The 144,179-nt window shown below is 44.8% G+C and overlaps 4 protein-coding genes across 8 annotated transcripts; all 4 read left to right on the plus strand.

The window, feature by feature from the left end:
- The first annotated feature begins 10,198 nt into the window (after nt 1-10,198).
- sema4c (sema domain, immunoglobulin domain (Ig), transmembrane domain (TM) and short cytoplasmic domain, (semaphorin) 4C) lies at nt 10,199-49,949 on the plus strand. Its single transcript, XM_039013668.1, has 16 exons — nt 10,199-10,389; nt 26,970-27,124; nt 28,194-28,256; nt 28,370-28,468; nt 29,146-29,242; nt 29,342-29,461; nt 30,322-30,473; nt 33,299-33,474; nt 36,785-36,929; nt 37,205-37,418; nt 39,815-39,930; nt 44,337-44,494; nt 44,684-44,775; nt 45,029-47,317; nt 47,861-48,047; nt 48,353-49,949. The coding sequence occupies exons 1-14, from the start codon at nt 10,287-10,289 to the stop codon at nt 45,931-45,933; spliced, it is 2,595 nt and encodes an 864-aa protein (XP_038869596.1). The 5' UTR covers nt 10,199-10,286; the 3' UTR covers nt 45,934-47,317; nt 47,861-48,047; nt 48,353-49,949.
- A 12,951-nt stretch (nt 49,950-62,900) lies between these two features.
- Nucleotides 62,901-84,847, plus strand: cdca2 (cell division cycle associated 2). 3 transcript variants are annotated; one of them, XM_039013670.1, is made up of 14 exons: nt 62,901-62,992; nt 63,537-63,703; nt 63,923-64,050; nt 64,306-64,465; nt 65,202-65,395; nt 65,615-65,776; nt 66,076-66,193; nt 66,463-66,758; nt 67,032-67,086; nt 67,185-67,256; nt 67,512-67,606; nt 67,848-67,925; nt 81,249-81,405; nt 83,270-84,847. In XM_039013670.1, exons 2-14 carry the CDS (start codon nt 63,565-63,567, stop codon nt 84,391-84,393), a joined length of 2,778 nt encoding a protein of 925 aa, XP_038869598.1. In that variant the 5' UTR covers nt 62,901-62,992; nt 63,537-63,564; the 3' UTR covers nt 84,394-84,847. The 3 variants fall into 3 exon arrangements, with proteins under 3 accessions (XP_038869598.1, XP_038869597.1, XP_038869599.1); XM_039013669.1 differs by lacking the exon at nt 62,901-62,992 and adding an exon at nt 63,008-63,126; XM_039013671.1 differs by lacking the exons at nt 62,901-62,992; nt 63,537-63,703; nt 63,923-64,050; nt 64,306-64,465; nt 65,202-65,395 and adding an exon at nt 65,403-65,515.
- Nucleotides 84,848-101,397: 16,550 nt separating this feature from the next.
- Nucleotides 101,398-136,166, plus strand: kat6a (K(lysine) acetyltransferase 6A). 2 transcript variants are annotated; one of them, XM_039013672.1, is made up of 17 exons: nt 101,398-101,556; nt 103,484-104,892; nt 122,457-122,565; nt 122,850-122,965; nt 123,233-123,314; nt 123,729-123,843; nt 124,279-124,616; nt 124,886-124,998; nt 125,912-126,027; nt 126,169-126,310; nt 127,119-127,280; nt 127,733-127,826; nt 128,547-128,778; nt 128,996-129,170; nt 129,272-129,982; nt 130,146-130,413; nt 130,587-136,166. In XM_039013672.1, the coding sequence occupies exons 2-17, from the start codon at nt 104,233-104,235 to the stop codon at nt 133,877-133,879; spliced, it is 6,726 nt and encodes a 2,241-aa protein (XP_038869600.1). In that variant the 5' UTR covers nt 101,398-101,556; nt 103,484-104,232; the 3' UTR covers nt 133,880-136,166. The 2 variants fall into 2 exon arrangements, with proteins under 2 accessions (XP_038869600.1, XP_038869601.1); XM_039013673.1 differs by having other exon boundaries at nt 101,401-101,556; nt 124,279-124,607.
- Nucleotides 136,167-137,033: 867 nt separating this feature from the next.
- ap3m2 (adaptor related protein complex 3 subunit mu 2) lies at nt 137,034-143,689 on the plus strand. Of its 2 annotated transcripts, none has more exons than XM_039012840.1 (9): nt 137,034-137,120; nt 137,604-137,888; nt 138,118-138,289; nt 138,603-138,740; nt 138,886-138,971; nt 139,528-139,661; nt 140,307-140,514; nt 142,298-142,442; nt 142,857-143,689. In XM_039012840.1, the coding sequence occupies exons 2-9, from the start codon at nt 137,616-137,618 to the stop codon at nt 142,955-142,957; spliced, it is 1,257 nt and encodes a 418-aa protein (XP_038868768.1). In that variant the 5' UTR covers nt 137,034-137,120; nt 137,604-137,615; the 3' UTR covers nt 142,958-143,689. The 2 variants fall into 2 exon arrangements, with proteins under 2 accessions (XP_038868768.1, XP_038868769.1); XM_039012841.1 differs by lacking the exon at nt 137,034-137,120 and adding an exon at nt 137,140-137,354.
- The last annotated feature ends 490 nt before the right edge of the window (nt 143,690-144,179 follow it).

The raw sequence follows: 144,179 nt of genomic DNA on the forward strand, positions 1-144,179 counted from the left end.
GAGAGAGAAGGGCAGGGAGGGAGGGAGAGAGTGGGGCAGGGAGGGAGGGAGAGAGTAGGGCAGGGAGGGAGGGAGAGAGAAGGGCAGGGAGGGAGGGAGAGAGCATTTCAGGAAGAGAGAAGAGGGAGGGAATAGGGCAGGGAGGGAGGGAGTAGGGCAGGGAGGGAGGGAGAGAGAAGGGGGAGAGAATAGGGCAGGGAGGGAGGGAGTAGGGCAGGGAGGGAGGGAGAGAGAAGGGCAGGGAGGGAGGGAGAGAGAAGGGCAGGGAGGGAGGGAGAGAGAAGGGCAGGGAGGGGGGGAGAGAGAAGGGCAGGGAGGGAGGGAGAGAGAGAAGGGCAGGGAGGGAGGGAGAGAGAGAAGGGCAGGGAGGGAGGGAGAGAGAGAAGGGCAGGGAGGGAGGGAGAGAGAGAAGGGCAGGGAGGGAGGGAGAGAGAGAAGGGCAGGGAGGGAGGGAGAGAGAAGGGCAGGGAGGGAGGGAGAGAGAAGGGCAGGGAGGGAGGGAGAGAGAAGGGCAGGGAGGGAGGGAGAGAGAGAAGGGCAGGGAGGGAGGGAGAGAGAGAAGGGCAGGGAGGGAGGGAGAGAGAGAAGGGCAGGGAGGGAGGGAGAGAGAAGGGCAGGGAGGGAGGGAGAGAGAAGGGCAGGGAGGGAGGGAGAGAGAGAAGGGCAGGGAGGGAGGGAGAGAGAAGGGCAGGGAGGGAGGGAGAGAGAAAGGCAGGGAGGGAGGGAGAGAGAAAGGCAGGGAGGGAGGGAGAGGAGAAACAAAGCGCTTTGACAGTGTGCTGCTGTATAGATGTATTTGTTTTGGGGTTGGAGAGAGGAGGGGGAAGGTGTGGTTTGTTGTACATCCGTCCGGCGTGGCCTGCTCTACTGTAATGTAGTGGCACGTCACAGTCAGTGACCTCTCTCTGCCTAGACACCTATGACCTCTGGAAAGATCATGGGTTCAAAGGTCACGATACCTCGTCATCAGCTGATGAGAAGCGAGAAAGGAGGCAGCAATGAACAGGAAGTGAGGGAAGGAGAAAGGAGGGCATGAGAAGGACAGAGGTTGACCAGAGAGATTGAAAACACTTAAGAATGGAGATTCCGCTCAGCTCACTTCCTATCCTAATCCTTTCCCGAACATCCATCCATCCCCATCAGAAGAAACATCGGTGTGTTTTCCCCCTGGGGGTCTTGGCTGAAGCAGCAGAGTCAGAACATGTGCCTTATTTCTCTCTCAACGTCAGACTAATTAGCTAGCGTTTGTCAGAACACTGACTGATATTATTAGCCTGCCGTGTCGTTTGTAATTTGTTGAACGTCATTAGGCAGCCCAGTGAAAACAAGTCCCCACCACTAATCATTAAAAGGTGATTGGATACAGCCAGGAGGCCTGCCTGCCTGCCTGTCTGCCTGTCTGCATGTTTTGAATTTGCATGACAGGAAGTATAATTTAATTCCGTGCAATTCAAATAAATTCCACTTAGTCATAGAACATGAGAGTTTCATTGAATCTCACTGGTAGTACTTCCAGATACCAAAGAATATACACTGCTCAAAAAAATAAAGGGAACACTTAAACAACACAATGTAACTCCAAGTCAATCACACTTCTGTGAAATCAAACTGTCCACTTAGGAAGCAACACTGATTGACAATAAATTTCACATGCTGTTGTGCAAATGGAATAGACAAAAGGTGGAAATTATAGGCAATTAGCAAGACACCCCCAATAAAGGAATGGTTCTGCAGGTGGTGACCACAGACCACTTCTCAGTTCCTATGCTTCCTGGCTGATGTTTTGTTCACTTTTGAATGCTGGCGGTGCTTTCACTCTAGTGGTAGCATGAGACGGAGTCTACAACCCACACAAGTGGCTCAGGTAGTGCAGTTCATCCAGGATGGCACATCAATGCGAGCTGTGGCAAAAAGGTTTGCTGTGTCTGTCAGCGTAGTGTCCAGAGCATGGAGGCGCTACCAGGAGACAGGCCAGTACATCAGGAGACGTGGAGGAGGCCGTAGGAGGGCAACAACCCAGCAGCAGGACCGCTACCTCCGCCTTTGTGCAAGGAGGTGCACTGCCAAAGCCCTGCAAAATGACCTCCAGCAGGCCACAAATGTGCATGTGTCTGCTCAAACGGTCAGAAACAGACTCCATGAGGGTGGTATGAGGGCCCGACTTCCACAGGTGGGGGTTGTGCTTACAGCCCAACACCGTGCAGGACGTTTGGCATTTGCCAGAGAACACCAAGATTGGCAAATTCGCCACTGGCGCCCTGTGCTCTTCACAGATGAAAGCAGGTTCACACTGAGCACATGAGCACATGTGACAGACGTGACAGAGTCTGGAGACGCCGTGGAGAACGTTCTGCTGCCTGCAACATCCTCCAGCATGACCGGTTTGGCGGTGGGTCAGTCATGGTGTGGGGTGGCATTTCTTTGTGGGGCCGCACAGCCCTCCATGTGCTCGCCAGAGGTAGCCTGACTGCCATTAGGTACCGAGATGAGATCCTCAGACCCCTTTGTGAGACCATATGCTGACACATGCACATTTGTGGCCCGCTGGAGGTCATTTTGCAGGGCTCTGGCAGTGCACCTCCTTGCACAAAGGCGGAGGTAGCGGTCCTGCTGCTGGGTTGTTGCCCTCCTACGGCCTCCTCCACGTCTCCTGATGTACTGGCCTGTCTCCTGGTAGCGCCTCCATGCTCTGGACACTACGCTGACAGACACAGCAAACCTTTTTGCCACAGCTCGCATTGATGTGCCATCCTGGATGAATTGCACTACCTGAGCCACTTGTGTGGGTTGTAGACTCCGTCTCATGCTACCACTAGAGTGAAAGCACCGCCAGCATTCAAAAGTGACCAAAACATCAGCCAGGAAGCATAGGAACTGAGAAGTGGTCTGTGGTCACCACCTGCAGAACCAATCCTTTATTGGGGGTGTCTTACTAATTGCCTATAATTTCCACCTTTTGTCTATTCCATTTGCACAACAGCATGTGAAATTTATTGTCAATCAGTGTTGCTTCCTAAGTGGACAGTTTGATTTCACAGAAGTGTGATTGACTTGGAGTTACATTGTGTTGTTTAAGTGTTCCCTTTATTTTTTTGAGCAGTGTATAACTTTTCTCTGGAAGCAGTGTTCATTAACTCTTTTAACCTTAGTGCTTAGAATAGCCAATTATATTTTCACCAACCATTTCATTTGTTTGGCTTCTTTTTGAAGGTTTTAGGGTCAACTTGAGGGTTAAACTAACGCATTCTAGAAAATGCAGTTTTTCCCCCATATTTAACTAAATGTTTGTGATTAATGAAATATAATAACCTATAATATTCACATTCAGGTTTTGTTTTCCTTGATCATTTATTTAAAGATTTTTTCCTGAAAATCAATTGTGTCAACAATATTTTATATGCATGTATATAATGACGTGTTGGATGTTTTATGTACAAGATGTATATTTGTATAGACTACACCTAATATAGAATAGAAGAGGCATTTGAATTTCATTTAATTTCACTGAATTCAATTATATTTCCTTTAATTAAAATTCCAATTGCAATTCTGTATCCTGTTTACTAGTTCAATTCAAATTCAAGAATTGAATTGGAATTTGAGGCATTCTCAATTCAATTCTGAATTCAACACAATCCTGCTGTCTGCCACCCTGTCTGCCTGCCTGTCTGTCTGCCTGTCTGTCTGGGAAATAGCTACAGTCATGACAGACATGTTTTGCAAGGCTTAGCAGTTCCCTGAGTTGGAATCTGCTATAGGCTTTTGAGTAGAGACACCCTGAGTCCACCCTCGCCCATCTCTCTACCCTCACCTCCCCCAGCTACAGTATGTTTACACAGGGCTAGTCCTCTTAATCCGACCTCCAAGGATGCTCACTCAGTCAATGTCTTATCTCTCAGCAGAAAGAGTGAAAAAAAGAGGAGAGAATGCCATTTGAGATTTGAGGACTCTCAGCAGCTTGGGAGATAATGTGAAGCCTTTCGCTGCTGGTTCCAGACACCCTCCATGTTTCTAAACACACAGGCTCTCCTTCTCTATTTCCCTCCTCTCTCTATCTCTCTCTTTTCTTCTCTCTCTCTCTCTCTCCATTCCTCCCTCCCCCTCTCTCTTCCTCTACTCAACCCTAAGCCAAAGGCATCTCCATCGATCCAATAAAACCTGAAGTCAGAACTGTGAGCTGTAAGTCATCAAATAGTTTTATCCCAGCCCTCCACTAAGTCTAGTCATTTAAAGCACATTTAGATAATCTTGGACTTTCTCTGTGCGGCTGCTCTTTCTTTCCCAAAAACTAAATCAATAGAAGTCAGATTGGGTGCAGAATGTGCTGTACAGGCTTTGCATGTAAATTCACACCCCGGTCTCCTGAATGGCAAACTGGACACAACGTCTGCCTATTAAAGCAGACATTTAAAATTCACATAACATTTGGGGCTGACTTACATCGAGCAATAAAATGCATCGGCGCAGACAGACATTTTTCATCCATCTCCAAGAGTAAACACAATTTGACATTTTATGCACACTTAGAAGTCAACCTTCTCAAATCAGTAAACAGCATCAAAGTGTTGATTTGGCTCTCTGATAGACACCAGCAGGTGTGGAATGATGATTCCACGGAAGGAGGGAAAGTGGGATACGTTTTATAGTGTACTCCTGTTGCATTTTGAGTGTTTTCAAACTGCGTCTGTGGTAATGTCTGTATTGTTTACCTCCATTATTAAAACAGGCTGCTGTTAGCATCGCCTGTCAAAGACAAAACAAGTTTGTTGTGTGACATACCCATTTAGGAGAATTATCATCAACTACATTGTGTGTTGAATTGTCCTTGCTTTGACATTCATTTTCTGTGTCTGGTTGACAGGCTGCCAACACACATTGACTTTGCTACCTGGTGTTTCAATGTAATAACTGTCTTTGAATTGGCTTGACAGAACTCTGATAATATGTTTATTTTTCTTATTGATTGATTGATTTATTTTCCTTTTAATATTCCCCACAAACCCTACCACCCCTCCCCCAATTGGAGTAAACTAATAAACAATAACACTTAGGCTTCTTCCTTCAGTTTCACATTTTACAGACATAATCAATTTTACAATAGTTATATTTTGTTTGTTTTTAGTCCTGGCCTTCCTCTATTTCTGATGTCCATCCAGTCTGATTTATATTTGTAACTGTGCTATTTCACAAAAGTTCTGAACCTATATACATTTTACAGACCCTGTATGTTTTACATTTGTTGTCTTGTTGTTATTAGTCCCACCCTTCAGCTCCATTCAACCCCTCCCATCTATCTCTTAACACCATCCATTTTGGATTTCTAAAACCTTTCTATTCTCCTAGTTTCTACAGATTGTAAATTAAAGATAAACATTTTTGCTAAAATAATTATTATATTATTGATTGATTGACTATGACTTTTCAAATCACCCAGTATTGCTATCTGCAGTGTTAGTTCTAGGTAAATGTTGCAATTCTTGAGCCATTCCTGGACCTGTGACCAAAAACAAGCTACATATGGACCAAAATAAATGATCTAATGACTCTGCCTCTTCACAGCAAAATCTACAGAGCTGGGAAGATTGTATCCCCCATATATATATATATATAACATTCTATTGGTTGCAAGAATTTTGAATAATAATTTAAATTGAAAAATTCGAAGTTTACAATCCGACATCGTTTTGTGTGTCAATTCATAAACCATGTGCCATGGAATCGGTACATCGAAAATCTCTTCCCAGCGATTTTGCAATTTATATGGCACCGCTGTCAATTTTTTGGTCCTTAAATTAAACTGGTATATATTTTTATTTGTCACAATTTTCTATAATAATTTTTGGTCTTTAATGCAGGTCCGACAGACAAGTTCCTTACTTTCCCCCCTTCCACTTGCCTCTTCTATTTTTGTGGTTATGCTGCAATTAGTTGGTTGTAATTTTGGATAGAGCAGACATTTCCATATGTCTGTGTTAGCTGCATGTGTGACATAACTCCACCAGTCCTATTTATGATATCATTAACAAAGATTATACCTTTTTTTAATATTGAAAAATACGTTTTTTTAATCAATTAGTATATTTGAGTTTAACCACAATATTTGTTGTTTTATTTGTTCTGTTTTTCAGGTGGATTAAACTGAAATTACAACCAACTTTCTAAGGTTTGTTTAAAAAATAACTATATTTTGGAGATTATTTCGTTTTCAAATAACCAAAAGTGAGCAGTTGTAACCTGAATAAAGGGAAAAAGGCCATTCTTGAACATAGGGTGAGACATTCTTACTAATTTACTAGAGAACCATTTCGGATTTAGGTATAACTTTTGTATGACTGATGCCTTTAGTGAGAGGTCTAATGCTTTAATATTTCATGTTTTCTGCACTCCAAATTCATATTCATTATATAAATAGGCCCTTTTAATTTTGTCTGACTTGCCATTCCAAATAAAATGGAATATTTTTTGTTCATATAATTTAGAAAGCAGGTCACTAGGTGTAGGCAAAACCATAAGCAAATAGGTAAACTGTGATATGACTGAAGAGTTAATCAGGGTGATTTTTCCACAAATAGATAGGTGTTTTCCTTTCCATGGTAGCAAGATATTATCTATTTTTGCTAACTTTCTATTCAAATTTATTGGAGTGAGAGAATTTTTTTCTTTCGGGATATGAATACCGAGTATGTCTACATCCACATACGTAATCATCATTTGCATTTAATCCAGAGAAGTTAGCAAATGTATCTAGATTCTCTATGAGGCTGTGGAGGGATTCTAATTGTGGTTTTAAAAGAAAACATGAATCATCGGTGTACAATGACACCTTTGTTTTCAAGACATGGATTTCTAATCCCTTGATATTATTTTTGGACCTAATTTTAACAGCTAACATTTCGATGGCCATAATAAATAGATATGCCGATAGTGGACAACCTTGTTTTACTCCTCTTGACAGTTTAAAACTATCTGAGATGTAGCCATTATTTACTATTTTACACCTAGGGTTACTATACATAACTTTAACCCATTTTATATGATATTCTCCCAAATTGAAATATTCCAGGCATTTATATATAAACTCCTGTCGTACTTTATCAAAAGACTTTTCAATGGCAGCTTTGGAAACTAGGCCTGGTTTCCCCGATATTTCATAGTGTTCTATTGTTTCCAGTACTTGTCTTATATTATCTACAATGTACCGTCCATGTAAAAAACCTGTCTGATTAGGTTGAATAATATCTGCCAAAACATTTTTTATTCTATGTGCCAAGCATTTAGCTAGAATTGCTAGAACATCACAATGTTGTTGAAGTGTAAGAGGCCTCCAATTTTTTGAAATGGACTGGATCTTTATACACTGCTCAAAAAAAATAAAGGGAACACTAAAATAACACATCCTAGATCTGAATGAATGAAATATTCTTATTAAATACTTTTTTCTTTACATAGTTGAATGTGCTGACAACAAAATCACACAAAAATTATCAATGGAAATCAAATTTATCAACCCATGGAGGTCTGGATTTGGAGTCACACTCAAAATTAAAGTGGAAAACCACACTACAGGCTGATCCAACTTTGATGTAATGTCCTTAAAACAAGTCAAAATGAGGCTCAGTAGTGTGTGTGGCCTCCACGTGCCTGTATGACCTCCCTACAACGCCTGGGCATGCTCCTGATGAGGTGGCGGATGGTCTCCTGAGGGATCTCCTCCCAGACCTGGACTAAAGCATCCGCCAACTCCTGGACAGTCTGTGGTGCAACGTGGCGTTGGTGGATGGAGCGAGACATGATGTCCCAGATGTGCTCAATTGGATTCAGGTCTGGGGAACGGGCGGGCCAGTCCATAGCATCAATGCCTTCCTCTTGCAGGAACTGCTGACACACTCCAGCCACATGAGGTCTAGCATTGTCTTGCATTAGGAGGAACCCAGGGCCAACCGCACCAGCATATGGTCTCACAAGGGGTCTGAGGATCTCATCTCGGTACCTAATGGCAGTCAGGCTACCTCTGGCGAGCACATGGAGGGCTGTGCGGCCCCCCAAAGAAATGCCACCCCACACCATGACTGACCCACCGCCAAACCGGTCATGCTGGAGGATGTTGCAGGCAGCAGAACGTTCTCCACGGCGTCTCCAGACTCTGTCACGTCTGTCACATGTGTGTGTGAACCTGCTTTCATCTGTGAAGAGCACAGGGCGCCAGTGGCGAATTTGCCAATCTTGGTGTTCTCTGGCAAATGCCAAACGTCCTGCACGGTGTTGGGCTGTAAGCACAACCCCCACCTGTGGACGTCGGGCCCTCATACCACCCTCATGGAGTCTGTTTCTGACTGTTTGAGCAGACACATGCACATTTGTGGCCTGCTGGAGGTCATTTTGCAGGGCTCTGGCAGTGCTCCTCCTTGCACAAAGGCGGAGGTAGCGGTCCTGCTGCTGGGTTGTTGCCCTCCTACGCCCTCCTCCACGTCTCCTGATGTACTGTCTCCTGGTAGCGCCTCCATGCTCTGGACACTACGCTGACAGACACAGCAAACCTTCTTGCCACAGCTCGCATTGATGTGCCATCCTGGATGAGCTGCACTACCTGAGCCACTTGTGTGGGTTGTAGACTCCGTCTCATGCTACCACTAGAGTGAAAGCACCGCCAGCATTCAAAAGTGACCAAAACATCAGTCAGGAAGCATAGGAACTGAGAATTGGTCTGTGGTCACCACCTGCAGAACCACTGCTTTATTGGGGGTGTCTTGCTAATTGCCTATAATTTCCACTTGTTGTCTATTCCATTTGCACAACAGCATGTGAAATTTATTGTCAATCAGTGTTGCTTCCTAAGTGGACAGTTTGATTTCACAGAAGTGTGATTGACTTGGAGTTACATTGTGTTGTTTAAGTGTTCCCTTTATTTTTCTGAGCAGTGTATATACCATTTGGGTCCTGTTTCAGTAATAATCATATCAGACCTTCTTGTTGCGTGTCTGATAATCTACCGTTTATATAGGAGTGGTTAAAACATGCTAATAATGGTCCTCTGAGTATATATAAAAAGGTTTGGTATACTGCCGCTGGTATGCCATCCAGCCCTGGAGTTTTCCCAGGCTTTAATTGCATCAATAAGTTCCTCCTCTGTAATTTGGCCTTCACATGAGTCTTTCTGTACAGATGTTAATTTTACATTAATAATAGGGAAAAAATCCATACAATTAGCTTCGGTTAGTGGAGATGGAGGAGACTGAAACGAAAACATATTCTTAAAGTACTTTACTTCCTCTTTCAAAATATAGTTTGGTGAATCGTGAGTGACTCCATCATTTGTAACAAGTTTCAATAAAAAATATTGGTAGCATTTCTATGTTGAAGATTGAAAAATAATTTGGTGCATTTTTCCCCATATTCCATCCAGTTCACTTTATTTTTATAATATATTACACTGGATCTTTCTTGAATAAGTTCCTCCATTTCTTTTTGTTTTTTCTCTAACTTATTCTGTGCCTCTATGGTACAGTTTTTATTGCTATCTATCTGTACTGTTAGTTCTTCAATTTCCTTTGTTAATATGGATTCTTTTGACCTAAATTGCTTTTGTTCTATAGATGAGTACTGAATTGCATGGCCTCTAAAGACACATTTAAAAGTGTCCCATACAGTAAGGGGATCTGCTGTACCTATGTTATGTCTGAAAAAGTCAGTTATAAATGATTCTATCCTAGTTAAAAACAAGTTATTATCCAATAGGCTTTGATTAAATTTCCAATATCCTGTCCCACGTGGAAATTCTGTAAGAGTAATATATATGCCAATTATGTGATGATCCGACCGCATTCTGTCCCCTATCAACACATTTTAAACTTTTGGTGCCAGAGAGAATGACATAAGAATGTAATCAAGACGACTAGCTTGATTAAGCCTCCGCCATTTATATCTCACTAGGTCAGGGTATTTAAGTCTCCATATATCCACTAATTCCAATATATCTATGACATTTATGACTTCCTTAAGTGCCTGAGGGTGATAGTTTGTAGTGCGATTTCCTTTACGGTCCATAGAGGTATTTAAGACCGTATTAAAATCTCCCAACAAGTTTGATAAGATGTTTGTGAATGTCGTCCACCTGCTCGGCTGGGGAGACACAGTGGTTGTTGTTCATGCTGCTTTAACTGACTTTATTTTTGATCTGTCTTTGGCAGGCTGCCAGAGGCTGTTCCCACACTGTCTATCTCCACTGTCACTCAACATCAACCAGCGAATCAACGGCCTCGCTGAGACTGCCGGGCTCTATCGGAGCCATGGGTGAGGCTAAGGTCCTGATGTTGCTTCTTCTGATCGGTTGGGAGAAGTCGTTGAGTCTCAACTGGAACCCAATACCACGCAAGACCGTCAGATACCATGGTGAGTGTCTACCTGAAGTGAAACCCTATTCACACTATAGTGCACTGCTTTTAACCAGGGTCCATAGGGCTCATTTATAGTTGGTAGAGCATGGCGTTTGTAACGTTAGGTTAGTGGGTTTGATTCCCATGGGGGATCAGTATGAAAAATGGATGTACTCACTACTCTAAAGCCAAAATCACATGGAGAGACCCCAGAGTAGCCAGTGTCAATTCACATACACTGTATATGCCAACGTTGTCATGAAAATCCATAATAAACAGTGGTGTTGGTTCGCTATGTAGCCCCTCAGCGTTACTGTTGTGAGTTCCTTAGATGTCCTACGAGAGCCACCGTACCAGTGCTAAACTGTTGTTGCTTTGCTAGCTCACAAGGACGTTATAGCTAATAAACCAGAGTTGCTTATAAACAACCATGTCTCGTTCTTATACATAAACAGTATTCTCTATTGAAATCCGAGTCCTCTACTTTTCCAGTTCTGGCCTGACTAGGCTATATGCCTTTGATTGAAATCAACACAGGTAGGCTGCAAGTGGTTTCAAATATATAGCCTATTTGACTGATAAACCTTAGCTTATTGCCCAATACATTTTAAACTACATCTTTACACTACTTAGCATAGGGAAGACATAACGGTTCCTCAAGTTCCATTTCTACAAACGACCCACGCAATTTATGTGCTTTTACCAGATTGCTCCGTGTAGACGCAAGAAAAATAGACTTGCTTTCCAATTTGACATGCTATGATGCCGTAGACGCCGTTGACACTGTTTTCTCTCAAATGCCTTCTATTTTCAGCGAGAGCACACTAGTTCTCCCACTTCAAATATGAACTGTTCACAGTCACTGTGTTTGCTGTTTTCATCTGTCTGTTTTAAGTCCAGCTGACAATGAAAAACAATAGCAATTGTTAGAAGCTGACAAAATATCATTTCAGAAGGGGAAGTTGATTTACTTCTGCCTCTTTCTCACTCATATACCACATAACCACCTCACACCTTTATTCTGTGCTTTCTTTTCCTTCACTTCCTTCTCTTCCTTCTCCTTTTTATCCCACTCCTCCCTCCTTTCTTTGCTTTCAGCCCTGATAAGAGCCAAACTGCCTGTACTATTCTCACAAAGACATCACACTTCAGCTGTACTTATCAAGACTGCTATTATATAAAAGCAGCCTCTTTTCTTTCCGTCACACTCTTTCCACTCTCTCTCTCGCTCTCTCTTTATCCCCCTCTCCCCCACACTCCTTTTCCTGTCCCTGACTCTCAACCGTCATTGTTAGTGTGAGGGGTGTGGATGGAAACACAATGGAAACAGCAATCGACAAGCAGTCAATATCAGCGAGAGAGAGAGAGAGAAAGCATAAAGAGAGAGAGCATAAAGAGAGAAAGAGAGAGAGAGAGAGAGCATAAAGAGAGAGAGAGCATAAAGAGAGAATAGATTAGAAAGAGAGAGGGAGAAATAGAGAGAGAGAGAGAGAGAATAGAATAGAAAGAGAGAGAGAGAGTTAGAGAAAGAGAGAATAGATTAGAAAGAGAGAGAGAGAGAGAGAGGAGCAGATAGCCATAAAAGGAGAGGAAATATCTTCACAGGAGTAAGAGGAGCAACGCAGTGATAAAGAGACAGAAAAGACAAACACACAGAGCATAACGTCTACAAAGTGTTGTATGTCACGGTGGAGCTGTCTCTGCACACGCAGATCACATTAACATCAACTGTGTGTGTGTGTGTGTGTGTGTGTGAGTGTGTGTGTGTGTGTGTGTGTGTGTGTGTGTGTGTGTGTGTGTGTGTGTGTGTGTGTGTGTGTGTGTGTGTGTGTGTGTGTGTGTGTGTGTGTGTGTGTGAGTGTGTGTGTGTGTGTGTGTGTGTGTGTGTGTGTTTGGTGGTGCGAGCAAGAGTAGGCCAATAAAGAGTGAGGCAGAGAAAAGCAGAACGAAGCCGAGAGGGGGAGAGAGAGTGAAGAACGAACACCATTGTAAATACAACCTATATTTATGTTTATTCATTTTCCCTTTTGTACTTTAACTATTTGCACATCATTACAACACTGTATATAGACATAATATGACATTTGAAATGTCTTTATTATTTTGGAACTTTTGTGAGTGTAATGTTTACTCTACATTTTTTATTGTTTATTTCACTTTTGTTTATTATCTATTGCACTTGCTTTGGCAATGTAAACATGTGTCCCCTGCCAGTAAAGCCTTTAAATTGAATTGAATTGAGAGAGCTACCAGAGTGTGTATAATGCTTAGCCTAGCAGTCTGAGGGATTTAGTGCTCCCAGGCAGTTTGGGGTGGGTGGTGATGGGGGAGGGTTAGGGAGGGGGAAGTAGGGAGATGGGAGCAGAGATAATATTTATTCCCTCTCCCCCCCACACCCCACCCAGGCCCAAGCCCCACTTCTATAATTAAGTGTGGCTAAGTCATTTGGGATCTGAAGAGGAAAAAACACAGACACGTTTAACTGCTTCTTCTCTCTCTACTTCTTCTCTCACTCTATCTCTATCCTCTCTTCCCTTCCCTTTCTCTCTGTCCTCTCTTCCCTTCCCTTTCTCTCTGTCCCCTCTTCCCTTCCCTTTCTCTCTATCCTCTCTTCCCTTCCCTTTCTCTCTGTCCTCTCTTCCCTTTCTCTCTATCCTCTCTTCCCTTCCCTTTCTCTCTGTCCTCTCCTCCCTTTCTCTCTGTCCTCTCTTCCCTTCCCTTTCTCTCTATCCTCTCTTCCCTTCCCTTTCTCTCTGTCCTCTCTTCCCTTCCCTTTCTCTCTGTCCTCTCTTCCCTTCCCGTTCTCTCTATCCTCTCTTCCCTTCCCTTTCTCTCTATCCTCTCTTCCCTTCCATTTCTCTCTGTCTTCCCTTCCCTTTCTCTCTGTCCTCTCTTTCCTTCTCTTTCTTTCCACTCTTCTCTCTTTCTCATTTATCTCTCACATACACTCCAGTACACCTCCCTCGTTGCTCCCTGATTTGAGCACGCCTGACTGGAGTATCCATTAGCTGGTTATTTTCAGGCACTTAACGGACATAGACACAGCCCCGCTAGATGCTACTCGTCCCAGCCTTTCTTGTGCCCAGTCAGGAGCAGTTAAAATAGAGTTAGGTGTGTGTGGGGGAGGGGGGCTTGTCCCCCCCTCACCCCTCTCCTAGCCCAACCCCAATGACAGCCCTGTAAACCAGCTCTATAGAAAGCACAGCATAGAGAGAGAGAGAACTGTTAATTTCTGATTGTTTATTTAATTTTTGTTTATTTTATCTGCTTTGGCAATGTAAACATATGTTTCTCATGCCAATGAAGCCCTTTCAATCAGTGCCACTCATTTGCATTGGTTTTCCTTTTAAGTTTTAGTCTCATTCTCTGCATCAAAGCATCCTGCTGGCATTTCAAACAAACCCCCACCCCTCTCTCAATTCAATTCCATTCAGAGGGGCTACATTGGCATAAGAAACATATGTTTACATTGCCAAAGCAGATAAAATAAACAAAAATGAAATAAACAATCAGAAATTAACAGTAAACTCTCTCTCTCTCTCTCTCTCTCTCTCTCTCTCTCTCTCTCTCTCTCTCTCTCTCTCTCTCTCTCTCTCTCTCTCTCCATGCTGGGAGTGTTTGGTGCATGCTGGGAATTGTATGAGCGAAGGAGTGCGTGTATTGTGTGTAGTTAGATATTCAGAACTTTCTTTCGGTTTTCTCTTTCTTGGTGGCATTTTTTGTTTTCTTCTGTGCATGATTAAGGTTATTATTTTTATTTTTGTGGTGGTAGAATTAAGTATTTTGTTTTTCGTATCGAAATTACCCTGAGTTTGGCGGGGATGGCAGCCCGAATGGGGATGCCGTCCCTGTCACTTCGGCACGGCTTTAGGTGTGTTACTGAAGCTACTGTCACGGTGGAGGAGTTTCTGGTCGCCGTAGGAGAGAAGGTAGGATATGAGAATGTTGCTTATGCGTCACGGATGAATAAAGCGGTGGTGGTTTTTCTTAAAGAAGAGCGTCTTGTTGATCGTATGGTTGAGCACGGCGTACTTCTTAAAGAAGAGCGTCTTGTTGATCGTATGGTTGAGCACGGCGTACTTCTTAAAGAAGAGCGTCTTGTTGATCGTATGGTTGAGCACGGCGTACTTCTTAAAGAAGAGCGTCTTGTTGATCGTATGGTTGAGCACGGCGTACTTCTTAAAGAAGAGAGTCTTGTAGATCGTATGGTTGAGCATGGTGTACTTCTTAAAGAAGAGCGTCTTGTTGATCGTATGGTTGAGCATGGTTGAGCGGTCCGGTATTTCAGGCGCCACCTCCCAGCCCAGTACCACCAGTGCCTACACCACGCACCAGGCTTCCAGTGCGTCTCCAGAGCCCTGTTCCTCCTCCACGCACTCTCCCTGTGGTGCGTGTCTCCAGCCCAGTGCCTCCAGTTCCGGCACCACGCATCAAGCCTCCTGTGCGTCTCCAGAGCCCTGTACGCACTGTTCCTTCTCCCCGTACTCGCCCTGATGTGCGTGCCCTCAGCCCGGTACCTCCAGTTCCGGTACCACGCACCAGGCCTATAGTACGCCTTGAGAGTCCAGTGTGCCCTGTTGTTGTTCCCCGCACTAGCCTGATGGTGCGTGTCCTTAGCCCGGTACCTCCAGTTCCGGTACCACGCACCAGGCCTACAGTGCGTCTCAGCCGGCCAGAGTCTGCCGTCTGCCCAGCGGCGCCTGAACTGCCCGTCTGCCCAGCGGCGCCTGAACTGCCCGTCTGCCCAGCGGCACCTGAACTGCCCGTCTGCCCAACGGCGTCTGAACTGCCCGTCTGCCCAACGGCATCTGAACTGCCCGTCTGCCCAATGCCGTCTGAACTGTCCGTCTGCCAAGCGCCGCATGAACTGCCCGTCTGTACTGAGCTTGCAAAGCCGCCCGTCTGTACTGAGCCTGCAAAGCCGCCCGTCTGCCATGAGCCTTCAGAGCCGTCCGCCAGACAGGAGCCGCTAGAGCCTTCCGCCAGACAGGAGCCGCTAGAGCCTTCCGCCAGACAGGAGCAGCCAAAGCCTTCCGCCAGACAGGAGCAGCCAGAGCCTTCCGCCAGACAGGATCAGCCAGAGCCTTCCGCCAGACAGGATCAACCAGAGCCTTCCGCCAGCCATGACCAGCCAGAGCGGTCAGCGAGCCATGACCAGCCAGAGCCGTCAGCGAGCCATGACCAGCCAGAGCCGTCAGCGAGCCATGACCAGCCAGAGCCGTCAGCGAGCCATGACCAGCCAGAGCCGTCAGCGAGCCATGACCAGCCAGAGCCGTCAGCGAGCCATGACCAGCCAGAGCCGTCAGCCAGTCCGGAGCTGCCGTCCCTCAGTCCGGAGCTGCCGTCCCTCAGTCCGGAGCTGCCGTCCCTCAGTCCGGAGCTGCCCCTTATCCCGGTGCTGCCCCTTATCCCGGTGATGCCCCTTATCCCGGTGATGCCCCTTAATTTAGGTGGGTTTATTTGGAGGGTGGTCATTGAGAGGGGGATACGAAAGCGGGGATTGACTATGGTGGGATGGGGACCACGCCCAGAGCCTGAGCCGCCACCGTGGACAGATGCCCACCCAGACCCTCAACTAGACTTTTGGTGGTGCGTCCGGAGTTCGCACCTTGAGGGGGGGTTATGTCACGTTCCTGACCTGTTTTCTCTTGTTTTTGTATGTGTTTAGTTGGTCAGGGCGTGAGTTGGGGTGGGCATTCTATGTTATGTGTTTCTATGTTTAGGTCATTGGTAATTAGCCTTATATGGTTCTCAATCAGGGACAGGTGTTTGACGTTTTCCTCTGATTGAGAACCATATAAAGGTAGGCTGTTCTCACTGTTTGTTTGTGGGTGGTTGTCTTCCGTGTCCGTATGTCTACCACACGGGACTGTTTCGTTTTGTCGTTCATGTATGTAGTCTGTTCCTGTTCGTGCGTTCTTCGTCTATTGTAAGTTCTCAAGTCAGGTCTGTCTACATCGTTTATTTGTTTTTTTAGTTTGTTGAAGTATTTTCGTGTTTTCGTCTTTACTTTAATAAACATCATTATGTCCACATTCCACGCTGCGCTTTGGTCCAATCCCTACTCCTCCTCTTCTTCCGAAGAGGAGGAGGACGACCGTTACACTTCAGTCACTGCCATGTTTCTGCTTTCATCACCCTCATCTCTCATCCTATCTCCCCTGGTCTTCCACTCATCCTGTTGTTGTGTTAATCCAATTTGAGCATTTCCTCTCCATGTTTGCCCTCCCACTTCTCCTCCCCCATATATCCTAGTCCACTTCACCCCTCTCTCACCACTCCCTCCCCTAATCTACAGCAATTACACAGCTCTTCCCATCTCTCTCCATGTACTCAGTGTCTCATGCCTTGACTTTCAATACAATCTCCTCTGAAGTTTCTCTCGTCTCTTGATGCAACAACTGGGTTTGTGTGTGTGTCCCCGTTAAACTACTGTTTGTCTGTGTATTTATCTCCATGTGGGTACCTGGGTTGTTCCACCAATTGGGTGCCTTTTGAGTAGTGTAACTTGGTCACCTAATTTTAACATTCTGTCATAAAGAGCGCATTTTCAACTTAATAAAAAACATGTTTTCCCATCTAAAAAAATTATACAAATAAATACTATAGTAAGTGCCTATTACGTGCCAAATAAAGTAACAGGGTTGACCATAACAGGGTTGACCATAACAGGGTTGACCATAACAGGGTTGACCATAACAGGGTTGACGACTTCATCCATAAATTCTCCTGTGACAGAGGGAATGGAAGCTTGTTGTGTGCAACAGGGAAGGGCAATTGAATTCAACGGGCAATTGAATTCAACTTAAGCTTTCACATTTGTTTTATTGTTAAACATGTCTAGCCTGTCTATCTATGGGTAATAGTGTTGATGTGTTATGTGCAACCTGCTTAGTTATCCACCACAAAATGGCCATAAGGAGTAAAACCAGCTCACACGCTTTTACACTATGATTTGACTATTAGATGTTCAATGTTTCTTTTGAAGTTTAAAAAAAAGGAATAGTTTCACCCTATTAAAACAAGAGTTCAATTCACGTAACAGGGTTGCCCTTAAAATGAGGAACAAGTTGTTTTTTTTACCTTAAAGTGAATAATGATCTTCAAAAATGACATTGTCAACAAAATTACTAGGGCTTTACAATGATGGTGAAAACTTGGATAAATGTTGGTGTTAAGTGGGTTAAAATCTTCCTAGAAGTCACAGTGGAGACACAGAGGGACGTGTCAAAATGCTGAATCTTAGCACTTTAGCAAGATTTTCCATGTGGTTTATATTAAAAGGCACTCTATTGAGTATAACAGGCTTTTAAAATTATATTCAATATTAGTGCACAATTTCTACTTAAAATATCAAAGGGATGCAAAATGCACTCATTTCATGGAATGACTCACCTGCTTTTGACCAGGGTTTGTGTGTGTATTCTTTTGTAGTGGTCGGGTGCTGTACAGTGTAGGTTTCCTTCTTTCTTGGTCTGAATCATTTTAGTCTGCATGTTGCTGCTTCAAAGAGCCTAAAATAGCCCTTTAATTATAGTGCAGTGTGTGAGCTCCTCCATGGTTAGCAGCGTAACGCAGAGCCTGGCAGTATCTCCAGTAAAGCTCACATTGAAAGGAGTGCTAGCTGACTGAAGAGGAGAGGCTGGAGCAGCAGCATACATGGAGGCACATCAGAGGAGACCTAAAGGAGCTCTGAACCAGCCAAGCCCTGCTCCCTGGTCTGCTTCTCTGCTGCTCTTGCCCTTCCCTCCACCAGCCTGACCGTGAGCTCTCCCTCAACGCAGCACACGCACATACACACACCTGAAGATGGGAGCTAGAGCGAGACATCACAGAGATGGGAGTAGAGAACTCTTATAGCAGAGTGGCTAGCTAAAGTCCCAGAGAGATGGAACACTGGTACTCTGTTTCCATAGAACCCATAGAAGTGACCTTGGCACATCTCAAGAGTTCAACTGTGGAGAGACACAGACCTCTGCTGCCTCACCCACAATCAACCTTTTATGGTTTTGCAGTTTTCCCTTTGGTCTGTGGTGTGTGTGTGTTTCATCTGTTGAAATCATTAGACCTTCTCTTTGCTCTCATTTCTGTGGCATGTTACTCCTTCTCTCCCTTTCATTCTATTTCCCTTACTAGTTTAGTCTCTTCTCTTATGTAGTAACTTTAATATCTAGTATATTTTCATAATACCTGCTAAATCTGACAGAGACCCCTCATTAAGCCACCCTACCACGCAGGCAGTCAGACTGGCCTCAGGGCTGACGCTGTGTGGTGACAGATGGGAAGTGCAGCCTGCCATAGCGTCTAGTAATGACAGTGGCACTAATCATTTTAAACAACCGCCTTCAAGCTCTGCAAAATGTTACGTTATTGTGGGGAAACGTTCAAGTCACTAAGCAGGTACCCCGGAGGGTTGTTTGGGAGTGTGTGTGTGTGTGTGTGTGTGTGTGTGTGTGTGTGTGTGTGTGTGTGTGTGTGTGTGTGTGTGTGTGTGTGTGTGTGTGTGTGTGTGTGTGTGTGTGTGTGTGTCAACACCAGACCTTTTCTGGCAGGGTAGAACCTAGCAGATGTGCTCTTGGCTCCCTTGAGGATCTCGTCTCTTCTCCTCTCATCTTGTCTCTCCTCATCCAGCACACGCGCCCATACCCTCCAATGTTTATACGCTGCTGCTCTCTAGATAATAACTATATTCCACATTTATTCCCTTCTCCCCACTGCCTATCCCCTCAAGTTTCCCCTCCTCTCTTCCTTATCCTGGCTTTCTATACCTCCATGGTCTCTTTCTTTCTCCGTCCCTCTCCCTCCCCCTCTCTTTTTGTCTCTGACTTGTTGTCCTCCAACCCACCACCTCTATAGTTCTGGTTCGTTGCTATACCCTCAAACTAGGCCAGGAAGGAAGTAACGTGATGTCGTCACCATAAATCATAACTCCTCCTGAAGGAGCTCAGGTCTTATTTTTAGAGGAACATAAATATTATTCAATTCATGATATCACTTTACTGAGGCTTGTCTGATGTTTTGCACATGACTTCCCTTTGATAAGAGCGAGGCACGGAGACGCGACAGGGAACACAGGCGTGGATAATGGAAACTACACTGCATTTTCATTTCCGCTCTATCGGTTTCTTACTGTCTGTGGCTCTGTGTGTTTGTGTTTTACTGCATTGTGTGGGTGTGTGTGTGTTGTGAGGATGTGTCTCTGTGTGTGTGGGTGTGTGTGTGGTTGTGTCTATTCATGTGTCTCTGTGTGTGGGCGGGCGTGTGTGTGTTGGGAGGATGTGTGTGTGTGGGTGTGTGTGTGTTGGGAGGATGTGTCTCTGTGTGTGTGTTGGGAGGATGTGTCTCTGTGTGTGTGTTGGCAGGATGTGTGTGTGTGGGTGTGTGTGTGTGTTGGGAGGATGTGTCTCTGTGTGTGTGTTGGGAGGATGTGTCTCTGTGTGTGTGTTGGCAGGATGTGTCTCTGTGTGTGTGTTGGGAGGATGTGTCTCTGTGTGTGTGTTGGCAGGATGTGTCTCTGTGTGTGTGTTGGCAGGATGTGTCTCTGTGTGTGTGTTGGGAGGATGTGTCTCTGTGTGTGTGTTGGCAGGATGTGTCTGTGTGTGTGTGTGTTGGGAGGATGTGTCTCTGTGTGTGTGGGTGTGTGTGTGTTGGGAGGATGTGTCTCTGTGTGTGTGTTGGGAGGATGTGTCTCTGTGTGTGTGGGTGTGTGTGTGTTGGGAGGATGTGTCTCTGTGTGTGTGTGTTGGGAGGATGTGTCTCTGTGTGTGTGTTGGGAGGATGTGTCTCTGTGTGTGTGTTGGCAGGATGTGTCTCTGTGTGTGTGGGTGTGTGTACAGTGTTAGGATGTGTGTGTGGGTGTGTGTATGTGTTGGGAGGATGTGTCTCTGTGTGTGTGTTGGGAAGATGTGTCTCAGTGTGTGTGGGTGTGTGTGTGTTGGGAGGATGTGTCTCTGTGTGTGTGGGTGTGTGTGTGTGTGTGTTGGGAGGATGTGTCTCTGTGTGTGGGCGGGCGTGTGTGTGTTGGGAGGATGTGTCTGTGTGTGTGGGTGTGTGTGTTGGGAGGATGTGTCTCTGTGTGTGTGTTGGCAGGATGTGTCTCTGTGTGTGTGTTGGCAGGATGTGTCTCTGTGTGTGTGTTGGGAGGATGTGTGTGTGGGTGTGTGTTGGGAGGATGTGTCTCTGTGTGTGTGTTGGCAGGATGTGTCTCTGTGTGTGTGTTGGGAGGATGTGTCTCTGTGTGTGTGTTGGGAGGATGTGTCTCTGTGTGTGTGGGTGTGTGTGTGTTGGGAGGATGTGTCTCTGTGTGTGTGGGTGTGTGTGTGTGTGTTGGGAGGATGTGTCTCTGTGTGTGGGCGGGCGTGTGTGTGTTGGGAGGATGTGTCTCTGTGTGTGTGGGTGTGTGTGTTGGGAGGATGTGTCTCTGTGTGTGTGTTGGGAGGATGTGTGTGTGGGTGTGTGTATGTGTTGGGAGGATGTGTCTCTGTGTGTGTGTTGGGAGGATGTGTCTCTGTGTGTGTGGGTGTGTGTGTGTTGGGAGGATGTGTCTCTGTGTATGTGTTGGGAGGATGTGTCTCTGTGTGTGTGTTGGGAGGATGTGTCTCTGTGTGTGTGTTGGGAGGATGTGTCTCTGTGTGTGTGTTGGGAGGATGTGTCTCTGTGTGTGTGTTGGGAGGATGTGTCTCTGTGTGTGTGGGTGTGTGTGTGTTGGGAGGATGTGTCTCTGTGTGTGTGTTGGGAGGATGTGTGTGTGGGTGTGTGTATGTGTTGGGAGGATGTGTCTCTGTGTGTGTGTTGGGAGGATGTGTCTCTGTGTGTGTGTTGGGAGGATGTGTGTGTGGGTGTGTGTATGTGTTGGGAGGATGTGTCTCTGTGTGTGTGTTGGGAGGATGTGTCTCTGTGTGTGTGTTGGGAGGATGTGTGTGTGGGTGTGTGTTGGGAGGATGTGTCTCTGTGTGTGTGTTGGGAGGATGTGTGTGTGGGTGTGTGTATGTGTTGGGAGGATGTGTATCTGTGTGTGTGTTGGGAGGATGTGTCTCTGTGTGTGTGTTGGGAGGATGTGTGTGTGGGTGTGTGTATGTGTTGGGAGGATGTGTCTCTGTGTGTGTGTTGGGAGGATGTGTCTCTGTGTGTGTGGGTGTGTGTGTGTTGGGAGGATGTGTCTCTGTGTGTGTGTATGTGGGTGTGGGTGTGGGTGTGGGTGTGTGTGTGTGTGAGTGTGTATATGTGGGTGTGTGGGTGTGTGTATGTGGGTGGGTGTGTATGTGGGTGGGTGTGTATGTGGGTGGGTGTGGGTGTGTGTATGTGGGTGGGTGTGTATGTGGGTGGGTGTGGGTGTGTGTGTGTGGGTGGGTGTGTGTATGTGAGTGTATGTGAGTGTATGTAGGTGTGTGTGTGTGTGTGTGTGTGTGTGTGTGTGTGTGTGTGTGTGTGTGTGTGTGTGTGTGTGTGTGTGTGTGTGTGTGTGTGTGTGTATGTGGGTGTGTGTATGTGTATATGTATTTGGGTGTGTGTATGTGGGTGTGTGTATGTAGGTGTGTGTGTGGGTGTGTGTATTTGGGTGTGTGTATGTGGGTGTGTGTATGTGTATTTGGGTGTGTGTATGTGGGTGTGGGTGTGTGTATGTGTATTTGGGTGTGTGTATTTGGGTGTGTGTATGTGGGTGTGTGTATGTAGGTGTGTGTGTGGGTGTGTGTATGTGGGTGTGTGTATGTGTATTTGGGTGTGTGTATGTGGGTGTGTGTATGTGTATGTGGGTGTGTGTATGTGTATTTGGGTGTGTGTATTTGGGTGTGTGTATGTGGGTGTGTGTGTGTGGGTGTGTGTATTTGGGTGTGTGTATGTGGGTGTGTGTATGTGTATTTGGGTGTGTGTATGTGGGTGTGTGTATGTGTATATGTATTTGGGTGTGTGTATGTGGGTGTGTGTATGTAGGTGTGTGTGTGGGTGTGTGTATTTGGGTGTGTGTATGTGGGTGTGTGTATGTGTATTTGGGTGTGTGTATGTGGGTGTGGGTGGGTGTATGTGGGTGGGTGTGTATGTGGGTGGGTGTGTGTGTGTTGGGAGGATGTGTCTCTGTGTGTGTGTTGGGAGGATGTGTCTCTGTGTGTGTGTTGGCAGGATGTGTGTGTGTGGGTGTGTGTGTGTGTTGGGAGGATGTGTCTCTGTGTGTGTGTTGGGAGGATGTGTCTCTGTGTGTGTGTTGGCAGGATGTGTCTCTGTGTGTGTGTTGGGAGGATGTGTCTCTGTGTGTGTGTTGGCAGGATGTGTCTCTGTGTGTGTGTTGGCAGGATGTGTCTCTGTGTGTGTGTTGGGAGGATGTGTCTCTGTGTGTGTGTTGGCAGGATGTGTCTGTGTGTGTGTGTGTTGGGAGGATGTGTCTCTGTGTGTGTGGGTGTGTGTGTGTTGGGAGGATGTGTCTCTGTGTGTGTGTTGGGAGGATGTGTCTCTGTGTGTGTGGGTGTGTGTGTGTTGGGAGGATGTGTCTCTGTGTGTGTGTGTTGGGAGGATGTGTCTCTGTGTGTGTGTTGGGAGGATGTGTCTCTGTGTGTGTGTTGGCAGGATGTGTCTCTGTGTGTGTGGGTGTGTGTACAGTGTTAGGATGTGTGTGTGGGTGTGTGTATGTGTTGGGAGGATGTGTCTCTGTGTGTGTGTTGGGAGGATGTGTCTCAGTGTGTGTGGGTGTGTGTGTGTTGGGAGGATGTGTCTCTGTGTGTGTGGGTGTGTGTGTGTGTGTGTTGGGAGGATGTGTCTCTGTGTGTGGGCGGGCGTGTGTGTGTTGGGAGGATGTGTCTGTGTGTGTGGGTGTGTGTGTTGGGAGGATGTGTCTCTGTGTGTGTGTTGGCAGGATGTGTCTCTGTGTGTGTGTTGGCAGGATGTGTCTCTGTGTGTGTGTTGGGAGGATGTGTGTGTGGGTGTGTGTTGGGAGGATGTGTCTCTGTGTGTGTGTTGGCAGGATGTGTCTCTGTGTGTGTGTTGGGAGGATGTGTCTCTGTGTGTGTGTTGGGAGGATGTGTCTCTGTGTGTGTGGGTGTGTGTGTGTTGGGAGGATGTGTCTCTGTGTGTGTGGGTGTGTGTGTGTGTGTTGGGAGGATGTGTCTCTGTGTGTGGGCGGGCGTGTGTGTGTTGGGAGGATGTGTCTCTGTGTGTGTGGGTGTGTGTGTTGGGAGGATGTGTCTGTGTGTGTGTTGGGAGGATGTGTGTGTGGGTGTGTGTATGTGTTGGGAGGATGTGTCTCTGTGTGTGTGTTGGGAGGATGTGTCTCTGTGTGTGTGTGTTGGGAGGATGTGTCTCTGTGTATGTGTTGGGAGGATGTGTCTCTGTGTGTGTGTTGGGAGGATGTGTCTCTGTGTGTGTGTTGGGAGGATGTGTCTCTGTGTGTGTGTTGGGAGGATGTGTCTCTGTGTGTGTGTTGGGAGGATGTGTCTCTGTGTGTGTGGGTGTGTGTGTGTGTTGGGAGGATGTGTCTCTGTGTGTGTGTTGGGAGGATGTGTGTGTGGGTGTGTGTATGTGTTGGGAGGATGTGTCTCTGTGTGTGTGTTGGGAGGATGTGTCTCTGTGTGTGTGTTGGGAGGATGTGTGTGTGGGTGTGTGTTGGGAGGATGTGTCTCTGTGTGTGTGTTGGGAGGATGTGTGTGTGGGTGTGTGTATGTGTTGGGAGGATGTGTCTCTGTGTGTGTGTTGGGAGGATGTGTCTCTGTGTGTGTGTTGGGAGGATGTGTGTGTGGGTGTGTGTTGGGAGGATGTGTCTCTGTGTGTGTGTTGGGAGGATGTGTGTGTGGGTGTGTGTATGTGTTGGGAGGATGTGTATCTGTGTGTGTGTTGGGAGGATGTGTCTCTGTGTGTGTGTTGGGAGGATGTGTGTGTGGGTGTGTGTATGTGTTGGGAGGATGTGTCTCTGTGTGTGTGTTGGGAGGATGTGTCTCTGTGTGTGTGGGTGTGTGTGTGTTGGGAGGATGTGTCTCTGTGTGTGTGTATGTGGGTGTGGGTGTGGGTGTGGGTGTGTGTGTGTGTGTGTGAGTGTGTATATGTGGGTGTGTGGGTGTGTGTATGTGGGTGGGTGTGTATGTGGGTGGGTGTGTATGTGGGTGGGTGTGGGTGTGTGTATGTGGGTGGGTGTGTATGTGGGTGGGTGTGGGTGTGTGTGTGTGGGTGGGTGTGTGTATGTGAGTGTATGTAGGTGTGTGTGTGTGTGTGTGTGTGTGTGTGTGTGTGTGTGTGTGTGTGTGTGTGTGTGTGTGTGTGTGTGTGTGTGTGTGTGTGTGTGTGTGTATGTGGGTGTGTGTATGTGTATATGTATTTGGGTGTGTGTATGTGGGTGTGTGTATGTAGGTGTGTGTGTGGGTGTGTGTATTTGGGTGTGTGTATGTGGGTGTGTGTATGTGTATTTGGGTGTGTGTATGTGGGTGTGTGTATGTGTATTTGGGTGTGTGTATTTGGGTGTGTGTATGTGGGTGTGTGTATGTAGGTGTGTGTGTGGGTGTGTGTATTTGGGTGTGTGTATGTTGGTGTGTGTATGTGTATTTGGGTGTGTGTATGTGGGTGTGTGTATGTGTATGTGGGTGTGTGTATGTGTATTTGGGTGTGTGTATTTGGGTGTGTGTATGTGGGTGTGTGTGTGTGGGTGTGTGTATTTGGGTGTGTGTATGTGGGTGTGTGTATGTGTATTTGGGTGTGTGTATGTGGGTGTGTGTATGTGTATATGTATTTGGGTGTGTGTATGTGGGTGTGTGTATGTAGGTGTGTGTGTGGGTGTGTGTATTTGGGTGTGTGTATGTGGGTGTGTGTATGTGTATTTGGGTGTGTGTATGTGGGTGTGTGTATGTGGGTGTGTGTATGTGTATATGTATTTGGGTGTGTGTATGTGGGTGTGTGCCACTTTGATGACAGAGAAAGTCATCAACATCCCACTGCTGCTGAATTCTGATAATTATGGCCTCAAAGGTGTTTCATTTGTGACATAAACATGTACGACGCTTCGATGTGCATTGCCAATCTTAAGTTAAGTGAAACGTGTGTGTTTCAAACTGTATTATCCAGGTACAGTGCCTTCAGAAAGTATTCACACCCCTTGACTTTTTCCACATTTTGTTGTTTCTGCCTGAATTTAAAATTGATTAAAAATGTATTTTGTGTCACTGGCCTACGCACAATACCCCATACTGTCAAAGTGGAATTATGTTTTTAATTAAAAATGAAAGCTGAAATGTCTTGAGTCAATAAGTATTCAACCCCTTTGTTATGGCAAACCTAAATAAGTTCAGGAGTAAAAATGTACTTCACAAGTCACATAATAATTTGCATGGACTCACTAATAGTGCTTAACATGATTTTTGAATGACCACCTCATCTCTGTGCCCCACACATACAATTATCTGTAAGGTCCCTCATTCGAGCAGTGAATTTCAAACACAGATTCAACCACAAAGACTCAGGGAGGTTTTCCAATGCTCAAAGGGATGCTCAAAGAGTTGCTCAAATGGATGCTAAAAAGGGATGCTCAAAGGGATGCTCAAAGGGATGCACAACGGGATGCACAACGGGATGCTCAATGTTGTTGTTTTTTTGTACAAATAAAATTAAAATAAACATTGAATATCCCTTTGAGCATGGTGAAGTTATTAATTACACTTTGGATGGTGCATCAATACACCCAGCCACTACAAAGAAACAGTTACAGAGTTTAATGGCTGTGAAAGGAGAAAACTGAGGATGGATCAACAACATTGTAGTTACTCCACAATACTAACCTAAATGACAGAGTCAAAAGAAGGAAGCCTGTACAGAATAAAAATATACCAAAACATGCATCCTGTTTGCATTGAGGCACTAAAGTAAAACTGAAAAAAATGTGTCAAAGAAATTAACTTTATGTCCTGAATACAAAAGTGTTATGTTTGGGGCACATCCAACAAAGCACATCACTGAGTACCACTCTTAATATTTTCAAGCGTGGTGGTGGCTGCATCATATTATGGGTATAAGTATGCTTGTCATCGGCAAGGACTAGTGAGTTTTTTAGGATAAAAAGAGTTGGAGCTAAGCACAGGCAAAATCCTAGAGGAAAACCTGGTTCAGTCTGCTTTCCAACAGACACTGGGAGATGAATTCACCTTTCAGCAGGACTATAACCTAAAACACAATGCCAAATATACACTGGAGTTGCTTACCAGGACGACATTGAATGTTCCTGAGGGGCTTAATTAAATTATCTACTTAAATCGTCTTGAAAATCTATGGCAAAACTTGAAAATGGCTGTCTAGCAGTGCTCAACAACCTACTTGACAGAATTGAAGAATTTAAAAAAGAATAATGTGCAAATATTGTACAATCCAGGTGTGCAAAGCTCTTAGAGACTTACCCAGAAAGACTCACAGCTGGAATCGCTGCCAAAGTTGATTCTAACATGTATTGACGCAGGGGTGTGAATACTTATGTAAATGAGATATTTCTGTATTTCATTTTCAATAAATGTGCAAATATTTCTAAAAACATGTTTTAACTTTGTATTGTGCATAGATGGGTGGGAAAACATTTGTGGAATAATTCAAAGGGGTATGATTACTTTCTGAAGGCGTTGTATGTGTGTTTTTCTCCAGAGGTGCTAGACAGCATGGCCAGGTTCCGGGCTCTAGGTGTGTGGAACTACACCATGGTGACTCTAGCAGAACACCAGAGGGTTCTGTATGTAGGAGCTAGAGAGGTCCTGTTTGCCCTGGACCCTAACGACATCAGCAGACAGCTACGACCTCTGGTAACTACACACAGACAAACACACACACACATACACACATGCACGCACACACACACACCTCAGCACGGCAGACATCAACCACAGCTACAACCTCAACCCCATAGACTTGCTACAAGAGTGCAGTCAGTTTCTTGTGCAACATTCCTTAACAATGTGGAATGGAATTAAAGTTGCCCGATTCTGATGTCATTTGTTCAGTGGTGGAGTCCATAAAAAGCTGAGTACAATGAAGGCTTGGTAAAACTTGTTAACGTGCCTCTGTACCTCACATCTTATATCCACTCAGACAAATGTGTCTTTGAACAGCAGTATAGAGATTGTTATTTGATTTAACTTTATAATGAGCGTTAATTGGATTGTTGTGTGACTGATAATGAACATCCAACAGTTCTGTGTTGTGAGCATCCCAGTAATAAGCAGCCCACCTGTTTGCTGCTGTTCTGGTGTGGTTTAGAGGGATGATAGGGCCACTGGATGCCAACTGCCTTACTATGTCCCCACTCTGCACCTATCTCATCATCTGCTGTGTCATCCTCTCATCTCTCTCTCTCTCCCCCACTGTCTCTCTCTCACCCACTGTCTTTCTCTCCTCCCACTGTCTCTCTCCCCCACTCTCTCTCTCTCCTCCCACTGTCTCTAAATCCATCTCTCTCTCTGATCCATCTCTCTCTCCACCACCATCTCTCTCTCTCCCACTGTCTCTAATTCCATCTCTCTCTATCTCTCCCCACCATCTCTCTCTCTCCTCCCACTCTCTAAATCCATCTCTCTCTATCTCTCTCGCTGTTATCAATTCAATTTAAGGGCTTTATTGGCATGGAAAACACATGTTAACATTGCCAAAGCAACTGAAGTAGATAATAAACAAAAGTGAAATAAACAATACAAATTAACAGTAAACTCACAGAAGTTCCACTCACAGAAGTTCCAAAAGAATAAAGACATCTCTACCTCACTCTTCCAACGCTCTATCTGTGACTGTCTCTCTTGCACTCATCCCTCGCTCTCTCTCTCTCTCTTTCTCTCACCCATCCCTCGATTGCTCCCTCTCTTTATCTCTCTCTCGCAGATTGAGTGGCCAGCACCACAGGAGAAGAAGAGAGAGTGTTCTGCCAAGGGCAAGAACAACCAGGTACGGATCCTTAAAGTTTCTGTTGACATTCAACTCCTTCATTAGACTGAGTTGATGATTATTGCTATGAATGGTAGAATATTATGCTTCAGTGTTAGTCTCCTCTCCCACAGACGGAGTGCTTCAACTACATCCGCTTCCTGCAGAGCTACAACCACACCCACCTCTACACCTGTGGAACCTTCGCCTTCCAGCCCAAGTGCACCTACATCGTGAGTGGCTCTCAATGGCAGAGTCCCAAATGGCACCCTATTCCCTTCTTAATGCACTACTTTTGACCAGAGCCCTGGGAATAGGGTGCTATTTAGGACCAACAAGGTCTCAATCACTTCCTGACCTTAAATCTGTGTCTTCATCCCACTCTGTCTGGAGGTGATATTAGAGTTGATCTGTCCTTGTGGTGGTGTCACAGCTAGCAGCACCAGTGACATGGTGTCATGTCTTCTATCTTCTGTCTGACACCTCCACACCACATCCTCCCCATACGGCTGAATCATCTGTGTCAAAGGAAAGAATATCCCATGCAAACGAGGCAGTGGTATCTGGTTGTGAGTGAGTGAGTGAGTGAGTGAGTGAGTGAGTGAGTGAGTGAGTGAGTGAGTGAGTGAGTGAGTGAGTGAGTGAGTGAGTGAGTGAGTGAGTGAGTGAGTGAGTGAGTGAGTGAGTGAGTGAGTGAGTGAGTGAGTGAGTGAGTGAGTGTGTGTGCACCTGCCTGACGGAGATATGATCAGACGGGTGTGGCAAAGGCAGGGAGCGAGGACTGTGGCTCCTGTTAGAACGGTTGTCACGGACAGACAGAGCCCGGAGCTGTGTTAGTCATGCACTGACCACCTGTGTCTCTGTGTGTCTGTGTGTGTGTCTCTGCGTGTGTCCTGTTGTCAACCCACAGAATGCTGACCACTTCAGTCTCAACCCTGGCTCCCTGGAGGATGGGAAGGGCAAGTGTCCCTACGACCCTGCCAAAGGCCACACAGGCCTCATAGTGGGTAGGCCATCTATTTCACTCTATTCTACTCTACTCTATTTTATTCTATGTGTAAATGTTCTGTAATGGTGCTCATCCTGCCTGTCTCTGTGTCTCCCAGACAAGGAGCTGTACTCTGCCACACTGAATAACTTCCTGGGTACTGAGCCTGTGATCCTGAGGAACCTGGGACAGCAACACTACAGCATGAAGAGTGAATACCTGCCGGCCTGGCTCAACGGTGAGAGAGGGCGGGGTTTAAATGAGGAGGGGAGGAGAGAGAGAGAGGGAGAGGTATGTAAAAATAAAGCAAGGATAGAATGAGAGAGGTAAATGGAGGAAGTAAGGGAGAGGGGAATATGGAACTGTAGATATGGTGAAGGAGTTGGAGAGGGAGATGAGAAATGGAGAGGTTAGGGGCTAGCTAATAGGACCTCAGAGGCAGTGAGAGATGGAAAAAGCAGGTGAGTGTGAAAAAGCCTGGTAGAGGGGTGAGAGGTGGAGAGATGAGGTTAGAGGAGTGGACAGGAGTGATACATGAGGGAAAAGGGGGAAGAGGTGTTAGAGAGAGATAATGGAAGATGATGGAAGGGTATTAGATGAGACGAGGTTAGAGGGTAAAACATTACATTATATTAGAGGGAGTGGAGGTGGCTGTGTGTGTGTGTGTGTGTGTGTGTGTGTGTGCATGTGTTTGTGTGCACATGAGTGTGACCGTGCGGGCATACAGATGTAGGATCTTAATATGAACACTTTTGTTGCTGAGAATTATTTTCCTACATAGAAGGAAATGCTAACTTGTAATGTATTCAAGGTTTAAAAAGGCTTCTAAAGTTTGTAATTTAGGGTTAGGTTTATCATCCGCTACAACATTATTTTCCTGCTGTGGCAAACTGGCTCAAATTTAGATCCTACATCTGTACCTGTGTGTGTGTGTGTGTGTGTGTGTGTGTGTGTGTGTGTGTGTGTGTGTGTGTGTGTGTGTGTGTGTGTGTGTGTGTGTGTGTGTGTGTGTGTGTGTGTGTGTGTGTGTGTGTGTGTGTGTGTTCACATCTCATGCTCCTGTGCGTGTGTGTGTGCGTCCGTGTGTTGTCCTCTCAGAGCCTGACTTTGTGGGCTCGACCCTGGTGAGGGAGAGCAGTGGCAGTAAGGAAGGGGACGATGACAAGATCTACTTCTTCTTCAGTGAGAGAGCTGTAGAGCTGGACTGTGACACAGAGCTCACTGTGGCCAGGGTGGCCCGCGTCTGCAAGGTAGGCTACACGCATATATGGTTACACACACACAGATTTGTTTTCGGAAATTTTCAGGAGTTTTTGGGGAGTAAAAATGTAACAGGAAATGCTTACCTTCCCATGCCATCACTTCATCTTTCCCCAGCTGGAGTGAATGGCAATCTCTGGGTTGATAGATTTTAGCTTATTTCTCTGTCACAGTGTACTATGTTGTATCAAATGCATAATATGTTGTAATGTTAATGTTAACCTTAACCTAACTCTAACCCTAAACCTAACCCTTATCCTAACTCCTAACCCTAAACCTGATCTTAGCCCTTATTCTAACTCCTAAACCTTACCTAACCTTAACCTAACTCCTAACCTTAACCCTAAACCTTATCTAACCTTAACTTCTTATGGCTGCAATCCCGTTAACGGGATGATATGACAACAGCCAGTGAAAGTGCAGGGCGCCAAATTCAAAACAACAGAAATCTCATAATAAAAATTCCTCAGACTTACATGTGTCTTATACCATTTTAAAGGTAATCTTGTTGTTAATCCCACCAAAGTGTCCGATTTTCAAATATGCTTTTCAGCGAAAGAACCACAAACGATTATGTTAGGTTACCACCAAGCCACAGAATAAGCACAGACATTTTTTCAGCCAAAGATAGCAGTCACAAAAAGCACAAATAGAGATAAAATGAATCACTAACCTTTGATGATCTTCATCAGATGACACTCATAGGACTTCATGTTACACAATACATGTATGTTTTGTTTGATAAAGTTCATATTTATATAAAAAATCTGAGTTTACATTGGCGTGTTACGTTCACTAGTTCCAAAAACATCCAGTGATTTTGCATAGCCACATCTATTCAACAGAAATACTCATCATAAATGTAGATGATAATACAAATTATACACATGGAATTATAGATATACCTCTCCTTAATGCAACCGCTGTGTCAGATTACGGAAAAAGCAAACCATGCAATAATCTGAGACGGCGTTCAGAACAATAGTCAAATTAGCCGCCATGTTGGAGTCAACAGAAACCAGAAATTACATGATAAATATTCCCTTACCTGATGATCTGATGATCTTCATCAGAATGCACTCCCAGGAATCCCAGGTCCACAATAAATGCTTGATTTGTTCGATAATGTCCGTTATTTATGTCCAATTAGCTACTTTGGTTAGCGCGTTTGGTAAACAATTCCAAAGTCACGAATTGCGTTCACTAAAACGTGACGAAATGTCCAAAAGTTCCGTAACAGTCAGTAGAAACATGTCAAACGATGTATTGAATCAATCTTTAGAATGTTGTTAACATAAATCTTGAATAACGTTCCAACCGGAGAATTACATTGACTTCAGATAAGCGATGGAATGGAGCTCACTCTCATGTGAACACGCATGGTCAAAGAATGGTCACCTCATGGCAGTGGTGACTAATTCTTCTCTCATTCCCCCCCCCCCCCCCCCCCCCCCCCCCTTCACAGTAGAGTCATCAGACAAAGTTCTACAGACTGTTGACATCTAGTGGAAGCCATAGGAAGTGCAAACCCATTTATATCTCGCTATAATTTCAATGGGATCTTGGTTGAAAATCCACCAGCCTCAGAATTTCCACTTCCTGTTTGGATTTTTTCTCAGGTTTTTGCCTGCCATATGAGTTCTGTTATACTCACAGACATAATTCATAATTCAAACAGACATAATTCAAACTTCAGAGTGTTTTCTATCCAATACTAATAATAATATGCATATATTAGCAACTATGACTGAGGAGCAGGCCGTTTACTCTGGGCACCTCTGTGCACCTTTCATCCAAGCTACTCAATACTGCCCCTGCAGCCATAAGAAGTTAACCCTTAACCTAACCCTTATCCTAACTCCTAACCTTAACCCTAAACCTTAACCTAACCCTTAACCTGATCCTAGACATTATCCTAACTCCTAACCTTTTCCCAACCCTTATCCTAACTCCTAACCCTAAACCTGATCCTAGCCCTTATCCTAACTCCTCACCTAACCTAACCCTTATCCTAACTCCTAACCCTAAACCATACCTAACCCTTAACCTAATCCTTATCCTAACCTTAACCTAATCCTTATCCTAACCTTAACCTAATCCTTATCCTAACTCTAACTCCTAACCCTAACTCCAAACTCTAGCCCTTCTAACCCCAAACCCAAACCCTAAACCTCACCCTTAAGCCTAAAATTGCATTTTAACACATTCAGGACATGAAAAAAGTCCTGCCTTTTCAGAAATGTTCTTTCCTACCATGTCAGGACATTCTGGTGAATTGTTAGGACATTGTGGTTCTGACACACACACACACACACACACACACACGCAGTCTCTCTCTCACACCCACAGCCACCGAACACACACACCACTCAACCCTACTCTGGGTACTGGTAAGTAACTGCTAACTGGCTATTTACACTGAGACACACACACTTCCGTTTTACTCTTTCTTTAAAATCACTCCTCTCACCCAGTTCTATCCTTATTAGGGTTCAATGGTTATCAGGAGAAGTTACGAGTTATAAGCTCAGAGTTGACCATCCACTATCATTGCATTATACGACCCGTTGTTTTTCCTGGTGGTCTGGATTAACTCCTTGCCCTAGACTATGTCCTAACTCCTCTATCCCCAGTCTGTCTGTTTATCACAGCAGGGTGATCTCTCTCTCTCTCCTTTACAATCACTCTTCTCACCCCATTCCGTCAAAAACCATCCACAAATATTATGGAAGTAAACAGATTTTTACACCCTACTGGCGTTATGGCACCTCTTCTGACTCCTGTCCCTTGACTGACCATGTGTCTCTCCTCTTAGGGTGATCTGGGGGGCACCAGGACCCTGCAGAAGAAGTGGACCACCTTCCAGAAGGCCAGGCTGGTGTGTTCTCTCCCTGAACGCCACGTCACCTTCAACAACCTGCGGGAAGTCTTCACCCTGCCAGGCATCGACTGGCGCACCACCACCTTCTATGGCATCTTCCACGCCCAGTGGTGAGTCACAATAACACTAACGCCAGGGAGTCGATGTGCCAAAGAGAATAGCGTTTGTCTGCGTCCCCAAATGGCACTTATTCCGTAAATAGTGCACTACTTTTAAACAGAGCCCTGTGAGCCCTGGTCAAAAGTAGTGCACTATATAGTAAATATGGTGCCATTTGAGACGCGGACACAATAGCACTGCCAGGGAGTTAGATGTGCCAAAGATAATCTCTCTGTCCAACTTAGCACCTTTACTAACACTGGCCTGGCGTGACTTCTAAGTCTATACATTTTTCCAATTCTTTTGAAGATATTATTTTATACCCAAAATTACAGTTTTACTAGCCTTGAGTCAGCTAATGTGTCTTCTCTGTGTATAGATGGACTTCAGTGGAGGCTGCCGAGGGGAGGACGGCTCATAATAATGTCTGGAACGGCGCTAATGGAATGGCATAAAATACATAGTAACCACGTGCTCGATACCATTACACCTATTCCGCTCCTGCCATTATCACGAGCCCGTCCTCCTCAATTAATGTGCCACCAACATCCTGTGATGGACTTTTCCAATTCTGTTATAAAAAAATAAGTTATTATCCTAATAAAACCCAACCATCATCCTATTTCTCCATATCCTATGTCATACAAACAGACAATGTAAAATGACTACAGAAACAACACACCTAGCTAATAACAACTTCTCCCTCAATGTGAGCAAGACAAAGGAGATGATTGTGGACTACAGGAAAAGGAGGGCCGAACAGGCCCCAATTAACATCGACAGGGCTGCAGTGGAGCGGATCGAGAGTTTCAAGTACCTTGGTATCCACATCACCAACAAACTATCATGGTCCAAACACACCAAGACAGTCATGAAAAAGGCACGACAACACCTTTTCCCCCTCAGGAGACTGAAATGATTTAGCATGGGTCCTCAGATCCTCAAAAAGTTCTACAGCTGCACCATCGAGAGCATCCTGACTGGTTGCATCACCACCTGGTATGGCAACTGCTCGGGATCCGACCGTAAGGCGCTACAGAAGGCAGTGCATACGGCCCAGTACGTCACTGGGGCCGAGCTTCCTGCCATCCATATACTAGGTGGTGTCAGAGGAAGGCCACAAAAATTGTCAAAGACTCCAGTCACCCAGGTCATAAACTGTTCTCTCTGCTACTGCAAGGCAAGTGGTAACGAAGCGCCAAGTCTACGTCCAAAAGGCTCCTCAACAGCTTCTACCCCCAAGTCATAAGACTGCTTAACAATTAATTTAAAAAATATTTTTTTTAACTAGGCAAGTCAGTTAAGAACAAATTCTTATTTACAATGACAGCCTACTGGGGAACAGTGGGTTAACTGCCTTGTTCAGGGGCAGAAAAACTGATTTTTACCTTGTCAGCTCGGGGATTCAATCCAGCAACCTTTCGGTTACTGGCCTGATGCTCTTACCACTAGGCTACCTGCTGCCCCTTTGCCACCCGGACAATTTACATTGACCCCCCCCCCCTTTGTTTTTACACTGCTGCTACTCGCTGTTTATTATCTATGCATAGTCACTTTATGCCTACCTACATATACAAATTACCTTGACTAACCTGTACTAACCTGCACATTGACTCGGTACCTATACCCCTTGTATATAGGGTGGCGCACAATTGTCCCAGTGTCGTTCGGGTTAGGGGAGGGTTTGGCCGGGGTAGGCCATCATTGTAAAATAAGAATTTGTTCTTAACTGACTTGCCAAGTTAAATAAAGGTTAAATAAAATAATGTAAAAATATAGCTTCGTTATTGTTATTTTATTGTGTTACTTTTATAAAAAACTGTACTTAATTTATTTAGTAAATATTTTCTTAGCTCTATTTCTTAAACTGCATTCCGTTCCGTTAGCGGAACCCCTCGCCAACAGCCAATAAAATTGCAGGGCGCCAAATACAAATCAACCGAAATCTCATAAATCAAATTTCTCAAACATACAAGTATTAGGCACCATTTTAAAGATACAATTCTTGTTAATCCAGCCACAGTGTCTGATTTCAAAAATGCTTTACAGCGAAAGCTCCACAAACGATTATGTTAGGTCACCACCAAGTCACAGATAAACCCAGCCATTTTTCCCGCCAAAGAGAGGAGTCACAAAAAGCACAAATAGAGATAAAATTAATCACTAACCTTTGATGATCTTCATCAGATGACACTCATAGGACTTCATGTTACACAATACATTAATGTTTTGTTCGGTAAAGTTCATATTTATATCCAAAAATCTTATTTTACATTGGCGTGTTAGATTCAGTAGTTCCAAAACATGCAGTGATATTGCAGAGAGCCACATGAATTCACAGAAATACTCATAATAAATGTTGATGAAAATACAGCTATTATGCATGAAACTTTAGATACACTTCTCCTTAATGCAACCGCTGTGTCAGATTTTTTTTTTTTTAAAGCGTAATCTGAGAACGGCACTCAGAGCCCAAACCAGCCAGAGAAATATCCGCCATGTTGGGTAGTCAACATTATTCATATTATTCATATATAAATATTCACTTACCTTTGATGATCTTCATCAGAATGCACTCCCAGGAATCGCAGTTCCACAATAAATGCTTGTTTTGTTCGATAATGTCCATCATTTATGTCCATTTATGTCCAATAGCTTCTTTTGTTTGGGCGTTTGGTAAACAATCCAAAAGCTCGATCTGGTCCATTCGGACGAAACGTTCAAAACGTTATATTACAGGTCGAAGAAACTTGTCAAACTAAGTATAGAATCAATCTTTAGGATGTTTTTATCTTAAAAGTTCAATGCTGTTCCAACCGGAGAATTCCATTGTCTGTAGAAAGACACTGGAACGAGAGCAACCTCTCAAGTGAAAGTGCGTGACTGAGAACAAGGCTGTAGGCAGACCCCTTAGTAAAACAGCTCCCATCCGGCCCCCCTTCACATGAGCAGCCTGAAACCACGTTCTAAAGACGGTTGACATCACTTCCTGTTTGGATTTTTTCTCAGGTTTTTGCCTGCCATATGAGTTATGTTATGCTCACAGACACCATTCAAACAGTTTTAGAAACTTCGGAGTGTTTTCGATCCAATACTAATAATAATATGCATATATTAGCATCTGGGACTGAGTAGGAGGCAGTTCACTCTGGGCATGCTATTCATCCAAAAGTGAAAATGCTGCCCCCTATCCCAAACAAGTTAAGGGCTTGTAGTAAGCATTTCACGGTAAGGTCTACACCTTTTGTTTTCGTCACGTGACAAATAAAATTTGATTTGATCATCTTAAGCCCATTTTTTTGTTGTTGTCTCCTGTCCCAGGGGTGATGTGGATGTGTCAGCGGTGTGTCAGTACCAGATAGGGGAGGTGAAGAAGGTGTTTGACGGCCCGTATAAGGAGTACAGAGAGGGCTCCCAGAGATGGGGACGATACACTGGCACTGTCCCCAGCCCACGGCCCGGAGCGGTGAGTGATGGATGACGGGGGGGTGAAGGGAGGGGGTGACGGGTGAGGGTGGAGGGAGAGACAAAGGGAGAGAGGGATGAAAGAAGGGGTATAGTGGAGGAATGGAGAGTGAGTTGGACAGAGAGAAGGGAGTCTGGAGAGCGATCAGAGCCAACAAGCGATGCCAGCCTGTCCCACAACTAACAACATTCCTTGTTTCTTCCTCTCTCCCTCACCTCTCTCTGTTCCCTCTCTCTCCTCTCTGTCTCTTCTCTCCTTTCTTCTTCACGGTGCAGTGCATTACAAGCTGGCATAGGGAGAACGGCTACAACAGCTCTCTTCAGTTGCCAGACGCTACTCTCAACTTTGCCAAGAAGCACCCTCTGATGGAGGAGAAGGCTCAGGCTCGCCCCCTACTGCTCACCAAGGGCATCAACTTCACCCGCCTGGCAGTGGACCGGGTCAGCTCCCTGGACCAGCGTGCATACAACATGCTGTTCATTGGCACAGGTTACTATATACACAACTATATAACTATACAACTATATACTGTTCATAGTCACAGATAACTATATACAACTATACAACTATACAACTATATACTGTTCATAGTCACAGATAACTATATACAACTATATAACTATACAACTATATACTGTTCATAGTCACAGATAACTATATACAACTATATAACTATACAACTATATACTGTTCATAGTCACAGATAACTATATACAACTATATAACTATACAACTATATACTGTTCATAGTCACAGATACAACTATATAACTATACAACTATATACTGTTCATACTCTTCAGAAAGTATTCATACCCCTTGACTTTTTCAAAATGTTGTTGTGTTACAGCCTGAATTTTTTAAATGGCTTAAATGTTGTGTCACTGGCCTAAACACAATACCCCATAATGTCAAAGTGGAATTATGTTTTTAGAAAATTGTACAAATTAATTTTCTATGAAAATATGAAATGTCTAAATTTAAGAATTCAACCACTTTGTTATAGCAAGCCTAAATAAGTTCAGGAGTAAAAATGTGCTTAATTGCTTAACAAGTCACATAATAAGTTGCATGGAATCGCTCTGTGTGCAATAATAGTATTTAACATGATTTATGAATGACTACCTCATCTCTGTACCCCACACATACAATTATCTGTAAGATCCCTCAGTCGAGCAGTGAATTTCAAACACAGATTCAAACACAAAGAACAGAGAGTTGCCGGAGCTGTAATCGCTGCCAAAGGTGATTCTAACATGTTTTGAGTCAGGGGTGTGAATACTTATGTAAATGAGATATTTCGATAGTTCATGTTCAATACATTTGCTAACATTTCTAAAAACATGTTTTAATTTTGTCATGATGGGGTATTGTGTGTAGATGGGTGAGAAAAAACATATATTAAATCCATTTTGAATTCAGCCTGTAACACAACAAAATAAGTCAAGTAGTATGAATACTTTTTGAAGGCACTGTAACTATGTAGAACTATATGCTGTTCATAGGAACAGGTAACCACTGACAGGGAATACAACATGCTCAATAAGTACCTACCAATGATGAATATACAGTCAGTATGTTTATGGTACCTTCTGACAGGGCCCAGATGAACCCGTATGCTCACTAAATATGCTAGAGAAGTTTCCCTGAACCACAGATGTACGATCAATTTACTTTACCCCCAATCCCCCCCCAAAAACAAGAAGACCCACAATTTACAAGAGATCAGCGTTCAGGCAGTTTCAGGACAACTTCATCTTACTCCAACTACAGTACTTCCTACTAGCTACTTATAATAGCCTACTAGCTACTTATAATAGCCTACTAGCTACTTATAATAGCCTACTAGCTACTTATAATAGCCTACTAGCTATATATAATAGCCTACTAGCTACTTATAATAGCCTACTAGCTACTTATAATAGCCTACTAGCTATATATAATAGCCTACTAGCTACTTATAATAGCCTACTAGCTACTTATAATAGCCTACTAGCTACTTATAATAGCCTACTAGCTACTTATAATAGCCTACTAGCTATATATAATAGCCTACTAGCTATTTATAATTCCACTCACTGCAGTGCAGTGCAGAGTGTTTCCCTTACTGTGCCTGCGGTGTGTTGGAGGCCCATAACTGTCAGAGTGACGATGGGCTCAGTAGCCTGGCAGGCTCCCTGCTGCTGTTCTTCACAGCACAAACTCAATGGGGCCCTTGGCAGACGTACACACTGCCAATTGGGCTGCAGGCTTGATTAGCTATTAACTGCAGCAGGACGATAGCTTATGCCGAGAGAACAAATCTGGCGAGGGCGGTTAGAAACGGAAGCTGGGATTGGGGGATTAGCCGAAATTCCCGACACAACGAGAGAGAAGCATGATGTGTGTGTGTGTTTTGCTGCTCTGCTCTGTGCCAGGCTCCTGTAGTGTGCAGGGTCAGTCCCTCACATTATCCTTAACAGTCCCACTGTGGTGAGGGCGGGAGGCAGGGCAGGCGCAACACACACAGCACATCTCTGCTCATAAAAGCCTCATACACCCAGACAGACACACAATGTCACACCGCTGGCAGCAGTAGCTCAATCGCCATTCAAAGCAGGGGATGTAACCTTGATCACAATACTACCCACATAGAAAACTACAGTACAATATTCTGACATTATATATCTCTCTTCTCTCATCTTACCAACTCCTGCCTCCTACCTTTCCTCTGTATTCCCTCTTCTCTTTTCCTTCCACAATCTTTCCTCCTCTCCTCTCTTTCTATCTGTTCTCTCGTATCGTCCTATCCTCTTTTCTCTCCTCTACCTTTCCTCTCTTCTCCTACTCTCTTTCATTGCCCTCTTTTCTCTCCTTTTCCCCTCCCCCTCTACTCTCCTCCTGTAGCAGACGGCTGGTTACAGAGGGTAGTGATCTTTGGCTCGGAGGCCCATGTGATTGAAGAGATACAGCTGTTTGATTCTCCCCAGCCAGTGGACAGCCTAACCATCTCTCACACCAAGGTAACACTTAACACTTGGCTAGGGTTTCAATAAATTCCCTGCTTTTCCAGAAATCCTGGTTGGAGGATTCTGGATTTCCTGCTTATTCCCTCCTGATTCCTCCAACCAGAATTTCGGGAAAAAATGTAATTTATTGAACGTTCCAGGGATTTTGCAACCCTACACTAGGCACAAGAGTTTTCCCCAGCTCTCCATATAGTAGACTGTCACTAGGCCCAGGAAGTATCCCTGGGCCTACACCATCATGGACCATCGCTAGGGTCTGGAGTTTTCCCCAGCTTTACACATAGACAGACCGACAAGGTGGATATGTGCATCAAGCTTTCTCACACTACAGAAACTGGAGATAGGGTCCTTACCTATGGGCCGTTCTGGCTTGGACAAGGCTTACTTACACACAGACCATCACTGGAGACAAGAGTCTTCTCTGACCATGTGACTACTTATCACCATTATCCCCTCAGATGACGATGTGACTCCTGGCCCTACTTATCACCATTATCCCATCAGATTACCATGTGACTCCTGGCCCTAAACATCACCATTATCCCATCAGATTACTTCCGGCGCCGACCGAGATGGCCGCCTCGCTTCGCGTTCCTAGGAAAATATGCAGTATTTTGTTTTTTTATGTGTTATTCCTTACATTGGTACCCCAGGTAATCTTAGGTTTCATTACATACAGTCGGGAGGAACTACTGAATATAAGAGCAACGTCAACTCACCATCGTTACAACCAGGAATATGACTTTCCCGAAGCGGATCCAGTGTTTTGCCTTCCACCCAATACAATGAATCTGATCCCAGCCGGCGACCTTAAGCGACGCCGTAAAAGGGGCAAACGAAGCGGTCTCCTGGTCAGGCTTCGGAGACGGGCACATCGCGCTCCACTCCCTAGCATACTACTCGCCAATGTCCAGTCTCTTGACAATAAGGTTGATGAAATCCGAGCACGGGTAACATTCCAGAGAGACATCAGAGATTGGAACGTTCTCTGCTTCACGGAAACATGGCTCACTCAAGAGACGCTAACGGAGTCGGTGCAGCCAGCTGGTTTCTTCACGCATCGCGCCGACAGAAACAAACATCTTTCTGGTAAGAAGAGGGGTGGGGGTGTATGCCTTATGATTAACGAGACGTGGTGTGATCATAACAACATACAGGAACTCAAGTCATTCTGTTCACCTGATCCAGAATTCCTCACAATCAAATGTCGACCGCATTATCTACCAAGGGAATTCTCTTCGATTATAATCACAGCCGTATATATTCCCCCCCAAGCAGACACATCGATGGCCCTGAACGAACTTTATCTGACTCTTTGTAAACTGGAAACCACACACCCTGAGGCTGCATTCATCGTAGCTGGGGATTTTAACAAGGCTAATCTGAAAACAAAACTCCCTAAATTCTATCAGCATATCGATTGTGCTACCAGGGCTGGTAAAACCTTGGATCATTGTTATACTAACTTCCGCGATGCATATAAGGCCCTCCCCCGCCCTCCTTTCGGAAAAGCTGACCACGACTCCATTTTGTTTCTTCCAGCCTACAAACAGAAACTAAAACAACAAGCTCCCTCGCTCAGGTCTGCTCAACGCTGGTCCGACCAATCTGATTCCACGCTTCAAGACTGCTTCGATCACGTGGATTGGGATATGTTCCGCATTGCGTCCAACAACAATATTGACGAATACGCTGATTTGGTGAGCGAGTTCATTAGAAAGTGCATTGACGATGTCGTACCCACAGCAACGATTAAAACATTCCCAAACCAGAAACCGTGGATTGATGGCAGCATTCGCGTGAAACTGAAAGCGCGAACCACTGCTTTTAACCAGGGCAAGGTGACCGGAAACATGACCGAATACAAACAGTGTAGCTATTCTCTCCGCAAGGCAATCAAACAAGCTAAGTCTCAGTATAGAGACAAAGTAGAGTCGCAATTCAACAGCTCAGACACAAGAGGTATGTGGCAGGGTCTACAGTCAATCACGGATTACAAAAAGAAAACCAGCCCCGTCGCGGACCAGGATGTCTTGCTCCCAGACAGGCTAAATAACTTTTTTGCTCGCTTTGAGGACAATACAGTGCCACTGACACGGCCCGCTACCAAAACCTGCGGGCTCTCCTTCACTGCAGCCGAGGTGAGTAAAACATTTAAACGTGTTAACCCTCGCAAGGCTGCAGGCCCAGACGGCATTCCCAGCCGCGTCCTCAGAGCATGCGCAGACCAGCTGGCTGGTGTGTTTAAGGACATATTCAATCAATCCTTATCCCAGTCTGCTGTTCCCACATGCTTCAAGAGGGCCACCATTGTTCCTGTTCCCAAGAAAGCAAAGGTAACTGAGCTAAACGACTACCGCCCCGTAGCACTCACTTCCGTCATCATGAAGTGCTTTGAGAGACTAGTCAAGGACCATATCACCTCCACCCTACCTGACACCCTAGACCAACTCCAATTTGCTTACCGACCCAATAGGTCCACAGACGACGCAATCGCAACCACACTGCACACTGCCCTAACCCATCTGGACAAGAGGAATACCTATGTGAGAATGCTGTTCATCGACTACAGCTCAGCATTTAACACCATAGTACCCTCCAAACTCGTCATCAAGCTCGAGACCCTGGGTCTCGACCCCGCCCTGTGCAACTGGGTCCTGGACTTCCTGACGGGCCGCCCCCAGGTGGTGAGGGTAGGTAACAACATCTCCACCCCGCTGATCCTCAACACTGGGGCCCCACAAGGGTGCGTTCTGAGCCCCCTCCTGTACTCCCTGTTCACCCACGACTGCGTGGCCATGCACGCCTCCAACTCAATCATCAAGTTTGCGGACGACACTACAGTGGTAGGCTTGATTACCAACAACGACGAGACGGCCTACAGGGAGGAGGTGAGGGCCCTCGGAGGGTGGTGTCAGGAAAATAACCTCACACTCAATGTCAACAAAACAAAGGAGATGATTGTGGACTTCAGGAAACAGCAGAGGGAGCACCCCCCTATCCACATCGACGGGACAGTAGTGGAAAAGGTGGAATGTTTTAAGTTCCTCGGTGTACACATCACGGACAAACTGAATTGGTCCACCCACACAGACAGCGTTGTGAAGAAGGCGCAGCAGCGCCTCTTCAACCTCAGGAGGCTGAAGAAATTCGGCTTGTCACCAAAAGCACTCACAAACTTCTACAGATGCACAATCGAGAGCATCCTGTCGGGCTGTATCACCGCCTGGTACGGCAACTGCTCCGCCCACAACCGTAAGGCTCTCCAGAGGGTAGTGAGGTCTGCACAACGCATCACCGGGGGCAAACTACCTGCCCTCCAGGACACCTACACCACCCGATGTCACAGGAAGGCCATAAAGATCATCAAGGACAACAACCACCCAAGCCACTGCCTGTTCACCCCGCTATCATCCAGAAGGCGAGGTCAGTACAGGTGCATCAAAGCAGGGACCGAGAGACTGAAAAACAGCTTCTATCTCAAGGCCATCAGACTGTTAAACAGCCACCACTAACATTTAGTGGCCGCTGCCAACATACTGACTCAACTCCAGCCACTTTAATAATGGGAATTGATGGAAATTATGTAAAAATGTACCACTAGCCACTTTAAACAATGCCACTTAATATAATGTTTACATACCCTACATTACTCATCTCATATGTATATGTATATACTGTACTCTATATCATCTACTGCATCTTGCCATCTTTATGTAATACATGTATCACTAGCCACTTTAAACTATGCCACTTTATGTTTACATACCCTACATTACTCATCTCATATGTATATACTGTACTCTATACCATCTACTGCATCTTGCCTATGCCGTTCTGTACCATCACTCATTCATATATCTTTATGTACATATTATTTATCCCTTTACACTTGTGTGTATAAGGTAGTAGTTGTGGAATTGTTAGGTTAGATTACTTGTTGGTTATTACTGCATTGTCGGAACTAGAAGCACAAGCATTTCGCTACACTCGCATTAACATCTGCTAACCATGTGTATGTGACAAATAAAATGATTTGAGATTACCATCTGACTCCTGGCCCTACTCATCACCATTATCCAATCAGATTACCATGTGACTCCCGGCCCTACTCATCACCTCTGTTTCACAGCATTACACTCACATGTTAACTGGCATTACACTCATGCTGATCCTTATCTAACTAAACCAGGCTTTTCATGGCCAGCGATTTCATAACAAACTCTTCTCTCTAGCAGAACAAAATGTTATTGTAATTTAGAATGATTATCCTATTATCTCTGCTGCCCTCTCTGAATTGTTCTTTTTCTATTTTCTCATCCTCTCTTTCTCTCCCCCCTCTCTTTTTACCCTCTTGTCTCCACCCCTCTCTCTCCCTCTTTCTCTGTCTATGTCTGCAGAAGTACTTGTACATTGGCTCACGTTCAGAGGTGCTCCAGCTGCCCTTGGCTAACTGCAGCCGCTATCAGTCGCAGCCAGACTGCCTTCTGTCCCGGGACCCCTACTGCGCCTGGGACAGCGAGGGCCGCGCCTGTGTCCGCATCGACCTCCACCGCGGGTGAGCATGTCTGCCTCTCCCCTCTGCCCCTGCTCAGAGGTTCTGCCTCCCCCCTTCGCTCACTCCCCTCCTCCCTGCTCAGTGGGTTGGGTCTGACTGTGCCAGCAGCAGCTCAGTGGAGGCTTCTCAGACAGTATAGCAGAAAGACATGTTATTAATGCCTGTTCTCTGTGCTCTCTGTTCCTACAGGTCTACCTCCTCCCTTTCCCAAGATCTGATGCTGGAGAGATTCAGCAGGGGCAAAGCCAAGTTTGACAAGCCTGTGGCCATCCCCAGCCCTGGTGAGTGGGAAAGAGAAACTTGACTGATGGACCCTGGTGGTGAAAGCTGGTCACTACAGTTGTAGTAATTTTTGTAGAGTTGTTGAATGGAGTTGAACTTAGAATTGAGAATTTTTTTGTTGAGTTGAACTAAGAGTTCATAATTGAAATCTAATAGAGTGAATTGAACTCAATTTAACTTAGAGTTGATGAGTTGAACTCAGAGTTCAGGATATAAACATCTTGGCTAACATACCCTCTCTCTCTCTCCCAGACAACTCTCGGCTGAGGAATGTGACAGTAGTGGTAGAATCAGACATGGTGCTGCCCTGCCAGCTGGTGTCCAACCTGGCCCAGCCCTCCTGGGTCCTCAATGACCGCGAGCTGCAGCTAGGAGACGAGGAGGCCGGAGGGCCACGCTTCGACCAGGCCCTGAAGGCTCTGGTGGTTCCCAACGCCATGCCAGTGCACGCGGGACGCTACGTGTGCTACTCCGAGGAGCAGGGGGTCAAGTTCCAGACGGAGCGCTACCAGGTGTCGGTGGTGGCCAGCTCCCCTGTGGTCATGGCGGCCCGGGCCCCTGACGGCAGCATGGGTCTGTTCTGGGTGTTGGTGATCACCCTGGGGGCCGCCTGTTTATTACTATTGGTGGCAGCTCTGTATCTGAGGAGACGTCTGAAGCTGGCCCTAGGTAAAGGGGCGGACATGAAGCCTCTGGAGAGCACCCTGGTCTACCCCATCACCCTGCCCAAGGAGCCACCCACCTTTGTGCCCAGCAAAATGCCCAGCGACGAGGACCGCTTCTGGGAGACGGGCGCCAACTACTACTACTCAGACGGCTCGCTGAAGATCGTTCCGGGCCACGCCCTGTGCCCCAGCAGCCAGTCTCACCACCACGCTCCAACGGCATCTCCCAGCACCATCCCCGGCCAGCCCATCCATTCCCCCAGCCGGCTCAGCCTTACCAACATCAGGGGTTCCGGCAGCAACGGCTACATCCGCCTCAACCTAAGCTCGGCCGGGGAGGAGAGGGTTAGCGGGGGTGGTTCTGGTGGAGGAGGGCTGGGGCTGAGTGGGGGCGGGAACGACTACTCCAGCCCCTTCAAGGAGGAGCTGCGTCGGACCCTGCAGCAGAGGAGCGTGCTGCCTGACGCCAACCCTGAAGAGTCGTCTGTGTAGTCTTTCTCCGCGCCTGCCGTAATGAAAAAACAAAACAAGAGACAACGAACGGCAACTAACCTACCTCCCTCCTCTCTCTCTCTTTCTCGGCTCCACTGTCACTCCATGCTCTTTCTCTCTCTTTTTCTGACAATGCTCGTTTGGCTGACTCTGTGACTGGCAGAAGACGCTTTTTGCACAGAGCATGTGATGTGACACACACGCCGAATATTCATCAGCATCCACTCCTGTTATTATTGTGTTCCATCCGCTCCTGTTATTATTGTGTTCCATCCGCTCCTGTTATTATTGTGTTCCACCCGCTCCTGTTATTATTGTGTTCCATCCGCTCCTGTTATTATTGTGTTCCATCCGCTCCTGTTATTATTGTGTTCCATCCGCTCCTGTTATTATTGTGTTCCATCCGCTCCTGTTATTATTGTGTTCCATCCGCTCCTGTTATTATTGTGTTCCATCCGCTCCTGTTATTATTGTGTTCCATCCGCTCCTGTTATTATTGTGTTCCATCCGCTCCTGTTATTATTGTGTTCCATCCGCTCCTGTTATTATTGTGTTCCATCCGCTCCTGTTATTATTGTGTTCCATCCGCTCCTGTTATTATTGTGTTCCATCCGCCAAACTGGCTGTCACATTTTAACTTCTTCAGCAGTTTAACTTGCTTTCGCTGTGCAAATCTCAAGCTGTGTAAATTCTGTATTTAAAGACAATTGAACGCAGAGGGCCTACACCTCAAGCATGGCAGTCAAACAAATGGAAAGGTTTCCTGAGAGCACTGCTTCATGATAAGAGAGGACCAAGATCTCATGACAAGGTTGTAGCTTCAGCGCTATACCAATCATCCAATAATCAAGCAGTACTAGTCGACTGACTGAAAGATGGAGGAGCTGGCTTGCCTTTTTTCTGTTCTGTTGGAGAATTTTTCGCTTTCTGCACTTAACATGGAAGTATGGGAGTCGATTTTGTATTTGTGAGCAAAGAGAGTGCGAGAGTCACATAAAAGACAAATTAATCTCAAAAGCAAGACGACAATCACGTTCCTCTCTCCGGGGGTAAAACCTGGGAAGGAAAGGGAGGGATGAAGAGAGAGAAAATGAAGGGAGCTTTGCGTGAAAGACACAGGGGGTTTACATGAAGGACAAACTCTCAATTAGACTTTCTCGGCTCGATTTGTACTTTTTTTTACGTTGTCAGTCTTTCCTCTGAGAAAGTCTTCAATCCCTGCCTGATATATTGTGACAATTTAAATTAAGACATTTTTATGTGTTGTTTTTCTATGTCTTATGGACTACAGAAGCAACAAATGAAGACCATTGGCTTTAAAGCACCCCTCTGTGAATGAGAATGTGAGAGAAGCATGTACAAACCTCTCCTATCCCTGCTCAAGGTAGATATCTCCCCAAATAACCTCCACACTAGTAAATACATTTTAGTACTACTTTTACAATAACTGCACTACACATTTACACAAGTGGTTCATGGGAATTTCAGTTAAACCCATTCAGATACACTTCCTTGTGATGTGATTATGGAAATTTGTCTTTGACATAATCCCACAACAGAACCTACAACAGCACATTCACTTATTATTCCGAATTTGAGATGAGACAAAGGCATTGCTTTCAGTCATGTGGTGGGGATGGCACGGGGGAATGTAGGTCAACTCTCACTAAACTGTTGCGACTGCAGTGGATGTCTCAACAAGTGCTTTATAATATGTATGTGTAAGGGCGGGGGTGGTGGATGGGTTGAACTGCCAAAAGAAGCCCTCCCTCCCCTGCACTGCCCTGAATGCCAAACCTGGTGGATGTAGTAGTGTGTCCTGGAGGGGACGGGCCACAGCACTGTACCTGTCCTATAGACACACCCTTTAATAACCCCTTATTTCCCTAAACCCCACCCACCTACCTACCTACCTACCGATGTCCAGAGAATGACCTGGCGCTACTGTGGAAAGCCTGAATTCAGAGAGAAGGATGGACACTGAACTGTAAACCCACACTGCCTGTGCTGTTAGAGGGACAAGCAGACAACAGATGGAAGATAGATGAATGGCCTGTGACAAACCAACGGCTCCAGAGAGTGATCAGAGGCTCATCTGATCGCTCCCATCAGAGGTATGGCTCGCTCTCTCTCTCTGAAAGCCTACAGACACCTATCCTGATCCCAGATCTGTTTGTGCTGTCATTCCAACTACTAGGTCATTGTTATGACTTGGTGTAGGAGTTGATGTAGGAGTTGGCAAGACAGTACAAACAAATCTGGGACCAGCCTAAGAGACACCCAAAGACCTAGCCAGAAAAATAACTGCCACAATCAAGTTTTACAGCCTTGCATATACAATTAAATCTACTGCTCCAGGGACTATATATCACTGTGTGCCCACTCTAACCTGTTCCTCTCCCTGTGCTTTGTCTTCCAGGGGTGGCTTTGTGACACATCTGCAGGGACCAGAGAACAACACAACACAAAGGAGGAACAAGAGGAGTACGATGTTTCTTTCTTTCTCACCAAAATGTATACTAGAGACAGCTGAAGGGGATGTAGAATATTGTAATGATCCCTGGGTTGAAGAGGTACTTACTTGGCCATCAGTGGTTAGTTCATCCTAGTGTTGCATGACCTTCTCTGCAAATGTACTGTACACATCTCTGATGACATGATCATCATTGTAAAAGGAGTGTATCATGTTTCAAACTTTTGCAGACACTAATGTTTTCTACTAAAAAAAAGTTTCATTTATGATTAAGAGTTGTTAAGGACTTGTTCATGAATTTGTCCATCTTCTTAACATGTTTACTTTCGCTGTGCCTCTTCACCTTCGGATAAGCCAAAGTAGACTGCAGTTGCTTTTTTTGAAAAGGTGTATTATTAGATATTATTTTATTATTTCACTTCGATATTTAAGTTTCAACAGCCTGTCAAACTTCAGTTCAAAGAGCTCTCATGCCTGGAACATTCCTGCATATTTTATTTAGAGCTTCATTTTCTTCAGAAGGCAACAAGCTTGTGGATGGTCAACATCCTGTTTAGATGTCAGTAGTAATCTACTGAAGCCGATCCCTGACTTCCTACCACATGAGAAAGTAAACAGATCATCAGAGCGTCATAGGACCAACCAAGCAAAGCAACTTCCTTTTAACCAAATGATAACTCGTGATTTCATGATCTGAGGTTTGATATAAAATCTTAAATATTTATACATCCATTTAATATGTATAGATTGAATATGTTACCAAGCACTGGTTCAGACACTTTACAATCTATTAACATTGCTGTGAATTCAAGCTACAGGAGCTGTTAAGATTGGTATAGATATTTAACTGATTTGTCTTACAATTATGTATTTTTAAAAATCCTTGGACATTATGTCTGATATGTCATAAAACTCTCTTAGAAGAAAATTATCCTTCAAACTCACAAAAGTGATGTAAGGCACAATCCCCCCAAAAATCTGCATGTGCAATTCTGGATCTATATAGGCTAGTTATTACTGCCCTACCAAGCAAAAAGGCAGTGACTGCTCATAGCGTGGATCTGAGAAAAATGGCTTTCATTTACCTTGGTTTCACAGTAACTTTATGCAGTTACTGCTAACATGACCCCCATTTTCTCCTAAACACAATACAATAGAGGCAGGACACTTGTCCACATGATTAAACATGTATTTAATGGAGCAAAAATGACATTAACTTATTTTAGACCAAATGAGCAGTTACTGCCTTTTTGGAGATTACACTCTGCCTGTCAAAAACAACGCTTTCCACATCTCTTCACCTAAGCCTTTTTATTCTGTTGTTTTTCAATAATATTATTATATTACCATTATTATTATTATTAATTTCCTTTTTGGCTTTAAGTTGCAAAAGTTCCTCTGGCTGTTTGTTCTCAATCTTTTAATGTTTATGAAATGATGTTAAGTAACTTATTTCGCTTGTAAAAACATGTCAATATTTATTATCATTGTACATATGTCCTTATTTTTTTATATGTGTATATATACATGAATAAAAGTAGAAATCTACTCAAATTGTGTATGTGTGTGCTGGGGGGTTCATGTAAATGAACCATCAAACCAAGAGCCTGTTATCCAACATTCAAGGGTACAAAATTATATTATACATTTTAATCAGAGTGAGCTTCAACTCATTAGTGAGATAACAGCCTGGCCATTCAGTGCATTAGAGGCAGAATGTGCAGAGGATGTAGACCTAGTCGTATACTCTCACTAATTGAAACAAGTAGCTATGGGGAAAGAACAGGAAACACAAACATCACACATGTTATGTAGGAACTTATTTAAGATACCTCATTAAAGATTCTTCTTTATCACACAGGGGAATTATAATGGTTATATAAGGGCTTCGTAAAGAAACTGAACCAATTAGTAACATTACACTTACATTTTAGCCTACACTCTTATACAGAGCAACCCAAAATTTGGGTTAAGTTGCTCAAGGGAACATCGACAGATTTTTCACATAGGGGATTCAAACCAGTGACCTTTCAGTTACTGGCCCAACACTCTTAACCACTGGGCTACCTGCCACCCTAACATCTTAAATGAGGCCTACTGGCCCTGTGCTTTTGAAGTCCTTTTTTGAACATGTCATTCATTCTATTAGGCTCAATATAATATTCTATTAGGCCTGATATTAGGTTGAGTCATTATTATATTCTATTAAGCCTCTGTCAGAGCCTTTCAACTCACCTTGAGCAAAGCCTGGGAGCCAAGGCTATATTCTAATAGGCCTGGTTCTATTTTATTAGGCCTGATACAGTATAATGCCTATTAATTTATTCTATCAGGCCTATTCTCTCTCCAGTTTCAAGGTCTGCATTACCATGTCTAGCGTTCATCCAGTCTCCTCTTCCCTGTTGACGTTGTGCCTGCTGCTTTCCCGTATGCCTGGTGCTAGCGAAGCCACATGCTCTCAGTGTGCCAGACCCACAGACCCAGCTGTGGGGAGTGAGAGGTGGGAGTGTGACGTCACAGAGTACACAGCTGGGCCACAGAGAATGCTTTAATCTCCTCTTTATAGGTCACCAACCACGGCTATGTATGCTCTTACTCATCTCATCGCACTCACATGCACGCACACAGACACACACAGGCTACAGAGAGAGAAATAACGTGAGAGAGAGAGACAGAGAGAGAGAGAACATGATAGCTGCACATATGCCCAGGCCGTGAGCAGAGCAACAGGCCCAACCCCCACTAGTACACCCGCCCAAACACCATCCCGTGACCTAAGAGGTATGTATCAGATGCTCAACATGCTCTGCTCACACCTACTGTAATGGTCCCTAAACAACACTAGACACTATGGAAGACAAAGCATTTACTATCTCATCCTGGAATATACAAGGTCTGAGGTTATCTGCCTTTGGCCTAAAGAGCAGGAACAGACTTCATTAAAAAAAATGGAAAATACAGACATTGTCATCCTACAAGAAAAATGGTATGGAGGAGACGGACCAACTGGTTACCCTCTAGGTTACAGAGAGCTGGTAGTCCCATCCACCAAACTACCAGGTGTGAAACTGGGAAGGGACTCAGATGACATCTTCTCCATCCTAGAGGGGGAGATCAACCATTTCCAGGCCCAGGGACATGTAATAGTCTGTTGCGACCTTAATGCCAGAACCGGACAAGAACCTGACACTCAGCACACAGGGAAACAAACACCTACCTGGAGGTGACAGTATTCCCTATCAGATCACAGCAAAATCACACTCTACCTGAACAGAGCAATACTCAATCATGAGGCATCAACGCCAAAGGAGCTGCACAATATTAAGAAATGCTACAGATGGAAGTAAAGTAGTGTAGAAACCTACCAAAAAACAATTAGGCAACAACAAATTCAATCCCTTTTAGACAACTTCCTGGACAAAACAGTTCACTGCAATTGTGAAGGTGTAAACTTTACAGTAGAAAACCTAAAAAGTGTATTTGACCTTTCGACTTCCCTATCAAATCTAAAAATTTCAAGCAGACAACCTAAGAAAATGAAAAACAATGAAAAATGGTTTGATGAAGAATGCAAAAACCTAAGAAAGAAAATGAGAAACCTATCCAACCAAAAAGATAGTCCCAGAAAACCTAAGTCTACGCCTTCACTATTGTGAATCACTAAAACAATACAGAAATACACTACGGAAAAAGAAGGAACAGCACGCCAGAAATCAGCTCAAGGTAATTGAAGAATCCATAGAATCGAACCACTTCTGGGAAAAGTTTAATACACTAAACAAACAACAACATGAAGAGTTATCTATCCAAAACGGAGATGTGTGGATTAACCACTTTTCTAATCTTTTTGGCTCTATAACAAAGAACAAACAGCAAAAACATATACATGATCAATTACACATCTTAGATTCATCAGCTATTAAAGACTACCAGAACCCACTGGATTCTCCAATTACTACAGGACAAAATACAAACCCTCCAACCCAAAAAAGCCTGTGGTGTTGATGGTATCCTACATGAAATGATAAAACATACAGATCACAAATTCCAATTGGCTATACTTAAACTCTTTTAACATCATCTTCAGCTCTGGCATCTTCCCCAATATTTGGAACCAAGGACTGATAACCCCAATTTACAAAAGTGGAGACAAATTTGAACACAATAACTAAATCAAATCAAATCAAATTTATTTATATAGCCCTTCTTACATCAGCTGATATCTCAAAGTGCTGTACAGAAACCCAGCCTAAAACCCCAAACAGCAAGCAATGCAGGTGTAGAAGCACGGTGGCTAGGAAAAACTCCCTAGAAAGGCCAAAACCTAGGAAGAAACCTAGAGAGGAACCAGGCTATGAGGGGTGGCCAGTCCTCTTCTGGCTGTGCCGGGTGGAGATTATAACAGAACATGGCCAAGATGTTCAAATGTTCATAAATGACCAGCATGGTCAAATAATAACAATCACAGTAGTTGTCGAGGGTGCAGCAAGTCAGCACCTCAGGAGTAAATGTCAGTTGGCTTTTCATAGCCGATCATTTAGAGTATCTCTACCGCTCCTGCTCTCTAGAGAGTTGAAAACAGCAGGTCTGGGACAGGTAGCACATCCGGTGAACAGGTCAGGGTTCCATAGCCGCAGGCAGAACAGTTGAAAATGGAGCAGAAGAACGGCCAGGTGGACTGGGGACAGCAAGGAGTCATCATGCCAGGTAGTCCTGAGGCATGGTTCTAGGGCTCAGGTCTTCCGAGAGAGAGAAAGAAAGAGAGAAAGAGAGAATTAGAGAGAGCATACTTAAATTCACACAGGACACCGGATAAGACAGGAGAAGTACTCCAGATATAACAGACTGACCCTAGCCCCCCGACACATAAACTACTGCAGCATAAATACTGGAGGCTGAGACAGGAGGGGTCAGGAGACACTGTGGCCCCATCCGAAGATACCCCCGGACAGGACCAAACAGGAAGGATATAACCCCACCCAATTTGCCAAAGCACAGCCCCCACACCACTAGAGGGATATCTTCAACCACCAACTTACCATCCTGAGACAAGGCCGAGTATAGCCCACAAAGATCTCCGCCACGGCACAACCCATGGGGGTGCGCCAACCCAGACAGGAAGACCACGTCAGTGACTCAACCCACTCAAGTGACACACCCCTCCTAGGTACGGCATGAAAGAGTACCAGTAAGCCAGTGACTCAGCCCCTGTAATAGGGTTAGAGGCAGAGAATCCCAGTGGAGAGAGGGGAACCGGCCAGGCAGAGACAGCAAGGGCGGTTCGTTGCTCCAGAGCCTTTTTGTTCACCTTCACACTCCTGGGCCAGACTACACTCAATCATATGACCCACTGAAGAGATGAGTCTTCAGTAAAGACTTAAAAGTTGAGACCGAGTCTGCGTCTCTCACATGGGTAGAAGGACCATTCCATAAAAATGGAGCTCTATAGGAGAAATCCCTGCCTCCAGCTGTTTGCTTAGAAATTCTAGGGACAATTAGGAGGCCTGCGTCTTGTGACCGTAGCGTACGTGTAGGTATGTACGGCAGGACCAAATTGGAAAGATAGGTAGGAGCAAGTCCATGTAATGCTTTGTAGGTTAGCAGTAAATCTTGAAATCAGCCCTTGCCTTAACAGGAAGCCAGTGTAGGGAGGCTAGCACTGGAGTAATAGTTCTAGTCAGGATTCTAGCAGCCGTATTTAGCACTAACTGAAGTTTATTTAGTGCTTTATCCGGGTAGCCGGAAAGTAGAGCATTGCAGTAGTCTAACCTAGAAGTAACAAAAAAATGGATTTTTGGACAGAAAGTTTCTGATTTTTGCAATGTTACGTAGATGGAAAAAAGCTGTCCTTGAAACAGTCTTGATATGTTCGTCAAAAGAGAGATCAGGGTCCAGAGTAACGCCGAGGTCCTTCACAGTTTTATTTGAGACGACTTTACAACCATCAAGATGAATTGTCAGATTCAATAGAAGATCTCTTTGTTTCTTGGGACCTAGAACAAGCATCTCTGTTTTGTCCGAGTTTAAAAGTAGAAAGTTTGCAGCCATCCACTTCCTTATGTCTGAAACACAGGCTTCTAGGGAGGGCAATTTTGGGGCTTCACCCTGTTTCATTGAAATGTACAGCTGTGTGTCATCCGCATAGCAGTGAAAGTTAACATTATGTTTTCGAATGACATCCCCAAGAGGTAAAATATACAGTGAAAATAATAGTGGTCCTAAAACGGAACCTTGAGGAACACTGAAATGTACAATTGATTTGTCAGAGGACAAACCATTCACAGAGACAAACTGATATCTTTCCGACAGATAAGATATTAACCAGGCCAGAACTTGTCCATGTAGACCAATTTGGGTTTCCAATCTCTCCAGAAGAATGTGGTGATCGATGGTATCAAAGGCAGCACTAAGGTCTAGGAGCACGAAGACAGATGCAAAGCCTCGGTCTGACGCCATTAAAAGGTAATTTACCGCCTTCACAAGTGCAGTCTCAGTGCTATGATGGGGTCTAAAACCAGACTGAAGCATTTCGTATACATTGTTTGTCTTCAGGAAGGCAGTGAGTTGCTGCGCAACAGCTTTTTCATTTATTTTGAGAGGAATAGAATTCGATATAGGCCGATAGTTTTTTATATTTTCTGGGTCAAGGTTTGGCTTTTTCAAGAGAGGCTTTATTACTGCCACTTTTAGTGAGTTTGGTACACATCCAGTGGATAGAGAGACGTTTATTATGTTCAACATAGGAGGGCCAAGCACAGGAAGCAGTTCTTTCAGTAGTTTAGTTGGAATAGGGTCCAGTATGCAGCTTGAAGGTTTAGAGGCCATGATTATTTTCATCATTGTGTCAAGAGATATAGTACTAAAACACTTGAGTGTCTCTCTTGATCCTAGGTCCTGGCAGGAGAGCTGAGCTTTGGAGGAATACGCAGATTTAAAGAGGAGTCCGTAATTTGCTTTCAAATGATCATTTCCTCAAAGATCATCTTTTCCTCAAAGAAGTTCATGAATTTATTACTGCTGAAGTGAAAGCCATCTTCACCTGGGGAATGCTGCTTTTTAGTTAGCTTTGTGACAGTATCAAAAAGACATTTCGGATTGTTCTTGTTTTCCTCAATTAAGTTGGAAAAATAGGATGATCGAGCAGCAGTGAGGGCTCTTCGATACTGCACGGTACTGTCTTTCCAAGCTAGTCGGAAGACTTCCAGTTTGGTGTGGCACCATTTCCGTTCCAATTTTCTGGAAGCTTGCTTCAGAGCTCGGGTATTTTCTGTATACCAGGGAGCTAGTTTCTTATGACAAATGTTTTTAGTTTTTAGGGGTGCAACTGCATCTAGGGTATTGCGGCAAGGTTAAATTGAGTTCCTCAGTTAGGTGGTTAACTGATTTTTGTCCTCTGACATCCTTGGGTAGGCAGAGGGAGTCTGGAAGGGTATCAAGGAATCTTTGTGTTGTCTGAGAATTTATAGCACGACTTTTGATGCTCCTTGGTTGGGGTCTGAGCAGATTATTTGTTGCGATTGCAAACGTAATAAAATGGTGGTCCGATAGTCCAGGATTATGAGGAAAAACATTAATTTCATGGGACAAAACTAGTTCCAGAGTATGACTGTGACAGTGAGTAGGTCCAGAGACATGTTGGACAAAACCCACTGAGTCGATGATGGCTCCGAAAGCCTTTTGGAGTGGGTCTGTTGACTTTTCCATGTGATTATTAAAATCACCATAAATGTGAATATTATCTGCTATGACTACAAGGTCCGATAGGAATTCAGGGAACTTAGTGAGGAACGCTGTATATGGCCCAGGAGGCCTGTAAACAGTAGCTATAAAAAGTGATTGAGTAGGCTGCATAGATTTCATGACTAGAAGCTCAAAAGACGAAAACGTCATTTTTTTTGTAAATTGAAATTTGCTATCGTAAATGTTAGCAACACCTCCGCCTTTGCGGGATGCACGGGGGATATGGTCACTAGTGTAACCAGGAGGTGAGGCCTCATTTAACACAGTAAATTCATCAGGCTTAAGCCATGTTTCAGTCAGGCCAATCACATCAAGATTATGATCAGTGATTAGTTAATTGACTATAACTGCCTTTGAAGTGAGGGATCTAACATTAAGTAGCCCTATTTTGAGATGTGAGGTATCACGATCTCTTTCAATAATGGCAGGAATGGAGGAGGTCTTTATCCTAGTGAGATTGCTAAGGCGAACACGGCCATGTTTAGTTTTGCCCAACCTAGGTCGAGGCACAGACATGGTCTCAATGGGGATAGCTGAGCTGACTACACTGACTGTGCTAGTGGCAGACTCCACTAAGCTGGCAGGCTGGCTAACAGCCTGCTGCCTGGCCTGCATACCGTGGGATATGCGTCAACAGCAACCTTGGGAAAATCCTCTGCATTATCATTAACATCAGACTTGTACATTTCCTCAGTGAAAACAATGTACTGAGAAAATGTCAAATTGGCTTTTTGCCAAATTACTGTACGGCAGACCACGTATTCACCCTGCACACCCTAATTGACAAACATACCAAACAAAACAAAGACAAAGTCTTCTCATGCTTTGCTGACTTCAAAAAATATTTTGACTCAACTTGGCATGAGGGTCTGCTATATAAATTGATGGAAAGTGGTGTTGGGGAAAACACATTATAAAATCCATGTACACAAACAACAAGTGTGCATTTAAAATTGGCAAGAAACACACACATTTCTTTTCACAAGGTCGTGGGGTGAGACAGGGATGCAGCTTAAGCCCCACCCTCTTCAACATATATATCAACGAATTGGTACGGGCACTAGAACAGTCTGCAGCACCCAGCCTCACCATCCTAGAATCTGAAGTCAAATGTCTACTGTTTGTTGATGATCTGGTGCTTCTGTCCCCTACCAAGAAGGGCCTACAGTAGCACCTAGATCTTCTGCACAGATTCTGTCAGACATGGGCTCTGACAGTAAATCTCAGTAAGACAAAAATAATGGTGTTCCAAAAAAAGGTCCAGTTGTCAGGACCACAAATACAAATTCCATCTAGAGACCGATGCCCTAGAGCACACAAAAAACTATACATACCTCGGCCTAAACATCAGCGCCACAGGTAACTTCCAACGATCTGAGAGACAAGGCAAGAAGGGCCTTCTATGCCATCAAAAGGAAAATGAAATTTGACATAACAATTATGATCTGTCTAAAAATACTTTAATCAGTTACAAAACTCATTGCACTTTATGGTTGTGAGGTCAGGGGTTCGCTCACTAACCAAGAATTCACAAAATGGCACAAACACCAAATTGAGACTCCGCATGCAGAATTCTGCAAAAATATCCCAAGTGTACAATTTAAAACACCCAATAATGCATGCAGAGCAGAATTAGGCCGATACCCACTAATTATCAAAATCCAGAAAAGAGACGTTAAATTCTTCCATAACAAAGTCATCACCTACAGAAAGATGAACCTGGAGAATAATCCCGTAAGAAAGCTGGTCGTGGGGCTCTGTTCACAAACACAAAAAGACCCCACAGAGCCCCAGGACAGCAACACAAATAGACCCAAACAAATCATGAGAAAACAAAAAGAGAATTACTTGACACATTGGAACGAATTCACAACAAAACAGAGCAAACTGGAATGATATTTGGCCCTAAACAGAGAGTACACAGTGGCAGAATACCTGACCACTGTGACTGACCCAAAATTAAGGAAAGCTTTAACTTCTTATGGCTGAGATCCCGCTAACGGGATCGATATGACAACAGCCAGTGAAAGTGCAGGGTGCCAAATTCATACAACAGAAATCTCATAATTAAAATTCCTCAAACACACATCTTATACCATTTTAAAGGTAATCTTGTTGTTAATCCCACCACGGTTTCCGATTTCAAAAAGGCTTTACAGCGCAAGCACAACAAACGATTATGTTAGGTCACCGCCAAGTCACAGAAAAACACAGCCATTTTTCCAGCCAAAGACAGGAGTCACAAAAAGCAGAAATAGAGATAAAATCAATCACTAACCTTTGATGATCTTCCTCAGATGACACTCATAGGACTTCATGTTACACAATACATGTATGTTTTGTTCGGTAAAGTTCATATTTATATAAAAAATCTCAGTATACATTAGCGCGTTATGTTCAGTAGTTCCAAAAACATCCAGTGATTTTGCAGAGAGCCACATCAATTTCCAGAAATACTCATAATAAACGTTGATCAAAGATACAAGTGTTATACATGGAATTTTAGATCCACTTCTCCTTAATGCAACCGCTGTGTCAGATTTCAAAAAAGCTTTACGGAAAAAGCATACCATGCAATAATCTGAGTACGGCGCTCAGAGCCCAAACCAGCCAAAAAGATATCCGCCATATTGTGCAGTCAACAGAAGTCAGAAATAACATGATAAATATTCACTTACCTTTGATGATCTTCATCAGAATGCACTCCCAGGAATCCCAGTTCCACAATAAATGTTTGTTTTGTTCGATAATGTCCATCATTTATGTCCAAATAGCTACTTTTGTTTGCGCATTTTGTAAACAAATCCAAAGTCACGAAGCGCGTTCACTAGGAGCAGACGAATTGTCAAAAAGTTCAGTTACAGTCCGTAGAAACATGTCAAACGATGTATAGAATCAATCTTTAGGATGTTTTTAACATAAATCTTCAATAATGTTCCAACCGGAGAATTCCTTTGTCTTCAGAAATGCAATGGAACGCGAGCTACCTCTCACGTGAACGAGCGTCACGAGCCTGTGGCACTCTGCCAGACCACTGACTCAAAGAGCCCTTATGAGCCCCTCCTTTACAGTAGAAGCCTCAAACAAGTTTCTAAAGACTGTTGACATCTAGTGGAAGCCTTAGGAAGTGCAAATGACCAATATCCCACTGTATCTTCAATAGGGAATGAGTTGAAAAACGACCAACCTCAGATTTCCCACTTCCTGGTTGGATTTTTTCTCAGGTTTCTGCCTGCCATATGAGTTCTGTTATACTCACAGACATCATTCAAACAGTTTTAGAAACTTCAGAGTGTTTTCTATCCAAATATACTAATAATATGCATATTTTAGCAACTGGGACTGAGTAGCAGGCCGTTTACTCTGGGCATCTCTGGGCACCTTATTCATCCAAGCTACTCAATACTGCCCCCAGCCATAAGAACTATGTACAGACTCAGTGAGCATAGCCTTGCTCTTGAGAAAGGTCGCCGTAGGCAGACCTGGCTCTGAATAGAAGACAGGCTGTGTGCACAGTGCCGACAAAATGAGGTGGAAACTGAAATGCACTTCCTAACCTCCTGCCAAATGTATGACCATATTAGAGACAAACATTTTTACTTCAGATTACACAGACCTACAAAGAATTCGAAAACAAATCAAACTTTGATAAACTCCCATATCTATTGGGTGAAATACCACAGTGTGCCATCACAGCAGCAAGATTTGTGATCTGTTGCCACAAGAAAAGGGCAACCAGTGAAGAACGAACACCATTGTAAATATAACCCATATTTATGTTTATTTATTTTCCCTTTTGTGCTTTAACTATTAGCACATCGTTACAACACTGTATATAGACATAATATGACATTTGAAATGTCTGTATTATTTTGGAACTTCTGTGAGTGTAGTATTTACTGTTCACTTTTTATTGTTTATTTCACTTTCGTTTATTATATATTTCACTTGCTTTGGCAATGTAAACATATGTTTCCCATGCCAATGAAGCCCCTTGAATTGAAACTGAATTGAGAGGACATGAAAGGAAGCAGACTGGTCTGTCCTCGGTCTTGTACTCACAGACAAATACTACAGAGATAGGAACATAAACTCTCCCTTCCCTGTTTAGAAAAAGGTAAATGCATAAAGATGTTTGTCTGGCAGACAGATTGGAGGAGGCAATTATCAAGTCAACTGTGAACAGACTGAGGAGAAATACACAGTACAACTCTGTATGAGTAGCAGCAGATGAGTCAGAGTAGGGCCTATCAGGAGAGGGACCAATTAATCTAACCCAGGTATTACCAAACTGGGGTACGCGTACCCCCAGGGTTACGTGCAATGCCGCCGGGGGTACGCCAAATAAAAATGTTATTCACATTTATTTATTTTTTTAAATAATTCTTCTTCACATTTTCAAACAGTACATTTATATTTTCCAATGGGGCAATACATTTGGGTGAGGTTTTTTTCTCGCCTGATTAGCCTCGTTTCACTGCCAAAAATAAAATTAAACCATCTAGTGTTCAGCGAAATAACAACACAATGTCAAATACAGGTAGCCTAGTCAAATAATTAACATCCAATCACCTTCACTCTTGCGCAGACATTTAGAAACGAAACATGACAATTTGAAAAATAAGCCACAGGAGTTTTTTGAGTGAGAATAAAGACGACTTTCGAGTAGTAAGACATGTATAAAAGCTACAGATACCGAATAATAAATGGCTAGAAGCGTCTTATATTGTGAGCTACCGAGTGGCTAGGACAGGCAAGCCCCATACTATTGTGGAGGACTTCATTCTTCAGACAATGCCTTCATCAAACAACACTGTTTCACGATGCATCACTGACATGGCCAGAGAGGTTTTGAAACAATTACTGCTTTGCATAAAAGCCAGTGAATTATATGTTACAGCTGGATTAGTCAACAGAAATGGCGGGCCTGGCACAGCTCTTGATATATGTCCATTACGTTTATGGTTGTCAATTAAGGAAGATATCCTCCTCTGCAAACCACTGGAAACCAGGACAACATGATAGGATATTTTTAAAGTACTGGATAACTTTGTGACATCAAATAGACTTTGGTGGTCAAGATGTGTTGGTATCTGTACTAATGGCGCAAAAGCCATGACAGGGAGACATAGTGGCATGCAAGCAGTTGCTCCCGACACCACTTGGGTATACTGCAGCATCCACGAGAGGCTCTTGCTGCCAAGGGAATGCCTGACAGCTTGAAAGACGTTTTGAACACTACAGTGAAAATGGTTAACTTTGTTAAAGCGAGGCCCCTGAACTCTCGTGTATTTTCTGCATTATGCAATGATATGGGCAGCGACCATGTAATGCTTTTACAACGTACAGAAGTGCGCTGGTTATCATGGGGCAAAGTATTGACACATGTTTTTTAATTGAGAGACGAGCTTAAAGTTTTCTTTACTGACCATAATTTTCACTTGTCTGACCGCTTGCCTGATGTCGAGTTTCTCACACGACTGGCCTATCTGGGTGATGTTTTTTCTCGCCTGAATGATCTGAATCTAGGATTACAGGGACTCTCCGCAACTATATTCAATGTGCGGGACAAAATTGAGGCTATGATTAAGAAGTTGGAGCTCTTTTCTGTCTGCATTAACAAGGACAACACACAGGTCTTTCCATCATTGTATGATTTTTTGTGTGCAAATGAACTCAAGCTTACGGACAATGTCAAATGTGCTATAGTGAAGCACCTGAGTGAGCTGGGTGCACAATTACGCAGGTACTTTCCTGAAACGGATGACATAAACAACTGGATTCGTTATCCCTTTCATGCCCTACCTCCAGTCCACTTACCGATATCTGAACTAGAGAGCCTCATCAAAATTGCAACAAGCGTTCTGTGAAAATGTAATTTAATCAGAAGCCAATGACAGATTTCTGGATAGGGAAAGGATTTAAGAGTGAGACTCTCTCCAATACAACCCAACATTGCAGAGTTATGTGCATCCTTTCAAGACCACCCTTCTCATAACCTGTGGTGAGTTATTCACAATTTTTTATGAACAAATAAGGTTTTATATGTAAAATGGCTAAATAAAGACATTTTTTAAATATATTATTATTATATTATTTGTGTCCTGGTCCTAGAAGAGCTCTTTGTCACTTCCCACTAGTCGGGTTGTGACAAAAACTGACACTCATTCTTATGTTTAATAAATGTGTCGTGTGTGGCAGGCTTACACCGATGGCAAAAAACAACATTTGAGAGTGGGCTGACCCTGGTGCTAGAGGGGGTACTTAGCTGGAAGTTGAATGTTTGAAGGGGTACGGGACTATAACAAGTTTGGGAACCACTGATCTAACCAATCCAACTGGCTGCCTATTTGGTTCATCACAATTTCTTGACATTTTAGATGCATTATATAGGCTATGTGAGACTAAGTTGTAATACAAATAAGAGTGCATGAAAATACCACTGTATTTCTGAACAATCGGGACGTTTCTTTAGCTTTGATTTGTTTCGGGGAATACGTTGGGATACTTGAGCTGTTCATACTTATTTTGAATGCGTAGGGACACATTTTAGAGTACTAAATCAAATGTGATTCATTGGATATTGCAGAGACACGTGACATGTGTTTTCACATTCATTGGCGAGTTCGTATGAAATTAGATCCTTCTGTAGACATACGATATAGTCCCCAAATGTCCATAACTATCGCATTATGTCAGTATTTTGATACGTTTGAATGCAAACGTTTTTGAATTGACTTTTACGTTTGTAAAACGTACATGTAATTATTTTGTTGGACATGTTTACGTTCAACATGATTTTAGCCTTTATTCGAGTCGCGGAAGGAATTTCGTGCCACGGCTACTGTGAGTGGTGCTAGGGACCTAGGCTAGCTAGCCAGATATAACATGCTAGTCACCTGGAAAACTGTTTCGTTGTTGCTATCTAGTCATTTAGCTAGCTTATTATTATTATTATGGTCGCTGATCTGTTTCGCTAGGTAATATGTTTGTCGATTCAATGAATGTATTGTTAAAGTTAGCTGGCCAAGAAACTCTGAGCTAACGTTAGCTAGCCATTTTGTAACGTAAATGTGAACTTGTATTTCGCTAACGTCAGAGTTGGTTTATAAAGGTGTTAAATGGCGTTAACGTCGTTTTAATATGTACTTGTTTGATGTATAGCGTCACTAACTTGCAAGCTACAAACGCCTGTCGCATAACCTTTCCTCGCTAGCACTTGTTTAAACTTTTGTGTGATCATCATTCGTTGCTTGGTTTGTCAGCCTTCTTGCCTTTATTGAATGCATTATCGACCCAATTTTATCAACTGTTATTGACAACAGTTGAGTGATTTCTTGGTTTAGATGACAGACCCCACTTAAGGTGCTTCCAATCGTTTCTGTTGAAGGTAGCTAACGTTAAGTTCAGAGTTGAAAATGGACAACTTGACTCTACTGGAGGCCTCGTGTCTTTCTCCAATGAGCAACATCACATCACCCTTGGATTTCACCCTGCTCACACCCTCCCAACTGGGTATCTCCACTCAAAGCTTCACGCCATCTTCTAACGTCAAAGGTAATTGACAGAAGAAGTGAGTTGACTCTGTTGATATCATTCCACTGGGTCCACTGCTCTTTCCGACTTTACCCTGCAATTAACTCATTATTATAACCCTAAACACAAATTTATCTGGGCAATGTAGCTAGCTATATGTTCAAGGTCTAGACATTGCGTTGTCAAGACAATTGTTTGTTTTTCTGAATCAAGAATGGTGCATGTATTGTCTTTCCCCAGAAAAATCTCGCCTAGCTCAGCTGAAGGTGAAGCGGAGGTCTAATGTTGGGGTACGGAGTTCACCAGAGACCAACTCCCTAATCCGCTACATTGCCCAACAAAGGATGAAAACTCCCCCAACACAACAGGTGAGATGAGTTTGCTCATTCATTCATACTCAAAGATTGTGGAATTAACATAACTAGTGCACTGCAGATAAAAATTGCTCTAGGACTGTTTGTGTTCATCCGAGTTGGAGCTATAATAGTCTTAGTTACATTTATGACAAGCCTATAAGCTGTCTCTTGCTACACTGCATTTGTCATTGAAAATGAACCACTTGCATCACATAAAATTTGAAGCCATTTGTGTTTACTGTGCATTTCTTTTTTCTCTCTTCGTAGGATACCCAAGCCATCCCCTTCTTTCCCAGAGTCCCCTCTACTCTAAAGCAGAAGATGGCCATCTTCCAGAGCATTATGAATGTGGAGGAGAATGAAGCAGTGCTGAAACAGGACAATCACACAGGGGGATGCATCAAGACAAGAGATGTTCTGTCTGGTGGTCAGTCTGCTTCAATAAAAAAGGATAAATCAGTTATTTATCACATATTATTACGTGAACTGAAACTGGTGCTTTGTCTGAGTATACTATTTAGAAGTTATTAGGTTATGTTGGACTTTTCCCCAAAAAAATATTAAAGGTGCTACGTCCAGGATTTGTAAGATATTTTTTGCATTGTAATTTCAGAAAATGTCCATAATATACAGTATATGGCGCTAATAGTGGAATGATAGTGTTTTACAGTATTACGCCAGTGTTGTGATTGGCTGTGATATTTGCCTATTGATTTTTCCAGAAGGAGCAGAATTTGTTGTCGAACTGGGAAAGCTGTTCTGTCATTTCCTGCTTGCTAAAATTCTACACTGTTCCCTCAATTTCAGTTTGTGGTACAATGATTCCCTACACTATTCACTGCTTGTTTTCTCAATCACAACACCGGTGGGTAAGTAATACTGTGAAACACTATCATTTCACTATTAGCGGAATATGTATTATGGACATTTTCTGAAATTACAATGCAAAAATACAAATCCTATGTGTAGCACCTTTTTTAAGTTTTAATATATACGTTATACTTCAGTGAGGGCATGGAGAAACCAGCATTTTTCTTGTGTAATGTTTTTGGAGCTCCTGAAAATGTCTCATCCAGATACTACAGATGGTCCCTTTTAGTATATTCTTTAAGCGTTTTCTATTCTGGGCTATAGTTGTTGATGGGTGTTGTCTTAACTATCAGGTGGGTGGAGCTGTGATAGTGGTGGGAAGGAGAACATGTCCCCAGTGAGCCAGCATCCCTCTCTGACTTCCCCACCCAGTAAGAGGCGCTGCACAGCACGCACTCTGGGGGAGTGTGTGGAGGAGATTAGGGAGGCCACCACTCCTGTCCTCAAACGCACTGCCACCATACTGAAGCAGCAACAGAACAAGGAGGTAACCTCATCACACTGGCAAAACATTTCTGTCTGTTAAATGACTAATATAACTTGGCAAACCATTCAGAATCTGTTGGTGTCTTTTTTTCAACTTTGTCGTGTGCATGTTGAGCAACTGGTAAGAAAAGTCTTTATAAACTAAATTAATTATTATCAACCATTATACTGTGACCACAATGTCCTGACAACCACTAACCCATCATGATCACCTCCTCAGGTTGCAGTTGTCCAGAACAAGGACCATCAGCCAGCTCTCAATGTAGAACCTGCTAGTGTGTCTCTGTCACCAGCCCTGGGTACTGATGCTGTGTCCCAGGGCAAGCCACAACCCTCTCCTATGAAGCAGCACTGCACTCCCACCAAGGAGGAGCAGGACCAGGTAAGATTTCATCTAGCCTCATCCACACACACACACACCAATATTTGTTCCAAATGGCACCCTATTGCTTATGTAGTGTCAACTCACCTGGTGTAAAAAAATAAATAAAACTTTGGTCCAGGGCCCGAGCCCTGGTCAAATGTAATGAACTATATAGGGTTCTATTTGGGACACAATACCCCAGCCTCCTTTCTTCTCTGTGAAGCCCTCACAGTTCTGCAGCGAACACAACTGCTACTTTCACCACAGGTTCCTGCCTGCCTCTCAAACATTATCTTTGGTTCCCTCTCACCCCACAGGAGTGCTCTTTTGAACTGCACAGCCCCAGCCAACCTCTGGTTTTGCATTCAGGACGAGTCAGGACAACTCTGCCTCAGCTGTTCGTCATGCCATCTCTTTTGGAGGTGAACCCCACTGGTAAATATGCTGTTCTCCTCTGTTATAGAGGATCCTATCCTTTCATCTTTATCACGCTTTGAAGCCCAGTGCAAGTTAAGCATACTACAGCCAATATTGACTAAGCAAAAACTGAGGCAAGAAAGGGCTTGTTTCTGTGAGCAGCAAAGGCTGTTGTTGGTCATGATTCATCACCCTCTAACATTTTTCTGTATGAGAAGCAGTAGGTTGAATAAATCTGTTATGGTCAAGTGATGTTGATGAGTAAACAATATTTATTTGTCCTTCAGATGAAGCTGATGGTGGCAACGTTAACTCCACTATAAAGAAGCAGGTGCGTTTCGGGATCCTGCTGCCCCCTGAACTCTTTGACAAAAACCTTCCCCCCAGCACCCCTCTACGGAAGGGGGGAACCCCGGACTGCGCCCCAACATCTGCCGGGGGGTCCCAGCTGAGGTCACTGCTGAAGACCCCCTTAACCCTAGCCCAGCTGGACTTCAGCAGCCCCTCTCTAACTGGAGCCTCCCCACCCCTCACTATGGGACCCTGCTGTGGGGAACAGGAGAGCACCCACACTCAGGGAAAGGTACCTATCTATCACCAACACAGTGATTGACCTGCCCCAAAATGATGAGGCCAGGGTCGTATTCATTAGGGACCAAACGGAAGCAGACGGTTACTGAAACAGGAAGGGACTACCTGAACTTCCAATAAGAAACACTTGTTTTCCTTTGCCAAACGTTTTGCTACAGTGTTCCCTAATGAGTACGACCAATCATTGAATTGTTCTTTCTGGTAATCCAGCATGTGGGTTAGTTATTGACCATGTAAATAATGCAGTAATTCTCTATGCCCTCAGATCCCTTTCCCTTCAATGGAAGAAGATGTTGACAGTTCATGGATGGACAATGCAGGTTGGTTGTTGAACAGTGATCATTGCTGAGAGGAAGCTGTTTCTAGTCAAGCTCTGTGTAAAACTTCACATTGTTGTCACTTTTGTATGTATTTCCAGAGCTGGAGACTGGACCTCTGGATCTGACCTCAGCTTTTCAAGAGGAGGACTCTGTTCGTGAGGAAATGCCAGGTGAGATCTAGTTACTTCAGTTTAGACTGGTGTGTGTCTCAAATGACACCCTATTTCCTAAATAGTGCACCATATAGGGAATAGGGTGCCATTTGGGATGTATGGTCAGACTTCAAATTCTATTCCACCCACCTTTCACTCTCTCCCCTTATGTAACAGCACCTCTCCTCCTCAGCCTCAAGTCATTGGTTTAGTGTTTACAGGGGTGTCAGTGAGGTCAAATGAGAGGCTTAAGCGGAGGTGTGTTTGCTTTAGATGCTGCCCCAGTGCCTGACCCTGCCCCAGTGCCTGACCCTGCCCTGGAGCCAGAACCAGCCGCCACAGCCCGCTCTCGCAGCAGAAAGAGAAAGGTCTGGTAACGCACCACTCATTCACTGAACAGGATATCCTCATTCCCTCCACTTACACACCAATTAGATAATATTGGTCCAGAGATAAGATTATCATACTATTATTACTATCTTAATCTGATGATCTAGGGTTAATCTCAATGGAAGAGCTTGTGAGTGTATCCAAATAGATCCTATCCTAATGCCAACTCTCTAACTGCATATCTCTTCATGTCTCTCTTATCTATCTCTGTTCTTTCAGCAACCAGAGGAGAAGAGTGAGCCTGTGAAGAAGAGGTCGTCTCGTACGGCTGCCAAGTCGGCCTGTGGGAGGATGAAGGTCAGTCTGGGCTCTGCTCATCACTCATAAGTCTATCTACAGAGACGTATAATATTACACACTGTGGCTGTGGGTAGTACAGTGAGCTAAGCCTCAGGGAGGTATTACATACACCAAGCTACTTGCCTCGTTGTAAGCCACAGTCAATCTGCCTTTCTCATGCTCAAGGAATTTAGGTAGTTACTTTATTCAAATTTCTGCAAGAATTGAACTTAATTTAGAAGGTGGTGGTGTTTGGAGTACTTGTGGTATTTACTTTAGTTTTGGAAAGGAAGGGAATGAGCATTGAGGGGCCACAGAAGAAACTACTGGGATTGTTATAATAATAATATATACAGTCCATTCTGAATGTTTTCAGACCCCTTGACTTTTTCAAAATGTTGTTACGTTGCAGCCTTAATCTAAAATAGATTAAATCATCTACACACAATACCGAATAAAGACGAAGCAAAACAGTTTTTTTTTTTGTATATTACAAAAAAACAGATCACATTTACATAAGTATTGATACCCTTTACTCAGTACTTTGTTGAAGCACCTTTTGGCAGTGATTACAGCATTGAGTCTTCTTGGGCATGACACTACAAGCTTGGCACACCTGTATTTGGGGAGTTTCTCCCATTCTTCTCTGCAGACCCTCTCAAGCTTTGTCAGGTTGGATGGGGAGCGTCGCTGCACAGTTATTTTCAGGTCTCTCCAGAGATGTTTGATCAGGTTTAAGTCTGGGCTCTGGCTGGGCCACTCAAGGACATTGAGACTTGCCCCAAAGCTAATCCTGCGTTGTCTTGGCTGTGTGCTTAGGGTCGTTGTCCTGTTGGAAGGTGAAACTTCGCCCCAGTCAGAACCTGCTCCAGAGTGCTCAGGACTTCATCAAGGATCTCTCTGTACTTTTCTCCCTTCATTTTTTCCTCAACCCTGACTATTCTCCAAGTCCCTGCCACTGAAAAACATTCCCACAGCATGATGCTGCCACCACCATGCTTCAGCGTAGGGATGGTGCCAGATTTCCTCCAGACTTTACTCTTGGCATTTAGGCCAAAGAGTTCAATCTTGGTTTCATCAGACCAGAGAATCTTGTTTCTTTAGGTGTCTTTTGGCGGACTGTCGCATGCCTTTTACTGAGGAGTGGCTTCAGTCTGTCCACTCTACCATAAAGGCCTGAATGGTGGAGTGCTGCAGAGATGGTTGTCCTTCTGGTAGGGCTGACCCCAATTAGTCGATTGTTTGGTCATTGGGCTGTTGGTCGACCGAGATTTGTTTTAGTCGATCAGTAACATCTGCATCCATCTCGGTGAACTAATCTATTGCGGAGGCCTAGACTAAAAGCCAATATATGCTCGATATGAAAATGTGGTCGGAGGCTCCATATGGAGGGTGTGACGTAATTGCGGAGCATGCAGAGGCTAAATCCAGCTCTGTACCCATCACTATGTGCCTTCCAAATGTTGTAACAATGCGGAGGGCTTTGTAAAGCTCCGCATTGACATGATTGGTTGACGGTAGGTGGGGGTGGTACATCCTGTATAAATACAAACTCACTTCCTTGACAACAGCTCTGTGAAGCGCAAGAAGTATGAATGGCTTGACTTCTGCAGAGGTCGTATCACCGTAAATGCTGCATGGCCAATGCAGACGTGGGATTGACCATGCCCCCAGATGCACAATGCACTGCTCTCTCCAGAATGCGCTCTCTTGCCAATTTGTGCATATTCCTTGTTTTACAACTTCATTGTGTGAATTGTTTGCATTTGATTGTTAGTGTATATCAATTCCCCATTACATGCAGTATCAGTCAAAAGTTTGGACACACCTACGCATTCAAGGGTTTTTCTTTATTTGTACTATTTTCTACATTGTAGAATAATTAGTGAAGACATCAAAACCATGAAATAACACATGGAATCATGTAGTAACCCAAAAAGTGTTAAACAAATAGAAATATATTTTATATTTGAGATTCTTCAAAGTAGGCATCCTTTGCCTTGATGACAGCTTTGCACACTCTTGGTATTCTCTCAACCAGCTTCACCTGGAATGCTTTTCCAACAGTCTTGAAGGAGTTCCCACATATGCTGAGCATTTGTTGGTTGCTTTTTCCTTCACTCTGCGGTCCAACTCATCCCACACCATCTCAATTGGGTTGAGGTCAGGTGATTGTGCACTCCATCACTCTCCTTCTTGGTCAAATAGCCCTTACATAGCCTGGAGCTGTGTTGGGTCATTGTCCTGTTGAAAAACAAGTGATAGTCCCACTAAACGCAACACCAGATGGGATGGAGTATCGCTGCAGAATTCTGTGGTAGCCATGCTGGTTAAGTGTGCCTTGAATTCTAAATATATCAGTGTCACCAGCAAAGCACCATCACACCACCTCCATGCTTCACGGTGGGAACCACACATGCGGAGATCATCTGTTCACCTACTCTGCGTCTCACAAAGACTCGGCGGTTGGAACCCAAAATCTCATTTGGACTCATCAGACCAAAGGACAGATTTCCACCGGTCTAATGTCCATTGCTCGTGTTTCTTGGTACTGTATATCATCAGTTGTACATTTACCATTAATTCCTATAATTTCTAATCTACAATGTTTGTTACGGTTATTTATTTTAATGCATTCAATATTATTATTTCAGTCTTCCTGTTCTCATTGTCGGAGTGGACACGTTGTTTGCAGAGTGCACAACCTATGCTAAACAAGTTTTGGTTTATTTCATTCCATTTACTAGTTCTGTCAATTTAGTCATTGTCTTTTGTTTGGAGCTCTCCTGTCAATGTTGAGTAAGGACGCTCACGTATAGAAGTAGGCATATAGTTTACCTAGGCTGCGTGCAAATGTAGGTATATAAATGTGCCCATTTGGGGATCTGATAGTATTTCTGATTGGCTTAATGCACCATCACTAATAACCTGTGGAAATTCCCAAAGTAATGTTTTCTTCACCTCAAACAGCAAGCAAACAAAGTCTGTTTTTACATCCATTGAGAATGACAATAGTTCCTCAATGAATTTGAAAAATCTTTCCAGTTCTCTCCCTTTCAATAACCACTTGGCGTGAAAGGGGAAAATGTAAGGCTCTGATCCAGTGGAAACGTCATAAAATAGGCTTCTTATCAGTACTTGACTTGGACTGAAATAGGTTCTGGTACTTATTTTGGCTGCGGGTACTGTTTATATTTAGGTGCAGGAGCTCCACAATTCTTTTGACCTAATATTCTATAAGAGGAACAGGAGCTCAAGCAGTAGAACATTTGAGGTGCCGGTACTCAGCGAGCTACTGTCCAGAGCTCACTGGCATGGGAAAATGAGGGCCGAGAATATTTTCTACAATGTTGCAAGTTCGCTAGGCAAGCTTTGGGCCTTACCCAAGTTAATAGTTGATACAATGTTTCAAGTTCGTTGCAGATGGGCAATGTGTAGCCAATGTAATTTATTGGTTATTTATTTTTAATCTGGATATTTTCTATCTGCAGGCTGCAATGTTATTTGTTGGCTTTATGTAGGCTGTTCTTACATAGATGGCAATAGAAGTAACTTTTTAGGTTTATCATTTTAATTTATTTGGATAGAATTGTTATTAACCACATGACAATGATTTTGAGGTATAAAGGCATTATTATAAATTAAATGAAACTTTCACAAATGTGCATATGTGAAACCATAACTGGCAGGCAGATCGGTAGAAATAGTATACTACATGAGAAAGTTTGCCAACTCCTCGTGTAGCCTATTACCGGCATCTTCAGGAGAGTAATGGCAGAATCTGCGAAAGCCAGCAGGAGAGGGAGGAGAGTAGTTGGGTTAAGGTTTTTTCTTCTGGTTATCTAGCTCTGGCGCCCTCTTGAGCCATCAGACAAGCTCAATGCACATAGTTGATTTTATTAAAACACAGGTTCTTTGTCACGTCCCTGAGCAAGGCCCTTCTCCCTGGATTGCTCAGTTTGACCGGGCGGCCAGCTCTAGGAAGAAGAGTCTTGGTGGTTCCAAACTTCTTCCATTTAAGAATGATGGAGGCCACTGTGTTCTTGGGGACCTTCAACGCAGCAGACATTTTTTGGTGCCCTTCCCCAGATCTGTGCCTCGACACAATCCTGTCCCGGATCTCTACGGACAATTCCTTCAACCTCACGGCTTGGTTTTTGTTCTGACATGCACTGACAACTAGAGGTCGGCCGATTATGATTTTTCAACGCCGATACCGATTATTGGAGGACCAAAAAAGCAGATGCTGATTAATCGGCCGATTTTTTTTGATTTATTTTTTATTTGTAATAATGACAATTACAACAATACTGAATGAACACTTATTTTAACTTAATTTAATACATCAAAATCAATTTGGCCTCAAATAAATAATGAAACATGTTCAATTTGGTTTAAATGCAAAAACAAAGTGTTGGAGAAGAAAGTAAAAGTGCAATATGTGCCATGTAAGAAAGCTAACGTTTAAGTTCCTTGCTCAGAACAAGAGAACATATGAAAGCTGGTGGTTCCTTTTAACATGAGTCTTCAATATTCCCAGGTAAGAAGTTTTAGGATGAAGTTATTATAGGACTATTTCTCTCTATACGATTTGTATTTCATATACCTTTGACTATTGGATGTTCTTATAGGCACTTTAGTATTGCCAGTGTAACAGTATAGCTTCCATCCCTCTCCTCGCCGCTACCTGGGCTCGAGCCAGGAACACATCGACAACAGCCACCCTCGAAGCAGCGTTACCCATGCAGAGCAAGGGGAACAACTACTCCAAGTCTCAGAGCGAGTGACGTTTTAAACGCTATTAGCGTGTACCGCGCTAACTAGCTAGCCATTTCACATCGGTTACACCAGCCTAATCTCGAGAGTTGATAGGCTTGAAGTCATGAAGAGCTGCTGGCAAAACGCACGAAAGTGCTGTTTGAATGATTGCTTACGAGCCTGCTGCCTACCATCGCTCAGTCAGACTGCTCTATCAAATCATAGACTTTTTTTCTTTTTGGGGGTGGATCAGCTTAATATTGCGGAAAGAATGTTGCTTCCAATGTAATTGTCTGCATCATTTCCAATCCCCCATATTTTTTTGGGTAAATATATATATCCATACACGCATGCATACATATATACATATATACATACACATACCTATATAGACATACATACTTTTTTAAAGAATATACCTTTATTATTATTCCCCGCAACCCTACCACCGCTCCCCCAATTGGAGTAAACTAATAAACACTTCTGCTTTTACCTTCAATTTATACATCTTATACCTATTTTACAGACACAGACTACTTTATAATAGTTCTCTCTTGTTTGTTCTTAGTCCTTCCTCTATTTCTGTTGTCCATCCAATTTTATTTCCACTTGTAACTGTGCTATTTCACAAAAGCTCCGCACCTATACACATTTCACAGATCCCGTATGCCCTACATTGTTTATCTTGTTATTAGTCCCACCCTTCAGTTCCACTCAACCCTTCCCATCTATCTTCCAACATCATCCATTTCGGATTTTTATTTGCCATATATTTTTCAACTGTGCTGTGATGCTTCACAAAAGATTTGAACCTTCCTATTCTCATAGCTTCTACAGATTGTAAATTAAAAATAAACATTTTTGCTAAAATAATTATTATATTATTGATTGATTGACTATGGCTTTTCAAATCCCCCAGTATTGCTATCTGTAGCGTTAGTTCTAGGCAAATGTTGCAATTCTTCAGCCATTCCTGGACCTGTGACCAAAAACGAGCTACATATGGACAATACCAAAATAAATGATCTAATGACTCTGCCTCCTCACAACAGAATCTGCAGAGCTGGGAAGATTGTATACCCCATATATATAACATTCTATTAGTTGCAAGAATTTTGTACAGTAATTTAAATTGAAAAATTCGAAGTTTTGAATCCGGCGTTGTTTTGCGTATAAATTCATAAACCATGTGCCATGGAATGGGTACATCGAAAATCTCTTCCCAACTATTTTGCAATTTATATGGCACAGCTGTCAGTTTTTTGGTCCTTAAATGAAATTGGTATATGTTTTTATTTATCACACTTTTCTTTAACCATTTATGTTCTTTAATACAGGGCCGACATACAAGTTCCTTACTTTTTTCCCCTTCTACTTGCCTCTTCCATTTTTGTGGTAATGCTGCAATTAATTGGTTGTAATTTTGGGTAGAGCAGACATTTCCATATGTCTGTGTTAGCTGCATGTGTGACATAACTCCACCAGTCCTATTTATGATATCATTCACAAAAATTATACCTTTTTTAAACATTTCTTCGATAAATACAGTTTTTTTTATCAATTACTATATTTGAATTTAACCACAATATTTGTTGTACTATTTGTTCCGTCCTTTCAGGTGGATTAAACTGAAATTGCAACCAACTTTCTAAGGCTTGTTTAAAAAATAAGGATATTTTGGAGATTATTTCCTTTTCAAACAACCGAAAGTGAGCAGGTGTAATCTGAATAAAGGGAAAAAGGCCCTTCTTGAACATAGGATGAGACATTCGTACCAATTTACTAGAGAACCAGTTTGGATTTAAGTATAACTTTTGTATGACTGATGCCTTTAGTGAGAGGTCTAATGCTTTAATATTTAATTATTTCTGCCCTCCGAATTCATATTCGTTATATAAATAGGCCCTTTTAATTTTATCTGGCTTGCCGTTCCAAATAAAATGGAATATTTTTTGTTCATATAATTTAAAAAGCAGGTCACTAGGTGTAGGCAAAACCATAAGCAAATAGGTAAACTGTGATATGACTAAAGAGTTAATCAGGGTGATTTTTCCACAAATAGACAAGTATTTTCCTTTCCATGGTAGCAAGATCTTATCTATTTTTGCTAACTTTCTATAAAAATTTATTGGAGTGAGATCATTTCTTTCTTTTGGGATTTTTATACCGAGTATGTCCACATCTCCGTCAGACCATTTAATTGGTAAACTACATGGCAATATAAAATGTGTATTTTTTAGTGATCCAATACGTAATATGGTACATTTATCATAATTTGGTTTTAATCCAGAGAGGATAGCAAAGGTATCTAGATCCTCTATGAGGCCGTGGAGAGACTCTAGTTGTGGTTTTAAAAGAAAACATGAATCATCAGCGTACAATGACACCTTAGTTTTTAAGCCACGGATTTCTAATCCATTAATATTAATGTTTGATCTAATTTTAACAGCTAACATTTCGATGGCAATAATAAATAGATATGCCGATAGTGGACAACCTTGTTTTACTCCTCTAGATAGTTTAAAACTTTGAGATGTAGCCATTATTTACTATTTTACACCTAGGGTTACTATACATAATTTTAACCCATTTTATAAGAGATTCCCCAAAATTGAAATATTCTAGGCATTTATATATAAACTCCAGTCGTACTTTATCAAAAGCCTTTTCAAAATCAGCTATGAAAACCAGACCTGGTGTCCCCGATATTTCATAGTGTTCTATTGTTTCCAGTACTTGCCTTATATTATCTCCAATGTATCGTCCATGTAAAAAACCTGTCTGATTAGGATGAATAATATCTGACAAAACTTTTTTTATTCTATGCGCCAAGCATTTTGCTAGGATTTTTGCATCACAACACTGAAGTGTAAGAGGTCTCCAATTTTTTAATTGGACTGGATCTTTATATATACCACTTGGGTCCTGTTTCAGTAATAACGATATCAGACCTTCTTGTTGCGTGTCTGATAATCTACCATTTATATAGGAGTGGTTAAAACAAGCTAATAATGGTCCTTTGAGTATATCAAAAAAAGTTTTGTATACTTCCACTGGTATGCCATCCAGCCCTGGAGTTTTCCCATCCTTAAAGGCCCCAATTGCATCAAGCAGTTCCTCCTCTGTAATTTGGCCTTCACATGAGTCTTTCTGTACAGATGTTAATTTTACATTATTAATAGGAAAAAAATCCATACAATTAGTTTCAGTTAGTGGAGATGGAGGAGCCTGAAACGAAAACATATTCTTAAAGTACTTTACTTCCTCTTTCAAAATATCATTTGGTGAATCATGCGTGACTCCATCATTTGTAACAAGTTTTAATACATTTTTTTTGGTAGCATTTCTATATTGAAGATTGAAAAAGAATTTGGTGCATTTTTCCCCATATTCCATCCAGTTCGCTTTATTTTTATAATATATTACACTGGATCTTTCTTGAATAAGTTCCTCCATTTCTTTTTGTTTTTCCTCTAACTTATTCTGTGCCTCTATGGTACTGTTTTTATTGCTATCTAACTGTACTGTTAGTCCTTCAATTTCCTTTGTTAATATGGACTCTTTTGATCTAAATTCCCTTTGTTTTATAGATGAGTACTGAATTGTATGGCCTCTAAAGGCACACTTAAAAGTGTCCCATACAATAAGGGGATCTGCTGTACCTATGTTATGTCTGAAAAAGTCAGTTATAAAATCTTCTGTCCTAGTTCTAAACAATTTATCATCTAGTAGACTTTGATTAAATTTCCAATATCCTCGCCCACGTGGAAATTCTGTAAGAGAAATATATATGCCAATTATGTGATGATCCGACCGCATTCTGTCCCCTATCAACACTTTTTAAACTTTTGGTGCCAGAGAGAATGGTATAAGAAAGTAGTCAATACGACTAGCTTGATTCAGCCTCCGCCATGTATATCTCACTAAATCAGGGTATTTAAGTCTCCATATATCCACTAATTCCAATATATCCATGACATTCATGATTTCCTTAAGTGCCTGAGGGTGATAGTTTGTAGTGTGATTTCCTTTCCGGTCTATAGAGGTATTTAAGACCGTATTAAAATCTCCCACTATAATAATAGAGTCTAGTGTTGCTTGTAGAGTTGATAAATTCTTATATATATTTTCAAAGAAGCTTGGATCATCATTATTCGGACCGTATAGGTTAACAAGCCATATTTGTTTATTGTCCAATAACATATTTAAAATAATCCATCTACCTTGAGGATCTGTTTGGACAATTTGCACATTTGGATCAAAATTATTGTTAATTAAAACCATCACCCCTTTTGAATTTCTTTGCCCATGGGAGAAATATATTTCGCCCCCCCAGTTCTTTTTCCACAAAACTTCATCTAAAACTGTTGAATGGGTTTCCTGTAAACAATAGATATTATAATCCTTCTCTTTTAGCCAGGTAAATACTGATCGTCTTTTCTTATTATCTGCTAAGCCATTACAATTGTAACTGGCTATACTTATTTCACCACTTACCATAATGAGACACACCTTTCATTCTTTTAATCAGAATATATTTTTGTAAACGTACTATTAAAAAGTAACATAATGATTGAGTGTCTATATAGTTGTACCATGATATTTGCATTTCTACTAAGTAAACCTCCAATTGGTCCCTACTATTCCACCCGCTAAAAGGCCTCATCTCGAGATGGCTTGTCATCCCAATGCCCGGTAGACCACCCTCGACCCCCTGTATCCCATAGCCCTGAACCGACTGGGATCCATTCTTTGAAAAGAGCATACAGTGCCATTTACCGAATTGAAGAAGATCAATTACCATATGCATTTCCATTGCCCTCACCTCGATTTGTATTATATATATCTGTGGATCATCCTCTATTGTCCCTAACATCTTTTACTTCTTCCTTCGCAACAGTTGTGGGATACACACATACACCCACACACACTCAGCCCTTACCCCCACACAACCATAAGCTCACTTTCTCAACAATTGCACCATCCCAGAGCCCAACTCAAGATGGGTCATGATTTACAAATGCACTTGCAGTTGCAGCTGCAGGAGAAGGCCTGCAAGACCGCACAAAAAATTTGCAAAAATTGAGAGATTTATTTACCATTGTCATATCCTAGATAATGGAGGTCAAATGTACACCTTATTCCTGAAACACCCACAATACGGCCACCCGTCATGACCATGTCCCCACGCATCTCCATGCAGTCCGACTTTGATTTTGTGCCGCCAGGGCCACAATAATATACCCCCTCTCTGAATGTCCGAGTGTGACCCCCTCCCCATGGGTTACTGCAGCTAGTGTTGCCAGCACTGCCACTGCCTGGGTGGGGGCACCCCACCGGAATCCCCACCGGCTAGGTACAAGGTCGTCATGGTTCTCATTAGCAGCTTTGAGAATTTCCTTGTATATTATGCTCTCCCTTTATGGGGCTTTGGCTTTGCAGGACCAAGCCTGCCAAGCAGGCTCAGAATCTTGAGGGGGCAGTGCTGCTCTTGGTCTGCTTACAGCGGGCACATATAACAGTTAGGGACTTCTCCTTAGTATCTGGGTCATTCAGGTGGGTGTCTAGGGTATAGTGCCATGGACCGTACCATTAAAATAGGATAATAAATAATTAGATATAATTTATAAAAAAATAAATAAAAAATGTAGTTCTCCATGATAGGACAATAAATAAATAAGACGTATAATTCATTATAAAAGTATATCCATCATCTTAACAACATTGAAAGCCCTCTCATACCCGGCTCACAGCAATACATTGGCTCTGGGATATGCAACCATTTCATTACTCACTCACTCAACTTTCCAAACATAACAAATAAAATAAAAAATAAACACAAACCATACCATCCACACATACTGTGCCTTCTGTTTACTTAGTTTTTATCTTCACTATGTTGAATTAGTGCTTGTGTGTTCAATTAGTTATATGTGAAGATTTATAGAAAAGCTATATTTTTTATTGTATTGTTACAATCAGTAACCGGGCTTGAATTGTGTTTATTTCCTTCGTCTATGAGAACTTTGTAATTTTTAAAATAACCATGGAGTAGTCTTTGTGTCTCTGAACAACTGGTTATCAATATATAGTTTATCAACGACGAGAGCTACTCGTTTCGCTTTTAATCTATTTTCTTTGAAAATTGGATACAGAACTTTGCGCCGTTCTGCAATTTCCTTCGGAAACTGATCATTCATGCCAATTTTGGTCCCAGCAAGTCTTTTACCCAGGCTTTTAACCATTATTTTATCTTTAAATGAAGCAAATTTGGCAACGATTGGGCGTTCGTACCTCTGCCCTCTCTGTCCGAAGCGGTGAACGCGTTCAAGTTGGATTTTGTCGATAACTTCGCGTGGAATCTGAAGCGCTGTAAGGAGGAACTCTCTAACTATAGATTCAGGAACTTCTCCTTCTTTTTCTTGGATACCTGTAAGTACCAAATTCTCTCTCATGGATCTAGTTTGTATGTCTAGTAAGGTTTCCTTCAGAACGGCGTTCTCCTTTTTAATTCCATTCATTTCGGTTTCAATCTTATTGACTGTCCCTTTTAGCGCGTGTGTTTGCTTCTCCAATGTCGCAGCTTTTTCATCACTCATCTCTAGGCTTGCCTTCAACTCTTTTATATCCTTACTAACTAATTCAAGTATACCCAGTTTGTCATTTATTGATTTTAACAGATCGGTTTCGACCTTTACCATTCCCGGTGGTGAGAATATTAAATCATCAGTGTCTGTAGAAGAGTCACGTTTTCGTTTTGTAATCGGTTCCCCTGTCTTACACTCCGTCATGTTTGGTTGTTGCCTGTTTTCGTAATATTTGTCGATAAATGTCTCTAGTTTTAGGATTTGTTTTGTGTTATTGTCCAGATTGAAGGTTATCACTCACCAGATTAAGTAGTGCTAATATTTTAGTCTAATTTAGCAGATATTTCGAATATTATGTTTTATCTTGAGGTGCTCTACATAAATCCCTTCAGTCCGCCATTACCCTTACGTTACCTTTACCAGCCTCAAATCATAGACTTAATTATAACATAACACACAGAAATACGAGCCTTAGGTCATTAATATGGTTGAATCGGAAACTATCATCTCGAAAACAAAATGTTTATTCTTTCAGTGAAATAACCGTTCTGTATTTTATCTAACGGGTGGCATCCATAAGTCTAAATATTCCTGTTACATTGCACAACCTTTAATGTTATGTCATAATTACGTAAAATTCAGGCAAATTAGTTTGCATAGAGCCAGGCGGCCCAAACTGTTGCATATACCCTGACTCTGCGTGCAATGAACGCAAGAGAAGTGACACAATTTCACCTGGTTAATATTGCCTGCTAACCTGGATTTCTTTTAGCTAAATATGCAGGTTTAAGAATATATACTTCTGTATATTGATTTTAAGAAAGGCATTGATGTTTATGGTTAAGTACACATTGGAGCAACGAGTCCTTTTTCGCGAATGCCCACCGCATCGATTATATGCAACGCAGGGCACGCTAGATTAACTAGTAATATCATCAACCATGTGTAGTTATAACTAGTGATTATGATTGATTGATTGTTTTTTATAAGATAAATTTAATGCTAGCTAGCAACTTACCTTGGCTTCTTACTGCATTCGCGTAACAGGCGGGCTCCTCGTGAGGCAGGTGGTTAGAGCGTTGGACTAGTTAAGCGTAAGGTTGCAAGATTGAATCCCTGAGCTGACAAGGTAAAAATCTGTCGTTCTGCCCCTGAACAAGGCAGTTAACCCACCGTTCCTAGGCCGTCATTGAAAATAAGAATGTGTTCTTAACTGACTTGCCTAGTTAAATAAAGGCGTAAATATATATATATTTTTTTTAATTGGCAAAATCGGCGTCCAAAATTACAGATTTCCGATTGTTATGAAAATGCGAAATCGGCCCTAATTAATCGGCCAATCCGATTAATCGGTCGACCTCTACTGTCAACTGTGGGACCTTATATAGACAGGTGTGTGTGCCTTTTCAAATCATGTCCAGTCAATTGAGTTTACCACAGGTTGACAACAATCAAGTTGTAGAAACATCAAGGATGATCAATTGAAACGGGATGCACCTGAGCTCAATTTGAGTCTCATAGCAAAGGGTCTGAATACTTATGTAAATAAGGTATTTTTGTAAAAAAGAATATACATTTGCTAAAATGTCTAAACCTGTTTTCACTTTGTCATTATGGGGTATTGTGTGTAGATTGATAAGGAAAACATTTTATTTAATCAATTTTAGAATAAATAAGGCTATAACGTAACAAAATGTGGAATAAGTCAAGGCGTCTGAATACTTTCCGAATGCACTGTAGTGTATGCCAGTTAACATAAGCTTTTATACAAAGCGACTTAGTCATGTTGGCATACAATTTACGTATGGGTGGTTCTGGAAATGGAACCCACTACCCTGGCGTTACAAGTGCCGTGCTCTACCAACTGAGCTACACTTGTAATAGCCGCATTCCTCAGAGGTGACAGTAAAACAATGAATAAACAAAACATAAACAAGGAGTGATGTAAGAATGGGGCAAACCAGCTTGGGTGTTCACTGTGTTTGTGTTTCTCTAGAACTCAGCAAAGCATTGCTTTGGGAAGAAGGCGGTGGACCGTTCTCTGTATGGGAAGAGAGACTATGCATCCAAGAACCCCACCCTCAGTCCCATCACGGAGATCCTGTTCTCCCTTAGCCACTCTCCTCAACACCCCCACAACTGCAAACCCACAGGTAAGCACACAGCTGTTAGGCTCTGTTCGAATACCCAGGAAGAATCATTCCTTCCATGAACTAATCATTGATTTAACATGTTTGGTGAGAGCCAGGCTTCCACTGTTGAATTCACAGTATACATCAAGGAAGTATTCGAACAGGCCTTGGACTACAATCACTAATGAAGACACTTTAGATCAGGGTTCGGCAACCGTCCTGCATGCGATTTTACTTTTTTGGGTTCCTCCCCAAGTTTTTTGTAAAAAAATTAATTGTAGGCCTAAAAATACTAAAATCACCATTAAAAAAAACTGCTCCCAAGAATTCCCACAAATAGAGACATACAGTGCATTCAGAAAGTATTCAGACCCCTTTGTCCACATTGTTGTTAGCCTTATTCTTAAATTGATTAAATTAATTGTTTTCCTCAATCTACACACAATACCCCATAATGACAAAGCAAAAACATGTTTTGAAAATGTGTGTATTGTATTAAACATTTAAATACAGAAATACCTTTTTTTCCATAAGTATTCAGACCTTTTGCTATAAGACTAAATTCAGTTCAGGTGCATCCTGTTTCCATTGATCATCCTTGATGTTTCTACAACTTGATTGTAGTCCACCTGTGGTAAATTTATTTGATTGGACATGATTTGGAAAGGCACACACCTGTCTATATAAAGGTCCCACAGTTGACAGTGCATGTCAGAGAAAAAACCAAGCCATGAGGTTGAAGAAATTGTCCCTAGAGCACCGAGACAGGATTGTGTTCGAGGCACAGATCTCGTGAAGGGAAGCAAAAAATGTCTGCATCATTGAAGGTTCCAAAGAACAGTGGCCTCCATCATTCTTAAATGGTAGAAGAATCCGATGGTCTCTCTGCCAGAGCTCCAGAGTTCCTCTGTGGAGATGGTTGTCCTTCTGGAAGGTTCTCCCATCTCTGCAGCACTCTACCAATCAGGCCTTTATGGTAGAGTTGCCAGATGGAAGCCACTCCTCAGTAAAAGGCACATGACAGCCTTTTTGGAGTTGGCCAAAAGGCACCTAAAGGACTCTCAGACCATGAGAAACAAGATTCTCTGGTCTGATGAAATCAAGATTGAACTCATTGGCCTGATTGCTAAGCTTCATGTCTGGTGGAAACCTGGCACCATCCTTACAGTGCTGTGGGGATGTTTTACAGCGGCAAGGACTGGGAGACTAGTCAGGCTTGAGGGAAAGTAGCAAAGTACAGAGAGCTCCTTGATGAAAACCTTCTCCAGAACGCTCAGGACCTCAGACTGGGGCGAAGGTTCGCCTTCCAACAGGACAACGACCCCAAGCACACACCTAAGACAATGCAGGAGTGGCTTTGGGACAGGTCTCCAGGTGTTATTTTCACATTTCTTTTTGGGCTTAATTGTGGTCAATTTGCAGTGTAAAGTGTTATAGTTATTTTCTGGCCCCCTGACCAGCTGAAGCTGAATCTAGTTGCCTACCCCTGACTTAGATACACCACTCAAGTCAAGGCACATTCAACTACTCTCACTAACTCAGACACTTGAGATACAATACTAAGTTCAGTCAATAGAAATGCTACTACTGTGTATTGTATATGCATTCTCATAGGCCATTCACTCTGACTAGGTGGATGTCCAGATACAGTCTGTATTAGTAGCTAGTAGCCCTAGACAGTACGTTTTCCATTTTAGTTATTTAGCACATGCTCTTGTCCAGAGACACTTACAGAAGCAATTAGGGTTGTGTCTTGCTCAAGGAAGGGCACATCGACAGATTTTTCACCTAGTCAGCTCGGGGAATCGAACCAATGACCTTTTGGTTACTGGCCCAACGCTCTCATGTTCAGTAGTAACCCATGTTGTGTGTCCTCCCGCCACAGCCAAAGAAGACTCCATCCTATTAGAAGATTACGTTAACAGTGACCCCGTCACCGGAGTGGTCACAGCAGCAGCCCTGTGGTCAAGCTGCTTCTGCCCCCCGGTCAGTGAGGACTCACCAGAAGACACCACCCCAGCTGCAGAGCCCTCTGATGGGCCTTCAGTAGACTGCCAGAGCCCTGTAGGCTCCACCACCACAGACAGCTCTGGGACTGGAAGAGCAGCACAGATCTGGAGAAGATGGTCAGGTCCAACAGAGACCTCCACAACCAAAAGGCAGAGTGTTATTAGAGTAGGTAGAGGGAAGGGCAGGAAGGTCAGTGTTCCTGTTGATAACTGGCTGAGTGAAGAGACCGAGGAGCAGGTAGAGAACTTTGATACAGAACAAGACCCAACAGAAACAACCCAGCCAGAGGTTTTAGTGTCCAGCCCAGCCAAGCACACAGTACCTGGTAACAGAGAGGGTGAACCTAATACACATTGTACCTCAGACCCTGTAGATACAGATCAATGCACTGGCACACTTCCAGATGCAGGTAGGAGTGGGGATAGTCCAGCTAGAGCAGACACTGATACTACTACACCCTGCCCTCCTCCAGATAAGGTTAGCACCACAGTGGCTCCCTCAGAGCAGAAGGCAGTGAGCCATGTAGAACAGAGTACAAACAAAGGCGGGCAGAGAGGAGCAGCTCAGGGCCCAGGCCGCTCCAGGGGTAGAAGGAGGTCTATATACGCCAGCTCAGTCATAGAGGAGGAGCAGGCTTCCCAGCCAAATGGGCCACAGGCAGTGGAGAATGATAACCACGGTTCAGGAATGGAGCTGGGTAATGTTATAGAACAGGCCTCCACCTCCTACCCAGACTCTCTCCTTCCCCCCTGGGCACAGGAAGAGTTCAACATTGATGATGTGCTAAGGCCTCTCCCCTGCAGGGGGCATCGGTCTGTCCGCCGCAGCCTGAGGAACCAGAGCCAGAGCAGCACCCTGGAGGCCTCCGGCCTGGCCTGGCTACCCCACACCTCTCCGGACTCCATTAGTGCTGTCCGCAGGAAGACCAGGGGCAGACGCAGCTCCATCCAGGCTCTACTACACCCTCCCCTGGAGGAAGTGAACCACACTGACCTATGAGCCACTCCAATGCTAGCATGTCCACTACCTGGACACTCTGTCTGTGAATGAAATGGCACCGTATTCACTACGAAGGTCGTAACTTTTTTTGACTAGGGTTGGCCATTTACACCTGCTTTTGATACTGTTAGAAAAGCTATTGGTTGTTGTGAGTTTTATAAAGCACTGTTTCTGTTTTTAGTAATTAAGTAGTATAAATTGAATAAGATCTACCTTTTAATGTGATTTAACAGTTTGGCAGTTATTGTCATTTACCAAGGCTCATGGGAGTAGGAGATGTACAGACAGTGCATGTTTTACTCTTTGAATGTGTACCTCCTGTATTCATTAAATAAAATGGGGCTCTTCCAAACTATTAATTGTCTGAACATTATACAGGCCTCTCTTGAAATGTCTGAAAAGTTGAATTTATAAATACACTGCTCAAAAAAATAAAGGGAACACTTAAACAACACAATGTAACTCCAAGTCAATCACACTTCTGTGAAATCAAACTGTCCACTTAGGAAGCAACACTGATTGACAATAAATTTCACATGCTGTTGTGCAAATGGAATAGACAACAGGTGGAAATTATAGGCAGTTAGCAAGACACCCCTAATAAAGGAGTGATTCTGCAGGTGGTGACCACAGACCACTTCTCAGTTCCTATGCTTCCTGGCTGATGTTTTGGTCACTTTTGAATGCTGGCGGTGCTTTCACTCTAGTGGTAGCATGAGACGGAGTCTACAACCCACACAAGTGGCTCAGGTAGTGCAGCTCATCCAGGATGGCACATCAATGCGAGCTGTGGCAAGAAGGTTTGCTGTTTCTGTCAGCGTAGTGTCCAGAGCATGGAGGCGCTACCAGGAGACAGTACATCAGGAGACGTGGAGGAGGCCGTAGGAGGGCAACAACCCAGCAGCAGGACCGCTACCTCCGCCTTTGTGCAAGGAGGAGCACTGCCAGAGCCCTGCAAAATGACCTCCAGCAGGCCACAAATGTGCATGTGTCTGCTCAAACAGTCAGAAACAGACTCCATGAGGGTGGTATGAGGGCCCGACGTCCACAGGTGGGGGTTGTGCTTACAGCCCAACACCGTGCAGGACGTTTGGCATTTGCCAGAGAACACCAAGATTGGCAAATTCGCCACTGGCGCCCTGTGCTCTTCACAGATGAAAGCAGGTTCACACTGAGCACATGTGACAGAGTCTGGAGACGCCGTGGAGAACGTTCTGCTGCCTGCAACATCCTCCAGCATGACCGGTTTGGCGGTGGGTCAGTCATGGTGTGGGGTGGCATTTCTTTGTGGGGCCGCACAGCCCTCCATGTGCTCGCCAGAGGTAGCCTGACTGCCATTAGGTACCGAGATGAGATCCTCAGACCCCTTGTGAGACCATATGCTGGTGCGGTTGGCCCTGGGTTCCTCCTAATGCAAGACAATGCTAGACCTCATGTGGCTGGAGTGTGTCAGCAGTTCCTGCAAGAGGAAGGCATTGATGCTATGGACTGGCCCGCCCGTTCCCCAGACCTGAATCCAATTGAGCACATCTGGGACATCATGTCTCGCTCCATCCACCAATGCCACGTTGCACCACAGACTGTCCAGGAGTTGGCGGATGCTTTAGTCCAGGTCTGGGAGGAGATCCCTCAGGAGACCATCCGCCACCTCATCAGGAGCATGCCCAGGCGTTGTAGGGAGGTCATACAGGCACGTGGAGGCCACACACACTACTGAGCCTCATTTTGACTTGTTTTAAGGACATTACATCAAAGTTGTATCAGCCTGTAGTGTGGTTTTCCACTTTAATTTTGAGTGTGACTCCAAATCCAGACCTCCATGGGTTGATAAATTTGATTTCCATTGATAATTTTTGTGTGATTTTGTTGTCAGCACATTCAACTATGTAAAGAAAAAAGTATTTAATAAGAATATTTCATTCATTCAGATCTAGGATGTGTTATTTTAGTGTTCCCTTTATTTTTTTGAGCAGTGTATATACACTACCGGTCAAAAGTTATGGAACAGCTATTCATTCAAGTTTTTAAATTTTTTAAAACTATTTTCTACGTCGTAGAATAATAGTGAAGACATCAAAACTATGGAATGATGTAGTAACCAGAAAAGTGTTGGACTATTATTTCCCTTTGCTTATTTGAGCTGTTCTTGCCATATTATGAACTTGGTCTTTTACCAAATATGTATATCTTCTGTGTACCACCCCTACCTTATCACAACACAACTGATAAGCTCAAACGCATTAAGAAGGAAAGAAATTCCACACGTATTTTTTTAGAAGGCACACCTGTTAATTGAAATGCATTCCAGGTGACTACCTCGTGAAGCTTGGGGCGGCAGGTAGCCTAGTGGTTAGAGAGTTGGACTAGTAACCCGAAAGGTTGCAAGATCGAATCCCCGAGTTGACAAGGTAAAAATCTGTTGTTCTGCCCCTGAACAAGGCAGTTCCTAGGCCGTCATTGAAAATAAGAATTTGTTCTTAACTGACTTGCCTAGTTAAATAAAATAAAAAAGCTAGTTGAGAGAATGCCAAGAGTGCAAAGCTGTCATCAAGGCAAAGGGTGGCTATATTTTGTTTTGTTTAACACTTTTGGTTACTACATAATTCCATGTGTTATTTCATAGTTTTGATGTCTTCACTATTATTCTACAATGTAGGAAATAGTAAAAATAAAGAAACCCTTGAATGAGTAGGTGTTAAACTTGACTGGTAGTGTATATATTTTTAATTCTAAACAATTAAAGTTACTGCTATAGTTATTTCCTACAATAGATTAGACTGCAGTGATCTGGTTTCCCGAACCAAGCTAGTCAATATACACACAATTATCTACTGACCTACCAATCAATACTAACTCAACTGGTAATCATAGTGAATATTAAATGTCAACATTAAATACCATTGTATTTAGTCTTACTGGTATTCATTTCCCCTTTGGACCGGATGTATTTTTCCTTGTCTCTAATTTGGCTATTACAGAGAGCCTAAACTGAATCATGCTTTTTCACCCTAAAATGTATAGTTATGAAATGGATGTTTTATCTAATGGAAAGGAAAACATTCGGCTCTACATATTGATATGGTAAATACATAAATAAATAAAATAGCAGGTGACTAATGTATGCGATTAAAAAATGGTCTTTGCATGGGTCATATACACTATTTACAAAAGTAGTGGATTCGGTTTCAGCCACCTGTTGCTGACAGGTGTATAAATTTGAGCACACCGCCATGCAATCTCCATAGACAAACATTGCCAGTAGGATAACCTTACTAAAGAGCTTTGACTTTTTTGTGACTTTTAACATGCCATCGTCAATCAATCAAATGTATTTATAAAGTTATTTTTACATCAGCCGATGTCACAAAGTGCTATACAGAAACCCAGCCTAACAGCCCAATCAGCAAGCAATGCAGATGTAGAAGCACGGTGGCTAGGAAAAACTCCCTAAAAAGGCAGGATCCTAGGAAGAAACCTAGAGAGGAACCAGACTCTGAGGGGTGGCCAGTCCTCTTCCGGCTGTGCCGGGTGGAGATTGTAACGGTACATGGCCAAGATGTTCAAACATTCATAGATGACCAGCAGGGTCAAATAAAAGTAATCACAGTGGTTGTAGAGGGTGCAACAGGTCAGCACCTCAGGAGTAAATGTCAGTTGGCTTTTCATAGCCGATCATTCAGAGTCAGAGACAGCAAGTGCGGTAGAGAGAGAGAGTCGAAAACAGCAGGTCCGGGACAAGGTAGCACGTCCAGTGAACAGGTCAGGGTTCCATAGCCGCAGGCAGAACAGTTGAAATTGGAGCAGCAGCACGACCAGGTGGACTGGGGACAGCAAGGAGTCATCAGGCCAGGTAGTCCTGAGGCATGGTCCTAGGGCTCAGGTCCTCCGAGAGAAGAGAGTTAGAGGGAGCATACTTAAATTCACACAGGACACCGGATAAGACAGGAGAAATACTCCAGATAAACACTGATCCTAGCCCCCCGACACAAACTATTGCAGCATAAATACTGGAGGCTGAGACAGGAGGGGTCTCCTATGTGCCACCTTTCCAACAAGTCAGTTTGCCAAATTTCTGCCCTGCTCGAGCTGCCCCAGTCAACTGTAAGTGCTGTTATTGTGAAGTGGAAACATCTAGGAGCAACAACGGCTCAGCCGCGAAGTGGTAGGCCACACAAGCTCACAGAACGGGACTGCCGAGTGCTAAAGCAAGTAGCACGTAAAAATCGTCTGTTCTCAGTTCCAACACTCACTACCTAGTTCCAAACTTCCTCTGGAAGCAACATCAGCAAAATAATTGTTTGTTGGAAGCTTCATGAAATGGGTTTCCATGGCAGAGCAGCCGCACACAAGCCTAAGATTACCATGCGCAATGCCAAGCATCAGCTGGAGTGGTGTAAAGCTCGCTGCCATTGGACTCTGGAGCAGTGGAAACGTGTTCTCTGGAGTGATGTGTCACCATCTGGCAGTCTGACGGACGAATCTGAGTTTGACGGATGCCAGGAGAACACTACCTGCCCCAATGCATTGTGCCAACTGTAAAGTTTGGTGGAGGAGGAATAATGGCCTGGGGCTGTTTTTCGTGGTTCGGGCTAGGCCCCTTAGTTCCAGTGAAGGGAAATCGTAACGCTACAGCATACAATGACATTCTAGACGATTATGTGCTTCCAATTTTGTAGCAACTTTTTGGGGAAGGTCCTCTCCGGTTTCAGCATAACAACGCTCCCGTGCACAAAGTGAGGTCCATACAGAAATGGTTTGTCGAGATCGGTGTGGAAGAACTTGACTGGCATGCACAGAGCCATGACCTCCTCAACCCCATCGAACAAGCCATGCCTCCGTGCCCAACCTCACTAATGCTCTTGTGGCTGAATAGAAGCAAGTCCCCGCAGCAATGCTCCAACATCTAGTGGAAAGCCTTCCCAGAAGGGTGGAGGGTGTTTTAGCAGCAAACTCCATATTGATTTTGGAATGAGATGTTCGACAAGCAGGTGTCCACATACTTTTGGTCATGTATTGTATTTTAATTAGACAGTTAATTCTGTATGTTGATAGTTGGCCAGTAGAGGTCACTCTCCCCTCATCTAAATCCCAAAGACAAGTGTAGTGACAAGAAAATACATAACCACAGAAATGTAGATTGAATATTGGTCTCCTATGTTCATGATAAAACATTTGGAGAAATCCATATTTTCATAGGTAGGTGAGGTGACCATATAATTATGTAGAGGGATGTAACTGGCTACATCTAGAGCCATATACAGTCATGTGAAAAAGTAAGTACACCCTTTTGAAAGTTGTCTTTTTTTTTGGTTTACATATTTGGACACATGGATATTTGAGCTAAATTCCAACCACATTCATTGATAGAGGTAACCCAATTTAACAAATTACACACAAAAACATTTGCTTTGAAAATGTTATACTATTAAAATAAACACAAATGCAATTTCCTTATGCAGAAAAAAATGTGTACACCCCTACCTGTACCATCACCTAAAATGGCTAAAATTAGGATCAGGTGCCCCAAAACAGGTGCAAATGATTAGGAAATCATTAGAGAGTACATTGGGAGGATCCAACCTTCCATAAAGATTAGAAACTTGGTCTGGTTTTGTCTTAACCATATGGCTATGTGGTAACACATCATGCCAAGATCAAAAGACCTCAGAGGACTTCAGAGGTAACATTATTGATGCCATGAGTATGGGAGGGGTTACAAATCCATTTCCAAGCAATTCGAAGTACAATGTTCCACTGTCCGATGGATCATCTACAAATGGAGAAAATTCCAGACCACTGGCAATCTACCTAGGACAGGTCGTCCCACCAAATTCAGCCCAAGAGCTGACCGAAAGATGCTCATAGAAGTCTCTAAAAATCCCAGGGTAACATCAAGGGATCTACAGGCCTCTCTTGCCACAATCAATATCGAAGTGCATGAGTCAACTGTCAGAAAGAGACTTCACAAACTTGACCTACATGGGAGGTCAGGAAAAAGCCTCTGCTCTCAAAAAAAGAATATCAAGACTGACGTTTGGCAGACAACACCTGGGTAAAGACCAAAGCTACTGGAACAATGTGCTCTGGACAGATGAGTCAAAGGTGGAGTTGTTTGGCCGCATCTTTGGCAAAAACGAAACACGGCCTTTGAACAGAAGAACCTCATGCCAACTGTAAAGCATGGAGACGGTTGGCATTATGGTTTGGGGCTACATGAAGTTATTTCAGCCAAAGGGGGCAACACCAGCTATTGAAGCTAGGGGTGTACTTCTTTTTTTCGCACTATGGTATTGCATTTCTGTCGATTTTTTTTTAATGAATAAATTATTGCAAAGTATAATCTGTTTCATTTATTAAATTAGGTTACCTTTATCTGTCAATAGTGTTGAAGTAAAGACTTCATATACATCTGTCCAAATATTTACAAAAAATGACTACTTTTCAGGGGATGTATTTACTTTTTCACATGACTGTATGTATTTCTAATAATAAATGTAGCCAGAGCCATATCCAACCCATCCAATAATAAAAAAAAATCTAATATTTGTCATATGTAAACAACAGGTGTACACTAACATTGAAATGCTTACTTACGTGTCCTTTTCCAACAATGCAGAGTTAAAGTGGAATATAAAAATTATAGAAATAGTGACACAGGAAATAAATAGAATGAGTAAAAATAACATGGTTATATACAGGGAGTACCAGTACCGAGTCGATTTACAGGAGTACAAGGTAATTGATGTAGCTATGTACATATAGGTAGGGGTGACGAGGCAACATGATAGATAATAGACAGTGGCAGCAGTGTATGTGGCAAGTGTGTGGCGTCTATATGCATGTTCTTGTTGTGTGGGCGTATGTAGTATGTGTGTTGGGTAGTCAGTGTAAATATGTTTGAGTGTGTGGGTAGAGTCAGTGCAGGAGAGTTAGTGCAAAAAAAAGGTCAATGCAGCTAGTCTGGGTAGCCATTTGATTGCGCTATTTAACGGTTTAGCAGCCATTGCTCTGGGGTATAAGCTCTTCAGGGTAGTGTTGGTTCCAGACTTGGTGCACTGGTACCGCTTGACGTGCAGTAGTAGAGAGAACAGTCTATGGTCTGGGGGGCTGGAATCTTTGAAAATGTTTTGGGCCTTCATCTGACACCATCTGGTATAGAGGTCCTGGATGGCAGGGAGCTCGGCCCTAGTGATGCACCGGGCCGTACTCACCACCGTCTATAGCATCTTGAGGTCAGGTTCCTTGCAGCTGCCGTACCAAGCGGTGATGCTGCCAGTCAAGATGCTCTCAATGGTACAGCTGTAGACCTTTCTGAGGATCTGAGGGTCCGTACCAAATCTTTTCAGCCTTCTGAGGGGGAAGAGGTGCTGTCGTGCACTCATCACAACTATGTGGGTGTGTCTGGACAATGATAATTCCTTAGTGACGTGGACACAGAGGAACTTAAAGCTCTCGACCCACTCCACTACAGCCCCATCGATGTGAATGGGGGCGTGCTCGCTCCTCTGTTTCCTGTATTACAAGACAAATATAGTTTGTCTATGTCAAGTGTGTAAACTAAGGGTAAAGCAGTGATTTATTACCTATTTTTTAATTTCAAGATCCCTCTTGTTATTTTGGCCAGGTGGGTACATGTCACCATCTGGTGGAGCCAGTAGGACAATACATACATCGAACAATTCATCAGGCCTACTCAACTACTTGACATTCAATCCATTGTTGGATATTTTGCCATTGTACTACTATGTGGAATAATCTGCCATTTTACAAACACGCTAAGAAATACTTGAACACACATTCTTATTTGTTATAAGTTTGTCTTTTTTACATAAGATCATTAGTAGAATCTGAGTCATTGATCAATTTGTCTTTGTTCTATCCTTGTAGTTGGACTCATATAAATAGCTTTGTTCCTTAATTTCTGTCTATAAAAGTGATATGTGCTGTAATTGCAGTGTAGGGCTGAATGTGTCGTCTCCTACTACTTAATGGGTTCAGTGGGGCTGTGTGTGTGGTGTGAGTGTCGGGGTGTGAAGCCTCTGTCCCTGGGCCTGGCAGACGGGCATAGAGAACACGGCTTAACACAAGAACAATGGAGTCCTTTGACCAAAAAGACGCCCCTAAGACATGTGGCCTCTTGTCACCGTGGCAACCCCCCATGGGATAGAGCGGGCTGACAGCTGGAGGGAGAGTTACAAAAATGGAGTCCATTCTTTCCACTGAACCTCTCCTCGTCTACTCTATCATTCCCTCTCTCAATCATCAACGTGTGTGTGTAGTAGGCCTATATGTTACACTGCACTTTCCAGCTGTTGCTGGATAGGTCCACTTTATGATCTCAGGTTTTAATATACTATATAGGCCTGGCAGGCCGACCTATCCTTCTAAATAAAAAGTGAGTGTGACACCAGGTGATAAATAACACAATTGTTATTTCCTGCTCATGGAACAATAACATTTACCGATAGGGTCATTGATACTTATGAGTGATTTACAAGATCTTGCACTACATCTGTTTTTACACATTGTGCAAAAGCTATTCCAACAAAAGAAAACTTTCCTTAATAACAAGATAACACTTGATTTATATAATGTTACATACATTCTACACCACACATCCCTTCTCTGCTAAGGAGGTGAATGGTGTTAACAGTTTTGTTCATATCTGCTCCTCGGGACCTTAGTGTTATAGTAGGATGAGGATCTGTGCTCTCAACTTTCTATTATTCATGCTGCGTGGTGTCACTCTCCCTCAGCTCTGCATGGGTTTCCTGTAAAGCTAAGGACAGCAGAAGGATGAGGGAAACAAAGAGTGGAGGGGACTACTGCAACACCAAGGGCTCCTAGGGCCCCTCCCACTGGGATCACACTGGTTGAATCAACGTTGTTTCCACGGCATTTCAATAAAATGACGTTGAACCAACGTGGAATAGATATTGAATTGACGTCTGTGCTCAGTGGGCTTCCTCCAATCTATTTGTGTTTTTCTCCTGATCTGTCCAGCTACTATGGTTGTAGTAGTGTTAGCTGGCAGGTGACTCGCCCCAGGGCTCTTATATGAGTAAATAAAATACAAGTCTAATTTGAATAGAATATTAAGTAGAATAGAATTGTGGTGGTCACTTGATTGACAAGTGACTTGCGGTATGTTAACAAGCCAAACCAACATACAATATGTTCTGAGTGAGGGACAGCCATTAAACTGAAGAGCTGTGCTGCTGCCCAGTTGAAGAATATAGAACACCTATAAGAGAAGAGTTCTGGGCATGTCTGGACTAGATGAGACACAATCTGACAAGGTGTGTCTTTGGGATGAGGTGAGGAACATACCCTGGTTGAATCAAAGTTCTTTCCCCATCATTTCAACCCCCCAAAATATATGTGATGACATTGAATCAATGTCGAAAAATTATTGGATTTGCAAAAAGTAATCGACGTAAGGCCATTTCCTATTTTTTATCACCTAACTTTTAACATCAATCCAATGAGATGGTGACATTTTATTTGTATTTTACGTAGAATTTACTTTAGTTGACAACTCAACCAGATATAAATCAAAACTAGACATTGAACTGATGACGTCTGTGCTCAGTGGGTAGTTTGCCTGTGTGTGTATCTCTGTGTGTTTCTGAGGGAAGCTCATTCCCCAGTGGACCTATTATAGCATGAGGTTTTCGATGTGGAGAACCTAGACGAGAACGTAATCATGGTTCAAAACACAGGTGGCTGGTGGCGCCTTAATTGGGGAGGACAGGCTCATAGTAATGGCTGGAACGGAATTTTAGGAATGGTATCAAACACATCACACACATAGTTTCCATGTGTTCAATACCATTCCGTTCACTCCATTACAGGCATTATTTTGAGCTGTCCTCCCCTCACCAGCCTCGTGTGGTTCAGAACCTTATGAATACACTAATGAAGATGAATGCACTGATTGTAAGTCGCTCTGGATAAGAGCATCTGCTAAATGGCTAAAATGTCAATATAAACATGACACTGGACAAGGCTCCATATCAGAGATGACTAGCCCACCACAGGGATGATACTAACTAGACGCTGGGTGACCTTGAAGGGATAATAGAAGTAGGCTACCCAGGAAGGCTTGCAAAAAATATATACTGGGGTCGTATTCATTAGGCACCAAACAGAAGAAAACAGTCGGAAACAGAGATGGATGGACTACATGCATTGGTTCAATAACAAACGCTCATTTTGGTTGTTGCATTAGGTTTTGCATAATGAATATGCCCCTGATCTGAATCTGTAGAAATTAACTTTGGGGTTGTGACTGTGAGAAATGATCTGTCTCCGTTCATGACAGACGTCAACCATGATAAATTAGCAGTTGTTTGGGTCGGTGTTAAGTAAATGGAGTCATTATTGACAACCTTAAAGCTCTCTCTGTTTGCGGTGGTATCAGTGAGGACTTCCAGGCCCTGGCTGGCTGCCCGCAGTAAAAGGGGTTGTTGTGATTCCAAGTGGATCGGGAGGGATTGGGACTTAGCCTGGAGGTAAATTGTGTCTGTGATGTAGATGGAGAAAGGTTAAGTTGTGGCAGACTGATGACCTTATAGAGGAAGTACAGGCAATGGTCTTCTATGGGCATGTGGCAGCGGACAGAGGGCCTGTAGATTAGCTGTGACATGCCCATTTCCTGTTTATTTGAACAATTCTACTATCTCCGACATCATGGCTATAGTACATTATGGGAGACGTTACTGCATCTTATGAGAAAAATATGCTCTAAACGTATTTCCCCCTGATCTTTCTAGTTTCCCCTGGTTGACACAGGGGGGAGACAAACATACAGATCTGTACACAAACCTGATCCTAATTATGTGCTATCTTGAATGGCTAAATGAATAATGAGGATCATAGAATACTTAGCGAGGACTTACACCATGTGTTTTATTTGATCTATGACATAAGGGCTCAACTTAAAAGTAACCCATGTTGAAATTTCATATGGGTCATAATCTTGAATACGTATCAATGATATTAACAGGGAGTATTCAAGGAGAGGCATATCCACAGAACACTTAAGATATCAAAGAACTCTCCATTACCTATAGGTTAATTAATTGACAAACCCACATGCCCCCAGTAGTCATTCATTCCAACTCATAATGAAGCTAATAAAGCAGAAGCACTGGTGATACTAGTTATTGAGAAGGCTTATGAGAAGGAGATTATTGAGAAAGTAAGTGTTGCGTGAGAAAATGGGGATATACTATGGGAGTCTGCAGAGACAGAGTGGAAGAGAAGCAGTGCAGACAATGAGCTCCAGAGGTTAAGTCCCCAGCCCGCCAATAGGGCCCACAGGAATGCGAAAGGGTCTTGGAGGGGGCATTGTTGTCTGAGGTGCATCCTGCTCAGTGTATGAGACTACACATTACAACTCAAGGTCTATAGACTGACTGGTCCATGGGAATGCTCAAGCTTATTTTTGTAGGAGAAGACATACTGTAGAAGACATAAATCACGTGGGGTACACCAATCTCGCAACTTTTTCTGTGTGTAATGTTTGTTTTTTCTTTTGAAATAATCTAAATAAATATGTAAATAGTAAACAGAAACACTGATCATCCAGGATATTGCAGCATTCTTCTCTGTTTGAAGAACCTTCTGGATAAATACAACTTGGGGCCTCGATATCCCTTCGCTGACTCCTCTCAGGCAGAGCGGCATGTGGTACCACTGTGTATCAGGGACTATAGCCCCAGGGGAGAGTCCTAGCCTTAACCAAGTTTGTGTCTGGGAAAGACAAAGGGAGTCCAACAACACACTGAATGGACTGGGGGCTGTTTATCCCCCTAGGAACATGCCCATGGCAGAAATGGAGCTAAGCCAGAGTTAAACCACCAAATGTGTTTTACCACCTTCAATAATGTTCCTCTCTTAACACATGAAAAGGGAGGCGTTAAATTATGACATGCATCCCGCTGTAAGGTCTAGACTTGTCTGAGAATTCTGTGATTTTGGGGTATGGCAAACTAGCAGTGTTTTGGAATGATGCCTTAGCCAATGGATTCTCTCCAACAGGGTTTGGCTATGGTAGCAGTACCAAAGGGACCCAAATTGCCTGTACAACAATGAGTATGTCACAGTAATGCCTTGCATTATGACAGAGTAATATTCCTGTTTTGAACCAACAGGTTCCTTCATGGACATGCAGATTTGTTACAGTTGACAAAGCTCTTTGTCATAGATATGTCAGTACTGTAGCGCTACTGTCTGTCATTGTTACTGAATACAGAACTCCACCACTTAGGATTAATTATATTAGAGTCAGAATTAGTTGTTAATCTAAATTACCTTGTCAGTGGCACATCTCTAAATGTACTCACACTGAAAGGATTGCAAGGCACAGTCAGCGAGACAATTGATTTGTCAAACCTCAGAGTTTTCCAAACAACCTCTTCCTTTATCTTTCAATTGGGCAATGTCTATGACAGAGAAGTGTACTTCAAGGCACTTTAAAAGTACTTTAAGTTACTAGCAGAGGAGCGTGTGTTTTCAGCTGAATTTCAGAAAGAGGAAAGACTGCAAAGAGTTCTCCACCACTTTGTGAGTGTGTGAGAGGTGTCTGGCTTGACTTTAAATTCAAACCTCAATCCCTGGAGTGTGTCCAGTCAGGCGGGGCCCTGGCTCTAGGTTTCCAACAAGCTGCACTTTACCTTCCAGCTGCTCTCTGTCCCCTTTGGATTGAGGGAGGGGAGGGAATAGGGGCCATGGGGGTGGAGATGGGTGGGGACATGCTCTTGCCGGACAGGCCTGGAAATTTCCTTTTTATGTTTCAGCAGCCCATTCCAGGATGGGAGGGGTGTGAGCTGTGGGGTTTTGGGACTTGGCTAGGAGCCAGCCACAGCAGGAAGCTTGCTAGTTCACATGAACAAAAGCAGTCCTGGCCACTGCCTAGCTATCTGTGCAGGACTCAACAGCTCTCACTCACCCAACCCCCAAAACAGGAACTTTGCACAGTTATATGGGTCCGGCGTCACCACTGCACAGATTGACTGCAGTCAGTTACTCACAGCTGCACTGACTATTCAACCCTCTTTACACATGAATGCATGTATGTAATGTCAGCAGTGTTTCTTCATTGTGTTTACAAAATAAAGTATTCTCTTTGACTAAATGCAACAGGCATAGAAGGATTTTCTTTTCATGTTCCCTTATGTTTTCATTCGTTATTTGATACTCTGTGATATTGTCTTTCTCTACTGCTCAAAATCTAGTTGTCTGACCGTCTTTATAGCTGCCAAGGCTATTGGCAGTTATTGGTTAGTGCCTCTCCTCCTGTCTGTGCACCCTGCCTGTCTGTAAAAATCAAATCAAATCAAAGTCCATTGGCCACGTACACAGATTTGCAGGTGCAGCGAAAAACTTGTGTTTCTAGCTCCAACAGTGCAGTAATAATACCTAGCAAAAAAATGTTTAAAGAAAGAAATAAAGAAATATCAGAATATATAATGCCCTCTCTGAACCCCTCATAGGCCAGTATGTAAACAGCAGCATGGACCAAAACAAAAGTCCCACTGTTGATCTGTCTGGCAGAAAACCATGCATCCTTTTACTCGCATCCAGGGAGTGTTTCCACTGTTTTTGTTAAACCAGACTTCTGCATTAATTGATATGATCTCTGTCATAGATCTCTGTCATAGTGCATGACATTATTCATTGATGTTGATTGCTATATGTTTATGTTCATGTTGTGCACTTGGGGGGTTATGGTCTCAATACATATCTCAACAAACTTATGTTCAGTTTCATTTTATGATCACTATAATACTGAAATATTTGAAAGATACCATTTTCTAATATTTTAAGATGTATGCCATTTACAAGCCTTTCGCTACACCCGCAATAACATCTGCTAAATATACAGTGGGGCAAAAAAGTATTTAGTTAGCCACCAATTGTGCAAGTTCTCCCACTTAAAAAGGCCTGTAATTTTCATCATAGGTACACTTCAACTATGACAGACAAAATGAGAGAAAAAAAAAATCAAGAAAATCACATTGTAGGATTTTTAATGAATTTATTTGCAAATTATGGTGGAAAATAAGTATTTGGTCAATAACAAAAGTTTATCTCAATACTTTGTTATATACCCTTTGTTGGCAATGATAGAGGTCAAACGTTTTCTGTAAGTCTTCACAAGGTTTTCACACAGTGTTGCTGGTATTTTGGCCCATTCCTCCATGCAGATCTCCTCCAGAGCAGTGATGTTTTGGGGCTGTTGCTGGGCAAACGGACTTTCAACTCCCTCCAAAGATTTTCTATGGGGTTGAGATCTGGAGACTGGCTAGGCCACTCCAGGACCTTGAAATGCTTCTTGCGAAGCCACTCCTTCGTTGCCCGGGCGGTGTGTTTGGGATCATTGTCATGCTGAAAGACCCAGCCACGTTTCATCTTCAATGCCCTTGCTGATGGAAGGAGGTTTTCACTCAAAATCTCACGATACATGGCCCCATTCATTCTTTCCTTTACACGGATCAGTCGTCCTGGTCCCTTTGCAGAAAAACAGCCCCAAAGCATGATGTTTCCACCCCCATGCTTCACAATAGGTATGGTGTTCTTTGGATGCAACTCAGCATTCTTTGTCCTCCAAACACGACGAGTTGAGATTTTACCAAAAAGTTCTATTTTGGTTTCATCTGACCATATGACATTCTCCCAATCTTCTTCTGGATCATCCAAATGCTCTCTAGCAAACTTCAGACGGGCCTGGACATGTACTGGCTTAAGCAGGGGGACACGTCTGGCACTGCAGGATTTGAGTCCCTGGCGGCGTAGTGTGTTACTGATGGTAGGCTTTGTTTCTTTGGTCCCAGCTCTCTGCAGGTCATTCACTAGGTCCCCCCGTGTGGTTCTGGGATTTTTGCTCACCGTTCTTGTGATCATTTTGACCCCACGGGGTGAGATCTTGCGTGGAGCCCCAGATCGAGGGAGATTATCCATGGTCTTGTATGTCTTCCATTTCCTAATAATTGCTCCCACAGTTGATTTCTTCAAACCAAGCTGCTTACCTATTGCAGATTCAGTCTTCCCAGCCTGGTGCAGGTCTACAATTTTGTTTCTGGTGTCCTTTGACAGCTCTTTGGTCTTGGCCATAGTGGAGTTTGGAGTGTGACTGTTTGAGGTTGTGGACAGGTGTCTTTTATACTGATAACAAGTTCAAACAGGTGCCATTAATACAGGTAACGAGTGGAGGACAGAGGAGCCTCTTAAAGAAGAAGTTACAGGTCTGTGAGAGCCAGAAATCTTGCTTGTTTGTAGGTGACCAAATACTTATTTTCCACCATAATTTGCAAATAAATTCATTAAAAATCCTACAATGTGATTTTCTGGATTTTTTTTCTCATTTTGTCTGTCATAATTGAAGTGTACCTATGATGAAAATTACAGGCCTCTCTCATCTTTTTAAGTGGGAGAACTTGCACAATTGGTGGCTGACTAAATACTTTTTTGCCTGTATGTATGTGAGCAATACAATTTGATTTGATGTGATAATGGTAGTTTCATGCTGGTTTAGAATGTTTTTTTGCACTCATATATTTATTGTCTGTCAAAAGCTACTACAATAGCCTGCCTGCCTGCCTACATTCCTATCTACCTACCTACTTACTGTGTCATACGGGTAGCTACTTTAATGTGCATATGTTTTGTCTCATATGGTTTTTCTAACCAGTGAAAACCTCCTATGATCTAATTGCTCCCTTTATGACTTGATAATCCCTCTCTGAGGACTGCAGGGTGCTAATCATTTTAAACAAAGCTTCACATCATTTAATTTAGCGTCCAGGGAGATCATAAGATCATCATGAATAGGGAGGGCTGGTCTTTGCCTGGTTGATATACAGGCAGGCGTTGATGTTTTCTATTCAACAAAAAGCAAACTAAAGAATGTAATTCATTTCTTCAGTTCCAACCCACTGGGCACACACTGGTTGAATCAACGTTGTTTCAACGTCATTTCAATTCAATTACGTTGAACCAATGTGGAAAATACGTTGAATTGACCTCTGTGACCAGTAGGATGTGACAATTTTAATGTATTATACATTGTTGATATAATCATATAAAATCGTATGAATAAGATCACTCACTGATAGCATTAAACTGATCCATGCATGATGTAGCCCTACAAGACATAATGCACTTAGCACATAATGTGGCACTTGTAGATTCAGAGATCGTGTAGTGAGATATCAAGAAATGTTCCCTAAATGTCCAAATGATATGCAAATGAAAAATATGCTATTATTTCAAACAATACCATATTGTTTGAAAACAGCTCCCCTTCTGAAATGCAGAACATTCATGAGCGGGAAAAGGTGTTACAAGATTCACCTGTCAATTCCAATTTATGGTCGTTTCTTCCGGTGTCGGTTGGTGTGGTTCTCTGTTGCTCGGCATTGCGCTCATTTAAAATAATCGTTTTATTGTGGTATGAATATATTAGCCATAATAATCTGACTGGCGAGGAACCAGCGATCAACCTAAACAGATACGCTTTGTCGAATGATACTAGCGTAGTCGGATACTAGTAACAAGCCTCCGATATTTATTTGGGGCACTGTGTCTTTGCTGGTTCATCCTCCTGCTCTAATAGATAACAGAGCCTCTACAATAGATTGCAGAACCTACCGGGCTGTGTAGAGATGGCTCTCGCTTTGATCTTTAAATACCCTCTCATTTAAAACCACACTCAGTTGCTTTGATTTTTCTCTCACGAGCCAGCTGTAAAATGTATAAATTCAGACGTTCCCTTAAATGACACTCTGTGTGCGCGCGCGCCCAGTGGAGACAGCAAGAACACCTTTCTATCCTTTTTTTCTGCTCCACCATCTGTCCCTCCCTTTCTTCCATTTCATGTGTTCAACCGACAACCACCCCTCACAGCTACAACTCCGTTGTCCCCCCCTCTCCCCTTGCATTGAGTTTTCCTGTCCACTCGGCTTTGCAGTTTGAACGACGCAGACGGTCCCTGGCCCCGACTGTTCCCCCCTCCCCCACTAGCTGAGCTGCTGTTTCACTCAAAGATGGCGTCAGCTTTGGAGCCTCTGGTCTCTGGCTGCGTTTTTGGGCTTGTTGTTGTCTCGGATTCGAAGGATTTTTGGCACATTCTCTTCGGCAACTCGACACGAAATTCCGGTGAGTAGCGGCTAGTGGGGAGAGGATATTACAAGGTCTCCGAGCTTCCTTTTGAAACCCGAACTGGACCAGTCCTAGCTTTCTGGGAACCGCGAGAGGTAGAGGGAACGGGGTACAGGGAGATGAAGATCGCGAGGGGGGGGTGGCGAGCGAGCGAGCGAGCGGAGGCCTACTTCGCTCCAACGGCCTTGTCTTCACCGCATCGCAGTCCGCAGGCAATATGTGGGTGGGTGATGCAGGAAGGAAGTAAGGAAAGGTGAGGGATAGGTAGCCGTGTGTAGAGACGCGTCTTGCGGGAAATATTTTCACCCAGAGCCGAGGCGAAGGAGGCCGAACGGCCATAGAACATATATTGTAACGTTGAAAAATTATCCACTATGAAGTCGTCATTTTGTCACTTTCCCGATAGCGGTTATGGCCGTTTACAACTTACATTGTGCATTTGCAGTCAGCGATCTCATCGTGAATATCATCCATTCTATTCTAAATTAGATTGTTCCTTGTGATTGTTGCCTGTGTTATTGTTTGAAACCTCGGGCGTTGTAGGAATCTGGTCATTGTTGATTGTGTCAAAGCACTGGTTTCCTTAAGACAGCTAGCTAGCTACACGTTGTTACTGTTTTGAGCTATTTCGTTACTTCTAGCAAGCAAATTAGCAATATCAGTTCGCGGGAAGGTTTGTAGCAACACAGCTAATTGCCTATCATATCAGTGAGAGTAAACAGAGGAGTAGGTTGAGAAAGTGAGACACTTGGCTATTGCTTGGCTAGCTAGCTAACGTTAACTACTGTTAGTTAACTGTGCTATAGTAACGGTAACACCAATCTGTTTTGAAATAAATGGCTAACGTTAACATGGTTACTATAGCTAGCTACCAGTAATGAGACAGATGTTTAGCCAGATAACGAACACATCTAACGTTAACGTTAGCTACCTTAGGTCACTTTTTTTAACGATATATTAATCAGCTACTGCACAAATGTAATCCAAGATCATGTTTGTTGTACATGGAATACAAATATATCTAACGTTAGCATGCTTGCTGAAATCAAGCCAAGGCACTGAAAACATGAGATGTGGATAGCTAGTAGTGTTCTGTTTATTTAGCTATTTCAGTTTATTTGTTTTGCTGTTCAAAGTGAGAACCATGTGGCTTGGCAAAATCATAATGTCAAGAATTCAACAACAATGTTTTCCGTTCTCCATAATCTGGGCTGTTGTTGTTATGACCTTTTATCAATGTCTGTTTTCTCACCCAATTCATGAGCCCATGTTGTGAAATTCTTAGGTATATAAAGATAATATACTATAAAATGTAAATAAAGGAGGTAGGGCTTTCTTCTGTAGTGTTTACTATGACACTTATGAGAGTTCTGGTTTTGTGGTTTAAAGAATCTGCATTTACACAAAAATGGAGAACAGAATGTAAAGTTACCTCCATATCTACATTAGAGATCATCACAGTGGCTGATGTTTACCTACTCAGACGCTAGTCTGGCACTGTCCTTCTGAGCTAACTATGCCCTCTGCTCAGGGTTTTCTCTTCCTGTCCTAAATGTTTTTGTTATGTTCAGTGTTATAAACAGTGCTCATGTCAGGTAATGTTGATCTAGACTTCAGGCAGCATATATCCATCTCATACAAGATGTGTGCTCCCTAACTGTGTCTGTGTGTAGTTGCCAAGCATTACTTTGTTTACATGCTGCTGTTGTTTGAGGAGTGTCTTAGTACATGTCTTTTGAGGGTTACATTCAGTAGGCACTAAAGGAAGCAAATGTTTTGAAATGGCAGAATTACCCTCAACTCTAATACAAAACTTAAACATGTTTTTCTTTCAGTTTTTGCCTGCAGAATGTGACCGTCTTGCTGCTTTCTCTCTTGCACATAGTTTCTGACCCTTCCATGTGTGTGTCCTTTGTTTCTGCAGGGTGCGTTTCCTGCTGAAGTTGACTGTGCATGAAGGTGATCAGCCCTCGCTGCTCCCTGGGGTGAGATATCTGTCCCCTTCCAGTCCGGACAACAAGTGGATACCGCTGGAGAGCGAAGGAGAGAAAGAGGGTGAAGGAGTGGAGCCGCACGGATGAAACACATTTACATCCTTCTGCAAAAGAGTTTATTCCAATAATCTACAGAAAACATTTTTTCTCCCACTGTCCTGATTCTACCCTTACAGTACAACTGATCTTTAACTCAAGATGACAGTCACGGTTTCCACATCACACTGAGAGCCTCTTATTTACATTGAGGGGAGACTGAATCGTCAGGTTGTAGTCGTTTGTCCCTCGGCCCTTTGCAACAGGCAGTAGTGGGAGAAACCTAAGTGTTATTGTTGTAGTGTGTGTGGGTCCACCACAGCTCCAGAGTTAGTCTAGTACCTGCTGCTCCACGACACTGCTCTCCCACAGGTTAACTGACCCTGCCGGGAGAGGTAGTGGGTGGACCAAGCTTTATTGGGGGGGTTGGCAGGGGAGCCTATGCTATGGTGAGCTGTTCCCTGCCGTGCTGCTCAGGACCAGGCTCTGAGGGACTCTCTGTGCGGCCCCGGGACAAAGGATAGTCTTCGGACAGAGGGGCTAGGAGGAGGAGGAGGCGGCCTGGGCCGCGGGATTCTTACCCTTTGCCCGCTACGGGCGTGTGTTTGTGTGTGTGTCGTCATTGCGACCTCCAGCCGCAGTCATGGTGAAGCTGGCCAACCCAATGTACACCAACTGGATCCTAGAGGCCATCAAGAAGGTGAAGAAGCAGAAGCAGCGGCCGTCGGAGGAGAGGATATGCAACGCTGTGTCCATGTCCCATGGGCTGGACCGCAAGACTATACTGGAGCAGCTGGAGCTCAGTGTCAAGGATGGAACCATCCTCAAAGTCTCTAACAAGGGGCTCAACTCTTACAAGGATCCGGAGAACCCCGGCCGCCTGGCCTACCCCAAGCCCCGCCTGGGCAGCGGTGGAGGAGGGGGTGGTCATCATGGGCATGTGGGCCATGGCGGGAGCCACCATCGCTCTGGGAAGAAACCAGGGCTGGACTGGAACAAGCTGATCAAGCGTTCCCTGGAGGGGCTCCATGAGCCAGGGGGCTCCACCCTAAAAAGTGTTGAGCGCTTCCTCAAGTGCCAGGGGGACGTGGCGGCCTACCTGTCTGGCAGTGGCTCCATGGGGCCCGGGCTGTTCCACCAGCAGCTGAGAGTGGCACTGAAGCGGGCGTGTGCCCACGGCAGGGTGGCCAAGAATGGGCCGCTGTTCCACCTCATCAGCCGTAGCTCCCAGTTGGATGGGACAGGCACCGTGGCGCTGGACTCCCTCCCACCTGTCCGCCTGCTGCCACACGAAAAGGACAAGGTAAGCCATGCACCTACATTCACTTTCTCAAATATAAACACAATGTAATGTCTCTGTAAACCTACAGTGTAAGTGAAAACGGTTAACTGTAAAAAGAGCAATCTGTCATTTTTGTCCCCTGTGGCAGTGGAAAGAATAAGTGATAATTAATTACATTTCTATAGCACTTTTTATAAAAATCTCAAAGCGCTTCAAAAGCAAAAAACAAACAAGCAATACATCATGAGTAGCCTAGCCTTAGTTAGGTCACCCAATAGAGGTCAAGTCTGAGAGCATGCATCCTCTAAAGACGGAGGGACAGTCCATGGCTTGATTAGAGGAAGGTGGTCAGGGAGATGGTTGAAGACCAGTGATGATCATGTAGAAGTAAACAAACAATGAAGGCTGAAGGCAGCACACCACACAATCAATCTTAGCAGAGCTAGAATGATATTTTATAAAGTGGTTTCCCATGTGGTTGTAGGGCTGCCAGGGAAGACCTAATGCCAAAAATGTAACTATCTCATGCAATTAGTAGCCAGGTCGGGCAGCCATGCAGTAGAGTTTGTAAAACCTTGAACCAGTCTGTGCACAGTGCACAAACAAAATCCCTCTAACTCCTTCCAGGGCATTAACTTCCATATTGCGTGATCACACTGTTTGCACAGCGTGGCTTGATTGATAATGTCTTTTTTGGAGTGAGTGGTGTCAAATGCAGGGCTTTAGAGTGCAACCATTTTACTCACATATGAACCTAAATATTTTCCTGTGTGACTTGAAATTTGTGGGCAGTGCGCCTAGAAAAATGTAAGGATTCTAGCTTTAATATCAATTTTTTAAAATTATGTTCTTAAATGTTTGTCTCCGCCTACATTTTTTAACTTAGGTGTACACGTGTTCCTTGTAAAAAAAGAAGGGAGAAAAAGGTCAGTTTAGAGCCCTTAAATGGTTTAATACATTTCAAAGATTAGCTTCTGAATATAAGCAGGGGACGTAGCTGATAAAGAGTTCTGAGCTCTGTTGTGTGTTTTTGTGTGATTTACATGACCGACTTAAAGCAACATGTTATAGCCAAATTGGCCCTTGACCGGCAGACAGACAGTTAGAGAGCTGTGAAAGAGAAAGCCTAGGTAGAACAGGTCCGTCCACAGGTCAGAGAAGCACCATGTGGGAGACGACCAGCGGAGCATCGCTGTGGCAGTCAGTTGGTCCGGCTTTCACTGTCTCTTTCAGGGGGACGGGTCAGCGTGTAGTGGTGGTGTGTACTCCAGGAGGAAGCAGGGTGAGCGGAGTGCCCTATAAGCATTGGGCTTAGTTCTCTGTGGGCAGCTGCCAGGGGCGAGTGCTGCTCTACAGCCCTCTGTCTCAGGCCTGCAGCAGGAGGAGAAAGAGAGGGAAAAGAGGTGGTCAGGGAAGAGTCACTTGGCGCCCAGTGAGTATCATGCCAGGACGAGAGAGACTGGTGACCAGCTGCAGGGCTGGGTGGGGGTGAGGGAGGGAGAGAGAGGGGTGGACACACACACACACACACACACACACACACACACACACACACACACACACACACACACACACACACACACAGAGATTGGTGGACACACACACACACACACACACACAGAGATTGGTGGACACACACACACACACACAGGGAGAAGGGTGGACACACACACACACACACAGGGAGAAGGGTGGACACACACACACACACACAGGGAGAAGGGTGGACACACACACACACAGGGAGAGGGGTGGACACACACACACAGGGAGGGGGGTGGACACACACACACAGGGAGGGGGGTGGACACACACACACACACAGGGAGAGGGGTGGACACACACACACACACAGGGAGAGGGGTGGACACACACACACACACAGGGAGAGGGGTGGACACACACACACACACAGGGAGAGGGGTGGACACACACACACACACAGGGAGAGGGGTGGACACACACACACACACAGGGAGAGGGGTGGACACACACACACACACACAGGGAGAGGGGTGGACACACACACACACACACAGGGAGAGGGGTGGACACACACACAGGGAGAGGGGTGGACACACACACAGGGAGAGGGGTGGACACACACAGGGAGAGGGGTGGGTGGACACACACAGGGAGAGGGTTGGGTGGACACACACACACACACAGGGAGAGGGGTGGGTGGACACACACACACACACACAGGGAGAGGGGTGGGTGGACACACACACACACACACAGGGAGAGGGGTGGGTGGACACACACACACACACACAGGGAGAGGGGTGGGTGGACACACACACACACACACACACACAGGGAGAGGGGTGGGTGGACACACACACACACACAGGGAGAGGGGTGGGTGGACACACACAGGGAGAGGGGTGGGTGGGGACACACACACACAGGGAGAGGGGTGGACGGACACACAGGGAGAGGGGTGGACACACACACACACAGGGAGAGGGGTGGACACACACACACAGGGAGAGGGGTGGACACACATACACACACACACACACACACACACACACACACACACACACAGAGGGGGAGAGGGGAGGAGACACAAACACACACACACACACACGTGGAGAGGGGTGCACACACACGTGGAGAGGGGTGGACACACACACACACGTGGAGAGGGGTGGACACACACATGTGGAGAGGGGTGGACACACATGTGGAGAGGGGTGGACACACATGTGGAGAGGGGTGGACACACACACACACGTGGAGAGGGGTGGACACACACACACACGTGGAGAGGGGTGGACACACACACACACGTGGAGAGGGGTGGACACACACACACACGTGGAGAGGGTGGACACACACACACACGTGGAGAGGGGTGGACACACACACACGTGGAGAGGGGTGGACACACACACACGTGGAGAGGGGTGGACACACACACACACGTGGAGAGGGGTGGACACACACACACACACGTGGAGAGGGGTGGACACACACACACACACGTGGAGAGGGGTGGACACACACACACACGTGGAGAGGGGTGGACACACACACACACGTGGAGAGGGGTGGACACACACACACACACGTGGAGAGGGGTGGACACACACACACACACGTGGAGAGGGGTGGACACACACACACACACGTGGAGAGGGGTGGACACACACACACACACGTGGAGAGGGGTGGACACACACACACACACGTGGAGAGGGGTGGACACACACACACACACGTGGAGAGGGGTGGACACACACACACACACGTGGAGAGGGGTGGACACACACACACACACACGTGGAGAGGGGTGGACACACACACACACACACGTGGAGAGGGGTGGACACACACACACACACACGTGGAGAGGGGTGGACACACACACACACACACGTGGAGAGGGGTGGACACACACACACACACACGTGGAGAGGGGTGGACACACACACACACACACGTGGAGAAGGGTGGACACACACACACACACGTGGAGAGGGGTGGACACACACACACACACACACACGTGGAGAGGGGTGGACACACACACACACACACACACACGTGGAGAGGGGTGGACACACACACACACACACACACACGTGGAGAGGGGTGGACACACACACACACACGTGGAGAGGGGTGGACACACACACACACACGTGGAGAGGGGTGGACACACACACACACACGTGGAGAGGGGTGGACACACACACACGTGGAGAGGGGTGGACACACACACACACACACGTGGAGAGGGGTGGACACACACACACACACGTGGAGAGGGGTGGACACACACACACACACACACACACGTGGAGAGGGGTGGACACACACACACACACACACGTGGACACACACACAAACACACACGTGGAGAGGGGTGGACACACAGGGAGAGGGGTGGACTCACATGGAGAGAGGGCTGGCGGAGAAGGGACATATGGGGGGAAAGGAGGCGGACAGAGGGAGGGAGGTGGACACCGATAGAGGGGGGGAGCGGAAAGGAGGCGGACACCGACAGCGGGAGGGGGGAGGAAGGCGGACGCGGAGGGAGGGAGGAAGGTGGACACGGAGGGAGGGAGGTGGACACCGATAGAGGGAGACGGGGGGAGGAGGTGGATATGGAGGGAGGGAGGCGGACACCGATGGATGGGAGAGGAGGCGGACACCGACAGCGGGAGGGGAAAGGAGGCGGACAGCGGGAGAGGAGGCGGCCACCGACAGCGGGATGGGGGAGGACACGGACAGAGCGAGGGAGGCGGACGCGGAGCGAGGGAGGCGGACACCGATAGAGGAAGGGGAGAGGAGGCGGACACCGACAAAGGGAGGGGGGAGGACGTGGAGCGAAGGGGGAGGGATTCGGACGCGGCGCGAAGGGGGAGAGGAGGCGGACACCGACGGAGGGGAGAGGAGGCAGACACCGACAGCGGGAGGGGAGAGGAGGCGGACACCGACAAAGGGAGGGGGGAGGACGCGGAGCGAAGGGGGAGGGATTCGGACGCGGCGCGAAGGGGGAGAGGAGGCGGACACCGACGGAGGGGAGAGGAGGCAGACACCGACAGCGGGAGGGGAGAGGAGGCGGACACCGACGGAGGGGAGAGGAGGCAGACACCGACAGCGGGGGGGGAGAGGAGGCAGACACCGACAGCGGGGGGGGAGAGGAGGCGGACACCGACAGCGGGAGGGGAGAGGAGGCGGACACCGACAGCGGGAGGGGAGAGGAGGCGGACACCGACAGCGGGAGGGGAGAGGAGGCGGACACCGACAGCGGGAGGGGAGAGGAGGCGGACACCGACAGCGGGAGGGGAGAGGAGGCGGACGCAGAGCGAGGGAGGCGGACGCAGAGCGAGGGAGGCGGACGCAGAGCGAGGGAGGCGGACGCGGAGGGAGGGAGACGGACACCGATAGAGGGAGGGAGACGGGGGAGGAGGTGGATACGGAGGGAGGCGGACACCGACAGAGGGAGGGAAGAGGAGGCGGACACCGACAGCGGGAGGGGAGAGGAGGCGGACACTGACAGGGGGAGGGAGGTGGATGCGGAGGGAGGGAGGAGGTGGATACGGAGGGAGGGAGGCGGACACCGACAGTGAGGGAGGTGGACACGGATGGACGGAGGGAAGGAGGAGGTGGACACGGGAGGAGGTGGGGATGGCGGGAGGGAAGGAGGAGGTGGGGACTGCGGGAGGGAAGGTGGAGGTGGGGATGGACGGAGGGAGGGAGGGACGGACGGACGGACGGACGGGAGGGGGGGGGGGACGGAGGGAGAGAATCGTTACAACACTGTGTATATACATAATGACATTAGTAATGTCTTTATTCTTTTGGAACTTCTGGTAGTGTAATGTTTACTGTTCATTTTTATTGTTTATTTCACTTTTGTATATTATCTACTTCACGTGCTTTGGCAATGTTAACATATGTTTCCCATGCCAATAAAGCCCATTGAATTGAGAGTGGGAGGGAGGGAGGGAGGGAGTGGTGGGAGAGAGAGAAGAGGCGTTGGTCCCAGAGGAAGAGGCCTGGCTGATGCATGTTCTGAGAAAGAAGAGGCAGAGGAGCAGACATGCAGGCGACAGAAGACACACCCACAGTGTAACCCGATAGACAGCTGGATGGGAACTAACCTCTCCTAGGGGCAGGACCGCACTCATACTTGCACACTAGCTAGCACACATTACATTCAGGAATGCATACACCTATGGCATGCATACGCACCTCTGCATGCACTGTGAACAAACACAAGTGCACGCAAGCTGGCATACTGTACACACTCGTGTACACAGACAACCATGTGCTTGTACGCACCCTTACACTAATGCACTGAGTGTACAAAACCATGACTGACTGACCAGTGAAACCAGGTAAAAGCTATGATCCCTTATAGATGTCACTGAATCCATCTCAATCAGTGTAGATGAAGGGTAGGATTTTTAAGCATTGAGACAATTGAGACATGTATTGTGTATGTGTGCCATTCAGAGGGTGAATGGGAAAGACAAAATATTTAACTGCATTTGAACGGGGTATCGTAGTAGGAGCCAGGTGCACTGGTTTGTGTCAGGAACTGCAACGCTGCTGGGTTTTTCACACAAGTTTCCCATGTGTATCAAGAATGGTCCACCACCCAAAAAGACATCCAGCCAACTTGACACAACTGTGGGAAGCATTGGAGTCAATATGGGCCAGCATCCCTGTGGAACGCTTTCGACACCTTGTAGAGTCCATGCCCCGACGAATTGAGGCTGTTCTGAGGGCAACAGCGGGGGTGCAACTCAATATTAGGAAGGTGTTCTTAATGTTTTGTACACTCTGTGCAGTACACACACTTATCAGCCATGGGATGATATCCAGGTCACAGCAGGGATGAAAGGGCTGTAGTGTATAGTGATCTGAATGGTCCTCCTCCTGCTTTCCAGCCAGACTCTGTTGTGACTGGGTGAGTAGTACGTTTCGGTTCTGCTCTACTCTTCTCTGCCGTACAAGGGGTTTGTCTTGTGAGGCTTTCAGTTCATACTGCAAGGGTTTGTCCCAAATGCTGCCCTCTTCCCTATATAGTGCACTACTTTTGACCGGGGCCCTTAGGTCTCTGGTCAAAAGTAGTGCACTATATAGGGAATAGGGTGCCATTTGGGACGTACTCTAGGATTATCTCTGCCAGGTGGTGGGAGCAGCCAGGAGTCACATGCCTGACTGACCTGCTGGTTGTTTGCTATGTAGGCTAACTCACTACTGACCCTCTGGCCCAGATGGCCTCCACTTATAGGGATAATCCACCACCAGAAATAAAATAAGAACATGAAACTCCTGTCACTTGGTGAAAGCCTGTGTTCAGTGGGTAAAAAAAACCTTTCCCCGTGATTTAACTTCTATGTGGACTGTCTGTGAAATTCGGAAATCGAGTAGGAACGCATCATAGCTACTGTACAGGGTTCTTGTCATTGGAGATAGAGGATAACATTTAATAATGCTTTTAAAACAATTACCTACTTCCAGATTGCCAAATCAGCCAATAGATGGTATGGGCATACTGTCTAAAACACATCTGTTTATATCCTCATGACTAAGTAGAGATTTTGCTTAGATGTGCTCATTCTATACGGTGTACCAAATGATTCAACTCAGTTTCTCTTTCAAGTACCATCTCGCAATGCGGCTTGTGTGTCTGTTGGAAACGTGGGAACTGGCCATTGTTGCCATAGCAACGTACTCTGGGCAGAGGAACTGCAAGCTGAACTTGGTGAGACTCTTAAATTGATAGAGCAGTTTGTTTAGGAGATTTCACAGGTAGCTAGCTACTGTACTTCACATGCTGATATTGACTTGTATTATTGTGTGTAGCTACGTTAGTTGGTAGCTACCTTTGCATTATGGGTTTTGTAGTCCACTAGAGCTTCAACCAACATGTTCCTACCAATCTTGTTCTAATGACAAAATGAAACATTTGTTCACCCAACATATTGTTTTCACGTAGTAGTGTTAGAGATGGGGGGGATTGATACAGTTACAAATCAGGATATTATTTTTGACGCTCTATCGTATCATTTTGACAATATGCAACATTATTGCACTAGTTGGCTGTACTTGCACCAAAACACCAGTATTTTTCCTTCGTAGCTTGTTCTCCAGGTTAAATACGGAGCCAATTTGTTTTCAACACTTTCATTTCCTTTTTTTTGTAAGATTATAAAATATAATTAACAATACAAAACATACACATACACGGTGCATTCAGAAATTATCCAGACCCCTTGACTTTTTCCACATTTGGTTACGTTACAGCCTTATTCTAAAATGGATTTACCTTTCCCCCCCCTCATCAATCTATACACAATACCCCATAATGATAAAACTAAAACAGTTATAAAAAATATAAAAAAATCTTTGCACATTTATTCAAAATAGAAAACGTATGTAAATGTGATAAGTATTCAGACCCTTTACTCAGTACTTTGAAGGACATTCAGAAAACTTGTCCCGAAGCCACTCCTGCATTGTCTTGGCTGTGTGCTTAGGGTAGTTGTCCTGTTGGAAGGTGAACCTTCCCTCAGTCTGAGGTCCTGAGTGCTTTGGAGCAGGTTTTCATCAAGCATCTCTCTGTACTTCGTTCATCAAGGATATCGCTGCTCCGTTCATCTTTCCTTCGATCTTGACTAGTCTCCCAGTCCCTGCCGCTGAAAAACATCCCCACAGCATGATGCTGCCACCACCATGCTTCACTGTAGGGATGGTGCCAGGTTTCCTCCAGATATGACGCTTGGCATTCAGGCCAAAGAGTTCAATCTTGGTTTCATCAGACCAGATAATCTTGTTTGTCATGGTCAGAGTCCTTTAGGTGCCTTTTTGGCAAACTCCAAGCTGGCTGTCATGTGCCTTTTACTGAGGAGTGGCTACCGTCTGGCCACTTTACCATAAAGCCCTGATTGATGGAGTGCTGCAGAGATGGTTGTCCTTCTGGAAGGTTCTCCCTTCTCCACAGAGGAACTCTGGAGCTCTGTCAGTGACCATCGTGTTCTTGGTCATCTCCATGACTAAGGCCCTTCTCCCCGAATTGCTCAGTTTGGCCCGGACGGCCAGCTCTAGCAAGAGTCTTGGTGGTTCCAAACGTCTTCAGTTTTTAAGAATGATGGAGGCCACTGTGTTCTTGGAGACCTTCAATGGTACCAGTCCCCAGATCTGTGCCTCGACACAATCCTGTCTCTGAGCTCTACGGACAATTCCTTCGACTTCATGGGATTGGTTTTTGCTCTGACATGCACTGTCAACTGTGGGACCTTATATAGACAGGTGTGCCTTTCCAAATCATGTCCAATCAATTGAGTTGAACACCGGTGGAATCCAATCAAGTTGTAGAAACATCTCAGGGATGAACAATGGAAACAGGATGCACCTGACCTCAATTTAGAGTCTCATAGCAAAGGGTCTGAATGCTTATGTAAATAAGTTGTTTCTGTTTTTTTTTCTTCATAAATTTGCAAACATTTCTGAACCTGTTTTTGCTTTGTCATCATGGGGTATTGTGTGTAGATTGAGGATAAAAAATATAACACTTTAGAATAAGGCTGTAAAGTAGCAAAAATGTGGACAAAGGGAAGGGGTCTGAATACTTTCTGAATGCACTGTACAAAAGACATCACACAAACATCCGCTACATCACACCTGCCCAGACCCACATGCTCACACCCCCATCTCCAGTGCCTGCATCACCCTGCGCCACATGGCCTCAAACTGCACCATTTTGTTTCTCTCCATTGCCCACGCACTTTCAACATTTAGATAATAAAGCATTTAAACTTTCCATTGTGTTAACAAGAAAAGTGTCTCACTGCACCCTCATATGCCATGTCTTGAAATATGCAGACAGATGGATTAAAAGAACATTTACATTGTAATACTTCTGACAGCCAACTTTAACTCGGCCCAGCACTTTTATTTCCATGACTGATCAAAACTAATTTTCTCATGGCATTCTTGGCCTTCTGCACCAAACATATGGTGAGCAATATGTTTGGAACATCGAATCTCAATAAAATCACAGTATCGGAAGCGCAATACATATAGAATGGTGAGAATCGCAATACGTATTGTATCGGCACCTAAGTATTGTGATAATATCGTATCGTGAGGTCCCTGGAAATTCCCAGCCCTAATTAGTATTATTTAACACTGTTAATCATAGGAATTAGTGGTTTGGGGTGGATTATCCTTTTAAGACAGTGATCCGTCTTTGACTTAGTTGAGTAAACAGGCTCATTCGTAGTGGTGTTCATTTGTTGTTTGGAGCCGTTGCATGGTGAACTCTGGATGTACTGCTACTAAAGCAGCTTCCTTGCTGGCTGGGAGTGATTTGAATGTTTCTCTTTGGCATTCAGGCAACCTCCAGACCAGACAGCTCTGTTCCTCTTATGCTGCTATTTGCAGTATTAAAGTAGCTGCCTCACCATGTCTCTGCCATAGAGCCTCTGTCAGCCTCATGTCCTCTAGCTTATCCCACTGTGTGTTTGTGTGTGTGTGACTGGTGGGGTGTGACACTCACGCTTCCCTCTTCTCGCTCTCTCACTCAGGCGAAGGCTCATCAGTGCCATATTGCCTTCATGATTGCTAGTGGTTGTAATTTAGAAAGGAAGCGGTGGGTGAGGGGAGAGATGGAAGGGGAAAAAAGCAAAACAAATGGATAAGCACCGGCTTTGACCCCATGGCAGGGGAGATTTGTGTACTCAACACCGAATGACTGTGTCACACAGCTCCATTCAAACATTATTGCAGACCCACTCTCTCCCCCTAATAGGGGGTCACTACCGGGCCATATTGGGGGAGGCAAGGGGGGTGTGGAGTCAGTCAAGGGTCACAGATGTATAGATAGCAAAACTCATTGCTTTTCCTGAGATGAGCCACCCAGAGCCAGCTGTAGTTATGAGCCTAGTGGGCCATTAGGAGACTATGGGACGGGGATAGGATGGGAATTGTTAAGGTGTCGGGAAGGGAGGTGAGGTGAGGTGAAGAGCAATCGTGGCCCTGTGCTTGCCCTTTTCACAGCAGCTGGACCCGGGTGAAGCAGAGTTCTCCTCACTGATGTTGCTGTGTCAGGGGAGGGACGTGTGAAAATATAAGCAACTGATTGGATTGGGGTGACCGTGTAGTGTTTTCACTGACCTGATTCATTCCGTTCAGTGTGCTAGCAGGTTGGTGGTCTGCCTATGAATGAGTTGTAGGCCTAATTGGAGCCTGATTGTGTTTTTATCTCAGTCACTTTCAAACTGTAATGGCATACGCATGTACCGCTCTCCCTGTGTAGGCTAATTACTGAAACGTCTCACATGGATATTAGCTCCCCCTTTTAGCTAACATTACAACCCTCTACTGTTTTTATCTGCTAAGTAAAGGCTTTGCGCAACACAGGACATAAATACAACATACCAGTAAACAAGGATTATGTGCCTTGGGTCAGTGCGGTTTCCCCCACCGCTGCATCGCCAGTGCGGTCTCCACCGCTGCATTTTCAGTGCAGTCTCCCCCACCGCTGCATCGCCAGTGCGGTCTCCACCGCTGCATTTTCAGTGCAGTCTCCCCCACCGCTGCATTTTCAGTGCAGTCTCCCCCACCGCTGCATCGCCAGTGCGGTCTCCCCCACCGCTGCATCGCCAGTGCGGTCTCCCCCACCGCTGCATCGCCAGTGCGGTCTCCCCCACCGCTGCATCGCCAGTGCGGTCTCCCCCACCGCTGCATCGCCAGTGCGGTCTCCCCCACCGCTGCATCGCCAGTGCGGTCTCCCCCACCGCTGCAGTGTTTCTGTGTGTAGAGAGGCGCTGGCCAGGTCAGAGAGGTGTCTGGACTGAGAAGTGAGACATTTCTCTCAGTAGTGGACACCACTGGGGTCCAGAAAGAGGGCCATATCCCAGAGCCATGATGACAATGTCTTTGAAGTCCGTTGAGTATCAGGTTTGCAATAGAGAGAGCAGATATTTGTTAGCAGTCTGCTAAGCCAATGGATCAAGTAGGGTTTAGGAAAGTATTGATGGACAATACAGGGCTGATTTATTTGTTAGTAGACTAAACCATATTATGGCGAAGTGTGGAGTCTGGGGAAAGTGCAGGTTGATTTGCATTGGAGGCAGCTATTGTTTACATTTAACCCAATGCATTACCTGGAGTCCTTAGATAGGAGACATCATTTGAATTTGCTTCTACTCTGTGCTCAAAGGCCATGTCCATTGACCTATACTTCTCTTGGGTTATGGATGTATTTGGCCTATGCTTGGCCTTTAAATAGGGATGTATTATGAGCAGGTTGTTAGTGTTGGTGTTTCACTAATGAACAGAGCTCATATTTCAGAGCTCATATTTCACTGGCCAGGTGTTCCCACTTGCCCTAGTGACACCAGAGGTGTATGAGTCACACCCAGACACAGACAGCATCTGGGCAGTAGTCTTGTGGAGTACCATTATCAGGCTGACTGGGGTTAAAGTGGCTACGGCAGGAGAGAGTGATGAGAATGCTTGTTGGCGTAGAATGACTGCGGTGCTATGTAGAACTATAACCCAGCAAATACGGCCAATGTGTTCTCCATCTGGGAAGTCTTTAGCTGGCACACACACGGCCAACTCTTACCTTTTTGATACAGTGATTACTGATTTAGCCTTTTACCTCGTTAACCTCCCTACTGTATTGTGCTTCACTGCTTCTAACAGCTAGACCGGCAGGAAGCACATTCTATTTGAACCAAAATCCCAACGCGTGTAATAAGGTCATTTAGTTAATGCTATTATCCAAATAGACTTTCAGCCAGTAATACAGTGATTCAGGATATGTGGTCCATTGGCCCATGCAGGAGTCAAACACACTACTTGGGTGTTCCTAACACCATTCTCCACTCAACCATTTGAGCCAGCGGAAGATGTATAGCTAGCTATGTTAAGTCATCCACTCCCACTCCATATTCCTGCTATGCCTGGAGGTTGTGTGTTTCATGTTTGTGTTCCTCGTGACGAGAGTGTGCGAGTGGCGGAGTGTGTGCTGCGGAGCGACTGGCCTGTAACGGTGATCAATGAGGTTGTGGTGAGGGGGCTGAGTCTGTATTGGGGAGGGGCAGCTCAGCGCTGCCTGGTGGTTGGATGGTGAAATAGGTTTCACATGTTAATGAGAACCTTGACTTGAGATGAGACAAGGACAACAGGGCATATTCTCTCTCCCTCTCTCTCTCATCCTATTTCCTCCCTCCCTACATCCTTATCCTTTCGTCCTCTCTTCATTGTTCTCTCTCTCATTATCTCCTCCTTTGTCCTCTCCCTTTCACTTGTTCCTTCTCTATTACACCCAATGCAAATGGACAAGGAGAAACCAGGCCGCTCTCACAGTGCATCTCTCAGCTAGGGTATTGTACACCAGCGATTCTCAACTGGTGGGTCGCGACCCACATTTAGATTGCAGGAGATTTTGAATGGGTCGCGATGTATCTTATAAACGACTAAAACCAGGTAGAAAGTGTGTAGCAATGATAATTCATCAATTTTTTAAAATATTTAATGGAGTTAAGCAATTTTTCTTCAATCGCAGTATCTTCAATATAGAGTTATTAGCAGCGCTATTTAGAGGATTTGGTTGATTTTTGTGGTCTCAAACCAGTGAGCTTAACCTTCTGCATCAAGAATATGAGTAAAGTGAAATTATTGACAGTGAAAAAGGTGGGACTATTGTTCCCTTGTTATATAATTGGTACATTTACTATCAATACAGCATTAAACAGTAAAACACATTTTTGAAAAGTAACTGTTCTCCAGATTGCATTTTGCCAACCTAAAAAATTGCAATGTGAATATTGGATTGCGACTGAGACAACTTGGTTCAATTTGAGTCCTGAGGCAAAACCAGTTGAGATCCACTGTTGTACACCATGGACATCTGCTACCGTAGCATGAGCCAGTGTATCTTTCGTAATGGGACATCTAACGTGGAAAATCTAGGCCTATACTATAAATCCTTATTAACTAGGCTCTGTTTTTGCTCAAGTGTTGGCCTTAGTAAGACAGAGGGCTCGATGTCAGGACAGGTTAGGGTTAGGGTTACTTCTACCTGTCTGGGTATAAAGGGCTTGAGCCCTCACTCTAACCTGAAGGATGCTTATCCAGACTGTCTGTAGTTGTTCAAGCATGTAGAGATTACTCTGCTGTTGCGTTGACATGGTGAGATGAGTTATAGACGTGTCTGTGTTTTGACTAACGTTTCCTGCCTGCTGAAATCATCTCTTATTTAGTGTGTACATAGTAGCATACAGGTCAACAACACAGTTGTGGGAATTCTGGACTATAATGTCACCGTCTGCCAACCATGTGACTGACTCACCAGTCTGTAAGTTTATGGCTAATAAAGTAGAAGACTATCTCTTGAGGGAAATATATTGCTAACCTTACAGAAGGTTAGGGCTGTAGGTAGCCTAGCAGTTAGAGCAATGTGCCAGTAAGCGGAAGATCGTTGGGTCGAATACCCGAGCCGACAAGGTGAAAAATCTGTACGTTCCCTAGAGCAGGGCACTTCACCCTAATTTGCTCCAGGGGTGCTGTACTACTATAAAAACAACCCTGTAAAACAACACATTTCACTGTACCTATCTGGTATATGTGATCATAGCATTTTTGGGGGGCTTTTAAAAAAGAAAGCATGCCTCCGTGAGGAATTTCAGGGAAATGTACACCATTTGTCCCACACATATTGTCTTGGAAAACTATTTATTTCTTTAGTGTCAGTAATTGAGTCATATCACCAATGAAACCCCACACTAATGTGTATGTATGAAACCCGATGGCTGTGCTCTGCATGCGCTAGCTGCTCGAGCGTGGAGAGAAAAAGCGAGTGAGTGAGCACACACAGGGCAACCTCCACTGGGAGCAAAGGGGTTAACTGGCAGGAATGATTGAGGTGTTGGTCTCTGGGAGACTGCACAAAGGACTGCTGCCATATTTTCCCTCCTTTCTCTTTTCTACATTTTTTTTCTCTCTCCTAGCTCTTTCTTGCTTTCTCTATCTCTTCTCAATGTGAGGTGTCACTGCATGCAAGCGGGAGCCTGAGTCAGAGGGAAATGAACCCAATAAATCAAGCTCTTCGGACTGTCTTTTCTCCTCTCCCCTGCTTGGACCTGCTTTTCCATCCCTGCGTGGAGCTATGTGCAGTCAGCCAGGAATGTCTTTGCCCCTGCCCCCAGCCTTATCCTACCCACCATGGTTTCCGTTTGGAAAATTTGGCGACATTTGAGAAATTTACCGGACATCCATATGTATTAGGGCGTCCACCCACGTTGCTCAAAATGACATTTCCATTATTGTAGTTCATCTTAAAAGAATAGAAAGTTGTAATAAAGTAGAACGATGTTCTTATACCAACATGACAGGTTTTACTGAAGTCTTCATTCCTCCTATAAATCATACATTAATATCATTTAAAAGCAGAAAGAAACATTTAGCCCAGAACAAGTTGCCTACACAGTAATAAAACACAACTTCAAAATATACATTTTTTATAGTATCATTTTCTAACGACCTGACCTATAAAAAGTATGAACATTTTAATTAAGAAAACACCAATGTTTTCAAATATAATTGAGGCCGCTCTAATTTAATTTAGCCTAGGCATGAACATTTTAATTAGGCCTAATAACAACATGGCTGTCTAGGAACACCAGAGCCGGGCCGTCCCGTCCCACTTCCCATTCCCGCTGCGATTCAGCACCACAGCAGCGGAAAGAGGCTGCTCTAGGCGGCCACAAAATGAAGAAATTAATAAACTGATGTTGGACAATCAAATTCAATATGTAAATAAACTATTCGTTAAGGCTGGTTCATTGAGAGAAAGCTTATTTTTCCAACGGTCCTGTGAAACGAGGCCTGTGAAACGAGGCCTGTGAAACGAGGCCCGTGCCACGCATTCATGAAAGCACTTTTTACAGTTCTACTGGATGATGTTAATAAATGTTCTGTTTATTGTAATTTGAACTTTCGTGGGGTCATGACTCTCGTCGTGTGATATACATGGCTTATTGATAACTCTGTTTCCTACTATAGGCAGTTGGCTGCCTAGTGATTGCAGCATTGTAACTCTCCGACGTGAATAGTTTTCAACGTTGTGTTGTTTCCAAGTGCTACTGAATAAGCTCAACTGAAATGCACCAATTGCGCATGATCCACATTATTACTCTACTCGAGTCTGTCCATTCCAAATCTTTATACTATCTATACATGACACGGACGGCATATGTTGATCTTGCTTAGGGCGGCAGTGGAACTTCTAGGACCGGGCCTGACCAACACAATAATATGCCTCTAATTGACTTGAGTTTGCGGCGGACCTTGACCTGCTCAAAGTGAGCCGAGCTGCTGTTGGGAAGTCAAAACTGTCCAACTCCTTAGTGGCTTGAGATGTGCATCAGCCTCGTTACTTTGTCCTCAAGAAGTTGCGATCTTGAGACCGTCTTCTAATCTGTTTTGGAGAAAGAATTCCCTCTCGTCGGGCACACTGGAAACGGGGATAATCAACACAATCTTCACCAATTTTGCCCAGTCTTTTAGCTTGATTAAAAATAAACACACTAATTTCCAAGTAGCTTGAAGATTTATTAGTGTATGAAATATATTTAAGTTGGAGCACATTTGACTTCTTCCATCAATGATTGAAATGCATTATTTTGTGATGGAAACATTTTTTTTGCAGACGTTTTGGCTGGCAACAATTGTATTTATTTTTTGGGCCCGGCTTACAGAAAGCCTCCCCCGCCCCAGCATCCAGCCCTTTGCGCCAGCTCTATAGCCTGACCCCAGTCCAGGCTTCCAACCTCCCAGCCCCCTGGGCTTTAGTCATCAGCCTCCCTCCACCACTGACTACTCCCCTGGGCTCCAAGGCTCCAGGGACATTGAAGGAGAACCATCCCATCCCTCCTCCTGTTTCTATCCCCTCTGTGTGTGCAGGGAAGACAATTGTGTGTGACTCACTCTGTGTAGCTGCCCTGTGTCTGATATGACTGTGTGAGGATGCGTTTGTGTTTGTTGGTGTGTGTCTCTGAGAAAGGGTCCTGGGTGGCTCTCCTCTTATGCTGAATGATTTATGGCATCCCAGACACACATGTCAGATGGTGTGCTACAGTATAAGCATCAAAACAGAACATGGCCTTTAGTGGCCTAAGACTTAAGGCTGGGACGATACCAGGATCACTATATTTTTTCCAAGGAAAAAATGAAATCACGAAGCAGATGTAACTCTTTTGTCATTTTAAAAACCTGCTGTATATAAAATATTGTGTGCTATAGCTTGGAAAATAAATAAATGTTTCCAACATTAGGGCTGTTCTCCTAAAGAAGTTGAATCCGCTTGTTGTTTTGTTTCCTTGCCACGATACTAACAGGTATCCCGGCCCTACTCACACTGCACAGCGCTGCTCTGGAAATGAAATGGGAAGTTGTGCAGCCGTTCAAGCCGAGTCAAGGGAGGGACGGTTCATTCAGGTCATGCGACATGTTCTAGTATCAGATCAGGTCTGATCAAGCAGTCAGTTAGGAGCAGAACCAATTCCTCTGTGTACTGTAGAAACTATTATCTCTGGGCCCATATGTTGGAGTTGGACTGCTGATCTAAGATCACGTCCCCCGTGTCCGTTCATTATAATCGAAAAGGCAAAACTCATCCTAGATCCTCACTCTTACTCTGAGACACTTTGTGAATAATATGGGCCTTGATCTTCTGTAGTATAGGCAGGCTTTCATTATCATCATCATCATCATCATCGTCATAGCCTTTAATGGTCATCTGTTAGATCACAACATCCTCACCAGGGAAGAGTCTGCTGCCTCTGCCATTCACTTAATCTCACTGACAAATTAACTGTATTCATTTCCTGTCTGATTGAACTTTAACTGCTGTCTCTGTGGCTGGTTCAAACCTTCTCACAGCAGGCTCATTGACAGTGATCTGAATGTGGACACAACGATGCGCTGTTGTTTTACCCCTCTGTCTGGTACAATGGAACTGTTAATAAGTGACTCTCCCTCTGTGTGTGTGTGTGTGTCTCTCTCCCTCTCTGCCCCCCGTTGCTCTTACTCTCTCCATCTCTCAGCCTGTGGCAGAGCCCATCCCCATCTGCAGCTTCTGCCTTGGCACTACGGAGTCGAACCGAGACAAGAAGCCAGAGGAGCTAATCTCCTGTGCAGACTGTGGCAATAGCGGTGAGTTGCATTGTGGCAGCACGGTTTCTATACGCTGAGACATCAAGGCAGCACTGCCTTCTACTTCTGCCTGCACCCTGTTCTATTGGATTTGTCTTAGGTTTAACTAAAGTTATAATTTGACAGGTTGGTTCTCGTAGATGTCTGAATTTGGTAGTTTTTTGTCATGGTTGATTTTGGCTCTATAGGGCCTTTTGAGTGTCATTTTTTTCTATTGTGAGGTGGTGGTGTCCTGTGGTTGTCAGGATAGTGAGTGTGTGGCTCTGTTGATCTGTGTCCCCTAGGCCACCCGTCTTGTCTAAAGTTCTCACCAGAGCTCACTGTGCGAGTCAAAGCTCTGTGGTGGCAGTGCATCGAATGCAAGACCTGCAGCAACTGTCAAGATCAAGGCAAAAACGCAGTGAGTGTTTGTGTCCGTGTGTCTCTGTGTCTCTGTGTCAGCCAGTGTGCCTGCCTGTACTTCAGCACAATACGTAGGAATCAGATCTGTTGTTTTGCAACAAACTGAGAACTATTTTAGACAGCTGCTGCAGATGGTTCTCTCTCTCCTCAGACCTGTCAAGTACAGTTCTGGTTGGAGGGAAAATATGCAAATGGTGGAAATGTCAACTATTTAAACATGACGGCAGCGAGTGACCAAATGTTTACTGTGCGTGTGTGCGTTTAGGAGAACATGTTGTTCTGTGACTCCTGTGACCGGGGGTTCCACATGGAGTGCTGTGACCCCCCACTGATGCGGATGCCAAAAGGTAACCCCCCTCTCCACTACTTCTTCTCCTCGTCTCTCCCTCTCCTACCCCTGACCCTCCTAATGTACCTAATAAAATCCACTTAAACATGCGCTGTCCATGGAAATTCCTACCTCTGTGCAGTAAATGGATCCACTGTACATCTAAACGACTATGGCCATGAGATAATTGGGAACAAATGACAAAGCTCAGAAGGACCACAAACCAAGACGGTACATCTTTCCACCAGTGTAATGACATGGACCTTTATTGTGGTTTTAATGCTGGTGGTACTGTGTAGTGCATGTCAGTGTATGATGGTAGTACCGAAGAAGCGGTTTCATGCCAGGCCAGCTAAGCTAATACACTCCTGATCTCTTCTGATCGGATCTCTTCTGGTCGGATCTCTTCTGATCTGTTTTGCTCTCCCACCAGGCATGTGGATCTGTCAGATCTGTCAGCCCAGGAAAAAGGGAAGAAAGCTCTTGCATGAAAAGGCAGCACAAATCAAACGGCGCTACAACGCACCACTGGGACGACCCAAGAACAGGTTGGTAACGACATGGAGAGAGCAGCACCGTCTGGGAGCTAGCAGTACGACACGGTGCTAGACCTGTAAAACACAGCGGGTCGCTTCAGATCAGCCCCACTAGAGTTTCACTGGCCAGTCAGACTGTTTTTAATGACTGCCTATTAGTCTAAGAGCTGAGTTTCATGCCATAAATGAAGCTTCTTTGGAGCCTGGACTCTAGCTATATGACACTCGCTGATCAACCAAATGGAGTTGTTTAATGTGGGAGTGGGGAACCTAGCTGTGCTCTTTTGTTGACATTACTTGATCATTGGAAACACAACCAAAACATTTTTGTCTGTCTTCTGTTGCTCTTGTTGCTATGTAAATGTATTCCAAATGACCAGGCCTTAGTCTATATAGGGTGTTGCTATTAGCTGGTGGGTGTCTGAATAGTCCTGTCTCCCATTGCAGGCCATTCAAGAAGCTGCGAGGGCCGGGTGGGCGTGGCAGGCGGAAGGGGGGCCGCCGCTCGCAGGGCTCCTCCTCCCCGCACTCGTCGTCCAGCTCGTCCTGCGAGGGTTATCCTGGCGACGACCGGCTGCTGTTCTCCCTACGAGAGGACTCGTCGGAGCAGGGAGGCCTTCGCTTCAACAAGAAGACCAAGGGCCTGATTGACGCCCTCACAAAGTTCTTCACGCCCTCGCCCGATGGACGCAAGGCCCAGCACGAGGTGGACTACTCCCAGCAATACCGCATCCGCAAGAAGGCCATACGCAAGGAAGAGGGGGACGACAGGACAGGTGAGGAGGGTATGCTGAATAATGCATTGAATATTGAGGGTGAATGAGGGGTTGTAGTGGCTGTATTTGTATCAGTCAAAAGCTGCACTTCATACTATGTCCTTCAGACAGACCCAACACCTGCAAAGTGGTTGTTGGTCTTTGAGAACTGGCCCAGTGTCCACACAGTTGTCAGTTCTAGCCCTTTGTGTGTCAGTCAGAACCTTAAAACATGAATATACTGTCCACTTTCTGTAAGTGTCCCACTGACTTACTGTCCCCCTCTCTGTACTTCACAGACAATCAGGACAGTAGTGACTGGCGTGAGGATGAGGACAAGCTACCAGGACACGAGAACCTGACAGAGAAAGACGTGGAACTCTTCAGACACATCCAGGAGCTGGCGCTACAGGTAACCACAAAGACGGAGACAAAGAAAGTGTTTTTGTGTGTGTGTGTGTGTGTGTGTGTGAGAGAGGTGGCACTGTGGTTCAGTGCATTGTCAGGGCAGAGCTGATCTGTCGGTGTGATCCCTCACTGGCACAGACAGATCAGAGCTTCAGATCACTGCCGTACATCACAGGAGAAACGCTCTGTCCCAACGCAGGGTTTGATTCTTGTTTTGGTCAGTAGGAGAATAGGAAAGGCTGGTGAAAAGTAGGTGCAAGCTCAGCGTTATTTCAACTTTGTATTTTATAATTTATGGTTTCCTGTTGTGGTTTGTTTACAATTACATTGTAGACTAGACACATTGTGAAACTGATTGTCTTCCTCTGAGAGTGGATCCTCTCTCACAGCAGTCAGTGAAAAAGATTCAACGCAGACCTGACTCTGTAGGCAGGGGTGACTGGCCTTAGGTGTGTGTGTGTGTTTTTTTGTTTGTTTGGCAGCGTGTGGTTACCAGCGCGTGTCAGCAGAACCCAGTGGCAGATGCTTGGGAGTTTCCACTCAAGACAGACCAGAGAGCTAATAATAATTATGTAAGCAGGCGTCAGGGTGCCAGCTGCACAGGAGCCGGAGTGGGTGTGCCTGTTTGGTTTACTGTGCCTGTGTGGGTGTGCCTTGGCGTGTGTATATGTCTTTCTGTCACTGTGTGTTTGAGTGCCGGTGCGTGCCAGGCCCTAGTGTGTGTGTGTCGGGCATACCGTGCTGGGTTAGGCAGGGGGCAGTCAGAGGCCCAGTAATCCCTGGTGTGTAATCTTGGTCTGATCCATGTTCTTTTCTTAATCCCCTGTTGGAAAACCTGGCCTTCACTTGATACTGGAGTTCCAAACCTGAACCCCCTTTCTCTGCTCTCGTTTTCTCTCTTTCTCTTGCCTATGCAGAAAGTGGGGGTGACCGGCCCTCCAGATCCCCAAATGCGTTGCCCATCTGTCATCGAGTTTGGCAAGTTTGAGATCCAGACTTGGTACTCCTCTCCGTATCCGCAAGAGTACAGCAGGTAAACAAGCACAAACATTTCACATGCTCCACTCTGAGTCAGTCCACTGTTAGTTTCTGTTCGTATAATTGATGTTAATGACTTAAAGTCAGTTTTGCTCTTGTCTGGTCCTCATCAATTTCCCTCCATCTCCTGTCCCAGACTGCCTAAGCTCTACCTGTGTGAGTTCTGCCTGCGTTACGTGAAGAGTCGCAGCATCCTCTTCCAGCACATGAGGAAGTGTGCCTGGTTCCACCCTCCAGCCAATGAGATCTACAGGAAGGATGGTGTCTCCGTGTTCGAGGTGAGACAGACTGAGAGAGAAGCAGATGGAGGCCACCGCCCTGCCACAAGCCAGACCGCTCCTGCCACATCCTGTGCTCAGTGTCACAAAGACTCTCTGTGGACTGAAGGTTGAGAATTGAGAACGCTACATACTGCGGCAGCCCAATTGTGATCTTTTTTTCACAAATTTGACTTTTGACCAATCAGATCGGCACTGAAAAAGAGCTGATGTAACAACATCTGATGTGATTGGTCAAAAGACCAATTAGTGGAAAATAGATCAGAATTGGGCTGCCTGTGTAAACGCAGCCTAATTGAGGGGCAGTCCGTCTGTCTGGTAGGATGGCGTCTGCAGCTCTTGTTTCATTGCCTCTGCAGCCCGTCCCGTCCTGACTCGTTCCCTCCTGACTCATCCTCACTCAGCAGCAGAGTAGAATAGCTGGGATGTCAGGCTATGTGCCAGGGAGCCCCTCTCTCCTCCTCTCTCTTTCCCAGCCAGGGACACCAGAGATGCCATGGCTCACATCATTGGCATTATTGTCTGAGACTAGTCCCCTCCTCCCATATCCCACGTGTGTCTGTCTCATAGTTACTCATTTTAAGGTTCGGAAACGGGCTGAATGGTGCAGTCAAGACTGTCCTTTTGAACTTGGATCATTGTAGTCAAACTCATGTGTAATACTTGTATTTGTTATATTCATGTACACGTTTGCCTCGGCAGCTTGGTGGTTGCTCTCTGCTCATGTCATGCAAATCAGATTCCTTTCTGGCAATACAGGTTTTCATTCATTTAATTTATTCATGGTGTGTTTGTTTTGTTTTGTCAGGTGGATGGGAATGTGAGCACAATCTACTGTCAGAACCTGTGTCTGTTGGCCAAGCTGTTCCTGGATCACAAGACACTGTACTACGACGTGGAACCCTTCCTCTTCTACGTTCTCACACAGAATGACAGCAAGGGCTGCCACCTGGTGGGCTACTTTTCTAAGGTACGTCTAACCACCAAATAATCCAAATAAACACATCCATAAATAATCACAACCGGTTAAACCCTAAAGTTACTTTTAGGGACAGATCTAGGATCAGCTTACCCTCCCCAAATCCTAACCTTAACCATTAGTGGATTTGCACAAAGTGGTCTTTAGATCAGTGTCTGGATGCACCTTCATTCTGTTCTAGTGAAATACCTCAGTATGCAGAGAAACCTCTGCTGCTTTGATGCTCTGTCTCACCGCTTACTGTCTGTACGGATGCAGGTGCTCTTATTAACATACAGAATAGCTGCCAAAACACTGCAATGATCTTTACACACACACACACACACACACACACACACACACACAGACCTCTATGGTGCTAGCACAGTCTTTCTCAGAGTACATTACCATGCCTTTTCCCCCCTCATTGGAATCTCTCTCTCACGCTCTCTTTCCCCCTCCAGGAGAAGCATTGTCAACAGAAGTACAACGTGTCCTGCATCATGATTCTTCCCCAGTACCAGCGCAAAGGCTACGGTCGCTTCCTCATCGACTTCAGTAAGGAGCTCCGCCCAGGCTCAGCTACAGCTCCTCTTCCCAGTCATCTTTGATGCAGTGCAAATTGCTCTGAGCTGCTGTAGAGTTTTGGGTCAATGCCATCAGAATAGCAGTCAATCCCATTGAATTGAACTAGCAACACGTTGGGATCTGATTCAAAGTGGCTGTAATGAATAATGTCCAGTCCGATTCCTTGTTGAGTTGAATAAGTGAAACCTCATTGGCCCCTTCCTACTCCGCTTAGCTGTTTGGAATGGGATGATTTAGAAGGTGGTTGTTTTGAGGAAAGCTGAACCACTATCATGTTGTGGTAGAAATAGTAGCATTTATTTATAATACACAGTCATAGACTGAATTGTATACACCAACAGTCATAGACTGAATTGTATACACCAACAGTCATAGACTGAATTGTATACACCAACAGTCATAGACTGAATTGTATACACCAACAGTCATAGACTGAATTGTATACACCAACAGTCATAGACTGAATTGTATACACCAACAGTCATAGACTGAATTGTATACACCAACAGTCATAGACTGAATTGTATACACCAACAGTCATAGACTGAATTGTATACACCAACAGTCATAGACTGAATTGTATACACCAACAGTCATAGCCTGAATTGTATACAACAATGTCAATTGACCTTGTATAGCCTACCGATTTTAACATTGATCTTGTTCTCACCCCGCACCCTTCCCTTCCAGGCTACCTGCTGTCCAAGCAGGAGGGCCAGCCCGGCTCCCCAGAGAAGCCCCTGTCAGACCTGGGTCGTCTGTCCTACATGGCCTACTGGCGCAGCGTCGTGCTGGAGTGTCTCCATGAGGTCCGCGACCGCCAGCTCACCATCCGACGCCTCAGCAAGATCACTGGCATCTGCCCCCAGGACATCACCGCCACGCTGCACCACCTCAACATGCTGGAGCAGAGAGGGGAGCGGTGAGAAACTCTCTCACAGACACACTGAGGCATAATCATGATGACAACACAAATTCAACGATGCAGAAATTAGCAACAACATGCTAAACTACAAGCCCATTGAAAGCTGGCGAAACGATTCTACAGCATAGAACGCGTCTGTTTGGCATCCGTCATTTGTTCAGAGTAGTTCTTCCCTCCCTGTAGAGATAACCAAACTGTCTCTGTCCCCCTGTAGGCTAGTCCTGGTGCGTAAGGAGAAGCTGGTGTCAAGCCACATGGCTTGTCTCACTGCCAGGCCCCGGCTGCTAGAGGTGGACCCGGACTGTCTCCGCTGGACCCCCGTCATCGTCACCAACACTGTGGTTTCAGAGGAGGAGGAGGAGGAGGAAGGAGAGGATACCTGCAAGGAGGTGCAGACAATGATGCTTCAGTATATTTTTTGATATCAGATGAATGACATTACAGCAATGACTTGAATGGATTAGAAGTAAATGTTGTTATTATTTTACAGATCAAGCCTAGCCACAAAGTGTCTCCACTCTCCTGGCTTGTCCGAGGAGAAGAGGAGGAGGAGGAGGAGATGATGATAAAGTGCTTCCCGGGGTTCCCCACCAGCCAAAGCTCTCCGGCCTCCTCCCCAGTCCGCTGTCCCCTGCCCGTCCCCGACCACCGGTCCCCTCCCCCCGCCAACGGAGAGCGCAGGGGCAGGGGCCGCCCACCCAAGAACTGGCCCTGGGGCAAGGTGAAGGACGGGCCACGGACTGAGAGGAGGCCGGGACCGGGACGACCTCCAAAGATACGGTTGGAGGTGCAGGATTTCGATGAGGAGGAGGACAGGGCTGAGGGCACTAAAATCAGCCCCACCTCTGGCAGCAGCCCACCCTCCCTGTTCTCTTTAGACAGACAGCTGGCTGATTCTACAGGTACCTTCAGGCCCTTAGAGATGCTTGGCAGGCACCCTGCTGTCCCTCCCCCACGCAGCAGAGGGCGACCTCCCAGGAAGAAGGGCCCCAATCGCAGGCTGAGTGAAGGTCCCGGAGAAACCTTGCCCCAGCTGCCCCTGGCGCCCAGGCTCAGCGACCCGCCTCCAGTCAGACGGAGCTGCTTCAGTGAAAGCAGCGAGGAGGAGGAGGAGGAGGAGGATGAAGATGATGATGACGAGGAGAGGGGGACTCACTCCCCACCCATCCTCACAAAGCCCACCCTGGGGCTCAAATGCAAGGTGAATGGAAAGAATAAAGTTCTTCTTGATACAGGTCACTTGAAATGATGAGATAGTGCGAACCTCTAAAGAAACATTTGCAAGATTATTTGTTCCTACTTACTGCTTGTTTGCAAAAAAATGTCTGTATTATATTTCAATAGCTGTTCCAATGTCTCCACAGAAGCCGTTGAGGAAGAGGCGCATGCGTCAGCGCAGCCACAGCCACGCCCACAGCAGCGTGGTGACAGAGACCATCTCTGAAACCACCGAGGTGCTGGACGAGCCCTTCGTAGACTCTGACTCTGAGAGGCCCATGCCGCGGCTGGAGGAGGAGAGCCCCCTGGGACACCCCCTGAGGTGTTACCCCCCGGCCCGCTCCGCCCTACGACACACAGAGACACCGCCCAAAAGAGCCCAACGAGCCAACCTCACAGAGTCAGAGGAGGATGGTGAGGCCACAGGAGTCCTTAGGGCTAACAGAGCAGTTATTTATATACCAATGTGTTGGTGTATAGTACATGTTGGAGCAGAGCTGTATGTTAGGCATTGATATACAATACTTGCTTGAGTAGATATGCATGTGTAACAATGGATTTCTCTCCCGTTCTCTGTTCTTGTACAGAACCCACTCCTGTTCTGAAGCCAGCATCCTTCCTACGGAACCCAGAGCCTACGGTCTCAGCAGAGACCCCGGCGGCCAACCCAGAGGCCCCCGTCAAGAAGAAGAAAGGCTGGCCCAAGGGCAAGCCCCGTAAGCCCCTGCACTGGAAGAAACGGCCGGGCGGGGCAAAGACGAATGCAGGGGACACCAGCCTGACCAACTCAGGGGACCCTCCACACCCCGAGATCAAGATGAAGCCGGGCCGCAAGCCCCAGAGCTGGTACCTACAGCGGGCCCAGGAGGAGGCCGAGAGGCAGGAGGCAGAGAGACAGAGGCTGGGTCTGGGAGGGGTGCTGCAGCTAGACAAGCCCCTCCAGCAGCTAGAGGACCGAGCATGCAAGAGGGCCTCAAGAGCCACAGCTACCGACAACGACGAACACAAAGACTCTGATGAAGAGGATGACTACCTCCCCAAGCCCGTGGAGCAGAGAATACCCAAGAGGCGGGGAAGACCGCCCAAAAACCCAGCCCTGCGACAACAACCTGTCCCAAAGCAGCCCACTGTCTCAGAACCAGAAGAGGAGGAGGAGACAGCGAGGGGCTGGGTAGAGGACAAGCTCAGCCGTCCACCGTCCCGTTCCCTGCTCTCTCCGTCCTCTACCGGAGGCCCCAGGGCTCCCCAGCCCAGTAGACCAGACACGGACAGAGTCATGGCTGACAGGGATGAGGAAGACGAGGAGAGGGAGGATGAAGAGTGTGCCACCCTGGGCACCAGCAGCAGAAGGACTGCGGCCACGCCAGGCTCAGGCAGCAGACGCAGCGACGACCACGATGCAGACGATGAAGGAGACGGACACCTGGAGGACAAGAGCAACAGCAAAAAGCGGAAGAGCCAGGACTCTGAGGAAGAGGATGAAGATGATGAGGAAGAACCTACCTCCCCCGCCTGCTCTCCTCCCGTCAAAGAAGAACCCCAGGGCGGGGAAGGTTTTTTAGACATGCAGGGCAGTGTGCAGGCCAGAGACTCCTACGTCAGCAAGCAGGAGGAGGACGAAGAGGAGGACGAAGAGGCGGAGGAGCTGCAGGAGGTGAAGTGCCGGCCTCTGGACGCGGCACAGGACGAGAGAAGGCGGCGGGAGGCAGAGGAGTCAGCAGCAGCTGCCGCGGCGGTGGAGACGGTGACAGCCATCTCAGTCCCCTCTGAGCCCCTGGAGCTGCAGCAGCTGCACCCCGAGGACAAGACCGTCACGCTGCTGATGGAGCCCCAGCACCCACACCCTCACCAGCACCCCGACTCCTTCAAGGAGGAGCTGAGCCACCACCACGGGTCCCACCATGGTCAGCACCACCACAGCAACGAGCTGGACCTGGAGACGGTGCAGGCGGTCCAGTCTCTAACCCAGGGAGAGGCCCAGGACGAGGAGCCAGAGAGCCACGGGGTCTCCCACGGAGCCTACCAGGACTGTGAAGAGACGCTGGCTGCCTGCCGCACCCTGCAGAGCTACAGCCACGCCGGGGAGGCCGAGGAGGAGACTACCCACCTGGCCCTGGTGGAGGAGTGTGGAACCTCCCAGCACAGCAGCCCCCTGCCCCACACTAACCCCCCCATGCCCCCCTTACCTAGCCAGTCAGTCCGCTCCATCAACAGCCCAGCAGGCATGATGGAATCTGGGCTGGGGCAGCAAAGAGGGGGCACACCAGGCCCTACTGGGGGAACAGGGGCAACGGGAGGAGGAGGGTACACCCAGATCACTCCTGAGCACCCCAGTTCCTTGTCGGCCCCATCCCAGCAGAACATGGAGACCAGTCCCATGATGGACGTTCCGTCGGTGTCTGACCACTCCCAGCAGGTGGTGGACAGTGGCTTCAGTGACCTGGGCAGCATCGAGAGCACCACAGAGAACTACGACAATCCCAGCAGCTACGACTCCACCATGGGCGGCGGGGGCAACGGGGGAGGGAACAACGGCAGTAATCATGCGGCTGTGGCTGCCTCTTCCTCGTCGTCGACGGGCTCCTCCTCTTCCTCCAGCTCGGTCACACCCTCCTCACAGGGCAGCAGCTGCTCCTTTGTCCCGGCGCCCTGTCTCACGTCTTCCAGCGGCGCAGTGACATCACAGCTTGCCATGGGCAGCTGCAGTCTCATCCAACAAACTGGACCAGGGCCCAATAACGGGCCGGGAGGCAACAATGGTGGCAACAACAGCGTGCCCCCGCCGCCACCCCGTCCCCCATCTGCCAACACCCACCAAGGCATCAAGTCCCCTCAGAGCTGTGTGATCGAGAGGCTGCCCAGCGCCAGCCAGCAGTCCCAGAAAAAGGTGCAGCATCAGCCCCCTCAGCAGCAGCAGCAGCAGGCTCCCCACCCCCCGCCCTCGGCCCCTCCAACCCCCCACCCGCCCCAGCAGCAACCTCTGTCCCAGTGCAGTATGGGGAACGGCTTTGGCTCCACACCTATGATCATGGAGATCCCTGAGAGTGCCTCCCAGGGAGGGGGCCGCAGCCTGTACGAGCGGATGGGCCAGGACTTTGGTGCAGGGGGTTACCCACAGCCCTCGGCCACTTTCAGCCTGGCTAAGCTGCAGCAGCTCACCAACACCATCATGGACCCCCACGCCATGCCCTACTCTCACTCGGCCTCTGTCACATCTTACGCCACCAGTGTTTCTCTGTCTAACCCCGGGCTGGCCCAGCTCTCCCCCTCCCCACTCCCTCCCTTAGCCCAGGGCCAGGCCACCATGACCCCCCCCCCCCAACTGAGCTCTGGCTCCATGAACCTGGGCTCCCTGCAGCTGCAGTGCAACATGCCCTCCAGCAACATCGGCCTGCCTCCCCCGCCCCACACCCAGCGGCTGCAGGGCCAAATGGCCACGGTGAAGGGCCACATCTCCATCCGCTCCAAGGCCCAGCTGGCCCCCGCTCCCTCCCCGCACCAGCAGCAACTGTACGGACGCAGCTCTGGGGCCGTGGCCATGCAGGGCTCGCCCCGTACCCTGGCTGTGCAGCGTGGCATGATGCCCAACCTCATGCCCACACCGGCCGGCTACAACACCATGAACATGAACCAGCTGAACGCCATGTCGGCAGGCTACCGCATGCCACAGCCCATGATGAACAGCGGTTACCATGGGAACCCCCCTTACATGAACCAGCCCACCCAGTACCCCATGCAGATGCAGATGGGCATGATGGGGGGACAGGGGTACCCACAGCAGCCTATGCAGCCCAATCACCACGGCAACATGATGTACACGGGCCCCACCCACCACAGCTACGCCGGCGTCCCCAAACAGTCGCCTTACATGAGCAGATGAGCAGAGCACCGAAGAACAACACCGCAGCTCTAGAGACAGATGGGAGGAACACTCTCCAACCTGACCTGACACTCGCTGATGGAGGGAGGGACTCTGCCTCTCTTTACTGAATGACTTACTGTTGTATCCACCCTCTCCAAAGCCCGAGCGAGCGAGCGCAAAGAGAGAGGGAGGACTATGTTTTTCTGTTTTGTATGTTGTCATTTTGTTCCATTCAGTTGGACACATTTCCCCCCCCAAGCTGGCTGTGTAGGGAGTGAGCTGGCAGAGCTGGGGCGATACATCACGGCTAAATGGTCCCCTGGTACTGTATGGCAGACTGCTCTAGTCTAGTCAGACCTAAGCGACATGCTCCTCTGGCACAGTTTCTACGCTAACGGAAGAGCTCCTCTCCACTGTTTACCTGGCAGAGAGTGGAGGAGGTGGAAGAGGAAGATGGACTTTGGAGGACCTTACATTGTCAAAACTGAGAAAGGAGAAAAAAAAGTGGTTAACTAAATATATGAAACCATGCACACAATCTTTTAATTGAAATAGGAAGCCTTACCTTTAAAAAAGAGACTATGATTATAATTGTAGATGGACTTGTTTTTTTTATTTTATTATTATTTTGAATACTTTTGTTTTCATTTTGACAGCTGTTGAAAATAACTTGTGTGCAGTCCAACCTGTCTATGCTTTGATCGTGGCATACTGGAATGGTGGTTCACCCTCTAGCTCCGACACATTCTCACACACACACACACGCGCGTCTCCATTGCTTCTGTGAGCCATGGCATTTGTCTCAGATATGAGTAGAAGGTGGGGCCTCATTGGAGAACAACAGAGTAACAAGTGTGGAGGGTCTTCCAGGTAGGATGGTGTGTATCAGGGCAAAACAGAGGAATACAGTGATGGAGGAGAGATGAGGGGTCACTGTCCATTAGTCTGTCCATAAATAAATAAACCAGTAGTGTTCTCAGCATCACCAACAGGATGCTGTAGCTGTTTGTTCTGAAATGATTAGATGTAAATGTTCTGGTACTTCCTGTTGATTCACAGCACAGTCCACCAGTCTCCCATTGCAGCATTCACACGTTTTTCATCACACTCCACAGAAGGCTATTAGGCCTTTTTACCCCATTGATGGTGTACATCTGTCAGCCCCATGCAGTTAACCTTCCATGGAATAAATAAATACACAGAGATTTGAGGTCAAACTCACTGCTTTAAGGAACATCAGCTGAGCCGCTTCGTTAAGTGTTAGTGACAGGCATCCTCTCTGAAGGGTGTTTTCTGTTAACCAGTTAATCTGTGCAAGTCTACCATGCACTTCCATTGACTAGTAGAGATGTCTGAGCTCTATGGACCATTAGCATCTAGAGAGGTGGCCAATGCCAAATACTGTGCATTGTGTACGCCCACCACACACACAAACATCTGGATGGTTACCGTGTTAGGATGGGGAGGGTGGGTTAAGAATTTACCCAGTTGTCTCAGTGTTCCAGTATTCAAAGTCAAAATGAGGATACTTTTCTTACAGACCTGACGTTTCATATATTATTTGTGTGTATTATTGTTTTTCGTTTGTTCGTTTTATTTTCTCTGAATTTTATCAGACTGGGCAGCTTTCTTTTATGACACAAGCTGACTCTTTTTGACTTTAGAACCTATTGTAGAGAATGTTTTTTCTATAATATAAAGAAATTCTGACGTTGATATTGGTACTGTCATTTTTTTCACTTCTGTTTCAGGAACAAAAACTACATATTTTTTAGCTTGACTCTTGAGGTAATATTATAAAGAAATTCAAAAAATAAAAAAATAAATTACCACTCACTTTTAGTGAATTTAAGATGCCTTTAACCTCTCCATTCCACTCATCTCTAGAGTTTTCTATCTTTGTGTAGTATATTAATGCTATTTTAAAACAAAAGGAAAAAACAAATATCTAAAGGTCACTTAGCTGTTCTTTTGTTTGGATTATTTGTGTGTGAATAGGATGACTTCTTTACATTTAAGAGGCATGTAAAAATGAGCTCAGTATATTTGTCTGTTTATATCGCTTCCCTTTTTGTATCCTTTGTAATTGTACATGGTGCGTTGTAAGCTAAGAGAGAGCGCAAGATATAAAGAGGAATGGGGCTGGCTGGGTGCCTTGTGAAGGTTGATAGCGCCCGGCTGCCTCGATCTCTCTACTTAGTCCCTGTATGTATTTCCATTTATTAGTTTTTTCTTTCTTAGCAAGTACTTTCAAAGAACTCTGTACATTTTAACATAAAACAAAAATAAATTATGTTGAGCCATTTATGTTGTCATGGTATTTCTTGGCTCTATTGTTCTGACTCCTAATAATTGCTGCTCCTTGGCAATGATAATATTTTCTTTATTTAGAAACTAATGTTGCTTGCTTACATTATTTGTGCTTCTTTGCAGATAAAAAGCCTGTAAATATTGCTATGCGAAGCGGGCTCATATAAGATCCAGTGTACAGAAGAGTGGATCAAAGGCTAGTTGGTAACTGCAAAAAGTCAGACATTCCATTCAAGGGAACCCTATGAAGAAAATGTACAATCATCCCCATCAACAGCTTTCTACTTGTCAAGACACCTGCTACATCTTCAATATAAGCCAGAGCGAGCGATTCTATTATCCTATTTATCATTTACAGAATCACATATGGAACTGTCAAAGGGTCAGATGATATACTGATTTAACAGTTGGCCTATTATCTCTATTGCACATATGTAAGTATCACATTCGTGGCCTATTATGTGTAACATATTCAAGTAGCCTTCACTATTTTAAAATACAAAAATATAATACTATCCTGGCGTCGCAAACACCATGCTCTACCAACTGAGCTACAGAGGACCATTTTCTATTGCATTTCTCATTAATAGAATGTATCTATTTTGTATCCACAAGATGAAATCTGATACGATCCGTGGACGATGTCTTGACACAAAATGTCAGACACACCGTTTTGGTGAGCCAATCAAGGTGCATGTTCATCTGGCGTTTAATAGGCGCTGTCCAATTACAATCGAATTCCGAGTCTGACGTTAAGAAACTTCCGCACTATGGACCAATCACTATTTGGGAGAGGCGGGCATTCTTGCTGTTTCTCGTCTCCGATTGGCCCTCTCTGGTGTCAGCTTCCTCATTCCGTTCCAGCTAACGGAGAAGAAGCGACGGCCTTTTCTAATCTTTCATTGAGAAAAGGTGAAGGCGAGAGGAACACACCAATAGATTGTCTTTGGTATGTAATTACACTTTCTAAACAGACGCAATAGCAGTCAAATATTGAGAGCAATGCATGATTAATTCCATTCTCGGTGTTCACCATCGCTGAATGACGGGATCGCCTGCTGTCACAAGACAACTGTGTGTGGCAGGAGGAGGGTCTGAATCACGGATGTTGTAGGGATACAGATGCAGGCCCGTCTTCCAGTAAAATACCATATTACCGTCGACTCATCTTATTACCGCACAGGTTCGTGTGCATGCAGGTAACCTACCCGTAGCACGGCCGCCCACTGCGGAACCTGATAGCAGGACCGAATATTTAATGAAATCGTGTCACCTGTCACCCTACATGAAACATTGTCACTGCTCATAGATGTATGTCTACATTTGTTGAAGGTACCACACGCGCGGTGTAACTCAGACTTTATTCCAACGGCATGGGATGGTATAGCTAAAACCGTTTTAGAGTCGCTAAATTCTTATTTTCCTATCTCAGCCTCCAGCCAAAATGATCCACAGCCTGTTCCTCGTGAATTCCTCGGGGGACATTTTCCTGGAGAAACACTGGAAGAGCGTTGTGAGCCGCTCCGTGTGCGACTACTTCTTCGAGGCGCAAGAGCGCGCCAGTGAGCCGGAGAATGTGCCCCCAGTCATTCCGACCCCCCACCACTACCTCATCAGCGTCCTCAGGCATCGCATCTACTTTGTGGCGGTCATCCAGAGCGAGGTGCCGCCGCTCTTTGTCATCGAGTTCCTACACAGGGTAGTTGATACATTCCAGGTTTGTACTCGGTATACTAACTTTTCATCCTTTCACTTGTACTTGTTCAGGCTCTTCATCACCACCACCTATGTCTACCTTGCAATGTAATCTGTCCATTAGTCTAGAGTCTTAGAACTGGTAACTCTCTCAGAGTTACTGAATGTCTTATTAAGTTACAAGTGTTTTTACTTTTTAAAGGAAATCGTAAGTCATTGATCAGAATATACTCATCCCTTCATGTTATTAGGACTATTTTGGGGTGTGCACAGAGGCAGCGATCAAGGACAATGTGGTGGTAGTATATGAGCTGCTAGAAGAGATGCTGGACAATGGCTTCCCCCTGGCCACAGAGTCCAACATCCTCAAAGAGCTCATCAAGCCACCCACCATCCTGCGCACAGTGGTTAACACCATCACAGGTGCCTGAAGATTACCATGTCTGCCTCTACACAGTCACTATGTCATCACTTTTTCCTGACCATTAAAAACCTCAAACTCATAGTATTATACCATGTAACCTGACCATGAAAAACAGGCCCTTAGTCATGACATATGTGTTCATCATTATTTACATTATTTCTTAATTATTCATCATTATTTACATATTATTGGCAGCATTGGAAATAATACTGTATGTTTTTAAACTTTTCATTTAGACCCATGTCACTGTACACAACTATCTGAATGTGTACATCATGTTTGTGTCATATTTGACTGTTCTGTTGTCTGTAGGCAGCACCAATGTAGGGGAGCAGCTCCCTACTGGACAGTTGTCTGTAGTGCCATGGCGACGCACTGGAGTCAAGTACACCAACAACGAGGCCTATTTTGATGTAGTGGAGGAGATTGATGCCATCATTGATAAATCAGGTATAGTTGGCCCATTGCCCCATCATGCTGTCAGCTAAACCTGTCCTGACCCATTAAAAACAACAGAAACGCAGAACTTGACATTCTGATTGACTCTTTCTCCTCTCTCTCCATCTCTTTCCATATTTCTCTCACACACTCTTAGGCTCCACTATTACAGCAGAGATCCAGGGGGTGATTGATGCCTGTGTGAAATTGACAGGCATGCCTGACCTCACTCTCTCGTTCATGGTGGGTTCTCTCTTTCTCTCTCTCTCTAGCCCAGGGGTAGGCAATAATATAGGCTCGAGGGCCACATTGGGGTTTCAAAATTCAGCGGATGGCTGCACAGATTTTTTCCCCAGACCTATTTGTTTTGTCAAAAGCAATTTAAGGTCAAGAAAAAGGGCAGTTATTTGAAAATATATGTCCATTATAATTTCTACATACTTTCTATCTCGTTTTAGATGTTCAAGAGTAGCCTGGAGTGTTTTTTTTTTTAACCCATTGAATGGTCTTGCGGGCCGGATCCGTAGTTTGCCCACTCGTGCTCTAGCCAGTAGTTTATATCTACTCTTGTCCTTAGCAAATAACCGTTCCCTCTCTTCCTCTCCGTATGAAATCATTCATGTTTGTAATGTTTTTGACCTGTGTTGTATAACTGTATAACTTCCTGTCTGTTTCTCTTCTGTCTTGAAAACATATTTTTTACTGTTGTACTGAATAACTGTGTCAAAATTGTCCTGTCTGTTTCTCTCTCCCCCTCTCTTTCTCTCTATCTTGATACACCTGTCTGATCCTGTCTCAGAACCCTCGTCTGCTAGATGATGTGAGCTTTCACCCGTGTGTGAGGTTCAAGCGCTGGGAAGCGGAGAGGATCCTCTCCTTCATCCCCCCAGACGGAAACTTCCGGCTGCTCTCCTATCACGTCAGCTGCCAGAAGTCAGTACTGCGCTCTCTTTACCTCTGCAAAGCCAGACTAAACATCAGGTTATGTGCTCAAGGCATAACACACACACACACACACACACACAGAGAGTATCTGAATGTTTGCTTTTTCTTTTCATTGTCTTAATTCAGTCTCCACCCATTAAGGTCAACAAGGCATTTCAAAATTAACATTGTAGTTGGGGCTCGAACTAAAACTAGAGTTGTTGTAAAATGTTAGCTAGATGAAGTCCTGTGTTTGGTTTAACGTTACATGAAATATTAAATTGATGTTTTTGGCAAAGCATTAGATGTAAGTACAATAGTATAGTGTCGGTTGCGGACATCTATTGGTATAGATTGGATCATTATTCACTTGTGGTTTGGCTTGGGAAAACCCAGAAACAATATTTTACAGAAATGCCAGTATGGTAATGCTCCTAATGTTTACATTATATATCCACATTTTTTGTTTGACGTTTCATGTTTAAAGGTTGTAATAACAATGTAACAAACTGCCATCTGTGCAGAAAATAATTCACTTGTTCTTTCAGTATTATTCACTTACTTGCACACTTTGTGTTCCGTGTGCTTTGTGCTGTTTCTGTCTCTGTGCCCGTCCTACCTGTGTTATTCTGACACTCTGTGTCTGCCCCTCAGTCTGGTGGCCATCCCAGTGTACGTCAAGCACAACATCACGTTTAGGGAGGGTAGTTCTCAGGGCCGCTTTGAGCTGACCCTGGGCCCCAAGCAGACCATGGGGAAGGGGTTAGAGGCTGTTATAATCAGCAGCCAGCTACCCAGAGGAGTCCTCAACACCAACCTCAACCCCTCCCAGGGGACATACAACTTCGACCCTGTCACTAAGGTAAGGTGGTGGGAAAAGGAGTGTGTGTGTGTGTGTGTATGCAGACATGGATTTACCTGACCAGTTTAGTGTATGCTGTAAACATACAAAAGGGTATACAGTGCATTCGGAAAGTATTCAGAACCTTTGATTTTTTTCCCCCACAATTGTTACGTTACAGCCTTATTCTAAAATAGATTAAATAAAAATTGTCATCAATCTACACACAATACCCCATAACGACAAGCGAAAACAGGTTTTTCAAAATTTGGGCAAATAAATACAAACAGAAATACCTTATTTACATAAGTATTCAGACCCTTTGCGATGAGACTCGAAATTGAGCTCAGGTGCATCCTGTTTCCATTAATCATCCTTGAGATGTTTCTACATCTTGGAGTCCACCTGTGGTAAATTCAATTGATTGGATATGATTTGGAAAGGCACACACCTGTATATAAGGTCCCACAGGTGACGGTGCATGTCAGAGCAAAAACCAAGCCGTGCGGTTGAAGGAATTGTCCGTAGAGCTCCGAGACAGGATTGTGTCGAGGCACAGATCTGTGGAAGGGTACCAACATTTCTTTGCAGCATTGAAGGTCCCCAAGAACACAGTGGTTCCATCATTCCTAAATGGAAGAATTTTTTAACCACCATGACTCTTCCTACTCACCCGGCCAAACTGAGCAATCAGGGGAGAAGGGCCTTGGTCAGGGAGGTGACCAAGAACCTGATGGTTACTCTGACAGAGCTCCAGAGTTCCTCTGTGGAGATGGTTGTCCTTCTGGAAGGTTCTCCCATCTCTGCAGCACTCCACCAATCAGGCCTTTATGGTAGATGGGCCAGACAGAAGTCACTCCTCAGTAAAAGGCACATGACAGCCCGCTTGGAGTTTGCCAAAAGGCACCTAAAGGACTCACAGACCATGAGGAACAATATTCTCTGTTCTGATGAAACCAAGATTGAACTCTTTGGCCTGAATGCCAAGTGTCACGTTTGGAGGAAACCTGACACCATCCCTATGGTGAAGCATGGTGGTGGCAGCATCATGCTGAGTGGATGTTTTTCAGCTGCAGGGACTGGGAGATTAGTCAGGATTTGAGAGAAAGATGAACGGAGCAAAGCACAGAGAGATCCTTGATGAAAACCTGCTCCAGAGCGCTCAGGACCTCAGACTCGGGTGAAGGTTCACCTTCCATCAGGACAACGACCCCAAGCACACAGCAAAGACAATGCAGGAGTGGCTTCGGGACAAGTCTCTGAATGTCCTTGAGTGGCCCAGCCAGAGCCCGGACTTGAACCTGATCAAACATCTCTGGAGAGACCTGAAAATAGCTGTGCAGCGACACTCCCCATCCAACCTGACAGAGCTTGAGAGGATCTGCAGAGAAGAATGGGAGAAACTCCCCAAATACAAGAGTGCCAAGCTTGTAGTGTCATACCCAAGAAGACGCGAGGCTGTAATCGCTGCCAAAGGTGATTCAACAAAGTACTGAGTAAAGGGTCTGAATACTTATGTAAATGTGATATTTTTAATAAATTAGCAAACATTTCTAAACCTGTTTATGCTTTGTCATTATGGAGTATTGTGTATAAATTGATGAGGGATTTTTTTAGAAGAAGGCTGTAACGTAACAATGTGGAAAAAGTCAAGGGGTCTGAATACTTTCCGAATGACTGTATAATCTTACATTTAATGGATTGGTTAATTCCTCCTCGCACCCACCTGTTTGCGTTCAAAACAATACCCTTCTCCCTGTGTGTGGTAATAACAGTGGAAGGCTGCTCTGTTGTCCGTTTGCAGCTCTTGTCATGGGACGTTGGTAAAATCAACCCTCAGAAGCTGCCTAGTCTAAAGGGCTCTATGAGCCTGCAGGCAGGGGCCTCCAAGCCAGACGAGAACCCCACCATCAACATCCAGTTCAAGATCCAACAGTCGGCTCTTTCAGGTTAAACACACCTTATCAGAATTGGTTATTACACTCTAGAGTAGCAGTTGCTCCTTAGCCGCTGAACTGGTATTAGTTAACTTTACCCATATTCTTAACCGTAATAATTTTGTGATTAAAGAAATATCTAACCCTAGATTATATATTAATATTGTATCTACTAACTCCATATTAGTCAGCTACATGACATCCACACAGTTTATTCACAGTGTCACCTTCTACCACTAGATGGAGACAAGATACTCTATTTGTATTTGCTCTATCGGATCCACACAGTGGTTTGCATCTGTCTCCAAAAGGGATGTGGGCTACTTCTCTTGCAATGGCCAAATCAATGATTTATATGACTTTCTGCAGAATACATATTAAATAGCAATGTGACACCTCTCTTTTAATTTACTTGTTCTTCTCCAGGACTGAAGGTGAATCGGTTGGATATGTACGGGGAGAAATACAAACCATTCAAAGGCATCAAGTACATGACCAAGGCCGGCAAATTCCAGGTGCGGACATAGAGGCTCGGCTCTCCGCTCTCTGGCCTCTGCACCAATACTACTACTGTAAAAGAGAGAGGGGGAGGTTTCCGATGATGGGGAATAAATACAGAAAATATAGGGAAGGGAGTGTCTATGGACATTCCCTGTGTAAATGCATTTCAGGATTTATCCACACAAACTGTGGGCTCTGCTGTCTAACTGAACTAGCTACCACAGAATGTGTGACACGACACACAAAAGCATATTTAATGGAGTTGTTTGCGAATAGGTGGCGATAAGAGACTATCCGTCTCAATGTGTCAACAGCATTTTTAGTAAGCTAAAGCCTGGAATTGGTCTCTCTGTTGTGTGTCATTTCTGGTTCCTTTTCCAATCTCATTGCTATCCTTTGAGTTCCTTTTGTGAGCGAGAATAGCAGGCAAAATGGTTTGTGTGCTTCTACTGCTACTACCTCTCTTCTCATGCTCCCATCCATTCCTTATAACCAACGGCCCAGAGTTTGGGTCATCACGAGTTAACACAGCCACAATGTCATAATTATTTATTGAGTTTATTTTATTTTTTTAACCTTTATTTAACTAGGCAAGTCAGTTAAGAACAAATTCTTATTTACAATGACGGCCTACCAAAAGGCAAAAGGACTCCTGCGGGGACTGGGGCCCGGGATAAAAAAAATAAATACAATATAAATATAGGACAAAACACACATCACAACAAGAGGGACATAACACTACATAAAAAGAGACTTAAAACAACAACATAACAGCAAAACATGACAACATGACAGCAACACAACATGGTACAAACATTGGGCAAAGTCAACAGCACAAAGGTCAAGAAGGTAGAGACAACAATACATCATACAAAGCAGCCACAACTGTCAATAAGAGTGTCCATGATTGAGTCTTTGAATGAAGAGATGGAGATAAAACTGTCCAGTTTGAGTGTTTGTTGCAGCTCGTTCCAGTCGCTAGCTGCAGCGAACTGAAAAGAGGAGGGACCCAGGGATGTGTGTGCTTTGGGGACCTTTAACAGAATGTGACTGGCAGAACGGGTGTTGTATGTGGAAGATGAGGACTGCAGTAGATATCTCAGGTGGGGGGAGTGAAACCTAAGAGGGTTTTATAAATATGCATCAACCAGTGGGTCTTGTGACGGGTATACAGAGATTACCAGTTTACTGAAGAGTATAGAGTGCAGTGATGTGTTCTTTAAGGAGCATTGGTGGCAAATCTGATGG

Source organism: Salvelinus namaycush, chromosome 18 (assembly GCF_016432855.1).
Source record: "Salvelinus namaycush isolate Seneca chromosome 18, SaNama_1.0, whole genome shotgun sequence".
In the NCBI taxonomy this organism is placed as follows: domain Eukaryota; kingdom Metazoa; phylum Chordata; class Actinopteri; order Salmoniformes; family Salmonidae; genus Salvelinus; species Salvelinus namaycush.

Coding starts and splice junctions, on each gene's coding strand:
- sema4c (XM_039013668.1), top strand. CDS start 10,287: ATGGGTGAGGCTAAGGTCCTGATGTTGCTTCTTCTGATCGGTTGGGAG. Junction 29,243..29,341: donor CCACACAGGCCTCATAGTGG/GTAGGCCATCTA, acceptor TGTGTCTCCCAG/ACAAGGAGCTGTACTCTGCC. Junction 36,930..37,204: donor CCAGCCCACGGCCCGGAGCG/GTGAGTGATGGA, acceptor TTCACGGTGCAG/TGCATTACAAGCTGGCATAG.
- cdca2 (XM_039013670.1), top strand. CDS start 63,565: ATGGACAACTTGACTCTACTGGAGGCCTCGTGTCTTTCTCCAATGAGC. Junction 64,051..64,305: donor AAACTCCCCCAACACAACAG/GTGAGATGAGTT, acceptor CTCTCTTCGTAG/GATACCCAAGCCATCCCCTT. Junction 65,777..66,075: donor CCAAGGAGGAGCAGGACCAG/GTAAGATTTCAT, acceptor CTCACCCCACAG/GAGTGCTCTTTTGAACTGCA.
- kat6a (XM_039013672.1), top strand. CDS start 104,233: ATGGTGAAGCTGGCCAACCCAATGTACACCAACTGGATCCTAGAGGCC. Junction 122,566..122,849: donor TGCAGACTGTGGCAATAGCG/GTGAGTTGCATT, acceptor TGTGTCCCCTAG/GCCACCCGTCTTGTCTAAAG. Junction 129,983..130,145: donor CCCTGGGGCTCAAATGCAAG/GTGAATGGAAAG, acceptor ATGTCTCCACAG/AAGCCGTTGAGGAAGAGGCG.
- ap3m2 (XM_039012840.1), top strand. CDS start 137,616: ATGATCCACAGCCTGTTCCTCGTGAATTCCTCGGGGGACATTTTCCTG. Junction 138,290..138,602: donor AGTGGTTAACACCATCACAG/GTGCCTGAAGAT, acceptor TGTTGTCTGTAG/GCAGCACCAATGTAGGGGAG. Junction 138,741..138,885: donor TGCCATCATTGATAAATCAG/GTATAGTTGGCC, acceptor ACACACTCTTAG/GCTCCACTATTACAGCAGAG.